This window comes from Oreochromis aureus, linkage group 5 (genome assembly GCF_013358895.1).
Source record: "Oreochromis aureus strain Israel breed Guangdong linkage group 5, ZZ_aureus, whole genome shotgun sequence".
NCBI classification, from domain to species: domain Eukaryota; kingdom Metazoa; phylum Chordata; class Actinopteri; order Cichliformes; family Cichlidae; genus Oreochromis; species Oreochromis aureus.
Genome location: NC_052946.1, coordinates 37768723 through 37912901, shown reverse-complemented (window position 1 = coordinate 37912901; position 144179 = coordinate 37768723). Strand labels below are relative to the sequence as shown.

Here is a 144179-nt window from a genome sequence, read left to right as displayed (position 1 = left end):
ATGTCGGAGGTTTTCAAGACTACACGATACAGACTTTGGTTGCACTAACAAAGTAAAGCACCAAATCAAACTGAGCGATGAAACCCCTTTAAACACAGACCTCGCCTGCATTTAACCACAAGATCTTGATGCCGCACGGAGGCATTTGCTGGAGCTAAGCGATGCAGGTGTCATTCGTGAACTCCGAGTCGCCATTTTCCTCACCGATAGTGGTGGTAAGGAAGAAAAACGGAGACGTAAGACTTTGTGTAGATTACCGCAAGTTGAATCTGAACACCATCAAAGACGCCACGCTTCCTAATTTGAAGAAGCGTTCTCCGCCTTGACAGGATCGAAGTGGTTCTCGGTCCTTGACCTCAAAAGCGGGTACTACCAGATCGAGGTCGATGAGGCAGATAAGCACAAAACAGCCTTCGTGATGTCCGATGGGGTTCTTCGAGTTCAACCGGATGCCCCAAGGAATAACAAACGCCCCAGCACATTTCAAAGGCTGATGGAGAAATGTATGGGCGACATCAACCTTAAGGAAGTCCTGGTCTACCTAGACGACCTTATAGTTTACTCCGAAACCCTCGAACAACACGAGACCCGCCTTCTCCACGTGCTTAATCGCCTCAAAGAATACGGTCTGAAGCTATCGCCTGAAAAATGTATGTTTTTCAGACGCCAGTTCGGCACTTAGGGCACATTGTCTCCCAAAACGGTGTAGAAACAGACCCCGAAAAAGTAGCAGCATTAAAACATGGCCAAGTCCCAAGAACTTGAAAGAACTCCGCTCCTTCTTAGGGTTTATGGGTATTATAGGCGGTTTATTAAGGACTTTTCTAAGATCGTAAAACCCCTTACCAACCTAACTGCCGGATACCCCCCTCTGCGGAAAAGCAATAGCTCTAAGTCCAACCACGTCCAATACTTTCAGCCAAAAGCTCCTTTCGGAGAGAGATGGACAGAGAGTTGTCAGAAAGCGTTTGAGACGATTATAGACAAACTGACTTCTGCCCCAGTTTTAGGCTTTGCCAACCCCAAGTTGCCTTACGTATTACACACAGATGCAAGCACAACTGGGTTAGGGGCAGCTCTCTATCAAGAGCAGGAGGGAGAGTTATGGTAATTGCATACGCAAGTGAGAGGACTATCGAAAAGCGAAAAGCCGTTATCCTGCTCATAAACTTGAGTTTCTTGCCCTCAAATGGGCTGTAACGGAAAGTTTTGCGATTACTTATATGGCAGTCCTTTCACAGTAATAACTGACAGTAACCCTCTAACTTACATTTTGACCACCGCTAAGTTAGATGCGACGAGCTATCGCTGGTTGTCCGCCCTGTCCTCTTTTGAGTTCCAGCTTAGGTACAGAGCAGGAAAAACAAAACATAGACGCAGATGGCCTGTCTCGTCGTCCGCATCTCGAGCCATTAAATGACCTTGTCTCCCTGAAGGAACAGGAGCGGATCCGTCAGTTTGTGCAACACCACTTGCCTGGCACCGATCCTTTCACTCACGTTCCCACTCAAGCTGTCAGTGCAATCTGTGAGAAACATCTAGTCCTCCAGTCTCTTGACACAGACCATGCTCTCGCCTGCCCACTCGTGACATCTCTGTCTATGTCCGTTGATGCTGTTCCCGACAGTTTCGACCAGTGTGATGCTTTTCCTGTCATTCCAAGCTTGTCAGAAGAAGAGTTAAGACAAAGTCAAAGAAACGATCCTGCTATCAATGAAATCATACACCAGCTTGAAACAGGTGAAACATCTCCTCCTACTGTACGCAACGAGATCCCACAACTTAGCATCCTTCTCGTGAGCTAAACAAACTTGAGTTGCAGAATGGGATTTTGTACAGAAAAAGGCAAGTAGATGAAGACGCCCAGTACCAGCTGGTTCTTCCTGAAAGTCTAAGACCTATGGTGTTCAAAAGCCTTCACGATGACATGGGTCATTTTGGTCTTGACCGGACTCTTGATTTAGCCAGAACCAGATTTTTCTGGCCAAAATGGCCTCAGACATAGAGCAAAAGATCAAAAGCTGCAGCAGGTGTGTTTGCAGAAAGACCCTGCCAGAGAGGGCGGCGCCCTAGTAAACATTCAAGTCACCAGACCTCTAGAGTTGGTGTGTATTGATTTCTTGACAATTGAACCAGATCGCAGCAACACTAAAGATGTCTTAGTTATTACAGATTTCTTTACGAAGTATGCTGTAGCAATGACAACTCCCAACCAAAAGGCTAAAACTGTAGCCAAGGCTCTGTGGGAAAACTTTATAATCCACTACGGTTTTCCCGAGAGTTGCATAGCGATCAGGGAGCAGACTTTGAGTCAAAAACGATCAAAGAGTTATGCGACCTAGCCGGGATTCAAAAAGTCAGAACTTCACCCTACCATCCCAGGGAAACCCTGTGGAGAGGTTTAATAGAACCCTGCTAAACATGTTGGGTACACTCAAAGACGAAGACAAGAAACATTGGCGTGACTTTGTTAAGCCTCTTGTGCATGCGTGATAACTGCACCAAACATGAAAGTACAGGATTTACGCCGCATGCAGTTAATGTTTGGCAGGCAGCCTAGGTTACCCATTGATCTTGCCTTCAATGTCCCCCTGAACCATCGCCAGCAGCAATCTCACTCACAGTATGTTAAAGCCCTCAAATCTCACCTTCAGGAGAGCTACCAACTGGCTACCAAAAATGTCAGCAAAGTTGCTGAACGTAACAAAACCAGATATGACAAACATGTAACTGAATCTGTCCTAGGTGTTGGAGATCGCGTGCTTGTAAGGAATGTTCGGATTAGGGAAAAACAAATTGGCTGATAGGTGGGAGTCCATCGTCCACGTGGTTGTAAGTCAAAAGACAACCTCCCAGTATACACAGTCAAACCTGAGTATCACCATGGTCCCACTAGAACTCTCCACAGAGACCTTTTGTTACCTTGTGGGTTTTGCCATCTGCCCCTGAAAATCCTCCAGCAGTCCAAGTAAAGCCTCATCGGCCAAGCACACGTCAACACCCAACAACTGATCCTGATGAACCTGAACTTGACTACCACTCTGAGGAGGATAACTACTCTCTGTATTACCCTCCACCTCCTCCCAAGGAGATCTCAAGGTCGATTGAGGAATACAAAGTAGTCTTTCCTCCCAAGGCTAAGTCAAACCATGCTAATGAGCAAACCAAATCAGACAATTCTCAAGTCTCAGAACATGTGACAGTGCCTGATATTGCTCAAGAGCACATGGGCATGACGGAAACTGTACACTTACCTGATTGTGGAAACCTACCGGATATGGAAAACTTACCTGAAAATGACAAAACACCTGAAATGGAAAACGTGCCTGAACCTGCAAAGGAAAGAGCTCAAATGACTCAACAGAATGAAATGGACAATGTATCGGACTCAACGAAAACTAATGATGAGGAAGCAACTCAAACTCAGGTGAATGGACCTGAACCTGTAAACAATGAAAATGAAAGAAATGACCCTGAAGCAGAGCAATTGGTCAGAAGATCATCCCGAGAGAGAACAAAGCCCAAGCACTTAACATACCCTCAATTAGGAAACCCTCTTGTTGGCATAGTTCAGTCTTTGTTCCAAAGCTTATGAAGCTGTCACAGGCTCTATTGAAATCCATGATATCCAGGTAGTCTGATCTATGCATTATGCAAAGGGCTTTGCATACATTTAAGAGGGGAGGTGTAACCCTGGTTAACAGTTGTCAATAGATAAAAGCCTGTTAGTAAAAACAGTCATAAGAAATATATTACTGGTGATAAATAGTTGTCAATAAATAGAACATAATGGTTAAGGAAATTCATTAAAAACATCAGCAATGATATAATTCATGGTATAGGATTTCATTTGTGTTTAAACATATGTTAAAAGGTTAAAAACTTGCTAATTCATGGTGTTTTTATGTTAATTCAGGTAAAATGGCTAAAATATGTGTTCAGACTCTTATTGTGAAAGGGTACGCTGCAGCGTGACTCCTGTGATAGCCACACCCAAGCGGGTTGTTCCTTCTTTTGAAGCTGAGAGGGAGAAATGCAGACAGTTCTTGCGGAGCTGCTGCCTAAACGAGTGAAAAAAATATTAAAAACAAGTCAGAAGTCTACATAAAGCCATTGTTGTACTCTGGAGAATATATTTTTGTTTTTCCGACCTGTCTTTGCCTTTGGTGACGCTGTGAACGTAACCGAACGGGACTTGGTGAGTTCAGAAATTGTATTTTATTTCATGCAAGAAATGTTTTGTTGTATTATATTGCTCATTTCATGCAAATGGAAAGTCAAGGTAGCAGATTTATGCTGTTTTATGTTAAAAACGGTGGATTGGTGCTTGACCAACACACAGGCTGCAGTTCAAAGGCCTTTGACGGTATTTCAGCGCCGCCATATTGGCGCCACCTCATTTAAGACTGAATAAGCTGGAAAAACGGACTTTTACTGTTATTTAAGGGCTACCCGTGTGTTATTTTCAAATGTTTATGCATATTGCTTTGTTGTTATGGTAGGCCATTAAGGTTTGATCGGGAAATGCCGAGCTAGAATCGGAGTTTGATCCGCTGAGCGAGAAACAAGATGGCGAGCCACCCAGGGACCCATTGAACTGTACCGAGCAGGAAAAAGGAAACTGCCCCTGCTGGACGTTGAACTCTTTCACTAAAAAAACTGGTAGGATTAATCCATACACCTCTGCAAAAGAACAGTGGACTTTCAAAGCACTGGATAATCGTTCAGAGCAATTCCAGGATTTATAGTTAAAGGACACAGAGACAATTTTCTTTTGTTTATTTGTTTGTTTATGGATTTGTTCAGCCTTTTGCTGAATTGTTTTCAGTTTTACATGTTTTGTAACTTATTTTGGACAACCAATTTTAATGCTGTAATGGTGTTAATGGAAATGTAAATAATTTTGTTGGGTTAAAACAAAATAAGGAATGGTTGAAATTTAAAGGTTGAACTTAGACCAAGATTAAATTAAATCTTGGGCTTAAAAGAACTAAGCTTGATTTAAATAACACAGTGTTAATTCAAATAGGTCAAAGGATAAACTTGAACTTAGAACTTGAAATGAATAAAACAATAACCTAGGTTGAAAATAACATCCTTTTAAAGCCAAATAAAAGGTTTTGAAATAAATAGGATAAATTAACAGAAATTACTGAACTAAAAGGAAAGAAAATATCTTGTTTCCTTAAAGGTGTGTTGAATGTTTTATATAATGTTTGTCAACTGTCTATTATCTCTGTCTTTTCCAAAATAACAAGTCGGCAATTTAAACGTATTTTCTGGTCTGTGGTCTTTATTACATCCTACACTCATTACTACTCTAGTAGTCGAACCTAACTGGTCCTAGTATACTGTAACGACTCCAGAAGTGTTACAACTGCAGGTCACATTGCTGTTTTTCCTATTCTGATAGATTACACTGAAGCAAAGACAGACAAACAGTTACCGTATTTGCAGTTAAAAGATCGAAATGATCCCACACAGCAGAAACTTTTCTTTTTGGGGGGGCTCCATTTTGTTATGGAGAGATATGTATTTGTTTTTTTTATCTTTGCGAGAGTAATTTTGTTTTTTTTGGTGGCGACTCATTCCGTTGACAGATGCAGATGCGGTACCTTTTAAACAGAGTTTGGAGCGTTGGCAATGAGCGATACAGCAGCTGTATCAATCACGTGACTTTTTCTTAAAGCGACACACGCACCGATACAGGTGTCGCTCTGTGAGCTTGATACATGCGCCGGTGCGTCAGTGTTGCTGGACCCATCACTACTATAAATACTTCGGAGTATACATTGACAATAAACTGGACTGGACTAAAAACACTACTGACTTTATAGGAAATGCCAGAGTCGTCGCTATTTTCTGAGGCGGCTGAGGACAATGCTCAGGAGTCTGTTGTGGCCAGTGCGATCTTCTATGCTGTTGCATGCTGGGGCAGCAGGTTGAGGGTTGCTGATGCTAACAGACTCAATAAACTGATCTGCAAGGCCAGTAATGTTGTGGGGATGGAGCTGGACTCTCTTAGGGTGGTGATGGAGAGGCTTAATGTTATCCGGGATAAAGACAGTGTTGGATAATTACGTTCAGAGCACGTTCAGTGAGAGACTGAGATTACCAAAAAGCACCACTGAAGACACAGGAAATCATTCCCGCCTGTGGCCATCCCCCTGTACAACTCATCCACCTAACACACTGTATACTGCAATAGCTACACCCTTTTTGTGACATACTCTTCTTTCTTATTCAGATATTTATTAGTAAGTGACTTATATTTATGTATATATTGTATATATTGTGCTATTTCTTACTTCTTGTATTGTCTGTTTGTGTTACTTTTTGTACTGGAGCACTGTAGGGCTGCCACAAACGATTATTTTTGCGATTAGTCGACTAATCAGATCATGCATCCATTGGATGTAAAACGTACAGCTTATAGCACCAGCATGCATCTGCTCTTATATAACTATCATTAGCTTACAGCTTTAAGTGTTTAAGGTGCTAACTAAAAGTAAAGACAAGATGATAGTTTATTAAATTTTAATGAAATCTGCAGATTGTTTCGGAGGAGTTTAATAAACTTAGCCGTCTGCTCCTTGCTATCTAAAATATAACAGGACACCGGAGTATATTCTCGAGCATCTCACACTTCTGATAATCAGTTGTCTGCTTGACGTTTATTCAGCTGTGTAAAAACTATAACTTTAATCTCAGCCAAACCGATTTACTCAGGAACAAATAAAATACTAAAAAAAAGCCAAACAATAACATTTTTAAGTTATCTAAGTGACTTATATATCATGTTTAACGTGAGTAGCGAAAGACAGCGGTGGGTTTGAAAACAATTAGCCGGGAGTCCGGTGTTCTCACCGGCTCTAGTGAGCCTTGAATCCCGGCTAGCTATCGAGCTAGTGGGTAACAGACGTCTCCAAAAACGTCGGAGCGCTTTTGAAAATATGTGATGTCTCGATAAACTGAGCAGATATTTGAGGTTTACACAGCTACATTCTCGCCGGAAATTTTGTTAAACTTTATTTTGTGACCCAAAAAGAATAATAAGAGTAATATTAAAATTAACTAGCTGCTGTCATTGTTGACATCTGCGCTGGGCCGCGCTATGAATTCTGGGACACAGCTTCTTCTTCTTCGGGGTTTAACGGCAGCTGGCATCCTTACACATGCAGTGCTGCCATCTTCTGTTTCAGTCCGTTATTACACTCTTAAATCCTACTACTTACTCCTGCGTCTTTTGTGATCTTACAAAGCTTCAAACGACGCGTCGACTATTAAATTAGTCGTCGACGTAATCGTGACTAATCGACTAATCGTGGCAGCCCTAGAGCACTGTAACCAACATAATTCCCCCTAGGGATCAATAAAGTATTCTAATTCTGATGAATTATCTAGACGCTACGCCTGTCACGTTCCTGGGTCTGATGTAGAATGATCCTAAATATAACCAAGAAGACTTAACATAATACCAAAAAGACAAAAACAGAGGAAACTCAAACTGCTGGGTCACTGACCCAGGACTAGGGCTGCTCGATTATGGCAAAAATGATAATCACGATTATTTTCACTGAAATTGAGATCTCGATTATTTGATGATATTTATTTAACAATAACAATGTATTGAATAATGGCTTTAAAGATTGTCAAAAAATAATATAAAATAGTGTGCAAATACTGATTACAGTGCAGATGTTTGCAATATAAAAAATAAATGCAAAATGTAAACATCTATGTTTAGTGAACTTCAAAATACTGCACAATATTTGATCCACGTCTGACTCCGCGAACCCATAATGTTTCCACACCACTGAAGTCGTTTTACCTCTCTTTTCAACCAACGGCATTCTTTCTTCAGCAGCCGTTATCCTCTCCTCTCCAAATAACTTCTGCTTAGCTTTCCGAGCTTTCCTCGGGTCCTCTTAATTGTTGTGACGCGTGTTCGAAACGCAGAGAGGTGCGCTCGATTTGCCACACGGAGCAGCGCGAGAGTAAAGCAAGAGGGAGGTGCTAATAATCGGCTCAGTCATTTTTAATGATCGTTGAAAGCCCAGATCGTAATCTAGATTAAAATTCGATTAATTGAGCAGCCCTACCCAGGACCATGACAAAGTTTAGTCATTGTCTTCTTTTGTATTTTGCTCTGCCGTAATAAAAGCTCACTTTCAGTACGTCCCTCACCAGTGTCTGCATTTGGCTGACACTGCTCTAGTTTGTTAACCACGAAATTAGTCTGTGCTGGTCAGCCCAAATCAGAAGGTAATGTTAGCATTTGTTAGCATCATCCAGGAAGGTCAGCGATTAAAACTGGGGTTAATGTAAGTTTGGCTGAAACCCTTTAAAGTCTATAGTAGAGACAACTGTCAAACATATGTATTATTGTAGAGCTTATTCGTAAAATTATTCCATCAGGTCTATACATCAGAAGAACCATGAAGTGTGACGGACATTAGATCTGCTGTGAAACTGGATGCAGTTTGTTTGACCCAAACAACCATCATTTCTGTCATGCTGCTACCTCTGTCACCAGCTGGAAGGCCCAGGGCCGAGGCTGGCTGAAGCAACAAAATTGTCCCTGATAAGAGGACTGTGTTTTGACTCTCTGCCCACATCCTTCAAGTTGGCTGGAGGACTGTTGACTTTCGCTAACTGGATAAATGGACACTCTCTCAGTTGAACATTGGACACAAACTGAGCTCCTAATGCGAGAGTTTGAGAACAGAAAAAACACCTCAGCACAGAAGCACATGAATCTTACAAAAACACATGACTTGAGACTGGGAGGGGGGTGTGGGGTGAGCCGATGTAGACAACAACCAACAACAACATTTCCAGCACTGGACCCAGACCTGCCTGACTGCACCGGCTGGGAGTAAGCATCGAAGGCATTTGGAAGAAGGGAGGGGGGCTGAGTGTGTGTCTGTGTCAGTGTACATGTCTGTGTGTGTGTGTGTGTGTGTGTGTGTCCAATGTTTAACTGAGAGAGAGTGTCCGTTCACCCAGTGAAGCGAAAGTCAACAGTCCTCCAGCCAACACAGGTGGCCTTGAAGGATGTGGGCAGAGAGTCAAAAACACAGTCACCTTATCAGGGATAACTTTGTTGTTTCAGCCTCGACTGGATCAAACTGCTGCTCTCAAACTGCTCTCCCATCAGAGCTCAGTTTGAGTAGAGTTCTTTCTTCTCCTCTTGTCCCTTATGTTGTGTATTTTTCATTGTTTTTCTTATAATCCTACCTTCCTCTGACCTGTCTTCCCCAGTGTGATGTTTGTGCAATATGTGTATGTATGGTCGGAAGGGGTCCAATTTCACTGCAATGTAACATGAACGTGTGACATTGCATGTGACGAATAAAAGGGGCCAATTGAACTGAATTGGAGTTTTCACTTTTCCCAGTTATCTGTATAACTGATTTTAGCTCATTAGCAAGCTAGCAGTCACAGGTGTGTTAAACCCAGAGAGAAGCAGACAGCTAATTATAGTATTTATGAGGCCAAAACTGGTTTCATAGCTAAAAATAATTATAGTACTAAGTAAATATGTATTTGAAGGTTCTCAGTCATCCAGGTCATCGTAGTCTAAGGAGCTTGGAAAGAAAAGCGCCTGGACTTCTTGTTGCTTGAAGACGTTTCATCCGAGAAGCTTCTTCAGTTCTAAGAGCAACTGAGGAGAGTCCCAGATTTTAAACCCTGGGAGTGACCCCCAAAGAGGGTCATGGACCCCTATTGATTCTCTATCTAATCACACGAGCCAAGGTGTGAAAACGGGTGGTGGTTTTGAACCCTAGCCCCACCCTATCATGTGATTTCCTGAGGTCAGATGGCCCAGGGTGTGAGTGGGCGTTGAGGCGTCTGGGAAGGGATCTAAAAATTGGATTATAGATGGCAGACAGTTGGTGTCGTAAACCACCGCCTCTGTTCACAGATGGTCGCTCACAGTGGACATAGATGCTTCTTTCACTCCTCTTTCAAACCATCTGTCCTCTCTGTCCAAAATGTGAACATTGGTATTCTAAAAGACTGACCTTTGACCTTTAGATGCAGATGGACAGCTGAGTCTTGTCCTGTCGAGGTGGCTCTTCTATGTTGTTGTGGCTGTTTGGTCTCTTCAATGTAGAGGTCTGAGTATTCCTCGCTACACTGTACAGCAACACTACATTGTTAAGTTTGTGTTTGGGATGTTGTGCTTGGAGAAGACTTTCCTGAGTTTTTCTGATAAACGGCTACATATGGGATGACAATGTTGTTCCGTTTGTCCTTCTGAACCTCCCTAGTTGGCGTCTGAGCTTCTTTACTGTGCATCTTTGCTGATTTGATGAAAGCCCAATTAGGATAACCGCATGTTTAAGAGCTTTCTTTACATGTGTGTGTTCCTTCTTCCCCCCTTCAGTCTTACAGGGAACAGTTTCTGCCCGGTGTTGTAGGGTCCTGATTACTCAAGTTTGTGTTCCAGAGGGTGGTGGGAGGAGGAGGTACACCACCCTCTGGAACACAAGCTTGGACACTCTCCACCATTTGACCCTAAAATGAAGAAGCTTCTTGGATGAGAGGTGAAACATCTTCAAAGAAACTTAAGGAAGAAGACGCTTTTCTTTCCAAGCTCCTTAGAGTACTAAGTAAAATGGAAAGCTTAAGACATGTTAAACCAAAATAACTGTCATGCCCTCATTTGTCTTCGATCGGGGTTTGGCTATTCTTTCCTGCTGAAAGAGCAGCCCACCTCTGGGTGGCGAATTCAGGGCTCAAGCCTGACTCTCCTCATCTGCAGCTCAATATGATAATCAAGGGCAGCAGTTTTAGGAGCAGCACGGACCTCCAGTCTTCACCAAATCGTCTGCCTGTCTACGGCAGTAAAATCTGGTCAGCAACTCTCACTCGTGTGTTTTCCCGAGTAATCCTGTGTTGTTGTAACACCCAGAATCTAGACCTGACCAGCCGTCTCAGCTGTGGGCAAAAGATGACAGTCAATAAAATTCTAAAAGATAATTTATTAATATGATAATCCCAAACAATAATGAATAAAATAGTCCAGGGTCCCACTTGTCCTCTCCTTGGCCTCGCCGACATCCTACTTGCAGAATCTGCACCCTGTAAGGTCAAAGCCAGCTGCAGTTTATGACAATAAGATGAATAAAATAAAACAAAATTAAAGTGTTAAGTGTTATTAAATTATCTCTGTTGGTTGTTGGTTGTTTTTGTTTCTTACATCTGTATGAAAATGAAATGCACATCAAACAAAGAAAGTGGTGTAATTCTACTTTAAAAATTAAAATGGAATAAATTTACCTACAAATACTTTTGATTAATGGGTGTTAATTCAGGTTTTTGTGGGAAAAAAAATAAATGATTATGAAGGTTATGCGTAACTTCAATAAGGAAGATCTGTGGCTTCACATCTGTCTGCTCCCAGGTGTTGAACGCTGAGCTAAGCTTCACATCACTTCCACTTTCTCACGCTGTCAACCTGTTTGTCCCCAGAAGGGCAGGTTCCTCTTCGCTGATGAACAATTGCAACAGTGCGGAAGGACGAAATCGCACTAATCACTGACTTTTGACCTTTTGGATTCGACTTGACTGAACACTGACTATTAAGCCGGCAAAACTGACATATCTGAGCTCAGATAGGATTCTGGGTATTATTATTATTGCTGTTGTTGTATTTTATTTTATGTTTTCATTCCTGTTTATGAAGTGCTGTTAAATTGTTGCTACATTGTACAATACAATTCAAAGCAACTTTACCTGTGGCTCTATTCATTCTTCTCCACGCAACTCACTTTATCCCTCCTATTGGCCCATTCTCTCCATTTTACTTTAACTTCCTCTACCCTATCCTGTACTTAGCTACAAGGGGAAATGTGTAACTATAAAGAAATTAATCTGATGAGCCATACCATGAAGATATGAGGAAGAGTTGTTGAATCTAGGTTAAGAAGAGAGGTGATGATCAGTGAGGAGCAGCGTGGCTTCATGCTGAGAAAGAACTCTACAGATGTGATGTTTGGTTTGAGAAATATAGAGAAGGTGAGAAGGAGCTTCACTGTGTCTTTGTGGATCAGAGAAAGCAGATTATAAGAGAGGAACTGTGGTCGTGCATGAAGACGTCAGGAGCGGCAGGTGGTGTCTGACTGGGAGGTGTTGAGATCTTTATTGGGAATGACCACGATGAACAAGATTAGAAATGAGCACATCAGAGGGACAGCTCAGGTTGAGCAGTCAGACAAAGTTAGAGAGACGAGGCTGAGATGGTTTGGTCATGTGTAGAGGAGAGAGAGTGGATATATTGGACAAAGGATGATGAAGATGGAGCTTTCAGGCAGGAGAAGAAGAGGAACATCTCAGAGAAGATTCATGGACTCACTGCTGTTCAGGTTAAACAATCACAAAAACAAAAAATAGCATTAACACCTAATCAATATTTGTAAATTTTTCTCAGTCACTTTGGCTTAATTCTCACAGCAAGAAATTCACCGTCTTCATGCAGTTCTCACAAACATCACGGCATTTTTCATAACACAGTCTCAAAGACACTCCACCAATTAAAACCATTCAACTGTGTGATGAATGAATACAAACCTTTCATCAGACTTTAAAGACTGAGTCATCAAAGTGTTTAGTTTTTGTTTCATAAAACTTCACTGCCTCTGGAAAGAGTTCTGCACACATGTCGGCCTCATGGAGAGTAAAAACCTTTCAGACACAAAAATGAGATGTGAAGGATTTTTTAAAACATGGAGGAAAGCAAAATGATACTCATGAAACTATATGCATCAGAAAACAGACAAAGAAAATGATCTGAGAACATCAGCAACTACTGTACAGTCCAGTAAAGTCAGGCTTACATGGATTCAGCAACCATTTTATTAGGTACACCTGTTCCACTGGTCATCACAGTAATCCAAATCTCTAACTCAAAACATTCAGACATGTAGACATGATCACCACAGCCTGCTGGAGTCCAAACGAGCATCAGAATAAGGAAGAAAGATGACTGAGTGTGGTGTGGTTGTTGATGTCAGACGGGCTGGTCTGAATATTTCAGACACTGTTGATGTGCTGAGATCTTCAGGATTTACAAGGAATGATCTGAAATGAGAAACTATTCAGTGAGCAGCAGTTCTCTGGGTGGAAATACTTTGTTGATGTCAGAGAAGAATAACCAGATTACTTTGAGCTGATAGAAAGACAACAGTAAGTAAATCGACCACACGTACTGATAAACCATGCAGAACAGCATCTCTGACAGCACAACACATCTGACGTTGAAGCAGATGGGCCACAGCAACAGAAGACCACACTGAGGGTCACAGCTGTCAGCTAACAACAGAGGACACATTTACACTAAAATTAGACAACGAAGACTCTAAAACACTCCAAAGGCCTCCACAGTCACCACATCTCAGTGCACTGAAATTTGGACAAGCAGCTGTGACACAAAACTGAACGTATATATTTCTATTTGTTGTAAGTAAACCTCTGACAGTGTGGATCTGTATTTGCTCTTTTACACATATTTGAATAAATATGACGTCATAGAATAAGTGAACTGAAGGGCTGTTTACTGTAGTTATGATCAGTGAGAGACGCTAACATGTAGCAACCTGTCAGTCACAAAGTGGATCTGCCATGAACCCTGCCCTGGTTTATCATTCTGACGCTAACAGGACCATCATTTACAAAACAAACATGTCAGCTGTGCGTGGACTGGTCCCTGCTTCCCGCTGGGTCTATGAAGACTTGTGATCAGCACCCAATCTCAGGCTGGAGATTCCAGCCTTGTGATGATTTCTTCCAGCAATATTCCGGATACTGCACCTGTATCTCCTTACTAGAAGGAAAAACTTTTAACCATTTTGAAAACATATCAACCAGCATCAATCAGCATTTTTCTTTCTGTGCAGTGAACTTTACTTGTCGGTTATCAAAGCTTATCTGTACCACCTGTAGGAGTTTAATACCTGTACATGAAGTGTTAGTCAAACAAATTATAGAAAAATCATTGAAAATTGTTGAAAAATCACCAAATAGTTTTAGAGTAAACCTGGAATCCCTCCTTTTGACACATGGTCCTTCCCATGTGGCAATTTACCCGAATTAGGAGAAGAAAAAGGTCAGGTACATTAATCCTTGAATGGTAAATGGCCTGTATTTGTATAGCGCTTTTCTAGTCCCTAAGGACCCCAAAGCGCTTTACACAACCTGTCATCCACACATTCACACACACTGGTGATGGCAAGCTACATTGTAGCCACAGCTATCCTGGGGCGCACTGACAGAGGCGAGGCTGCCGGACACTGGCGCCACCGGGCCCTCTGACCACCACCAGTAGGCAACGGGTGAAGTGTCTTGCCCAAGGACACAACAACCGAGACTGTCCAAGCCGGGGCTCGAACCGGCAACCTTCCGATCACAAGGCAAACTCCCAACTCTTGAGCCACGATCGCCCCGATCCTTAAGAAATATCAGGGCTTCTCCTCTGGAGTAGCTTCACTCCAGGCCTGTAAACCTGTGCTAGGAAATGAAATTAGTATGGTTTTCATGTTAGGTCTGCTTAACCGAATCTGCTCTGTAATTGCCTAGAAAACAGAATCTTAGGCTTAGTTTTGGGACGTGTCCAAGCATAAGGCTGTCATTCTCTTAGAGAGAGAAACCAAACCCGAACTAACTGAGAGGATCAGCCTAGTACTAAAACCCCCCAAAACATCAGCCAGATAAATCACAGAAAAAAATTGTTTTTCTGGTGGAACAATAAGGTGTGAAGGTTAAAACTTCAGGTGAGATGCTGTCATGTTTTTGACAAACAAGTTTGCTCCCATGTAGTCAGGTGTTTTTGAGTCTAGGTGCAAGCTTCACTCATACATCAGAAACAGGAAACTCAGTCTGTTAGTCTCCACTCATTTGCAACATTCTGCTCACTTGTGTTGTAATCAAATGATCTTTCCCTGATCTAATAACAATCAGCTAATTTACATATCAATTCTCACCCCACTAAGTTGACAGGACAAGATGATAACAGCTGGTTTGCGATCTTTAATCAGTCCCACATCATATTCAGAGTTGGCCCACAGGCCGTCAGGCACCTCTGCAAGCAGTGGATGAGAGGAGTCTGCACTGAATAATGATCAACAGTTCGACTGAGCGAACACAGTGAACAGAATACAGGACCATCATTTACAAAATAAACATGTTGTGTCAAATAAAACTTGAAACTAAGACCAGTGATTGAAGACTAACATCTGGCTTTCAGTGTGTTGAAGTTCATCTCTACAGCCAATCAAAGCTAGTGAGGAGAGCGTGGAGGAACCAGTTCTCTATATAAGCTTCAAATCTGTGTTTGGATTGGTTGGTTATCACAGTCAAATAGCCGTAAGTCAAACGTATTCCAAAGAAAGTGTTCTCAGTCTAAACAAGATTAAGTCAAACATGGGAGCAGCATTTGTGTGGGAGGAACTGGTTTGATTTGTGCTTTGATAATGACTGCAGAGAGCTGTGTGTGCCTCTAGTGAGGAGTAATCTGTGAGTCAGCAGAGGATAAATCCTTTATGTTTGTGGGCATCATGACATCATTTACAGTTAAAAAAAAAAAGATAAGCTGGAATAGTGTTTGGGACAATAAATCAGAATCAATGAAACAAAGCAATGAGTTCACCTTTAAGTTTTGTTTTTCCGACTTTATCAGACTTCCTACTGAAGAATCCGCCTTCAATAATCAAATCATCAGGAGCTCAAAATGATCCCCTGATAACACAAAGACTGTCATGAGTGGGCAGGTTGGAGCTAAATGCTCACAGGTTAGGGAACAAAAACTTTTATTGAGGCTGAACGCAGGCAGAAGCAAAGACAAAGGAAACACAGGACCATCAGTGGACATGAACACAGCTCAGAGAAAACAAGGTGTAGATGAACACAGAGCACCTCACAGGTGGGGAAATGAAGCTAGAAACCAGACACAGGGACAACTAACAAGCTAAAAACAATTCAATACAAGGGAAAAGTTCAGGAAACACTCTCATGTAAACAGTAACAGCTGAGAAGCAGAGGTGAAAACTGCAAAAAGAAAAATCACAAAGATGAAAATATAAACTAAAAGCCAAACAGAAAATCTTTACTAACAAACAGAATTTAAATCGTGGGAGGAGACCCGGGGCACACTGGAGAGTTTATATCTCTTGGTTGGTGTAGGAACACCTTGGTGTTCTCCTGACATGGATGGATGGATTAAAAGTATGGATTTTCCTGCCAGTGCTTGTCAATGATTCAGAATGAAACTACATTTATGATGCTCCTCTCTATATTTCTGATCTTTTTTTTTTTTTTTTTTTTATTCATATTTTAAATGGACAGAAACATTAACAAATATACAACAGGAATAATCATACTGTCAGTTCTCTGTCCGTTTCTTAACAACAACCAACAAATAAGGATATTTCTGATCTTTTTGAACCTCACACTCCCTCTCACAGCCTGAGATCATCTAATCAAAGGCTGTTGGTAGTCCCACGAACATGTTTTAAAACCAGAGGTGATAGATCTTTTAGAGCGGTTGTGGAATTCTCTCCCTCCATCTCTGGATTGTATTTATTCTTTTAAACATCATCTTAAGACTCATTTATTTAGATTAGCTTTTAATTGGATTTGTGCTGTATGTTTGATTGCACGTTTCATGTTTATCTGTTTTATATTATAGTGAAGCACTTTGTGGTTTTTATCCTGTGAATAGTGTTATATAAATCAATGAAGTAAAGTAAGTAAGGACTCCCCCCTCAGAGAACATCCAACAGATCAGCAGAAAAATCCACACACCCATTTAAAACATATTTATTATTTATTTTGTTCCCAGTATATCTGTTTGTCTCACAGAAGCTGGGATTTTACCACCAAGTCCTCAAACTTCACTTTTTACTGGAAACTGAATGAACTGCAGGCCTTTATATATTTGATTCAATTTCATGTAAAAGTCAAAAAGAGGAACAATATTACAACCCAGAGTATAAAGTTATTAAATAAAAAGATTTTTAACTCCAGTGTCACTTTCACGTTGAACGACAGACTTCCTGTCAGGAAATCAGATTTCACAACAAGCTGGCCGTCATCCAGAAAACCAGACTTTCCAGCACTGACAGGATTAACGGCCTCTGTGGTTGTACAGGAACCTTTATGTAATCTTGCAGTGGTAAGTTTAAGATTAACGATACAGAGAAAACATCCCATTAAAAATGATTTCATACAAATGTCAGGACTGAACCAGGGCTTTGTAATTGTCTTCTTTGCGGATGTGAATCCTGCAAACACGATTTTGCATTGTATTTGTTTTAAGGAGATATCAGAGGTATCATTAAGGAGACAAAGACCAGGATTGGGGATATAAAAAAACTTCCAGTACTTCAGATAACACAGAGTTCACAAAGACCCAAAAGTCAGATATAACTGTCAGTCCCAAACATGTGTAAGAACGTGCCTGGTGATGAATCGTTGCACACGTGAAAGTGATACTTAGCCTGTGGCTTCATACGGAATCTCTTCTAGATTGTAATGTAGGTTCTGTGGATGGTTTTGAAATGAATTAGTTGATGTGCCAAGTTCCCAGAAGTCAAACCTCGATTAGACCATACTGTATCCCAGTCTATATCAACCTGTAGGTCTCCCAGTTCCCTAATCCAAATAGATTCAATGGGCAGAGGCTTTACATCATGTTCGGCTAATTTGTAAATTATGGAAACAGAGGATCTGACAGATTTGGGCAAGATCCATTCCAGCATGGGATGAGAAGGGAGGGGAGAGTCTCAGGGGAAACACATGCTTTTACAGCTGATCTGAGCTGCAGGTGCACAAAGTAAGAAGATGCAGGAAGGGAAAAACGTGTCCTTAAGTCCTGAAATGAACGACGGCCCTGAGCGTCGAACAGATCATCAAAAATGTTTATTCCAGGTGAAGACCAAGAGGGTTGAACAAATGCTGCCACACAGTAACTTCAAATTATGCCAAAGTGTTGAACTTTTAACAAGTCAAGATGGCACCGGTGTGTATAGCAGGCCGTCCTCGTCTGCGCCTTGGCGTAGTACTCCTTATTGTTTTGTTTTTGGTTTTATGCTCACTAGGTGGCTGTGCACTAATAACCTATGACAGACATATGCTTTTGAATCTCCGATTCTCTTACTCCCACCGTCCGGATCCATGTTGGACCTTGGGTGACGCAACCCCTCTATGGCCAGACTCCCTCACCAGTATGTCCTGCCTACCTCTCTCCAACTTGCACAGGAAACGTTACAGGAAACGGGTAAAAGGAGTGGTTTTCAGCGTCCGCTTTAAGGCTTACCTTAAAGCCAAGGTTACGGATTATCCATTTGCAAGCTGAGATATTCTACGCTTCATCCACTCCTTCAGAGGCCGCCCTGATGCTAAACTGCTGAGTCATCGGTGGATCTGCCCCGCTGGTTTTCAAACCTACCCAGCCCTTCCAGTGGCTTGCCTCCCTGTTCGGTCCTGGATAACGTCCTCCGGTCGTGGCGTCCATCACAACAACCTCAGCGTCCTGCGACGTGCCACCGCTGGTGACCTAGCTCCTCGGATACGGATGGCTTTATTTAATGTCAGGTCGCTGACGAACAAGGCTTTTCTCTTAAATGACTTTTTCCTCGCCGCGGGACTGGACGTTTTACTCCTGACGGAGACGTGGACTTCTCCCGGTGAGTTCATCCCCTTCTCTGAGCTTCTCCCTCCAGACTGTGTCTTTTTTAGCTCGCCGAGCCTCACTGGCAGAGGCGGTGGCTTAGCTTCGGTTTTTAAAAACAAACATAAAGTTCGGCTGCTACCCTCCCCTACCTACCCTAGCTTTGAAGCACAGCTACTGGAGATGACTGGCTCTTTGACTACTCTGTGTGTTGTGGTCTATCGTCCGCCTAAATACAACAAGACTTTCATCTCTGAATTCGCTGACTTTTTAGGATCTGTTCTTTTAAATATGGCTGTGCTCTTATTACTGGCGATTTTAATATACATGTCTGCTGTATGAATGACCCATTGGCTAAAGACTTTCTTGCATTAACTGACTCTTTTAACCTCACTCAGTGGGTTAATGAACCAACCCATGTTAAAGGCCATACCCTTGACCTGGTCTGTCATATGGCTTGGACATTTGCATCAAGGATATTAACAATGCTGGGTTCTCTGACCACTCCCGGTCATCTTTGATGTTGACTTAGGTAATACTGAATTGCACCTTGAGGCCCTCCTTCGCCCTATGCGCATACAGTTAATGCTGAAACTATGGCAAATTTTTCTGCTTCTTTTTTGAATTCTGCATCCACTGTTTGATTGTTTTACCTCTCATATGGTTGAGGACTTTGCCAACACCTTGTTAACCATATGCTCCTCTATCCTTGACACTGTTGCACCTATTAAAATGAAGCGCCCTAGAACTTATTCTCAATGTTGGTTAAACGACTCTACACGTGCCTTACGACGTGTGTGTCGACGTGATGAGAGGAGGTGGAGAAAAGATAAACTCCAGGTATCCTATGAAATCCTACGCACCAGCCGCCGAAATTCCAAACTGCTGCCAAATGGCCAAAGCAGCTTTTCTATCAAAATTATCCTAGCCAATGGTCACAACCCCGAACAGTATTTAAAATTTTTAATTCTGTGGTCAATCCCTCCCTGTTATGCCGCTGGCGTGCTCTCCGGTTCTTTGCGAACAATTTTAAATCACTTTTTAGATAAAGTTTCATCTCTTAAGTCTTCACTTCCTTTAATGTCAAGCCCTGTTTTTACCCTGACTGTTCATCTACTTTCCATCAGTTTGAGCCCGTGTCACTTCTTACTCTCAAGCGTTTAGTTGAACAACTGAACAATACTAATCCTATACATGATACTCTCCCATCTCGCATAGTTAAGGACTGCTTCGATGTAATTGGACCCAGTATTTTATTGCTATTGAATTCTTCCTTACTCTCTGGCTGCGTCCCGTCAGCTTTTAAACATGCTATAGTTCAGCCTGTTCTTAAAAAAAGGAACCTTGATTATAATGACTATGTGAATTACAGGCCGATCTCTAAGCTCCCGTTCCTGTCCAAAATCCTTGAGAAGATAGTTCTTCTACAACTCCAGGCGTACCTGGATGAGAACAACATTAATGATAAATTCCAGTCTGCCTTCAAACCACATCATAGCACCGAAACAGCGTTGCTTAGAGTCCTTAACGATCTTCTTCTAATTGCTGATAATGGACGCTCTGCGGTCCTAGTTTTATTGGATTTATCCTCGGCCTTCGGTATGGTAGATCACAACATCTTATTAGCGAGGCTTGAGCATACTGTAGGCATTAAAGGTGTTGCCCTTGATTGGTTTAAATCATACCTCTCCAATAGGTTCTTCTCGGTCAACCTGGGCACTTGCTCTTCCTCCGCTGCACCTGTCTGCTGTGGCGTGCTTCAAGGATCTGTGTTAGGCCCTACTCTTTTCTCACTGTATATGCTCCCTCTAAGTGCAATGTTTGAGAAATACCACACCTCTTTCCACTGCTATGCTGACGATATACAGATCTACTTTGAACTAAACGATGATCTTGCTTTGTCCTTGCACTGTTTCCAAGAGTGCATGCGCGAGGTCAAAGAATGGCTCCTAGCAAACACTCTTATCCTAAATGACAAGAAAACTGAAACTGTGGTATTTGGCAGCAACGTTCCTCGTGGCCAACTTGGTGATGCCTTTGGTTCCCTTACCAGCTCCCTTTCTGACACTGTTAGCAATCTGGGCGTGTTGCTTGGCAGCTCGTTCAAACTCGATAAACAAGTGTCTGCTGTAGTTAGATCTAGTTTCTACCAACTCCGTCTCATTTCTAAGGCTAGGCACTATGTTCTGCATAAGGACCTGGAAAAGCTCATCCATGCCTTTGTGACCTCGAGGCTGGATTACTGCAACTCACTTTATTTTAGTCTTCATTCTGCCCTCCTTCATAGACTGCAGACAGTCCAAAATGCTGCAGCACGCATTCTGACCAGAACTAGGAAGTTTGCCCGTATCACTCCTGTCCTAGCTGATCTGCATTGGCTACCCATAAAATACCACATCCAATTTAAAATACTGCTGCTTACGTTTAAAATTACCAACAACACAGCACCGAGCTACCTTAAGGAACTCCTTAAATCGTATGTTCCTGCCAGAGCATTAAGATCATCTACTCAGTTACTCTTGGTGCAGCCTAGATCTCGGCTGAAGTCTAGAGGTGACCGGGCGTTTGCCCTGGCTGCACCAGAGTTGTGGAATAACCTTCCGATTGCGATCCGGGCATCTGATCCAATCTTTTAAATCACGGTTAAAAACCTATTTGTTTAATCTTGCCTTTCCTGCTTGTTAATGCTCGCACCTGACTTTTAGACTTACTCTATTTTTTCCTATACATATTTTTATGGCTTGTGCTTTTATTATGTTTTTATTTTGATATGCATTTTATATTACCCCTGTGTATTAGTGGAATTGACCTGTGAGTATATTTGATACTTTGCTAAGGCCTTATAATACTCGTGTTACTTCTCTGTCTCTTATGTTAAGCACTTTGGTATACCGCTGGTTTTTAAATGTGCTCTATAAATAAAGATTGTTGTTGTTGTTGTTGTTGTTGTTGTTGTTGTTTTACAAAACTTCACTGGACCACATAACCGTCGATCTATTTTCAAATTCACACCTTTTTTAAACAATGAGAGCTCTGATTCTACAAACCTGTGCATTGATACAGTAAAGATCTGTAGATGATTGCAGGTCCAGAATCAAGAAGCTGGTGGAAAGAAGGGTTAACCAACATGGGGCTCTCATGACTATAATGTTGTTCTAACATTTAACAGTGCAACCAGAATTTAAAAAGTTGTAAATAAAAACAGAACACAGGGATCTGCACACCGTACAACAAGACGAAACAAAAGGCTGAGTGAGAAACAGCAGGAGGAACAGTTGGTAAAATGGAAGCAGGTCAGTGACATGATCAGGTACAAAAAGATAATCTTACAGAGTCAGAGGTTCATCAGTCTGCTAAAACTGTGTCAGCACATTGTGAAACAATTTCAGAATAATGTTCCTCAATGTAAAACTGCGAATCTTTCTTAATATTTATACAAATACACCAAGAGATTCAGAGGATCTGGAGAATTCTCTGTGCTCACGGACGAGACTGAAAATCAATATTGTAAAGCTGAGACTTCAGACTGTGATGGAAATCAGTGCACAGGAACACTTCCAGAAATCCCCGTCTGTGAACACAGCTCACCATGAAGTCCACAAATGCAGGTCAAAGCTCCAAGAAGGCAGAGAGAGAACATTCAGCTCGTTATCAGCACTCAGTACCAACCCACCAACCCACTGAGGGAGACGCAGACAGTCTGTACACAGGAGGAGATCAGTGTGTCATAATGCAGAATGTTGATGTGCTGAGACTTTCATGTTTTTATTTTTATGGTGCTTTATTGTTTTAAATCATTCTGTTTTAAGGCCTTAGAGTGGGTTTGGTTTTATTTGTTTTAAAGTTTTATTTTTTGGTGTAAAGTCTGTCAACTACTGCCATGGCGATGGACACTGGAAAGCAGAATGTCCCTTGTTGAAAAGCAAGTTGGCGGCGTACAGGCAAACAGGTTAAGCCTGCGGCTCTTACCGTTCCTGCACGGAAATTTCAGTAGTCTCTCGAAAATGCTAGTTTCGACTAAGTCTGACTCAGAGAGCTATTTGGGGTTTGAGGATTTTGTGTCAGATGGGTTTGTGTCACTCCCAGGTGATGTTCATAAAGTTCCTGTAAAGATTTTGCGTGACACAGGAAACTCAGAATATCAAAGCACCACAAATAACCAAACTCATCATCAATTAACTCAACAATTGCCTACAAGGCAAGTCCTAGCCAAGACACAACTAGACAAAGTCACCTAAACAGATGAAATCAAACAGCACTAGTCCCAATCAGCTGCAAACAGACCAGCTCTCAATCAAATGGTAGAAAGCTTACCAAACCAGGATAATTGCACAGACGAGCCCCCATTTGTCACAACCCGGCTCATAGGAAATAACAACATGTGGGAGACCACACACAGGCGTTTAAAGGCTGTAAGACATATTTAATGAAAATAAGGTAAAGCAACACAATTTAAAGGACATAACAGCCATAACTGAAACTTCCAAATGAACATGATGGGTGCCAGACAGAGAGCAAGAGAGAGCGTGAGCTGGTTCAGTCAAGGTGTCTTTATATACACTGGGACTGGCCTACTCAGGTGTGCTGCATCTATAATTGGGTCAGCTCCACCTACCTGCAAGAAACAGGTAACAGAAAAAACAAAACACAAGGCCAGCCCACTGGCCGTCACACTGATTATGTTTCCCTCACCCAAGCTTGGCTAATTTACTTAACTGAGTAACCTGACACAAGGCATAAGGGCCAACCAGCTGCCAGGATGTGTTGTACCAGATGTGATTATTAAGAAGGCCTGAACAGAGGAGACTCGATGTTTCCTGGAGAGATTTGTAGAGATGGGCTGAGTACTGGAGGGAGAGGGTACTGGGTTCTGGTTCAGCAGAACTTGGGACGATAGAGGAGAACCTGAGAGTGGAACTTGAGTTGGGGCTGATCGGATTCTTCCTGTCTCCGACTCCAGTGCTGATCAGATGTGACTCACTGCCTCAGCCGCTGATGGAGAACCTTGGAAGTGGCAGTGGGAGGAGCTGCTACAGTCATGGACATACTGCTGCTCTGCTGAGGACTCGTGGGTCAGAACCGAGGGAAGCTGAGCTTCTGAAAGGTCGCAGGATTTAGGATTTCAACAAATTCTGGACTGAGTGGTACCGAACAAGTGTGGTCAGTCATGCCCGCTTCTCCACTGCAACGTTCACGTGGCCTGCCCCCTGATCTGCTCCGTCGCCACTGTTGGACTCTTGGCAGGCCCCCTGAACATTTGAACTATGGACTGTTGTGCCCTTGACCTCCAGGTCAGCCCCCTGAAAGGTTTAAGAACTGTCTACTGAGCCTCTGTGCCTTTCACAGACTTTTGTTTTGCACTATTTCATGAGCTCCAGGTTTTTTTTTTGTTGGACTTTTGCTCTGGCCTTGGTCAGTTTCAGTCTGTCATGTTATGATATGTAAGAGTGCAATAGAAGTGTTATAAAGTGTGACTCACGCAGCCTTCAGCTGAATAATAAAAACACACAGTGGGTTTCTCGTTTATCTTAATCAACAGGTAGACTTCAGATTTTATGATATAACGCGTCATTAACAACAGGTTAAATAACGGTTAGAGCCTTTTTATATCCGGTAATAAAATGTTTACTGAGAACCTGAGAATGTGGGCGTGGTTAGAGTTTGTGACCAAAGAAATTCAAAGCATACAGTGAGCTATGATTCATCCACCCACTGAGCTGAGTTAATGCATGTGGTTTTTACGTCTGTAAACCTGATCCCAGAGATTTCCTGCTGACAGTTTACAGGAAGTCAGGTCTGAATGTAAACCTTCATTTGGACAGATGGTTGTTCATGTCCTACTGTCTTCCACAGAAATCAATATGAATATGAATTTTCATTATTTAAGACTTTTTTGTTTTTACATGTTTTATAAACAGATTTTGTACTTTTTAAAACATGTTTCCCTCTTTTTTAAAATATTTTTATTATTGTTATTTTTGCAAATTTCAGAAAATCCCGGCACTCCCACTTTTACTCTGAGTGACACACCTGTGAGGAAATTAGATTTCACAACAAGCTGACTGTGTGCAGAAGCTCAGACTTGCCAGATGTCACAGCCTGTGGAATAACGGCCTTGTACGTCGGCCTTTGTACAGCATGTTATCTTGACTTCATAAGGAAACCTCTTGACTTAGAGGTTTCCAGTGACAGTTGTGGACGGAAGTAGCCACAAAGCTCGGTGGTATGAAACTCCCAAAGACACAAGATCCCTTCATCTCTACTACATCCCAGCATCAGGGTGAAAATAACAAAAACAAAGGCAAACAGATCTTCAGCTGTTGGCAGCAGTTGTGTTTAAACTGAGTCGAGCACTTTGACCAGAACAAAGTGCCAGGAAACAAGTGTCTGATTTATCGTTTGTACGTGCCATATAATCAGAGTGCTTCTCGGATATCATATAAGGCTGCATGAGTGGGTGAGTGTGTATAAAAAAGTGCTGTATCCATGAGCCCATTTACCACTAAGATTTGATGCTGTTGACAGATTTGTTCTTCTTAAACGTCTTTTTCATGTTTATGAGCCTCAAACCTGAAGTTATGTCACGTTTATTCTTCCAGACAATAAAGCTCTTTGGAAGATTATTATCGTTATTTTATGAATGATAATACAACAAAATTGCTCTCCTATTGCACAGTACTAATTAATACATTTAAAGAAGGAACTGACAGTGGTGAGATTAAAATTAGTCAGTGTAATAGAAACAGGTCCAACATGATTTTGTGAGGATTCATTTGGATAAAAGTCAGTGTGTACTAACACTAACTGTGTTATTTTTAAAAACTACATGAAAATCCTGGGCAGGTTAGTGCAGGAAAAACTTCCCGTTTTTCCTCTATAATCTTCCTTCTTTTTCTCTGCTGATGTTCTTATTAACTGATTCAAACTGAGTACAATTAGAACTAAACTAAAATAAAGTTTTTATTCAAATCTACTGATATCATTTTATTGTTCAATTAATGTAGCACAAGTTTCAGTTAGCTTTGCACAGAAATAGCTGGCAGTAATGTCGTCCAAGCAGATACTTTTTACTTTGTTACTTTGAGTACATTTCAGAGCTGGTACTTCAACTTTTCCTTTGACATGTAAAAATGTGATACTGACTCTTCTTCTTTTCCTGCTTACAATAATGTGATTAGTTGGTGGAAGTGGAAAAGGAAGAATCTTGCACTGAAGAAGTTGGGACAGACTCTGAGTGAAAGAGAAAAGTTAAGAAGAAGTGTACAGGTGCAGATTTTCAGGAACAAGGGAAATGTGTAACTATAAAGAAATTAATCTGATGAGCCACACCATGAAGATATGAGGAAGAGTTGTTGAAGAGAGGTGATGATCAGTGAGCAGCAGCGTGGCTTCATGCTCTACAGATGTGATGTTTGCTTGAAGAGTGTTGATGGAGAAATATAGAGAAGGTGAGAAGGAGCTTCACTGTGTCTTTGTGGATCAGAGAAAGCAGATTATAAGAGAGGAACTGTGGTCCTGCATGGAGACGTCAGGAGTGGCAGAGAAGTGTGTCGACTGGGAGGTGTTGAGATCTTTATTGGGAATGACCACGATGGACAAGATTAGAAATGAGCACATCAGAGGGACAGCTCAGGTTGAGCAGGCAGATAAAGTTAGAGAGACGAGGCTGAGATGGTTTGGTCTTGTGTAGAGGAGAGAGTGAATATACTGGACAAAGGATGATGAAGATGGAGCAGTTAGGCAGAAGAAGAAGAGGAAGTCCTCAGAGAAGATTCATGGACTCACTGCTGCTCAAGTTAAACAATAACAAGAACCAAAAAATGGCATTAACAACACCTAATCAATATTTTACAGTTTTTCTCAGTCACTTTGGCTCAATTCTCACAGCAGGAAATTCCCCGCTCTTTATGCAGTTCTCACAAACGTCACGGCATTTTTCATAACACAGTCTCAAAGACACTCCACCAATCAAAACCAGTCAACTGTGTGATGAATGAATACAAACCTTTCATCAGACTTTAAAGACTGAGTCATCAAAGTGTTTAGTTTTTGTTTCATAAAACTTCACTGCCTCTGGAAAGAGTTCTGCACACATGTCGGCCTCATGGAGAGCAAAAACCTTTCAGACACAAAAATGAGATGTGAAGGATTTTTTAAAACATGGAGGAAAGCAAAATGATACTCATGAAACTATATGCATCAGAAAACATACAAAGAAAATGATCTGAGAATATCAGTAACAACTGTACAGTCCAGTTATATTACACTTACATTGATTCGGCAACCATTTTATTAGGTCATCACAGCCACTGGTCATCACAGTAATCCAGCAGAGGCCACATTTACACCAAAATTAGACAACGAAGACTGAAAAACACTCCAAAGGCCTCCACAGTCACCACATCTCAGTGCACTGAAATTTGGACGAGCAGCTGTGACACAAGTCTGAACGTATATATTTCTATTTGTTGCAAGTAAACCTCTGACAGTGTGGATCTGTATTTGCTCTTTTATACATATTTAAATAAATATGACATAATAATAATGTATACTTTATTGATCCCTGTGGGGAAATTACTTTCTCTGCATTTGACCCATTCACTCAGTGAGGCAGCAGGCAGCCACTGAACAGGCGCACGCAGTGCAGTGTGTAGGGATGGTACATTACTCAGGGGCACCTCAGGGAGTCGTTCAGTGGATTCAAACCCGCAACCTTACGATCATTGTGCAACCACTCTACCTACTGAGCTATCCCTCAGATTTTGTTTACAGCCCTTCAGTTGTTTGAAGTTATGATCAGTGAGAGACGCTAACATGTAGCAACCTGTCAGTCACAAAGTGGATCTGCCATGAACCCTGCCCTGGTTTTAACAGGACCATCATTTACAAAATAAACATGTTGTGTCAAATAAAACTTGAAACTAAGACCAGTGATTGAAGACTAACATCTGGCTTTCAGTGTATTGAAGTTCGTCTCTACAGCCAATCAAAGCTAGTGAGGAGAGCATGGAGGAACCGGTTCTCTACATAAGCTTCAAATCTGTGTTTGGATTGGTTGGTTCTCTAGCATATCGAGACTATCTCTCCACACTGTTACATATTCATATGTACGGGGTACGACCCCCCTTGGTCGTGGCGTGTGGATATTTCTTTAAGACACTCTGGCATGCCCGGCTACGCCCCACAGCTTACGTATAAAACAGCTGTGCGGACGTGACACCGGTAGTGATGGTAAATTTGATTCTTTTTACTGAATCGAGTTTTAATGAGTCACTCACCAAAGTGAATCGGGTTTTTTGAGTCATTTGATTCACTGAGTCAGTTGACCAGAGAGTGCAAAAAATGTACATTTTCACTCAAACTTAATTTCTTTTCTCTTTTCATGTATATCCTACTGCTAAGATGAGTGATTCTAAAAGAAAACAACTATTTTATAGAGCAAAAAAAAATTCCTAAAGGGAACATTTATTTTGTTTGTTTTTATTTTATTAGTATTTTCCTTAAATGTGTCAAATATATATTTTCTCATCTAAATGTCAATTGAGCTGTGAGCCAGGGGGCGGTAATGCGCCTTAACATTGGTTGCCAATCAAGAAGAAGAAGAAGAAGCTGTGAGCCAGGAGGGAGGGGGTGACTGAGTGAGTGATTCGTTCGCTCTATGATTCAGCACAGGAGGGAGGGGGTGAGCGAGTCCTGAGTGATTCGTTCGCTCTATGATTCAGCACAGGAGGGAGGGGGTGAGCGAGTCCTGAGTGATTTGTTTACCCTACGATTCAGCACAGGAAAGGAGGGGTGAGTAGCTCAAATGTGCTGTTAGCATGTTAGCAGAGCGATGCTACTGTGAACCGAGGAGCTATTGTCTTGATGTGAGCTTCTACTCAGGGTTTTTTCTTCCAGTTCAGAGCAGAAATGTTTTTGTTAAGATACTGGATGTTGTGTTTTTCTCCACAATTTTAATTATAAGCTAGATATGTTGCTGCTAACAGCAACAGGGATGAGTCAGTGAGTCAGTTGGGCTTGTGAATCATGATTCATGAGTCAGTAAAGTGATTCTCGAGTATTGAACGATTCATTCATGATTCGCGCATCACTAGACACCGGTGATCGTTTGAGCTCCACTTGGTGTGTGTGCGTGCTTACCTTGAGAGTGCTGTGTGCTTGCGTCTGTTGGAGCGTGCTTCGGCATCCTCCGTGGGCGATGTCTCTCTCCCTTCTAGGTAGCTCCGGTATTCCACTGGTATCCCTTAGCTTGGTTCCCCTTAGCTGGCCCTGGCTTCCCCTCGGTTGGTCCCCCTTCCCCGGCATTTCGCCTCGGAAAAAAAGAACAGGCTTGTCGGTGGTCGGACCATGCTGTGTAGCTGCCGGCTAGCGAGTAGCTCGGCTACAGTGAGCAAACACGGCAGGGACACGGCTTCGGCGTTCAAGCATACGCTGTTGCCTTGGCACTGTGCGGCTCGGCTGCTATGTGTGTTAACACAGAGAGGATGCGGCTTCAGCGTTCCAAACGTTCGCTGTTGGTCTGCTTAACACTGTGGGAATAAACAGTGGGGAATTATGCTACGGTTCGTGCCGGCTAATCGTTAGCCGGCCTGCGAGTAGCATTCCAGCCGGTTAGCCTGTCTGGCGTGTCGCCCGCAGCTCGAACTGGACCATGGAGCAATGGAAGAAGGTAGCCTGGTCTTATCAATCACATTTTCTTTAACGTCATGTGGACGACTGGGTTTGGTTCTTCGCTTACCTGGGAAACACCTGGCGCCAGGATGCACTACAGGAAAAAGGTGACTTGGCAGTGTGTGGCGCTTTAGGCAATGTCCTGCTGGGACAGTTCTGACATCAATGCGGATGTTACTTTTCCATGTAACATCTGTGTGATTAGGTGGACAAACAAGCCTGATCCATGGAGGCCAAACCTCAAAGCTTTCAGGACTTAATGGATCAGTTGCTAACATCTTGGTGTTCCTGTCAGTGGTCACACTGAGCTTTGGTAACTGAATCAAAGACAGAGAGGAAGAGGTCACATCTTAAATCTGCATTATTAACCACAACTGCTGCATTACGAAATAGGATCTATAAATAAACTTCCCAGCAGCCCTGATGAGGAAGATGATGATGATGATGATACAGTCTGATGGAAAGCACTTTTGCCCTGAAACAGCAGCATCTCTCTGCAGGATGGAGACAACACCCTCCAACACTGAGCAGCTGTTTGACAGGGCTGTAATCACATGACCTCAGCTGATACTTCAGTATTGATCTGAGCAGTGCTGAGTGTGATACACTGCTGTATTAAATACAGTAATCACATTACAGTTACAATCATGTTTTTTGGTTTGTTTTTTTCCTGTGCACTCGCACCACAACCAGCTGATTTTAATTTCTTTGCAAATATAAAATGTAAATTAAATCCAATAAAATTAAAATGGAATTAAATAAAACTGAATTGAATTGATTAGGAGAAACAAAAGGGGAGGGGAGGAGTGGAGCAGTGGGTTCAGGCCGTGGTGGTAGGAAAAGAAGAGTTTTGCATCTGGTGAGCATCTTCCAATCATGCCTGCCTTATTTCAGTAGTGGCCTGGCCGGAGAGGAGGAGAGCGGCTGCAGCAGAGAGCCGGAGTTCTGAGCACTGCAAAGTGCCGAAGCAAAGTGAACCAGTCACAAACCAGTCAAAGCAAATAAAAAAACTCTGAATGTGAAATCCTGAGTTGTGTCGGGTTCTTCAGGGTCACAGGCTCACTGAGGGGTTTAATGAGGATTAGAATGAGTATCATTTGTTTGACCTCCACAGTCATCAGATCGTAACTGAACAGCTTTTGATTCTGGTGTTTTATAGCCCACCATCTCCACCACACCCAGTGAGGGAGTACCTTTTGGAATGATGGTGTTTCTTGTTCATAATGCAGAGAGACTCCAAAACACTTAAAGACTTTGGTGGATTTTCCTTTTAGCTGATGCCCACCTTATGCACCCTCCACAGATAAACTGCAGTTTCCAGACTCCACGTTCCAGCTGATTCCAGTTCAGTGTGTCATGCGTCAGTTTTCTTACTGCTTTCATGTCCAAACGTGACTCCAGACAAAGTGAACAGACAGCGACACGCGAGCAGCAGAAGACACTCCATCGCAGTGTAAGTCCTCTGAGGAGGAAACATCACTCTAACATCACTAACGGACAGTTACAGACTCCTGACAGAGAAACAATCATTCCAACACACTATCAGCTGCTGCAGGTAGAAACACTTTGATTTCTTTTTTTTAACATTAGACAACAGATATAGTCTAATATTAGAAACTTTAAGCAATAAAAAAATTTAATACATTTAAATAACAGAATATCTGCTGCATTCAAAATTTTTCTTACCCTCAAAAAAGAAATATAACTTAAAACATAATTTAATAAATTCTGTTTTCCTTTATAAGAGTTTGAAGACAAAAAAGTCACAATAGTTTATTTTCATTTGTTTTATTTAGATTTTCACAGAAATATTTAAGCACTTTCTGTAATTACATAATAATGTATAATTATCAGTTAACAGCATAAACATACTTTCAGTCAAATTCCAGCATCAGTCATCAGCAGCACACCCCAGACTTCCTTACTGCCTTAAAAATCTAAACTTATACCAAAGGCACATGCATACTAAAGAAGTGCCTTCTTTATACATTATACAAAAAGTTTTCCATCATTTTTCAGTATTTGTTTTATCAGTGCTCGTGTTTAATACAGCTGAATCAATGTGAGCTGTTGAATGCATCTGAGCTCCCGAACACTTTTACTTGATGTTTTTCCAGTTTACCTGCAGATATTCATCCACACTCAGTCATATACAAACCTCTCAGGTCATCAGGGCTGTTGGGAAGTTTATTTATAGATCTCTGTGGAACCAGCTTCCAGTTTGGATTCAGGAGACAGACACTATCTCTACTTTCAAGATTAGGCTTAAAACTTTCCTTTTTGCTAAAGCATATAGTTAGGGCTGGACCAGGTGACCCTGAATCTTCCCTTAGTTATTCTGCAATAGACGTAGGCTGCCGGGGATTCCCATGATGCATTGAGTTTTTCCTTTCCAGTCACCTTTCTCACTCACTATGTGTTAATAGACCTCTCTGCATCGAATCATATCTGTTATTAATCTCTGTCTCTCTTCCACAGCATGTCTTTATCCTGTCTTCCTTCTCTCACTCCAACCAATCACAGCAGATGGCCCCGCCCCTCCCTGAGCCTGGTTCTGCCGGAGGTTTCTTCCTGTTAAAAGGGAGTTTTTCCTTTCCACTGTCGTCAAAGTGCTTGCTCATAGGGGGTCATATGATTGTTGGGTTTTTCTCTGTATCTATTATTGTGCGATCTACTGTACAATATAAAGCGCCTTGAGGCGACTTTTGTTGTGATTTGGCGCTGTATAAATATGAATTGAATTGAGAGTGTCGGAGAGAAACATTCCAAGATCAGAGGATCCTTTAACGTACAGGGGGAAAAGGAAGACATCTTATTTGAACCTTTTCCACTTGGCTTTACAGTTTTTGTGTACCCCAGCTTCATCTGTGCCTGTATGTAACAAACACTTGTTTGTTTTAATATCTTCATATAAATTATTGTATTGATTATTGTTTTATTGTAAATGCTTTCTTGTAAATGTTTATTGTATTTTACTCTTATAGTGTTTTATGTTTTGTGTTTTCTTTTAATCATGTAAAGCACCTTGAATTGCCTTGTGCTGAAAGTGTGCTATACAAATAAAATTGCCTTGCTTTGCCTTGCCTATGTTATCCAAAGCTGAGGAAATGGTATCAAAAAGCCCGCAGTAGACTGAATGCAAAACATTGGATAAACTTATTTTTCTGAATAGAAATTTATAAACTCTCAGTCAATTACATTTAAATTGGTAATATTATATTCAGAATACTTTCATTTTAATTTTCACTTAATGTCATTTACAATATATTTTAAAGATGTCTGCAATATTTGCAATGTAAAAAATATAAAATGATTCCATGGAAAATACAATACCTTACAGTGTATACAAGTATGACTAGGTCATTGAATCAGTGGCTGTTGTGAGTCTCAAGTAAGTTGCCTGCAATGATATTTAAGGTCCAGCAGGTGTCAGTATGGAGCAAAACAGCAACACTGTGTCGACTCAGTATCGATACAGTTTGGGGAATGTGCTGAAACGCTTCACGAGGCCTCATCTACCCATCACTAGTTAAGAACAAAATATTGAAAAGAAACAGCTTAAAGGGGTTCTGGAGAACCCAGCCCAAATTAGATTCTGTATGACTGTGAAATGGTGTGGCCAGCAATGTGAGCGGATTATGGAGAATCTCTGAAAAACTGAAGCAAGCTGTGCCTTGGACTTCACATAAACACTATGCTCTATTAGTCCTACCCAGGTAGTAGGTAGTAGACAATAGGGTCTGCATACTGACACCTCCTTACAGTAGTGCTGTTTGGGTCTCAGTGAACATGGGATGACGTTAATTTGTTTTATTTATTCAATGGAGTTCTAATACAATTCAATACAACTGTTCTCATTTCAGTTTCTTTTCTTATTTTGCTATTGACCACACCCCCACCAAGAAAAAAAACACTATTTGTATGGAAACGTGTTGACTGTGACTGTTTTTGTTGACAAGTTGTACAGAGTCAAAAAAGATACCAGTTGTTCACTTTCGAGACAACCCCTTTTGTAAATCTCTAAATCAAAACCATCTTCCAAACCTACCAAGATGTCTAGGATCTCTATTGAAATCGATATTGTACTGTCCTGACTAGAGGCACTACATATACCAGAAATTATTTGGTGGATGAAATCAGTAATACAGGATAAGAGTCCTGGGTTTATATGTTTTATAAAAAAGGTTTCCTGGCCTCAAAATGTCTTTTATGAAAGCACAGCTGCTTCAAAATAAAAATAATTTTCAAATTTGACAGAGACATTAATATATTTCCTCTCTTTATGAATCTTTAAAGAAACCTATACACCAAAAACACAATAGTAAACACAATAGTTTGTTGTTTCATCTCTTATTCAGACTTGTAGACCCTTAAGCGCTCTCTGAAATGGCATGAATATAAAAAAAAATACACCAACAATTAACAGCATAAATATAACTTGTAAAAGAATAAAAAAATATCAAATGAGCCAACAACTACATACTACAGCACAAGTGTACCCGACAGGCCTGCTTGGCAAACAAAAATATTGTTATATCTGCAAAATATTCCCATTGATTTACATGAGAAGCGCTGAGGGTTCAGTTTAATCAAGTATTCCATGAGTACATGTTTAACTAACCTGAGTTAAATATGAGTCGAGAAGTTTAGATTCTTCACCATCTGTATGACAGCTTTTGACTGACAAACCTGATATTTTAACTTCTCTCCAGTCTTAACATTAAGGGTCCCTTTTATCTTGGGTAATTTTAATTTTGCATTTCTCATTATTTATCAAATTCTGTACGAGTTACAATTATCTTAATCTATTATGATGAAAAGAAACATCACTGTCCTCATTAAAAACATGAATGTCAGAGAACGTTTGGTCAGCAAATTATTTATAAAGCTGCACACGTTTATGTAAGAACAGATATCATGATGACATTAAAAAGTCAAAATATATTATTCTAACAATATCTCAGCAAGACAGTATAATTACTGTTAAAGTCATGTGTGGAAGCAAGTTTTGACTACTGTAAGCTTAAAGTTAGGCAACTAAAGTAAAACCTTATACTGTCTTGGGTGCATTTAAAAGAGGATTTCTTGAAAAATCTTCACGTCATTAGCAAATCTTTCAAATGCAGCTCAGATTTGTACTGAAAATGAGAAAGGAGTCAGGAGGAGGAGCCATGAAACTGCAGCAAAGGAGGAAACACTGAGATGATCAGTAAATGATCAAACTAAGGTTTCAATGATGGAAACATGTGCATTAACATGGAGACGATTACGGCAAGAAGGTTCTGAGTTCAATTCCGCCATCAGGCCGGGGTCTTTCTGTGTGGAGTTTGCATGTTCTCTCCGGGTACTCCAGCTTCCACTCACAGTCCAAAGACATGCAGTTAGTGGGGATAGTGGGGAATGTGAGTGTAAATGGTTGTTTGTCTCTGTGTGTTGTGGCCCTGCGATAGACTGGCGACCTGTCCAGGGTGTGCCCCGCCTCTCACCCTATGATAACTGGGAACGGCTCCAGCGTCCCCCGCGACCCTGAAAAAGAATAAGCGGATGGATAGATGGACGGTTACAATGTCCTCATCACTCCACAGTGATTTTAAGACTGAAAATAACATAAAACATGCAATGTCCATATTATAACCAGATATTGAGGCCTGTGAGATAAATCAGTAATTCAGTACAATGAAAAAAACAAAAACAAAATACAACCTATTAAGATTATAAATACAAAAAAGCGCCAACTTGTTTTCCTGTCCTGATTAAAATCTCTGATGAATCAAAGAAAAAAAAAAAAAAACAGGTTAAAAAGACCACTACTTCAAACTTTTTAAGGTTGGTGAGAGGTGAGATTTCTCTGCAGCTCTGAGGAGGGGCCAATTTCTGTTCTTTGTGAATCTGCAGGAAGGAAATGACAATATTCAAGAAACACAACTACACTGGTCACCCACTGAGTTAATACAAATAAAGTATTTATCTTCTTCAACAGAAATCAAAGGATAAGACCTAACATGAGGGAGTTATAAAAAAAAGTTGTGATATCCCTGACAACAAATGATGAATGTTGATATAGTACATTAGTAAAACTCACCTTTCTTCAAACAGTATGCTGTAACTGCAAGGGCAATCACTAAAGCAATAATAAAAACAACAAGACCACCAATGAGTGCGGCAGCCCATTCAGGGAGCCCTGAAACAGAAGAGAAAACATTTGTGTAACTCACACTGTGACTGCATATCAGGAACTGACAGCAGGTTTAAATAGCAAGCTCAGTGATGCCAGCATGGATCTCACTTCCTGTTTCCTCTTGCCCGTCTCACCAGCTAACAGGTTGGTTGTGATTTTGCTCAAAGCAGCGAGGATGAGGTTTTTGAATCTCTGGGCTGCTACTCAGAGATTCCTGCTTTCCTCCTGCTGAGCCTCACATCTGAAAACATGTGCAAGTCTGTAATCAAGGTTGTAATCTGAGTGAGCCTGTGATGGGCTTAATAGATTCTTCTGTGAACCTGGTAATGGACCAGGAAATGACCACAGTTAAGCTTTAAGGTTAGCGCCTCCTACAGTGTGAGTGTGTGTAGGGGTGGGCGATATAAACGATATGCGCTAGAAACGATATGAATTTGGCCAACGGTAGAGATTTTGACTATACCACCCTAGCGCGATAGCCCATGTTGATCAATGTGTCATCAAGCTGTGCCTGTTTGGTTGAAAGTATCGCAGCGGCTGCAAGCATGGGGAGGAGGAGGAGGAGGTGTTCATAAAGAAAACCGGTGTGACGTTGGTAATATGCACCTGGTTTGGGTTTAAGCAGTCAGATGTTTACCTCCTGAGACCCGAACTCTTTCATGGCATGCATTTTTAATTTCTCTTTGCTATTTGGGCTGATTGGGACCTGATGAAATTATCTTTTTACCTTATTTTGCTCTACAAGGGCCTGATATCCACATATGAGGACATTCGTTTTACATTTCGATAGAACAGTGGCAGTATAATGCCCTTGTAAGTGGATATCAGGTGCTTGTAGAGCAAAATTTATTGTGGTCTAGACAACACAAAATGTGATGTCCACATATGTGGATGTCAGGTCCTAGGAGGTTAAACAGAAAAATATCATCTGCAAATTATGCTGAGCGATGGTAATAGCGAAGAGACGAAGCACATTTTGGAATATGAGGAAAGCCAAAAACCGTCCTTCCTCCACTTCCCTACCATTGATTCATTAATGTTGAATTCTCTCACAGCTGCTCTATTCCCGTGTTGTTGCAGTATATTAATGACGAACCTCGTATTGTGGATGGATTATCTCAGTTGTTCTCCTGACTGAAGTTTGGTCCGTTTACAGCATCCTGCCATGTGACTGCATTTGTTCCTAACCATCGGGAACCCTCACGTTAACTTTTATCGAGTGGAAAAAAGCTAGGATTCATCCTTGAGCTTCCCTGTGTTTATGTTATGCTAGTGGTTCCCAAACTTTTTTTGCTGGCCCCCCCCCTTGTTTTACAAGAAAAATGTTCGCGCCCCTCCTTCTCGCACGCGCACGCACACATCCTCCAACCACACACACCCATATTTTGCTCCATTGCAGTTTATTTCACACCTCCAACATTTAGTAAACAATTAAGCAAATACAAGTAATCTGCAACAAATTACAGGTAGTAAGAAAATAAACTACTAACTCTGTTACGCTACGTCCACGCCTACACGGGTATTTTTGAAAACTCCTTTTTTGTGTTTGCGTGTGGACGAGGAATTTCTAGGCCTTTTTTCACGTCACGCTGTGCGCCACGTTATTGTTTACATGAGATGAATAGCAGAATGGCAGATAGAGACAAAATACTGTTAATCTCACTATCTTCAGGTTTTACACGCTTACATATACACTCCCGACACAGGGGAAACTAATTCTGCAGGGAGACCGACCTCGGCACTTGTGCATCTGAAACCAAAGGGCAGATATGCTTCACTATATTTTCTAGTCTTTGGCTTAGAATGAAGTTGGTTTGGAAACATATTCAGCGATGCTTCATCTCCTGCTTTGCGTTTCTGTGGGCGCCCCGTGCGAGCAGTGTACAAGCGTTTTTTTTTTTGTTTTTACCCCCTTTTCATACCCCCCCGTAATGGCTCTGCGCCCCCCCTAGGGGGCGGGCCCCACACTTTGGGAAGGTCTGTGTTATGCTAATATAGCTGTGTCGCTAGTGATCACGTAGCACATCATTATATACCAGCTACGGTTTTTACTAAAGGAGGCTGAGGAGTAACTAGACATCTCACACACTGAGCAGGAAAGTGCAGAGGTACAGGTGAAGAATCCATGCTGCTAGTGAGTCAGCTACGAGTCAAGCTAGCAAATCCCTAAAGACATAGCGAGTGAATACTGTGACTATAATTATCGAGTGAATCAACAGTGTTTCAAGTTAGGGCATGTGAAAATTATACTATGAAATAAGACGTTAGATATAAGTTTTTAATTAAACTGGCTACACAGATAAGCTACACAAAAACACCACTATGTCGTAACAGCAACACAAAATGATACTCTAGAGAGAGCCAACACCAAGTAATAGCACCACCCAGAATGTGAATAAGATGCCATTAACGTTTAAAAATTAAAAATAAAGCAGAGTGAGATTTACCATGCGAGTGTTATTTCAAGAGTCTGTGAGCATGCTCAGGTTTAAAAAGACATCAAGATATTGATGTGAGCTTGGGGCATCATTTGAGAGTTCATAAATCAGTCACAACAGCAACGTTCATCTTCTATAATATACAGTACAGCATATGTTTGGGAGTTTAGTTTTTTTAACATTAGGTTAGGAGCTAACAGCTTTTTTTCAGCATGCACATCGTCGCTCCTGAAGCCAAATCTTTTTTTTATGTTCATGTTTTCATAACTTAGCTTTCAGCCTTTCCTCCCAGACCACATTCTTAGTGTTCAATCTAAGCACATATTCATACTTTAGTCTTCAAACTTATTTGAAGAATTATATCTCACTCACCACGATGCACACAGATCTCTGAAGAAATCCGATGCCACTTTTCCATCTGTGTGGCTACACAGTGATAGCAGCCAGGCTCAGTCACAGTAGTCTGGACGGTGACGTGGAAGCGACCTTGTTCTTCTTCATCCTGCACCGTCTTAGAAGGAAGTTTTTTGTTATCACTGTCCCACCACTCAACTGTAGGTTTAGGAGAAGCACCTGGAACCTTACACTGCAGCAGCCCCTTCTCTTTAAGTATTGTGACATAAGGCTCTGGAGCTGCACCTGTGAACACATCATAGACAACAAACAACTAGTTTACATAGTCACAATTAATTATTTAAATACATCCTCATATTAACAATAATACATGACATGTTACGGCATGTTATTATTTATTTAACAAAAACTAAGAAAACAGTATGTAAAAATATTAAGTATACCCTTACTGTTTCCAGAGGAATTCATTTCAATTACATTTTATTTACATAGCACAAAATTACAGAAACAGTCACCTAAGGCGCTAAGCTAGAGATCCTACAATAATGCAGAGAAACCCCTAATAATTAGACAATCCCCTATGAGCAAGCACTTGACCACAGTGGGAAACAAAACCTCCCTTTTAACAAAGAGAAACCTCTAGCAGAACCGAGCTCACCCCGTGACTGAGTCTGCACACCTCAATTAAAGCACAGATTTTGTTGGGTCTTCTGGGTTGGAGCACTCAGATGTGTGATAACACAACACCAAGGAGGAAAAGATTTCCCTTAATAATGAGCACCTTGATTTAGAAACTGGACTTTGTGTTTACTTATGATATCTTTGTCTAATATCTTCATTTGTTTGATCTGAAACACTTAACTGGGACAATCATACAAAAAAGCTGTAATTATAATGCAAGCATCCCAAACACAGCAGCAAATTTATAACATAATGGCTGGAAAACAAAAGAATCTAAGTGCTGGTTAATGTGGGACCTTAAGAGTGCTGTGCATACATAAATGCCCACAAACCTCAATGAAATGAAGCAATTCTGTAAAGAAAAGTGGACTAAAATTCATCCAATGATGTGACAGCCTGATAAAGTCAGACAAAAAAAATGATTACTTCAAGTTATTTCTGCTGGAGGTGGTTCTACAAGATGCTGAATCATGTTGTATGCTTAGTTTTTCACATGCTGCTGCTGCTGCATTTTGGCTCAGGTAAACGACAACAGCAACAACAGCAAAATAAAACTAGAACAAGTGTCTTAAAAGGCAATTAGAGACAATTAAAAAAAAAAAAATTATAATCCCCACATGTCTAGCACACCAACATTGTAGCATAATTTTTTTTATGTGCGGATAAAAACAATATCATAAACATTTTTGCTTTAACCGTGGACTGTTTATAAAGATAATCTTTAGACCTTTTATAGTTCTCACCAAAACAAGTACCTGTTTGTCTTTTCCTACTACTTACACGTTCACATAAACACAAACGAGCATGTTAACATCAGTATCGGCACAAACAGGACTCACCTGGAAAGTTTCGGATCTTTAACCTTTTGAAACGCAGAGGTTGTATGCGACCTAATTTTACATGTAAAATTAATAAATGAAGATACTTGATATTCTCCTGTTGAACGGACACAAAGATACAGTCATATGACACATCATTTGAAAGCTCAGATATTCTTTTTTCAGAAGATTAATGAATGTCAAAAAAATTATTTACGACATAAAAACACTTACGTCTTTATTTACGTCAGTAAAAGTTAATAACGTTAAGGTTAGCATGTTGCATCACCATTAGAAAGTCGTTAATCGGACCAAAAATAGACATCTGCAGACAAATATGAGCTCGTTCTAACGAAGAAAACTCACAGATTAACTTCCGCTCGTTTAAATTCAACCGGGAGTAAAGATATCCAGAAAAAAGAGAATTTATTCTCTTGTGAAGTTTTATCGGAGTTACAGAAACTTTTAAAATAAGAAGATTAAAAGCAACTTCAAAGCGTTGACAACTAATTTGTAATAATCATTGTAACGTCTCTGATATCAGGAAACACCCACGAGCAAAATTAACCAATCAGCAACGATTGGGGACATAAAATAACGACCTCACGACACCATTAATTCAGTCAGCCAATCAGAAAAGAGCATCATTACGACAGCTACGTGGGTGTTTGATTGACAGCTACTCTCATCCAGGAGAAAGTCACCGCAGTGAAACCACTCTCAGTTTGAAGCCGGGAAAATCACCTGTCTGACCATATATGGAAGGCAAAGTAGTTTGCTTCGCTGTTACAATGAAACGAAAACAAATCAAAGAAAACGATTTAATCTGTCAAAAAAAGACCGGATTAAAGTATAATAAATGTGTGAATCTTTGTTTTAATTATTTAGGACATCGTTTTGAAGTTGAGTTTAGCATCTAGGAACATGTGAAATGTAAAAAAAACTGAATGAATCCTTATTATTTGTTAACTTTGAAGAGATTTTTGTGGAGTGTAGAAATAATTTGTCATAGATTCTCTGCTTTGCAATTTGAATTAATCTCTTTAATATCTTTAAGTTAATTCAGAATATCAGCATGAAACTTGGCACATTTATTGTAGATTAAAAAAAGATGATATCCTGTAAATTTCAGCCTTCTAGCCCTTATAATGACCGATTACCTGTCTTTAACATCTGAAGTAAAAGCTTAAAAACATCAAGGCTTCAGTGATTTCCTGTATAATCTTCAAACAAATCATCTGTGTTAGAGCTAAAGGTAAAACTAACAGACTGCATTAAATATCCCAGATTTTACTTCACAATGATGAAACAGGCAGGTATCAGATATTTATGGTTTAAAACGATTAAAGCGTTTATTCTGGTAGTTACAGACATGCAGAAGTGCACATGACTGTGAGAGGCTCTAACAGATTAATCTGCCCTCTGAAAGGGAACAAACACACATGTTAGAGGTGACTGTGTTATCATTAACTTGGCAGTCAGTTTGAACAGCTGTGGGTCTGAAATAGAAGGAAAAATGAACATTTATTTATTAAGTGTTTATAGTTTATTTATTACATTTTACTTTGTTTATTGAAGACTCTGTTGACACCTCAGATATTTGATAAGTAGACAGATGCAGGACCATGATGCACATGGAAAAGTCTCAGCTTTGTTCACCAAATATTGCAAATACCACTGCAGATGTGCTGTGGGGGGTGAGGCCCTGCCAGATGTGCATGCTGACCGTTTCATCTGTAAATAATCAGCTGATTTTTAACAGCACTCACCAACAACAAGCTCAATGCGGGATGTTTTTACACTGGGCTGCATCACTGGAAAACTACAGATATAAATTCCTCTGTCCTCCAGGGTAGTTTTACTCATTCTTATGGAGGCGTTGCCGTACTTCAGCTGTTCTGGAAAATGTGAGACTCGACCTTTGAATTCATCATCTTGACCTCTGCTATATGTGCCGGCATCATACATGAACACCTCCTTTAAAGGAACTGTTCCTTCCTTCTTCCAGACAAACAGTTTTTTCTCAATGTTCTCATTGGTGCTAAGGGAGCAGGGTAAAGTGACATCATCATCTTCCATCACAATCACTCTGCTGTCAGGTGGTCCTGAAAGACAAAACATGAATTAAACAATGTGTTCAGATACATAGTGATGAGGACAAAATGAGAGACATTTATGAGTCAGAGACAGCCAATCAGAAGAAAGTTCACGCTTGATTTTTACAAATCATGACCTCAAAACAAAAAGGTCCAAGTTTAATTTTAAAGAAATAAAAGCCACAAAAATATAATCAGCAAACTTTTTCCCTATAAAAATCATATATTTTTAGCTCAGTTCCCCTTCATAAAAACAAACTAATTAAACTGACCCGGACAAAAATTATGGTACCCCTAGAAAAGAGTAGAAATAAGATGACTGTAGGGACATTAAACCGAGGTGTGTCCTGTAATTATTGTCACAGATATCTTCTAACTTGTAATGAGTCTGCCTATTTAAAGGGTGAATAAGTTAATGTGCTGTTTGATGTTCCTACACCGCACTTAACCACAGTGAGCTAAGGACAGAGCTGTCTCAGGTGATGAGACAGACAATTAAAGACAAGCATGTTAAATGTAAATGTTATAAGACTGTCTCCAAACAGCTTGATGTTCCTGTGACTACAGTACAATATACTGTATTACTGAAGTTTTTAGGCCCACAGGACTGTAGCAACCCTGGACATGAACGCAAGAGGAAACCTAATGACAAATTTCATCAATAAGTTCCAAGAGATAAGAGATTATAGGTGAACTAAAGTGTCAAATCACACCAGCCGTTACTGTTTGAACTGAAGTGGACTTAATGGAAGACGACTGAGGACACCAGTGTTAAAAGCAAATCACAAAAAGCATGAATGGAATTTGCCATTTAGTCACTTTCTGCAATGTCACATCAGCTCAGATGCAAAAATAAGGCTTATAAAGAAAATAACACAGCGTCTGCTCTGAAACATGGAGGAGGCTCGGTTATGTTCTTGGGCTTGCTTTGGTGCATCTGGCACAGCGTGTCTTGAAATGTCAAGACTATCAAGGCATCCTGGAGTGAAATGTAGTCTCCAAAAGGCAACCTTCAAACCAGAGACAGCTGAAGCAGTTTGCTCCTGAGGAGCATCGACGAGTGCAGACGTTTCACTGAGAGTTACATAACTCGCTTCATTACAGTGATCGCCTCCAAAGATGGTGTAGTAAAGTAATTAAGGGCACCATTTTTGTCAAGGACAGTTTCATTTTTTTAATCATTCTGCTGAACAACAATTCAAAAGTAGTGTCTGATTTCCATGAGTTCATTTTCAGTAAATTTTTATTGTCAGTTTAAAGTTTCTTTCTTTCTTTTTAATTGAAGGGTCCGTATCTGTGTATTTGATGATACTGAAAAATGATTCTTTTTGTTTCCTGTATTATTCATCCTCTCTTCAGTCTCAAAAATACTGATTCCCAGTATCTCAGCTGTAACAGTTGTCTATAAGAGTTTATGCCAGGAGTTCAGGGCAGCTATTTTTGTAAGCACACAGACATGCTCTAATCATACAGCAATACTCAATAACATCAACAGCTTCAAAAACACAAAGTGCTCAAATATCTAATCTTCATCTTTTGGGCGCTCAGCAAAGTCTCTGACAGCATGGCTCAAATCCAAACTCCTCTTCCTGCTCTCTGCTCTCCTTCCTCTTTTCAGCAGCACGTTTTCACTTTGCTCGTTAAACATAATTTAAACTGCTGCTAAATGCACTATAAGACACTCACTGAACAAAGTGCTGCATCACTGACAGAACACAGAGGGAGAGGCCCATTAAAGTAAACTCTCTCTCTCTCTCTCTCTGTAAATGGACTTCTGCTAATATGACTGCATCCGCTTGATGCGGTATTTTTACACAAACGACTGTATGTGAAGTAGAGCAGCACACTCCTTCATAGTCACTTTGACTGGCTTCTTCCTGCCTTTCTTCCCCATCACACATTGTGCTTTGTGTGCAGGATTGACAGAGGCGAAGAGGAAAGTGAACAAACGAGAGATTCTTAGAAACAGACGTGCATGTACAGGACATGCTGCACGCATTTCCTGAAGAAGACTAAACTTGACTTTCGTGCTCAAACGTGACTAAAAACAGACAAATATCTAAACTACTGTCGTTACCACTAAGCTGTGTGGAAAGATTGTAAAATTGTAAAAAGATTGTGAAAGATGTAATTTCTGATTTGGTGCAAAGATCTTCATACTTTTGTGTTTATTGGGAAAACAAACACAGTTGGGGGCTCAGGAGAAATGGGCAAGATATCAAGAAATGAATTAAAATCATAAACATCCAGCAGGTCACCAGTGAGCCACATGTGCTAGTGTTAGGTGTAGACTGGCTTTTAGCTACACGCTAAACAAGCAGAGTTTCAGAAAGTAGAAGATGTTGCCTCTCAGTTCAAGTGTCTCATGAGCATTTTGGTCTTGCAGTTCTTCTGTGATGATATTTCTATTAAAGTGTGGCAGGTGCATAAAAAATTCATATAAAGAGATAAAAGTGAACATAACCCTGCCTTTAACCAGGTCACTGGTGACCAGGTGGCTCATCAGAGGTTAAAGGCAGTTTGTGTGGCAGCAGGTTTCTTCATGTACACTTAAAGAAATATCACCAATTCAGGCAGCAACAGTGTCAACACTGTGAGGCCAAAAATGTTTCACTGATAAAGATTTGAAACACATCCAGTCTGTGTCCTTTTCACCAGCTGAGCTCTCAAAAATCTGCCAGTTTGAACCTGCACATCAGAGTCAGTAACAGCCTCATGTTAATGGGCCACACAGTGTTTTAACTCTGACTGTAGAAAACCTCAGGAAATGGAAACAGGCTACAGCCACTCTCCATCCTTTTGGGGCCTGGCTGTGCCACTCCCTTTAAAACTGGCAGCAGGTGGAGCTGTTATAACACATACAAGGAAAAATAAACTTTATATACTTGCCTACTTATGTGTTTATGGATGACTTCTGTCCTCCTTTTACTAATTAAGGATAATAATAATAATAATAATAATTTTTTATCATTGTTGATGTATCTGAATCTCAATTGTTTCAGTTTTTAAAGAAAAAATAAAATACATGTTTGCAGGAAACAAACCGCTAACAAATAAGCCACACCTGAAAAAAGTCAGGGTGAAATAATGAGATAATCTGATCGTAAAAAATAAAAAGAACATTTTCATACTGTTGTAGAATTGCTGCACATTTATCTGCTCATTATTTCAACATCAAAATGTGGATGCGTTAAACGCAGATGTCACAGGTGTATGCCGCAGTCATCCACCCACTAACGCAGCAGCCTGAACATCGTTAAACCTCCATCCGCTCCTGTGAAACATGACTGCGTCTGCACACATGATCGGTCTAAATTAATGAGCTTCTTACCGGATTCAGCACCAAACGTCAGTCCGGACAAAGTCAGGAAACAGAAGCTCAGAAACAGAAGAAGCTCCATGTCTGCAGAAACCCTAACAGGATCAAATACGGCAACTATTCCGTGTAACCAAGATCAGAGCCACCCCTCTCCTTTCAGCATTGACGCAGTAAAAAAAACAGTTTCAGTTTCTAGTGTCTTAAAGCAGTCCGCCATATCTGCCATAATTTCCGGTGTATTACGTCACAACGTCATGGACGTTTAGATTTCACTTTTATAATATCAGTGACAGTCATACAGAAACAGTGACAAGAGAAAGATTAATGAGCAGAGTCTGTTTATAGAAGACAGATACAGGCTGATGTAAGAGAGGAGAGGACCTCCTCCCACTGCAGCCTTTAAGGTCAAAGCCAGCTGCAGTTTTTGACTCTTGAAGATTACTAAAATAAAATAAAATAAAATAAAATAAATAGTTAAGCGTTACTATATTACCTTTGTTGGTTGTTTTTTTCCCTACATCTGTTTGAAAATAAAATCTGCATAAAACAAAGAAAAAACGATGGCAAGGTTAGCAATTAGCAGGACTTACCTCTGACTACTTCAAAATTAAAATGTAAATAATTTTATATAATTTCCAAGTATTTTGAAAGTATGATGTTGTGGAGATATGTAAAGACAATAAGAGAGATCCCAGTATTCTACTCCAACTTTTAATTCAGGTTCACACATTCAAGGCGCATTTAGCACAATCAGCAACTATTTTATTAGGTACACCTGTTCTACTGGTCATCACAGTAAACAGTAAACCCAACCCTCTCACTTCCCCTAACACTGTGTGTGAGTGGAGCCACCTGGTGGTCCACCACAATGTGATTACCTACAAATACTTAGTGATACACTTGATTAATCAGGTATTAATTCAAGTTTTTGTAAGAAAAAAAAAATAATTATGAAGCTTATGAGTAAGTTCAATAAGGAAGATCTATGGTCTCACATCTGTCTGCTCCCAGCTGCTGGCTAAATCTAAGCTTCACATCACTTCCACTTTCCCACGCCAGCCACACATAACGTCACACCACGGGCCAAACAATAACAAGAGCCAAACAGGTAGCACTACACCTAATCAATATTTTAATATTTTTCTCAGTCACTTTGGCTCAATTCTCATAGCAGAAAATTCCCCACTCTTCATGCAGTTCTCACAAACATCAGGGCATTTTTCATAACACAGTCTCACCTGTGCAAAAGACTCTCCACCAATCAAAACCAGTCAATCACTCCAACTGTGTGATGAATGAATAAAAACCTTTCGCCTTTTAAAGACTGAGTCATCAAAGTGTTTAGTTTTTGTTTCATAAAACTTCACTGCCTCTGGAAAGAGTTCTGCACACATGTCGGCCTCATGGAGAGCAAAAACCTTTCAGACACAAAAATGAGATGTGAAGGATTTTTTAAAACATGGAGGAAAGCAAAATGATTCTCATGAAACTATATGCATCAGAAAACAGACAAAGAAAATGATCTGAGAACATCAGCAACTACTGTACAGTCCAGTAAAGTCAGGCTTACATGGATTCAGCAACCATTTTATTAGGTACACCTGTTCCACTGGTCATCACAGTAATCCAAATCTCTAACTCAAAACATTCAGACATGTAGACATGATCACCACAGCCTGCTGGAGTCCAAACGAGCATCAGAATAAGGAAGAAAGATGACTGAGTGTGGTGTGGTTGTTGATGTCAGACGAGCTGGTGTGAATATTTCAGACACTGTTGATGTGCTGAGATCTTCAGGATTTACAAGGAATGATCTGAAATGAGAAACTATCCAGTGAGCAGCAGTTCTCTGGGTGGAAATACTTTGTTGATGTCAGAGAAGAATAACCAGATTACTTTGAGCTGATAGAAAGACAACAGTAAGTCAATCGTCCACACATACTGATAAACCATGCAGAACAGCATCTCTGACAGCACAACACATCTGACGTTGAAGCAGATGGGCCACAGCAACAGAAGACCACACTGAGGGCCACAGCTGTCAGCTAACAACAGAGGACACATTTACACCAAAATTAGACAACGAAGACTGAAAAACACTCCAAAGGCCTCCACAGTCACCACATCGCAGTGCACTGAAATCTGGACGAGCAGCTGTGACACAAGTCTGAACGTATATATTTCTATTTGTTGTAAGTAAACCTCTGACAGTGTAGATCTGTATTTGCTCTTTTATACATATTTGAAAAAATATGACGTCATAGAATAAGTGAACTGAAGGGCTGTGTGTTGAATGCTGAGCTAAGCTTCACATCACTTCCACTTTCTCACGCTGTCAAGCTGTTTGTCCCCAGAAGGGCAGGTTCCTCTTCTCTCACCAACAATTGCAACAGTGCGGAAGGACGAAATCGCACTAATCACTGACTTTTGACCTTTTGGATTCGACTTGACTGAACACTGACTATTAAGCCGGCAAGACTGACATATCTGAGCTCAGATAGGATTCTGGGTATTATTATTATTGATGTTGTTGTATTTTATTTTATATTTTCATTCCTGTTTATGAAGTGCTGTTAAATTGTTGCTACATTGTACAATACAATTCAAAGCAACTTTACCTGTGGCTCTATTCATTCTTCTCCACGCAACTCACTTTATCCCTCCTATTGGCCCATTCTCTCCATTTTACTTTAACTTCCTCTACCCTATCCTGTACTTAGCTACAAGGGGAAATGTGTAACTATAAAGAAATTAATCTGATGAGCCAAACCATGAAGATATGAGGAAGAGTTGTTGAATCTAGGTTAAGAAGAGAGGTGATGATCAGTGAGGAGCAGCGTGGCTTCATGCTGAGAAAGAACTCTACAGATGTGATGTTTGGTTTGAGAAATATAGAGAAGGTGAGAAGGAGCTTCACTGTGTCTTTGTGGATCAGAGAAAGCAGATTATAAGAGAGGAACTGTGGTCGTGCATGAAGACGTCAGGAGCGGCAGGTGGTGTCTGACTGGGAGGTGTTGAGATCTATATGGGGAATGACCACGATGAACAAGATTAGAAATGAGCACATCAGAGGGACAGCTCAGGTTGAGCAGTCAGACAAAGTTAGAGAGACGAGGCTGAGATGGTTTGGTCATGTGTAGAGGAGAGAGAGTGGATATACTGGACAAAGGATGATGAAGATGGAGCTTTAAGGCAGGAGAAGAAGAGGAACACCTCTGAGAAGATTCATGGACTCACTGCTGTTCAGGTTAAACAATCACAAAAACAAAAAATGGAATTAACAACACCTAATCAATATTTTACAGTTTTTTTCAGTCACTTTGGCTTAATTCTCACAGCATGAATTTCCCCGCTCTTTATGCAGTTCTCACAAACATCACGGCATTTTTCATAACACAGTCTCAAAGACACTCCACAAATTAAAACCAGTCAAATGTGTGATGAATGAATAAAAACCTTCACCAGACTTTAAAGACTGAGTCATCAAAGTGTTTAGTTTTTGTTTCATAAAACTTCACTGCCTCTGGAAAGAGTTCTGCACACATGTCGGCCTCATGGAGAGTAAAAACCTTTCAGACATAAAAATGAGATGTGAAGGATTTTTTAAAACATGGAGGAAAGCAAAATGATACTCATGAAACTATATGCATCAGAAAACAGACAAAGAAAATGATCTGAGAACATCAGCAACAACTGTACAGTCCAGTAAAGGCAGGCTTACATGGATTCAGCAACCATTTTATTAGGTACACCTGTTCCACTGGTCATCACAGTAATCCAACAGAGGACACATTTACACAAAAAAATTAGACAACAAAGACTGAAAAACACTCCAAAGGCCTCCACAGTCACCACATCTCAGTGCACTGAAATTTGGACGAGCAGCTGTGACACAAAACTGAACGTATGTATTTCTATTTGTTGCAAATAAACCTCTGACAGTGTGGATCTGTATTTGCTCTTTTATACATATATGAAATAATTATGACATAATAATAATAATGTATACCTTATTGATCCCTGTGGGGAAATTACTTTCTGTGCATTTGACCCATTCACTCAGTGAAGCAGTGGGCAGCCACTGAACAGGCGCCCGGGGAGCAGTGTGTAGGGACCATACCTTACTCAGGGGCACCTCAGGGCAGCTGTTCAGTGGATTCAAACCCGCAACCTTCCGATCACGGGACAACCACTCTACCTACTGAGCTATCTCTGCCCCATAAGCATAGAATATGGGGCAGCCCTTCAGTTGTTTACAGCCCTTCAGTTGTTTGAAGTTATGACCAGTGAGAGACGCTAACATGTAGCAACCTGTCAGTCACAAAGTGGATCTGCCATGAACACTGCCCTGGTTTTAACAGGACCATCATTTACAAAATAAACATGTTGTGTCAAATAAAACTTGAAACTAAGACCAGTGATTGAAGACTAACATCTGGCTTTCAGTGTGTTGAAGTTCATCTCTACAGCCAATCAAAGCTAGTGAGGGGAGCGTGGAGGGACCGGTTCTCTATATAAGCTTCAAATCTGTGTTTGGATTGGTTGGTTATCACAGTCACATAGCCGTAAGTCAAACGTATTCCAAAGAAAGTGTTCTCAGTCTAAACAAGATTAGGTGATACAATTACCTGCTGTTCATCAAACGTGGGAGCAGCATTCATGTGGGAGGAACTGGTTTGATTTGTGCTTTGATAATGACTGCAGAGAGCTGTGCCTCTAGTGAGGAGTAATCTGTGAGTCAGCAGAGGATAAATCCTTTATGTTTGTGGGCATCATGACATCATTTACAGTTAAAAAAATGAGCTGGAATAGTGTTTGGGACGATAAATCAGAATCAATGAAACACTTTTCTTTTGGGCTAAAAATAAAATGAATAAAAATACAAAGTTTAATATTAAGAATCCTGAGGTGGGACTTGAAAATATTTAGACTTTAATGGGCTTGAATACTTCACCTGTCAAAGCCAGCAAGAAAGAACAGAGTTTTAGTTTTGGTCAGATCTGCTGTGGATTATCATTATTAACTTTCCTATAACACATGTAGAGTTTAATTCACATAACAGCATTCAGCTGCAATACAAGCAGATTATATTCAAAATAACATGCATATGTTGAAAAACTAAAATTAAACTCACCTTGTTATTTTTAGAGCAGCTGATCAGGCTTTTTCTTTATCTCCTGAGACCAGCTGCACGTGAAGTCTTTCCCTTTGTTCCTTTTCCTCTGTACCTGAAAACCAAAGTGTGTGATCACAGGTGAAATAGGGAATATTTTTCCAGTGTAGGTTTAGAGTGCTTCATTTAGTGACAGCTGTTGATTCTGTCATGGTCCTGAGTCGGTGACCCAGTGTTTTGTGTTTCATTTTGGTAACATCTTGTGTTTTGAGTTGATTCTTATTTTGTATTAGTTCTTAGTGTTTTAGTGTTCTCCCTTCTGTGCTCTGTTCGTGTCTCTGAGTTTGTGTTTGTAAAACAGTTTGTGAGTTTCCTGTTTTACTTTGAAGGTCTGTGTCTCTGGTGTGTCATTCCCTCATTACCTTGTGTGTATTTATAGTGTGTGCCTGCTTGTGTTCCTCGTCATTTCATCAGTTTTATTCTGTGTAACTTGGTGACACTCCGCGGCTCTCTGCTCTCCATTCTCCGCTCCTCATCCCCTGTGTTACCTCCATATGTTTTTCCCTGCATTTTAATCTGTGAGTCATGGTTTCGGCTTTTGTTTGTTACTAGCTTTCCCAGTTTAGTTTATGTGTAGCTTGTTCCTCATTTCCTGTTTGCCACTTGCTACACTGTAAATAAAACTCACTCGCATCACCGCCGCTGTCTGCAACTTGGGATCTCCTTCAATAAATCACACGACTGCTGCCTCAGATGTGACAGATTCACTTTTCAGATAATCTTTAAGGATCTGAATTTTTAAGAAAGATCCAAATATCTCTGCTTATTGTCATGCATCCTCATAAGGCATATAACAACCCTGCACACCAAGACTGTCCTTATATTATACTTTAATCAAGGTATAGATATGATTTAATCACATTGGCTCAACTGTTTCATAAAAATATTCCACATACTAGAAATGACCTGCTCAACAACACATGAATCACATTTTCAAATGTTACAAATGTTGGAGTGAAAACAGAGAAAATGTGTCTGTTTGCAAATATTAACTAAACATTTTTATGTGCTACGACGTGGACATAATGATAATTGTGCTGACATGAAAGCAGACTTTCAATAATCTTACCACTCGTCATGGTCCTGCATCTGTGACACAGTGTTTTATGTTTTTGAATTAGTAATAGTCATTGATTTCATTGTTTTCGTTTCTAGTCTCTTGGTTTCTGTCTCTATGCCTCCCCTTTGTTCCAGTGTCATGTCCACCTCTCAGTGTGTCTTATTCTTCCTGTTTTACTTTGACAGTCTCCCATCTGTTGCTCAGTGTTTTCAGTTTAGCTTCCTCCCGGTCTCGTTGTGTGTGATTAGTCCCAGCTGTGCTCTCCTCCTGTGTCTCATTCCCTCGTTATCCCTCTGTCTTTCTTTGTCTGTTGCCGGATTGTCTGCGTATCACCTGTTGCATTTCCCACGTTCCACGTCTCAGGTCTTTAGTTTCGTTGTACTTGTTTTTTAGGTTCTTACCATTTTAGGTTTGGCTAGTTTTGTGGCTGTGTACAGGCAGAAAAGGACCCAAACGCAGACTTCATGGAGGCAAAAATGTAAACTCAAAAGCAGCTTTATTGCTGGCACAAGGGAAATCATACAAAACTATACTGGGAACAATGGGAAAACAAAACACACAAGGAAACACCAGGAGAGACACACAGCATGAGCACAGGAAGACACACACACTAAATACAAAAGGGAAAATGAGGGATATGAGGACACACACTGAACACAGCTGACATTGGTGTCCCGGATTGTTGATCACCTGACCACAATGTGTGCGTCTCCCACAGTGTGTGTGTCTGACATGGTAATCAGCAACACAGGGGGACCACAGGGGACTGTCCTCTCCCCCTTCCTCTTCAGCCTCTACACCACAGACTTCAGCCACTGCACAGAGACCTCCATCTTCAGAAGTTTTCTGATGACTCCGCGGTGGTTGGATGCATCAGCAGGGATGATGAGTCAGAGTACTGGGCTGTGGTCGACTCCTTTGTCACGTGGTGCGAGCAGAATCATCTGCAGCTCAACGTGGAAAAGACCAAGGAATTGATAGTGGACTTTAGGAAGACCAGGAAACACTTGACCCTGTTTCAGTCCACGGGTTAACGTAGACGTTGTGGAGGACTATAAATACCTCGGAGTATACATAGACAATAAACTGGACTGGGCTAAAAACACTACTGACTTTATAGGAAATGCCAGAGCCAACTCTATTTTCTGAGGCGGCTGAGGACAATGCTCAGGATTTTCTATGAGTCTGTTGTGGCCAGTGTTATCCTCTATGCTGTTGCATGCTGGGGCAGCAGGTTGAGGGTTGCTGATGCTAACAGACTCAATAAACTGATCTGCAAGGCCAGTAATGTTGTGGGGATGGAGCTGGACTCTCTTAGGGTGGTGATGGAGAGGCGAATGTTATCCGGGATAAAGACAGTGTTGGATAATTACGTTCAGAGCACGTTCAGTGAGAGACTGAGATTACCAAAAAGCACCACTGAACGACACAGGAAATCATTCCTGCCTGCGGCCGTCTCCCTGTACAACTCATCCACCTTACACACTGTATACTGCAATAGCTACACCCTTTTTGCACATACTCTTCTTTCTTATTCAGATATTTATTAGTAAGTGACTTATATTTATGTAGATATTGCATATATTGTGCCATTTCTTACTTCTTGTATTGTCTGTTTGTGTTACTGTTTGTACTGGAGCACTGTAACCAACATAATTTCCCCTGGGGATCAATAAAGTATTCTGATTTTGATGAATTACCTGGACGCCACGCCTGTCACGTTCCTGGATCTGTTGTAGAATGATCCTAAATATAACCAAAAAGACTTAACATAATACCAAAAAGACAAAAACAGAGGAAACTCAAACTGCTGGGTCACCCTCACAGGACCATGACAAGTTTAGTCATTGTCTTCTTTTGTATTTTGCTCTGCCGTAATAAAAGCTCACTTTCAGTACGTCCCTCACCAGTGTCTCCATTTGGCTGACACTGCTCTAGTTTGTTAACCACAAAATTAGTCTGTGCTGGTCAGCCCAAATCAGAAGGTAATGTTAGCATTTGTTAGCATCATCCAGGAAGGTCTGACATTAAAACTGGGGTTAATGTAGTTTGGCTGAAGCCCTTTAAAGTCTATAGTAGAGACAACTGTCAAACATATGTATTATTGTAGAGCTTATTTGTAAAATTATTCCATCATGTCTGTACATCGGAAGAACCATGAAGTGTGACAGACATTAGATCTGCTGTGAAACTGGATGCAGTTTGTTTGCATCGACCCAAACAACCATCATTTCTGTCATGCTGCTACCTCTGTCACCAGCTGGAAGGCCCAGGGCCGAGGCTGGCTGAAACAACAAAATTGTCCCTGATAAGAGGACTGTGTTTTGACTCTCTGCCCACATCCTTCAAGTTGGCTGGAGCACTGTTGACTTTTGCTTAACTGGATAAATGGACACTCTCTCTCAGTTGAACATTGGACACAAACTGAGCTCCTAATGCGAGAGTTTGAGAACAGAAAAAAACACCTCAGCACAGAAGCACATGAATCTTACAAAAACACATGACTTGAGACTGGGAGGGGGGTGTGGGGTGTGGAGTGAGCCGATGTAGACAACAACCAACAACAACATTTCCAGCACTGGACCCAGACCTGCCTGACTGCACCGGCTGGGAGTAAGCATCGAAGGCATTTAGAAGAAGGGAGGGGGGCTGAGTGTGTGTCTGTGTCAGTGTACATGTCTGTGTGTGTGTGTGTGTGTGTGTGTGTGTGTGTGTCCAATGTTTAACTGAGAGAGAGTGTCCGTTCACCCAGTTAAGCGAAAGTCAACAGTCCTCCAGCCAACTTGGAGGATGTGGGCAGAGAGTCAAAACACAGTCACCTTATTAGCAAGCTAGCAGTCACAGGTGTGTTAAACCCAGAGAGAAGCAGACAGCTAATTATAGCATTTATGAGGCCAAAACTGGTTTCATAGCTAAAAATAATTATAGTACTAAGTAAATATGTATTTGAAGGTTCTCAGTCATCCAGGTCATCGTAGTCTAAGGAGCTTGGAAAGAAAAGCGTCTGGACTTCTTTAAGTTGCTTGAAGATGTTTCATCCGAGAAGCTTCTTCAGTTCTAAGAGCAACTGGAGGAGAGTCCCAGATTTTAAACCCTGGGAGTGACCCCCCAAAGAGGGTCATGGACCCCCTATTGATTCTCTATCTAATCACACGAGCCAAGGTGTGAAAACGGGTGGTGGTTTTGAAACCTAGCTCCACCCTATCATGTGATTTCCTGAGGTCAGATGGCCCAGGGTGTGAGTGGGCGTTGAGGCGTCTGGGAAGGGATCTAAAAACTGGATTATAGATGGCAGACAGTTGGTGTCGTAAGCCACCGCCTCTGTTCAAAGATGGTCGCTCACAGTGGACATAGATGCTTCTTTCACTCCTCTTTCAAACCATCTGTCCTCTCTGTCCAAAATGTGAACATTGGTATTCTTAAAAGACTGACCTTTGACCTTTAGATGCAGATGTACCGCTGAGTCTTGTCCTGTCGAGGTGGCTCTTCTATGTTGTTGTGGCTGTTTGGTCTCTTCAATGTAGAGGTCTGAGTATTCCTCGCTACACTGTACAGCAACACTACATTGTTAAGTTTGTGTTTGGGATGTTGTGCTTGGAGAAGACTTTCCTGAGTTTTCCTGATAAACGGCTACATATGGGATGACAATGTTGTTCCATTTGTCCTTCTGAACCTCCCTAGTTGGCGTCTAATCTTCTTTTCTGTGCATCTTTGCTGATTTGATGAAAGCCCAATTAGGATAACCGCATGTTTAAGAGCTTTCTTTACATGTGTGTGTTCCTTCTTCCCCCTTCAGTCTTACAGGGAACAGTTTCTGCCCGGTGTTGTAGGGTCCTGATTACTCAAGTTTGTGTTCCAGAGGGTGGTGGGAGGAGGAGGTACACCACCCTCTGGAACACAAGCTTGGACACTCTCCACCATTAGACGTTAGAACTGAAGAAGCTTCTTGGATGAGAGGTGAAACGTCTTCAAAGAAACTCAAGGAAGAAGACGCTTTTCTTTCCAAGCTCCTTAGAGTACTAAGTAAAATGGAAAGCTTAAGACATGTTAAACCAAAATAACTGTCATGCCCTCATTTGTCTTCGATCGGGGTTTGGCTATTCTTTCCTGCTGAAAGAGCAGCCCACCTCTGGGTGGCGAATTCAGGGCTCGAGCCTGACTCTCCTCATCTGCAGCTCAATCTGATAATCAAGGGCAGCAGTTTTAGGAGCAGCACGGACCTCCACTCTTCACCAGATCGTCTGCCTGTCTACGGCGCTAAAATCTGGTCAACAACTCTCACTCGTGTGTTTTCCCGAGTAATCCTGTGTTGTTGTAACATCCAGAATCTAGGCCTGACCAGCCGTCTCAGCTGTGGGCAAAAGATGACAGTCAATAAAATTCTAAAAGATAATTTATTAATATGATAATCCCAAACAATAAAGAATAAAATAGTCCAGGGTCCCACTTGTTCTCTCCTTGGCCTCTCCTTTTATGGTAAAAGGAGAGGACCTCCTACTTGCAGAATCTGCACCCTGTAAGGTCAAAGCCAGCTGCAGTTTTTGACAATAAGATGAATAAAATAAAACAAAATTAAAGTGTTAAGTGTTATTAAATTATCTCTGTTGGTTGTTTTTGTTTCTTACATCTGTATGAAAATGAAATGCACATAAAACAAAGAAAGTGGTGTAATTCTACTTTAAAAATTAAAATTGAATAAATTTACCTACAAATACTTTTGATTAATGGGTGTTAATTCAGGTTTTTGTAAGAAAAAAATAAATGATTATGAAGGTTATGCGTAACTTCAGTAAGGAAGATCTGTGGCTTCACATCTGTCTGCTCCCAGGTGTTGAATGCTGAGCTAAGCTTCACATCACTTCCACTTTCTCACGCTGTCAAGCTGTTTGTCCCCAGAAGGGCAGGTTCCTCTTCTCTCACCAACAATTGCAACAGTGCGGAAGGACGAAATCGCACTAATCACTGACTTTTGACCTTTTGGATTCGACTTGACTGAACACTGACTATTAAGCCGGCAAGACTGACATATCTGAGCTCAGATAGGATTCTGGGTATTATTATTATTGATGTTGTTGTATTTTATTTTATATTTTCATTCCTGTTTATGAAGTGCTGTTAAATTGTTGCTACATTGTACAATACAATTCAAAGCAACTTTACCTGTGGCTCTATTCATTCTTCTCCACGCAACTCACTTTATCCCTCCTATTGGCCCATTCTCTCCATTTTACTTTAACTTCCTCTACCCTATCCTGTACTTAGCTACAAGGGGAAATGTGTAACTATAAAGAAATTAATCTGATGAGCCAAACCATGAAGATATGAGGAAGAGTTGTTGAATCTAGGTTAAGAAGAGAGGTGATGATCAGTGAGGAGCAGCGTGGCTTCATGCTGAGAAAGAACTCTACAGATGTGATGTTTGGTTTGAGAAATATAGAGAAGGTGAGAAGGAGCTTCACTGTGTCTTTGTGGATCAGAGAAAGCAGATTATAAGAGAGGAACTGTGGTCGTGCATGAAGACGTCCAGGAGCGGCAGGTGGTGTCTGACTGGGAGGTGTTGAGATCTATATGGGGAATGACCACGATGAACAAGATTAGAAATGAGCACATCAGAGGGACAGCTCAGGTTGAGCAGTCAGACAAAGTTAGAGAGACGAGGCTGAGATGGTTTGGTCATGTGTAGAGGAGAGAGAGTGGATATACTGGACAAAGGATGATGAAGATGGAGCTTTAAGGCAGGAGAAGAAGAGAACACCTCTGAGAAGATTCATGGACTCACTGCTGTTCAGGTTAAACAATCACAAAAACAAAAATGGAATTAACAACACCTAATCAATATTTTACAGTTTTTTCAGTCACTTTGGCTTAATTCTCACAGCATGAATTTCCCGCTCTTTATGCAGTTCTCACAAACATCACGGCATTTTTCATAACACAGTCTCAAAGACACTCCACAAATTAAAACCAGTCAAATGTGTGATGAATGAATAAAAACCTTCACCAGACTTTAAAGACTGAGTCATCAAAGTGTTTAGTTTTTGTTTCATAAAACTTCACTGCCTCTGGAAAGAGTTCTGCACACATGTCGGCCTCATGGAGAGTAAAAACCTTTCAGACATAAAAATGAGATGTGAAGGATTTTTTAAAACATGGAGGAAAGCAAAATGATACTCATGAAACTATATGCATCAGAAAACAGACAAAGAAAATGATCTGAGAACATCAGCAACAACTGTACAGTCCAGTAAAGGCAGGCTTACATGGATTCAGCAACCATTTTATTAGGTACACCTGTTCCACTGGTCATCACAGTAATCCAACAGAGGACACATTTACACAAAAATTAGACAACAAAGACTGAAAAACACTCCAAAGGCCTCCACAGTCACCACATCTCAGTGCACTGAAATTTGGACGAGCAGCTGTGACACAAGTCTGAACGTATGTATTTCTATTTGTTGCAAATAAACCTCTGACAGTGTGGATCTGTATTTGCTCTTTTATACATATATGAAATAATTATGACATAATAATAATAATGTATACCTTATTGATCCCTGTGGGAAATTACTTTCTGTGCATTTGACCCATTCACTCAGTGAAGCAGTGGGCAGCCACTGAACAGGCGCCCGGGGAGCAGTGTGTAGGGACCATACCTTACTCAGGGGCACCTCAGGGCAGCTGTTCAGTGGATTCAAACCCGCAACCTTCCGATCACGGGACAACCACTCTACCTACTGAGCTATCTCTGCCCCATAAGCATAGAATATGGGGCAGCCCTTCAGTTGTTTACAGCCCTTCAGTTGTTTGAAGTTATGACCAGTGAGAGACGCTAACATGTAGCAACCTGTCAGTCACAAAGTGGATCTGCCATGAACCCTGCCCTGGTTTATCATTCTGACTCTAACAGGACCATCATTTACAAAATAAACATGTTGTGTCAAATAAAACTTGAAACTAAGACCAGTGATTGAAGACTAACATCTGGCTTTCAGTGTGTTGAAGTTCATCTCTACAGCCAATCAAAGCTAGTGAGGGGAGCGTGGAGGAACCAGTTCTCTATATAAGCTTCAAATCTGTGTTTGGATTGGTTGGTTATCACAGTCACATAGCCGTAAGTCAAACGTATTCCAAAGAAAGTGTTCTCAGTCTAAACAAGATTAGGTGATACAATTACCTGCTGTCCATCAAACGTGGGAGCAGCATTCATGTGGAAGGAACTGGTTTGTGCTTTGATAATAACTGCAGAGAGCTGTGTGTGCCTCTAGTGAGGAGTAATCTGTGAGTCAGCACAGAATAAATCCTTTATGTTTGTGGGCATCATGACATCATTTACAGTTAAAAAAATAAGCTGGAATAGTGTTTGGGACCATAAATCAGAATCAATGAAACAAAGCAATGAGTTCACCTTTAAGTTTTGTTTTTCTGACTTTATCAGACCTACTATTGAAGAATCCGCCTTCAATGATCAATTCATCAGGAGCTCAAAATGATCCCCTGATAACACAGAGACTGTCATGAGTGGGCAGGTTGCAGCTAAACGCTCACAGGTAAGGGAACAAAACACTTTTATTGAGGCTGAACGCAGACAGAAGCAAAGACAAAGGAAACACAGGACCATCAGTGGACATGAACACAGCTCAGGGAAAACAAGGTGTAGATGAACACAGGCCAACCCACAGGTGGGGAAATAAAGCTAGAAACCAGACACAGGAACAACTAACTAGCTATAAAACAATTCAATACAAAGGGCCCTGGATAAGCAGAAGAAGATGGATGGATGGATTAAAACTGTGGAATTTCCTGCCACTGCTTGTCAATGATTCAGAATAAAACTGCATGAAATAAAGTCACAGTTGCTGCATCCTGAAAGTGACCCAGATGACGAGACTCCCCCCTCCGAGAACATCCAACAGATCAGCAGAAAAATCCCACACACCCATTTAAAACATATTTATTATTTATTATGTTCTCAGTATATCTGTTTGTGTCTCACAGAAGCTGGGATTTTACCCCCAAGTTCTCAAACCTCTCTTCTTACTGGAAACTGAATGAACTGCAGGCCTTTATATATTTGATTCAGTTTCATCTAAAAGTCAAAAAGAGGAACAATATTACAACCCAGAACATAAAGTTATTAAACAGAAAAGGAAAAGGAAATTAGATTTCACAACAAGCTGGCCGTCATCCAGAAAACCAGACTTTCCAGCACTGACAGGATTAACGGCCTCGCACGTCTGTGGTTGTACAGGAACCACAGACACTCACGACGCAGCCTTTCAGTGACCCGGGAAGGTATAAACTTCTACAAAGGTGAGCGAAGAATTAAGGCTTACCAGTTTTTTCGTTTTGCACCACTAATTATTTGTCACACGTGTTAATGTGAAAGTGAAAACTGACAGCTGATGCATTTCAGGTATTTTAAATAGGAGAGCGTTACTGGAGCTGTGACCTCTTTAGATCTCATCCTCTCCATCGTGGCCCTTTTACAGGTGAAGAAACTGTGTCTGTGACTCTGAGAGCAGAGGTTTGGGCCGATGCATACAGCAGCCACGAGGCTTTGTGGTTTGTCGTTCCTGAAGATCATTTCAGCTCCACTACACGCCAGCATGAGAGTGAAAATCAAACCTAAACAGAGGTACACAGAATCGGCTCTCTTCCTTCTTGTTTATTGCGGGTTGATCCACAGTGATGAATTTAAAATGGTCGAGTACTTTAACCACAACAAAGTGTAGCATATAGAAGCTTTACGTAGCACCAGGCTAAATCTCAGAGCAGGAGAAGCATGCATACTTTCTTTGATAAAGTCTAAAAAAAAAGTCAGCTAATAAGCTAATAAGACAAGTTAAAGCAGCTTTAACTCAGATATAGTTCTGCACATTTTTATTAAACCTTCTTGTAAAAACTGCAGGCACATGGAGTCAGACTGGAAACAGGTCTGTGAAGGTTTTTGTGGAGGAAGAGGAGGAGGAAGAGATGAGGAGTAGGAGGGTCTCCACTACTTAGGTCAGGTTGATGCAGCTCCTCAGGTTAGCAAAGCGTCCTTGAGCGAGATGCTCAGTCCCAAAATATTGTGATGTTTCATTTGTGTGATCAACGATGTGCTGCATGGATGGGATAAAAGGCGCTTTGAATGAGGTTTGATGCCGTCTGTGTTCTATAGTGTTTATGAACCATAAACTTATTGTAATGTTGGGTTTATTTATCCAGAGAAAAAGACGCTCATTAGATTTACATGATGTGGCATCTCTTCATCACATCATAACAACAGTTAATACATGTTGTAGTGTTTGGACAATTTTAAATCCATTTTAATTTAGTAACTTATCACCACAGCAAACATTACTCCTGTACAGAATGGTGTACGTCAGTTTAATGCTGGGTGGTGCTGCAATAGTAACTATCCTCGGTCAGAAGGAGAGGCTGACATCCAGGGATTAGATTACCACAGGTGGAGTTTATTGGCGGTCAGATGGATGGTACAGGGAGGTATGGCATACAGTAGGAGGATGTGGAGGGTGATATGGTGTGGTTTCTATGATTAAGAACAGGGTATAGATTAAGGAAACTGGCAACAAATTCCTCCACTACAAACCAGTCTGATACCACTTCTTACAGTGTTCACATTTACTAAGGCACTACCCAAAAGGCGCCACAAGAGATGACCTATTTACACTGATGCACTTAGTAAACAGTCAGCCCTCTACTTAGCCACTACGTAATACAGTGATATTACAGTATACAAATTCACATAAATTGGCAGAGGGAACAAACAAAGCTGTAACAAGCCCAAAACAATCAAATAACTGGGCTGCCATAGCTATCGCTAACTAGCACATATGCTAAAGGTAACTAAAACCAATACACACAAGTAGCAGGGTAAACATCTTAAGCATGGAACATTAACTCACGTTTATGTGACGCACACCATCCCCAACAAATACAGGATGGGCTATTTGCTTCCCTTCTCCGCAGCTCTCTCCTCAATCGTTAGTCCAGGAACGAACTAAGACCATCTAGCTCAGAAGTCCCATGAATCCCATCACTGCCCAGTAGTGATGTTCGATTCGTGAACGAATCTTTCAATACTCGAGAATCACTTTACTGACTCGTGAATCATGATTCACAAGCGCAACTGACTCATCATTGTTGCTGTTAGCAAACTAATTCCATTAGTAGAAATATATCTAGCTTATAATTAAAATTGTGGGGAAAAAAACAACAGCCAGTTTCCTAACAAAAACATTTCTGCTCTTAACTGGAAGAAAAAACCCTGAGAAGAAGCTCACATCAAGACAATAGCTCCTCGGTTCACAGTAGCATCGTTCAGCTAGCATGCTAACAGCACATTTGAGTTACTCACCCCCTCTCTTGCTGTGCTGAATCATAGCATAAGCGAATCACTCGGGACTGACTCACCCCCTCCCTCCAGGCTCACAGCTCAAACGAGTTGAACGAATCACTGACTCGCTCACCCCCTCTCTACCTGTTAAGAATCACTGACTCACTCACCCCCTCCCTCCCATTGACTGTAGAAAACATGGACGACGCGACTCCGCCTCCTACCATTGTGCAAAAATGAAGCCAAAATACCCCGCTTGTGGAGGCTGCCATCTTGCAAATTTGGAGCCAGAGTCTGCGCAGTAGTGACTTGAGGTGGAGCGACTGTGTAACGCTCAGCCCACACACCCGCTGGACGTGACCGCAAACACGCCCCCCTACACTTTTTACATAGCCCGGCTGCTCGAGTTTTTTTGCTGGTTTACCGCGACTGACGACTCGTTTAATTAAGGTAAATACAACCATGTCACTGTTATAAAAACAGAGGCACAGCTTATCATCTTATAGTTCTAAAATCACTTTGTTGTTAATTCGTTAGCTAGATTAGCCGCTAGTATACGCGCTGTGTTGGAGGCTTGTTGCTAGCTAGTTAGCGATGCTACACACCTGCTACTCTTAATAGTCTTCAACACTTATGTTTTTTTTATCCATTTTTAGACAGCGATGAGATCAGCTGCACACTCTACAGAAGCCCAGAGTTACTGTTAATATCAAAAATATAATGCTGTCCTTTGAGATTTTAACATAAGACTGTGAGTGTCATGGATCTAAAACTGTTTAAATCTTCAGAGCCCTCTACAGCCTGGTAACATGGAAACTTTAAAAACATCAGCAGAACGTTTCAGTAATGTAGTCTAATTTGTTCTTTTCATTTAATAATAGAGTCCATATTATATCAACAGCTACATTCACCCTGGAGAGAAACTAGTGAGGGAGACCATCAGGACCAAGCTGGGTTTCCTGGGTCCAGAGGTTTGGAGAAACTTCTTCCCTTTCTTTCATCACAGCTGTCCTGTGCCAGATGTTCTGTTGACCCACTGAGAGAGACTTCATTTAAGAAACACCAGGAAGACTGAAGCTCATCGCATTGATCAAGCAGGACTCATGATCTTCACCAGCAGCTCCCTCACAAGGAAATCTTCAGCACTCCTCCGTAGGCCCGATCCAGGAGATGGATAAACCCAGCATTTCATGAACACTGTGATGGAGACCTTTGGTTTGTGTAATGTTATAAATACTGGATACTCCCCAGAGGCTCCAGACTTTTACATAAAGATATTATATTCAGTCCTGTAGAAAGTTATATATTTAAAATATATGATCCTCTCTGGTTACTCTGGTATGAATAACTCTGAATCACTTTATGGTAAATAACACATTATCTGCAAAAAACTGTGAAAGAATTCCAGATGACAAGTTTGTAGTTCAACATACAAGTGACGACCTTTGACCTTCATCAGGTTTTATTTAATTGTGTCAGAGAAAATCTCATATGCTTTTCATGCAGCTGAGTACATCAAGTGTTTAAAACGGAAGCTGTGCAGGTCTGAGATCAGCAGCTTTGTGAAACACCAAACTGAGGTCCTGTTAATGCTGATATATAGTGACACAGTTACATGAGTGATTAATGCTTTTGTTTTTTGTTTTTTTTAAACTTTATCAATAAAACAGCTGCAGCTTTCACTACAGCACGTGTGGTACTTTAACCTTTGTACTGTTTTCATCAGTTCATTTTGCAGTTAACATGTTGGATGATCTGTCTGCTGTCACTGGGTGGTGCTGAGGTCTGAATCTGAGGGCAGCCCGTGTAATCACAAAGAGAACAGAACCATCACAAACTCAAATATAAATTTTATCCCTCAAAATTGAAATAAAGCTGATTCTTCAGTCCTCACACACTCAGGATCTGAAGTTCTTCTCTTACATTTTTGTAGTATTACAGTACACTACAGTTCTTTAATCCATAGTTCCTGATTAATGAGGAGTTACTGAAGTACAAGCTTTTAAAAAAGATGTTACTGTCTTTACAGGTGTGGCAAGAGACTGAAAACATGCTGTTGTTTGCATATATTTGATATTCAGTTCTGCACAGGAGCTGAAGCAGCGTGCAGCCTGTTGCTTTTACAGTATAATACTTGTAATAAAAGTACAGTAACAGTAATTAGTGACTGATTAGCCCGGAACGTTTCTCTTGATTTCTTTAGTCAGGGTAAATTCATTCACCTGCACAGATTAGCTGAACGAACCCCGATAGTCGAGTGCTCATCTTAGCTAGCTAGGTCTCAAGAGCTAGCTAAGGACAGTAGTTACAGATTAGCTTACAAACACGATTAACTTACCGAAAAAGTGCAGCGGGGCCTCGGGTCCTTCTGTCGGGTAGTCCAGTTTACTGAAGAGCACCTCAGGCTGTCAGGTTAAAACCCTCGGTCGTGTTTTCGTAGCGTAAACGCTGACCCTCCTCTCAGAGCCTACGCTCTATCTGCTATTCCCGAACAGAGATACGCAAGTTTCTCCGTGACTGCAGCTGCCAGTCAAAGCTGTTATGATGACGTTTCTCCCCAATTTAACATCACCGCGGTAGGAATTAGAATCAAACTTATGGGAAAGGAGACCCCTTGAACATCAATCAGCATGATGAGAACTATTGATAACAAAAGAAAGAATCTTTGGAAAAAAATTATCTAAGGAGAATAAATTTATTTTAGTCTGACCCCAGTCCCATCTGCTAACATGGAGGAGGCGGGGTTTATGACCTATACTGCAGCAAGACACCAGGGGGCGATAGAGACGTTTTGGCTTCATTTTAGGGGAGCTGTGGCGTCGTCACTGTTTTCTACAGTCAATGCTCCCTACCCGATCTGTACCGGAAACCCGATCGGTACCCCGCATGCGCGAAAGGTGTCTACTTCCGGTCGAAGCGTTTTACGATAGTTACGGGTCAGAGTATCTGTTAAGATGTTAACAATAATAAGTATCTCTTAAAATGTTTCCGATAATGAAACATTTAATATAATGTAGACAAAAACAAAAAAATAAAAAGATAATTACGGATCAGGACTCCCCGATCCTTAATGCGCATGTGCAAAGTCGGACCGTACAAATCGGGTCTACCCGATCCGTACCGCGCATGTGCATGGGGTTTCTTCTTCTTCTGTTCGTTTAATGGCAGTTTACTCCCCAGTGTACGAGGATACCGCCACCTGCTGACCAAACGAATGAACCGTATTTTAAACTGAAGCAGCGTCATTACAAATGCATGTTTAATTTGATTTAGTGATAGTCGAGTGTGTTTATGCTTGTATGTGCGAAGAGGATTGTTGGAATAGTGATGATGTTGTCCGCTATCACTGTCAGTTGTCAGTAAACACTTAATCTGACTGATGAATCTTTATGTGACACATTACTAAGTCAGTATTATTAAGTCTGTAATTCGGCACCATTCTTCTTATTTTACGGCGCTGTTGTTCAATCGGGGACGCTCTCTGTTGAGGAGAAAAGCATGAATTTGTTTGTATACAGATTATCCACTGTTTAAATGTCCCGGGCAGTCGAAAATGAGGCAGAGTTGTTGAGAAATGCTAGGAGCTAACTGGGCGCTAACCGTATCATTCAAATATATTGAATGTCGCAATGTTGGCAAAGAGAGGAAGTGACGTAAGATTTGCGCATGCGGGGTACCGATCGGGTTTCCGGTACGGATTGGGTAGCGACACTCCCTCCTGGCTCACATCTTCTTCTTCTTGGTTGGCAACCAATGTTAAGGCGCTTTACCGCCCCCTGGGTCACAGCTCAGTGGACATTTAGATGAGAAAATATTGTAGCGACCGCGGGTTAGTAGAGCTGAACTGGCTAAACTGCTCACTAGCTAAAACGGCTAGCGGGGCGCTAGCAGCTATCGCTGAACCGCATAGCGAATGGAGAGCGCTCGTGCCTCATACACCGCACGACCCCGAGCGTCTCAGCAGCAGGCTTATAATCCCCAAATGATCCAGCAGGAGGCAGTAGTGGTTCACACCAGTCATTTATTTACCATTTTTTTTTACAACCCCTGTAACGCTGCTGACACCGAACCCCTATCACGCTCCCACCACATAGAGTCGCGGTGTCAGCCAACCATGCCAATTCAACCCGCTCCACAGAACACACATCAACTTCACTGTGGCTTACATTAACATAACACTAACACAACATGCGAATCAAACACATAGGAACTAGCAGAACGATAGAAAACACAGACAACACAATACCCAGAATGCACCTGGCTAACAACCCCAGCCAGGTCATTACACAGCCCCCCAAGAGGTTTAGTGTCCCCACAACCTTAACTGTCCACTCTGTAGTCCAGCAAATATCCGGGCCGCGCCGAGTGCGCTTGCCTTTGACTGGGAATCCATGGCGCCCCATTTGGGCGGGCGTGAGGGGCAAGGAGTCCCAGGCTGCACACCAGTCTGTGGGTTGGGGCAAGCGGATGGTATGGCGCCAGCCGGTCCTTGTGTAGCACCACCCGCCTTCCCCGCCCGGCATCCGGACTCGGAAGACCACCTCCGATAGCTGTTCCAGGATCTCGCCGGGCCTTGCCAGTGGCTCATGAGCTTGGGGTCAGCCCCGCTTCCTCTGGGGCAGAACACCCAGACCCGATCTCCGCCCCCAGCATAGGGACCGTGCGCCACGGGTATCGTCGCCCGTTTCTGGCGGGCCCGGCTCCCTCAATGTCCGTCTTGCCAGCTGATGCACCGTGTGCAACCGCCTCCCTGAGCCACCGGAAGTAGTCCATCTCTGGTCCACCAGCAATCTCCGGCTCAGGGGCGCCCAACACCAAGTCCACTGGGGTTCGGAGCTCCTTCCGAACATTAACGCTGCAGGAGTACACTGACTTGACTCCTGCACTGCTGTTCGATCGCCCACAAAACAAGGGGCAGGTGTTGGTCCCAGTCCCTCTGATGTTGGCTGGTCAGGATGGCCAGCTGGGTGGCCAGCGTGCGGTTGAACCGCTCAACCAGACCATCGCTCTGAGGATGGAGGGGTGGTCCTCGTTTTCTCACCCCAGCCTCCGACACACTTCTCCCAGCACCTGGCTCTCAAAATTCCTCCCTTGGTCGCTATGGAGCTCCTCCGGTACACCAAACCGCGTGAACATCTCATCCACCAGGGTCCGCGCCATCGTCACCGCACTCTGATCCGGCACCGCGTATGCCTCTGGCCACTTTGAGAAATAATCCATCGCGACCAGGACATACCGGTTGCCGGCATCAGTAACAGGAACGGATCCAGGATGTCCACTCCGATCCGCTCCATTGGCGCCCAACTAGGTATTGCTGCAATGGGGCATGGGAGAGCTGGCTGGGACCTTTCTGCGCCCGTGCAGTCGTCACAGCAGTGGACATGGATCTCCACGTCCTGGCGACACCCGGCCAGTAGAACCGCCGCCTCTCAGCCGCCGCACTGCCTTGCCATTCCCAAAATGGCCAGTACCTGCAGCCCCATGAACCCAGCGGAGGACCTCAGGCCGCAAGGCCCCGGGGAACCAGGAGCTGGAGTATGTCGCCTCCCGCCTGGCGCTCGCCACCGCCGGCAGATTACACCGCCATGGAGCTCAGGTTGTTCCACTGGGAGTACAGCGACTTCGTCTCGGGCCCCTGGGAAGACACGGCGGACCAGTCTGGCCGTGTCCCTGCCTCCATCCAGTCCTCACCATCCCCAGCGCTGGATCGCTCACCTGGTGCTGCTGCAGCTCCGCCATGCGGTGAAAGGTTCCTGTCCTTCATCCTCACCCTCGGGTTCTGCTGCTGCCGATGTCGGACCCCGGTCCAGCTCCTCCAGGCGCCTGCAGTACCGGCACTCATCCGCAGAACAGGGCGCCTGGACAGGGCGTCAGCGTTGGCGTGCTGCCGCCCTGGTCGGTGCTGGGCCTCAAAGTCGTACTCTTGTAGTATTTCCAGCCACCGGGCCACCTGACCCTCCGGCTGGCGAAAGTTCAGCATCCAGGTTAGGCTGGCGTGGTCGGGTCCTGAGCAGGAACTTAGTGCCCAGGAGGTAAGGTCGGAAATGACGAACCGCCAGGACCACAGCCAACAGTTCACGCCGGGTAACACAGTAATTCCTCTCGGCCCGGCTGAGGCTGCAGCTGTAGTATGCCACCACTCGCTCCTCAGCCTCTCCCCTCTGGGAGAGCACTGCTCCGACCCCATGTTGCTGGCGTCAGTGTCCAAAAGGAAAGGCTGGCTGGGGTCAGGATACGCCAAGACCAGGGCACTCACAAGGGCAGTTTTCAGCTGTTCGAAAGCCGCTGCACAGTCCTCAGTCCAACCAAACCGCTGACCCTTGTTTGTCAACTGATGCAAGGGGCTAGCGATGGTGGCAAAGTCTTTACAAACCTCCTATAATAGGAGGCCAGCCCCAGGAAGCTTCGTAGCTCGGCAACGTTCGATGGGGAAGGCCAGTCCCCACAGCAACCACCTTCTCGGGGTCAGTAGCCACCCCTTTTCGCTCACCACATGTCCCAGGAACTTCACCTGGCGAGCAAGAAGGTTGCACTTGGCCGGTTCAGCTTTAGTCCGGCCCCGCGGATGGCAGTCAGGACCTCTCGCAGGTTAGCAACAGCCTGTTCAAAGTCCTTGGCATGAGTCAGCAAGTCATCCAAATAGACCACGCAGCGCGGGCACGGGGAATGTCTTTGAGGACCCTTTCCATTAACCTTTCAAACGTGGCTGGTGCATTGCATAGTCCAAAAGGCATCACCCTAAACTGCCACAGTCCTTGCCCTATGGTGAATGCAGTCTTGGGCCGTGCCTCAGCAGCAAGCTCCACCTGCCAGTACCCACTGCGGAGGTCTAGCGAGCTGAACCAACTGGACCCAGCGATGTAATCCAGTGCGTCATCGATGCGAGGTAGCGGTAAGAGTCCTTGCGGGTGACCGCGTTCAGACGCCTGTAGTCCACACAAGGGCGCCAACCCCTGTTTTCTTCCGCACCATAACCACAGGTGCGGCCCATGGACTATCCGAGGGTTCAGTGACACCATTAGCTGCCATCTCTTTATCAGTTCCTCGGCAGCTTGGCGTTTGGCGAGGGCAGGCGGTGGGGCGCGGCGGATTGGAGCAGCTGCTCCAGTGTCGATAGTGTGCTGCACCAGGCCCGTCCTTGTGCAGTCCTCTTCCTGGTGGCAAAAATATCCATAAACTCTGCCAAGAGGCTCTGCAGCTGCCGCTGCTGTGTCGCACTGAGGTGCACCCCACTCCGCCGCCCAAGCTCCTCTACTGCCGCGACAGTCTCAGGTGACGGGAGACTGCCGAGCTAGGCGGCGACTCTGGCTGCGGGATGTTGGCCCTGCTTACGTTCACCCCTGGGTCCTCTTCCGCACCCTTGCCGCCCTCGACCCCTGGCTGTGGCTTGGAGCTGTGGGGCGCGAGGGCTTTGGGGTGCTGGTGGGGTGGGGTCTGTCCCTGGCTACCATGGCCCACTTGGAGCTGCACGGTCTCAGCACCAAGGTGGATGGCAACTCCCGGCACATCGACCCGTGCCCCCAGTGGGCCAGCAAGTCCAGTCCAACAATGCACTCGTCGCCTGTTATGTCGGCAAGCCAGAACTCATGGTTCACACTGTTCGCTCCCACCACCACCTGCAGAGTCTTTTTCCCGGCATCACAGTCTTTTCTCCTGTGACAGTGTACAACGCTGTGTGAGTAGGGGTCCAATCTTTCGGCAATGAACCGCCTGTCTCCGGAAGCACCCCCTCCGCAGCAAGCAGATGGTGGACCCGTGTCTACCAGGGCCCGCAAGACCGTCCATCAATTATACAGTCCAGGTATAGTCCACGGGTGGACCCACAGCGCCCACCACAGGATGAGTGTCACGGAGAGGGTTTAATGATTGGGGTGGGGTTCCCTCACTGTCCCGCCCGTGGCTGTTTCCCGTCAGTGATGTCACTCGGGCCCGAGGACTAGGTGCCGGACAGTTCGGGCGAGGTGACCGGCTCCCGCACCGATAACAGCAGTCCGTCCGGCGCCTCCGGACGGGGACTGCCTCTGGTTGGGCTCGCCTGGCCTCCTCCTCCTCATCCGACTGGGTCGCGCATCATCTCGCTCGACCCCCTGGCCGATCGCCGGGTCACTGGCTCGCCCGCAGCACCTCCTCAGCCCGCTCAGCCTCCCTCAATGCCTCCTCCAGGTCTCAGGGGATGACAGCCGGACATGCTGTCGCAGCCTCTCGGTGTGAGGCCCCTCAGGAAGGTGTGGAGACCCAGCTCCTCTCATGCCGCTCCTGGGAATGTTGGATAGCCCGTCGGGCATAGAGGCGGACGTCCGCAGCAAAGGACCCCAGGCTCTCTCCCTCGGCGTCGGCGTCGGCGAGCCAGCTCCTCCCTGCTCTGTTCGGCTGGTGGTCTCTGTCCAAACCGCCTGCCGAGCGCCGTGGTCAGAGCCCGGAGGTCGCGCTGCTCCTCTAGGGGCAGGTCCAGCAGAACCTGGAGCGCTGGGCCCTCCAGTGCGAAAGCGCCAGGTGGGTGGCAGTCTCTTCTTGACCCCACCCATTGTGAGTGGCAGCCAGCGTGACTTGGGCCAGGTGCGGCTCCAGCTGCGTCGCCCCAGTGTATTGCTGTAGCTTAGCAGCCGTCCTGCCAGGAGGCTGTGGTGCGGCCCCAGGAATCCCCTCCAGCTGCGGGAGAGCAGGGGTGGCTGTTCGGGGCACGCTGTGGCCTCTGGCCGCCCCAGCTCGGGTCTTCTCCGCTGGGTCTCGCAGCCATGCTTTCCAGAAGCGAGCAGTTGTCTCGGATTAGACGCCTAATTCGCCTATGGTCGGCTCCATAGTGTCTGCTAGACACTCATGAATCCCACTTCTGACACCAATTGTAGCGACCGCGGGTTAGTAGAGCTGAACTGGCTAAACTGCTCACTAGCTAAAATGGCTAGCGGGCGCTAGCAGCTATCGCTGAACTGCAACGAATGGAGAGCTCGTGCCTCATACACCGCACGCACCCCGGCGTCTCAGGAGCAGGCTTATAATCCCCAAATGATCCAGCAGGAGGCAGTAGTGGTTCACACCAGTCATTTATTTACCATTTTTTTTACAACCCCTGTAATGCTGCTGACACCGAACCCCTATCACGCCCCACCACATAGAGTCGCGGTGTCAGCCAACCATGCCAATTCAACCCGCTCCACAGAACACACATCAACTTCACTGTGGCTTACATTAACATAACACTAACACAACATGCGAATCAAACACATAGGAACTAGCAGAACGATAGAAAACACAGACAACACAATACCCAGAATGCACCTGGCTAACAACCCCAGCCAGGTCATTACAATATATATTTGACACATTTAAGGAAAATACCAATAAAATAAAATAAAAATATATAAATGTTCCCTTTAGAATTTTTTTTTTGGTCTTTTTGTCTCTAAAAAATAGTTGTTTTCTTTTACAATCATTCATCTTAGCAGTAGGATTTATATTAAAAGAGAAACAAATTAAGTTTGAGTGAAAATATACATTTTGCACTCTCTGGTCAACTGACTCAGTGACTCAAATGACTCAAGAAACCCGATTCACTTTGGTGAGTGACTCATTAAAACTCGATTCAGTAAAAAGAATCGAATTTACCATCACCACTGCCCAGAGGCTGCTGGGTAATGTAGTTCACACTAACACAGGCTTTTCTACAACTCCTGACTCATCACTAAATGAATAAATTCACACCTTTTTTTGTGATCAACATTTTATTGATTTATAACAGGATTGGTTCCCTAAAACAACATTGGTCACAAGGCATGGAGAGAGGAAAGAAAAAAATACAGTAGAAATACAAATATTAGAACGTACACAAAGTTACAAACAGTTATTGCCTCTTCCAGCAGATAATTTTGGATGAGAAGATTTTCCAAGCTTCGACAGTTGTGGGTCAAGCTCTATTTAATCTTGCCAGTGGTAAATTCAAGATTAACGATACAAAGAAAACATCCCATCAAGAATGATTTCATACAAATGTCAGGACTGAACCAGGGCTTTGTAATTGTCTTCTTTGCGGATATGAATCCTGCAAACACGATTTTGCACTTTATTTGTTTTAAGGAGATGTCAGAGGCATCATTAAGGAGACAAAGATCTGGATTGAGGATATAAAAAACTTCAGGTACCTCAGATAACACAGAGTTCACAAAGACCCAAAAGTCAGATATAAATGTCAGTCCCAAACATGTGTAAGAACGTGCCTGGTGATGAATTGTTGCACATGTGACAGTGATACGGAGCCTGTAGCTTCATCTGGAATCTCTTATAGGGTGTAATGTAGGTTCTGTGGATGGTTTTGAAATGAATTAGTTGATGTGCCAAGTTCCTAGAAGTCAAACTTAGATTAGACCATACTGTATCCCAGTCTATATCAACCTGTAGTTCTCCCAGTTCCCTAATCCAAATAGATTCAGTGGGCAGAGGCTTTACATCATGTTCGGCTCATTTGTTGTAAATTATGGAAACAGAGGATCTGCCAGATTTGGGCAAGATCCATTCCAGCATGGGATGAGAAGGGAGGGGGGAGTCCCAGGGGAAACATATGCTTTTACAGCTGATCTGAGCCGCAGGTGCACAAAGTAAGAAGATGCAGGAAGGGAAAAACGAGTCCTTAAGTCCTGAAATGAACGAAGGCCCCGAACGTCGAACAGATCATCAAAAGTGTTTATTCCAGGTGAAGACCAAGAGGGTTGAACAAATGCTGCCACACAGTAACTTCAAATTATGCCAAAGTGTTGAACTTTTACAAAATTTCACTGGACCACATAACCGTCGATCTATTTTCAAATTCACACCTTTTTTAAACAATGAGAGCTCTGATTCTACAAACCTGTGCATTGATACAGTAAAGATCTGTAGATGATTGCAGATCTTTCCAGAATCAAGAAGCTGGTGGAAAGAAGGGTTAACCAACATGGGGCTCTCATGACTATAACGTTGTTCTAACATTTAACAGTGCAACCAGAATTAAAAAAGTTGTAAATAAAAACAGAACACAGGGATCTGCACACCGTACAACAAGACGAAACAAAAGGCTGAGTGAGAAACAGCAGGAGGAACAGTTGGTAAAACGGAAGCAGGTCAGTGACATGATCAGGTGTAAAAAGATGATCTTACACAGTTAGAGGTTCATCAGTCTGCTAAAACTGTGTCAGCACATTGTGAAACAATTTCAGAATAATGTTCCTCAATGTAAAACTGCGAATCTTTCTTAATATTTATACAAATACACCAAGAGATTCAGAGATTCAGTGTGTCATAAGGCAGAATGTTGATGTGCTGAGACTTTCATGTTTTTATTTTCATGGTGCTTTATTGTTTTAAGTCATTCTATTTTTAGGCCTTAGAGTGGGTTTGGTTTTATTTGTTTTAAAGTTTTATTTTTTGGTGTAAAGTCTGACTGATTATGTTTCCCTCACCCAAGCTTGGCTAATTTACTTAACTGAGTAGCCTGACACAAGGCATAAGGGCCAATCAGCAGCCAGGATGCGTTGTACCAGATGTGATCATTAAGAAGGCCTGAACAGAGGAGACTCGATGTTTCCTGGAGAGATTTGTAGAGATGGGCTGAGTACTGGAGGGAGAGGGTACTGGGTTCTGGTTCAGCAGAACTTGGGACGAGAGAGGAGAACCCGAGAGTGGAACTTGAGTTGGGGTTGATCGGATTCTTCCTGTCTCCGACTTTGAGGCTGATGTGGCTCACTGCCTCAGTCGCTGATGGAGAACCTTGGAAGCGGTAATGGGAGGAGCTGCTACAGTCATGGACGTACTGCTGCTCTGCTGAGGACTCGTGGGTCAGAACCGAGGGAAGTTGAGCTTCTGAACGGTTGCAGGATTTAGGATTTCAGCAAATTCTGGACTGAGTGGTACCGAACAGTCTGCTGGACATCTCTGTTGTTTTGTCCTTTTATTGACTGCACCATTTTTTTCTGCTCATTGTCTGGAAGTTTCTCACTGATACCAGTTTTAGGTTAACGTAAACTCTTTTATTGTTTTATATATCTTGCTTTTTATTCACAGTTACTTTGTTTATTGTGTGTGTGTTTAAATTATTTTTACAAATAATTATCTGCTTCACTCTCTGTCCGTGGCACTGTTCACACTGCTCTCCCCTGTCGAACCTAAATAAAAAAATAAATAAAATAGAGTCCTAGACTCATTTAAACCCAGGTTTATTGATGGCATTGTCCACGCCATCGTTTGCAGCGCCACCACCTGCTCCATCGCCTGCAGCCGCCATGCTGCCACCGGGTCTCGTCTTGACCCAGCCAGAGGTGTCGCCATGCCTGGTCTCATCTTGCTTGCCAAGCCACGTCCACATCCAGCATGTCCACGTTCGGGGGCTGTCAAGACAGTCCCTCCACGAAAACCCACCAAACCACCCAAGGGGTCACATTCCACATCCACACTATCCTCGACCACCTGCCAAGCCACCCGAGGGTCTTCGTACACGCCCACGCTGCCGTCAGCCGCCAGCAATGCCGCCTGACAGTCTTCGTACACGCTCACGTCACCGCCAGCCGCCAGCCAAGCAGTCCAAGTGTGGTTAGTCGGGCCCGCTTAGCCACCGCAACGTTCCACGTGGCCTGCCCCCTGATCTGATCCGTCGCCACTGTTGGACTCTTGGCAGGCCCCCTGAACATTTGAACTATGGACCGTTGTGCCCTCGACCTCCAGGTCGGCCCCCTGAAAGGTTTAAGAACTGTCTCCTGAGCCTCTGTGCCTTTCACAGACTTTTGTTTTGCACTATTTCATGAGCTCCAGGTTTTTTTTTTGTTGGACTTTTGCTCTGGCTTCGGTCAGTTTCAGTCTGTCATGTTATGATATGTAAGAGTGCAATAGAAGTGTTATAAAGTGTGACTCACGCAGCCTTCAGCTGAATAATAAAAACATACAGTGGGTTTCTCGTTTATCTTAATCAACAGGTAGGAAATGACTTCAGATTTTATGACATAACGCGTCATTAACAACAGGTTAAATAACGGTTAGAGCCTTTTTATATCCGGTAATAAAATGTTTACTGAGAACCTGAGAATGTGGGCGTGGTTAGAGTTTGTGTCCAAAGAAATTCAAAGCATAAAGTGAGCTATGATTCATCCACCCACTGAGCTGAGTTAATGCATGTGGTTTTACATCTGTAAACCTGATTTCCTGCTGACAGTTCACAGGAAGTCAGGTCTGACTGTAAACCTTCATTTGGACAGATGGTTTTTCATGTCCTACTGTCTTCCTCAGGAATCAAAATGAATATAAATTTTCATTATTTCAGACCTTTGTTTTTACATGTTTTATATCAGAGATTTTGTACTTTTTAAAACATGTTTCCCTCTTTTTATATTTTTATTATTGTTACTTTTGCAGATTTCAGAAAATCCCGGCACTCCCACTTTTCCTCTGAATGACACACCTGTGAGGAAATTAGATTTCACAACAAGCTGACTGTGTGCAGAAGCTCAGGCTTGCCAGATGTCACAACCTGTGGAATAACGGCTTTGTACGTCGGCCTTTGTACAGCATGTTATCTTGACTTCATAAGAAATCTGTAGGCGTAGAAGTTTCCAGTGACACTTGTGGACTGAAGGTTGATGTTATGAAACTCCGAAAGACACAAGATCCCTTCATCTCTACTACATGCCAGCATCATGGTGATAATAACAAAAACAAAGGCAAACAGATCTTCAGCTGTTGGCAGCAGTCGCCTCTCTTCCTTCTTGTTTATCCTGAGTTGATCCACAGTGACAAAGATAAAACAGTTGAAGACTTTGACCAGAACAAAGTGCCAGGAAACAGGTGTTTGATGTACTGTGTACCACGTAAAAAACGTGCTATATGGATATCATAAAAGATGAATGGGTAAATCTGTTTCTGTGTTCTTCTTCAGTGTCTGTGTCATGGTTCTGGGTCATTTGATCCAGCTATTTGAGTTTATTGCACTTTTATGATTCCTGAGCTGTTATAATTCAGTTTTCCCTCCCTCTTTACCCTCTGTGGGTCGTTGTGTTTCGTCTCCCTTTTCTGTGTACATGTTCCATTTGACATCTCCATGTCTCCACTGTCTGTCGTGTGTGTCCATGTATGTTCTCCCCAACCCGTCATGTATCACTCTCTCTTTCGCAGTGTCCCTGTGTCTCTTCTCTCTTAACTGTCCCTGTGTTCCCCCATGTTGTGTTTCATCTTTCTGCCTCCTCAGTCCATCTTGTCCCCATGTTAGTTTCTTTCGTCCAGCCCGTGTCAAGCCATATTTCTTAGTCTGCTTCTTAGTTTGTTTCCTTTTTAATTTTGACAGTCTCACGTCCGGTGTTCAGTGTGTTCAGTTTTGTTTCCTCCTGTCTTGTCGCACCTAATTCCTTCCTGCTGTGTTCTGCATGTGTTTCCACTTCCCTCATATATATATATTGTATATTGTATTTTATTGTATGTGTATATATTGTGTCTGTTTTCCCTTTGTCCCTCCTCAGGTCATCTGTATCTCTTGTCAATATTTCAGGGTTTCAGTTTTAGGTTTTTCTCAGTGTTAGAAACCCTAGTGTTAGTTCATCCAGTTTAGTTGTATTAGTTAAGCCTCAGTTCCCTTTTTGCTTCTTGTGTTTATTTTCATTCAGCCTTTAATAAATGGCTCATCTTTTATTAAAACCCACTCTCTACATGTCTGCATTTGGGTCTTTATCCTCTTTCCTCACATTCTGATAGGAACATCCAGGTAAGCAAATCCCCAAAAGTTTTGTTCATCTGGACGTAGCTTTTTCAGTGGGAGAAGTGACTTCTTCAGTGTCAGGGCTGTGAGATCAGTTTCATGATTAATTAATTAATTTCACATTGAAATAAATGATTAATGAATCCCCTGTTCACTCACACAGTTTTTAGAACAGAGTTTAGAGTGAGGCAAGTGTTTAATGAAGATGGACAAAAAAAAGCAGAAAACAAAGGTTGAGGTGACAAGCTGAGAGAGAAACAGAAAAAGAAATAGATGCCACAAAATGTGTCAAAATAACTGACATAATAGCAGCTGTATCATCAACAATAGTACCAGCAATCACTAATATAAAACCCTCGCAGTCATAATCCAATTCAATTCAATTTTATTTATATAGCGCCAAATCACAACAACAGTCGCCTCAAGGCGCTTTATATCATACAGTAGATCGTATAATAATAGATACAGAGAAAAACCCAACAATCATATGACCCCCTATGAGCAAGCACTTTGGCGACAGTGGGAAGGAAAACTCCCTTTAACAGGAAGAAACCTCCGGCAGAACCAGGCTCAGGGAGGGCGGGGCCATCTGCTGTGATTGGTTGGGGTGAGAGAAGGAAAACAGGATAAAGACATGCTGTGGAAGAGAGACAGAGATTAATAACAGATATGATTCAATGCAGAGAGGTCTATAAACACATAGTGAGTGAGAAAAGTGATTGGAAAGGAAAAACTCATGGGAATCCCCCTGGCAGCCTACGGTACTACAAGGTCATTAAGATAAGATGGGGCCTGATTATTTAAGACCTTGTATGTGAGGAGCAGGATTTTGAATTCAATTGGATTTAACAGGAAGCCAATGAAGGGAAGCCAAAACAGGAGAAATCTGCTCTCTCTTTCTAGTCCCTGTCAGGACTCTTGCTGCAGCATTTTGGATTAACTGAAGGCTTTTCAGGGAGTTTTTAGGACATCCTGATAATAATGAATTACAGTAGTCCAGCCAGTTTTAAGTCCATGCAAGGCCTGGTTCAGGCTGAACTAAATGTTGATTTCAGTTGCAGCTGCTGCCCTTATCTACCCTTCACTGATAAACTGCAGTTTCCAGAGTCCACATGTTCGCAGAGGATTCCAGTTCAGTGCGTCACTCGTCTTCTGTTTTCTTACTGCTTTCATGTCCAAATGTTACGCCAGACAAAGTGAGCAGACAGAGTCACGCAAGCAGGAGAAGATGCTCTATCACTGTGGAAGTTATCTGAGGAGGAAACATCATTAAAGGACAGTTACTAACTCCTGACAGAGAAACACTCATCCCAGCGCACTCTGACTGTCAGGCTGGTGCAGGAACCAACACTTCCGGTGAACGACAGCTACAGCTTCAGGTCCACTATCATTTTTCTTAAGAAATTCAGGATAAAAAAAAAAACCTTTAATGCAAAGTTACCTACAAATACTGAACAACACTTGCTATGCACAGACATCTAATCTGACATACGTAAGAAAAAAGAAGCAAGAATATAAATTAAGGTTTATTTGATTATATTGTCACAAGATTATTTTGTGGACATCAGGCAATAGAGGGTAGGATTCCTACTTTTATATGAGCTTTATTCAAAATGTTTCCTGACCTCAAAAGACCTTATCAAAGCACTGTTGCTCTAAAATAAGAATAATTTTGGAAATTGACTGATACACAGAATGTTTAAAGAAACACACACACACATACACAGTCAGAGTCACAACTGTATGTCGTTTTCATCTTTTATTCTGATGTGCACTCTTGAGCACTCTGTGAAATAGCTCAAAATGTACGCCAACAGTTATAACAGCATAAATATAATTTGAAAAACAACAACAATAACAACAACAACAACACACATCTAAGGCAAAAAAAACATAAAATATTACAACGTAAATGTACTTGACAGGTCTTCTTGGCACCTTAAAAAGAAACAATATACAACAATATTTCAAAAAGGAAAATTTTTTATGTTAAAATCTGTAAAATATTTACACTTATTACAGCAGAAGCGTTCAGGGTTCAGTTTAATCAAATATTCTATTACTAGTGCACATGTTTACCTAAACTGAGTTAAACATGAGCTAAGAAGTTTCTTCATCATTTGCATAACAGCTTTTCAACTGAATCTGAAACATAATGCAAAATTGACATTTTAACAAGTCCTAAATTTAGGGGTCTCTTTTACTTTTGTAAATTTTAATTTAAGGGTCTCATTATCCATTAAATTTTTCTTTCATAGTTTTATCACAGCTTATTTGGGTCATTTCTACTGATCCCAAAAATAAACTATGTCTTCAACAACTGTTGAGGGGACATATTTTTGGAATCCCAATTACCTTAATCTGTATGACAAACAGACAAATCATCATGAATAACATGAGCATTAGAGAAATTCTGTTTAGTTATTTTTTAAGCTGCACACTTTTCTGAATGAACAGATATTGTGATCATACAAAAAAGTCAAAATGTATTATTCTAACAATATCTCAGTAGGACAGTATAATTACTGTTAAAGTCCAATTTGGAAAATCTCAAGCAAGTTTTAATTAACGTAAGCTCAAAGTTAGGCAACTGAAGTAAAACATTTTACTGTTTTTGGTGCATTTAAAAGAGTTTACGCTTTCCTTGAGCAGGAGGAAATTATTCATCTGGCTCAGAGGTGAGACCGTTGTGCGCCTCTGCATATGGGCCATTTTCTGTTCCTTGTTGACCTGCAAGAAGGAAATAAAAATATTCAAGAAACACACAACTACACTGGCAATACACTCAGTGGATATGAACAAAGTGTTTATCTTCTTTGACATAAACAGAGGTTAAGACCTAACACGAGTGAGCTATACAATTTTTTGATATTCCTGCCAACAAATGATGAACGTTGATATAGTACATAAGTAAAACTCACCTTTCTTCAAACAGTATCTTCCAATCTTAATCACAACCACAACAGCAACAACAATAAGAGCACCAGTGAGTATGCCAGCCCATACAGGGAACCCTGAAACAGGAGAGAAAACATTATTCTAACCCTCAGACTGTGACTGCATGTCAGGAACAAACAGCAGGTTTAAACAGAGCTCAGTGATGTCAGCACATATGTGACTTCCTGTTTCATTCTGTTCATCTCCAAAGCTTAGAGCCCATGGCATTGCCCATAGATTAACAGAACTTGCAGGTCCACCACTAGCACCCTGTGTTTTTCACAGTTGAAAGAAGGTTCACCCTGAGCACATGTGACAGACATGAAGGGGTCTGGAGAAATTGTGGAAAACATTATGCTGTATGTAAGATCATTCTGCGTGACCGGTTTGGTGGTTGGCATATCCATGAAGGGACACGCAGATCTCTACAGGCTAGGCAATGACACCCTGACGCCATTAGGTATTGGGGATAGAATCCTTAGACCAACTGCCAGACCCTGCACTAGTGCAGTGGGGCCTTCTGGTCCTCCAGGATGAAGGACTTGATACAACTGACTGGCTCTCACGATCACCTGATCTAAATGCAATAGAACACCTCAGGGACATTATGTTCCAGCTCTTCAATGCTGTCACGTTACACCTCAGATTGTCCAGGAGGTTCAGTGATGGTGTCACTGAACTCAGAAGAGGGTCCCCCATCCCTCTTCTCGTATACTTGCCATTGTCAGGCATGTATACAAGCACATGGGGGCCATATGCCATATATAAATTGGATATTTAGATGCCTATCCCACCTTGGACACTTTTGCAAGTAGAGAATTGTGAAAAAGGGAGGTTGAACAATTGCCTTTAAAGAAAAAGTTTAAAGACTCCTCTATCTCTAAGGAAGACCTCAATGCAGCTATTGCTAATGGCATAAAGCTGGCACTTCATGAAGAACAAAAATTCTCTAGATCAGTGGCTCAAACTGTGATACGCGTACCACTAGTGGTAATTGGGCTCTCTCTGGTGGTATGTGGGAAATCTGCTTTAATTTAAATAATATATAATTGTGGAGGTATGCAAAGACAGCATAAGCGTTCCCGAGGCTCCCCTGGGAGCCGGAGTCACCCAGAAAATGTCTCCCCGAGTGCGAGTCCTCTATGAAGAGCAGCCTTTCCTTATCGCCAGTGGTCGTGGCTGCTACAGAGCACTGGCGGGCTCGTTTCCTTGGGCCTTAAAACTGCAAAGGTGGCAGACAGCGCCTTGTTGTGGCACCAAAACGCTGATGGTAAAAACACAGCCCTTTTCTGCGGTGCCCCCGTGCCACAATCCCAGTCACCATCGATGAGTTGGAGGCCCCCAGGAGAATCGGTGGGGTCACGGGAGATGCCGTTGGTGAGTCAGGAATTATCACCTGGATGCCGAAGCTCCTGGTAGCCAGGACAATACGATCTGCTTCTTCTGCGAGTGAGCGGTAATCCTTCGCGGCCAGCAGCGGGAAGTTGGCGAGGCCACCGCCACCCGCACCTGTCGGAGGAAGAGGTGAGTGAAGAGGAATCCGCCGTCATGCGTTCCTAGCAAGGACAGTGTGCCATGAGCTTGGCAGCAGTACCATCACCCAGGCCCAAGAGAGAGAGGAGTTTCTCTGCCCGCTCTGCATCAGAGAGGGAGTAGCGCCGCAGCAGCGCCTTGAGAGCGGTGTATTTCCCTTTCGTGGGGGGATCCCGAGGAGGGTCATCACACTGCGGGTGGACAGCGGATCCAACAAGGCAACCACATGATGGTATTTCGTGTCGTTGGTTGAAATGCCAGAAAGAGGAAACTGAGCTTCGACGTGCACGAACCACGAAGGAGGGTCGTGAAGCCAAAAATACGGCAGCTTAACCGCCACAGCAAAAATTAAAACGTACAGCTCTGCTATTACTTCCGCAATAAATGAAGACAGAAAACTAAACAGCAGTGACGTTTGTAGGGTTACTGTTTGAAGTTGGGCTAGCTGGTATATAATGATGTGCTGCGTGGTGGCTAGCTACAAAGCTACAATGGCTTGCAAAAGTATTTGTCCCCCTTGAACTTTCCCACATTTTGTCATATTACAGCCACAAACATGAATCAATTTTATTGGAATTCCACGTGAAAGACCAATACAAAGTGGTGTACACGAGAGAAGTGGAACGAAAATCATACATGATTCCAAACATTTTTTTACAAATAAGTAACTGCAAAGTGGGGTGTGCGTAATTATTCAGCCCCCTGAGTCAATACTTTGTAGAACCACCTTTTGCTGCAATTACAGCCACTGGGCCTTTTCTGGATCAGGATTGAGTTGTGGCCCTCAGTGGAGGAATTTAAGTACCTTGGTGTCTTCATGAGTGAGGGGAGAAGGGAGCTGAAGATTGACAGACACATTGGGGTGACGGCTTCATTGACGCGAATGCTGCGCAAGTCATTTGTGGTAAAGGAAAGGACTGCCTTCTTTCGTGATCCGAGAGGGGCTCCTACAGTGGTTTGGGCACCTAATAAGGATGCCTCCTGGGTGAGGTGTTTGGGCACAGGCCCCCAGGGCAGACCCAGGAAACGCTGGAGAGAGATTACATACCTTGGCTGACCTGGGAATGCTTTGATGTTCCCCCAGATAAGCTGGAAGGTGGCTGTAAGAGTAAGGTCTGGGCTTCTCTGCTTAGGCCCTATGACCAGTCCCCAGAAAAGTGGAAAAAAAGGATCGGCCGAAAGATGGATGAAGGGATGATGTGGGTTCACAACGTTTTTTTGTTTTTTGTTTTTTTTAAAGACACACAAGATTAAATTAAACCAAGATGGATTTTTTCATTTGATATGACTGCATGCTTTTCTGGTCCCAGAGTAGGGAAAAATATCAATACTGTAAATTGCGATCAGCAATTAGTAAGTAATTGCAGACTGCAGTATATGGAGAAATATGGGGAGATGTAAGGACCAATAATCCTTGTTCCTTCCGATTGCCATACAGGTGTTGACAACACAAGGGCTAAAGATTTTTATGTAGCCAACTGAACTAACACTGCACAAGAAAAAGGTTTAAAAAGAGGTGATTCTGTTTTAAACTGTTCACCTGTCCACCAGATATCTGTTTGGTCATGACTGGGTCAGGGGATTTGGTGATATACTGCCCCTTTAAGAGCCACCTTAAGTCAGAGCATGCATGTACTCAGGTGTGTGTAAGTACTTGAGAGTTAGAGACTGCAAAAGTTTGTGTGCTTGCACACCTGAGGTAATTGTTCTAAGAAACTGTAACCAACTGCAAATATTGTTGCCAGTGTTGTCTGAGACTTTAATTAGCCTAGTAAGCTAAGTTTGTTGTGTGATGACCCCGTATTCTTAATCGTTTTTGTAGATTTCTGAAACGTGTGACGCGTGTATGTGTAATGGTCATGTGCTATGAGTGGTACTGAAGAGTGGGCTGGCATAAGTAATGACAGAGTGTCCTGATCGATTTCAAAGTTATACATGGTTATTCACTTTGCACAACTTTCTATGTTTCTGTTTGATTCAGAGAGGAGATAGCTTGCTGTGTGTATTTGTCTTAGCACAGCGGCTATGCAGTGAAACAAAAGTGAGTGAATGACTTTCTCTCTTAGAAATGTACAAGTTCACAAAAGAAAGTTTCCAATGCATTTAATTCATTACTGTCTTCTGGACATCAAGTGCACTTTATTGTCAGTTGAACTGTGGATTGTTGGATGTAAACAATGTGTTTATTTGTTTTTGTTTCTGGACAGGTCACTACTGTTGTCTATTAGGGCTGCCACGATTAGTCGACTAGTCACGATTACGTCGACTATCAAAATCGTCGATGACTAATTTAATAGTCGACGCGTCGTTTGAAGCTTTGTAAGATCCCAAAAGACGCAGGAATAAGTAGTAGGATTTAAGAGTGTAATAACGGACTGAAGCAGTGGTGGCAGCACTGCATGTACAAGGATGCCAGCTGCCGTTAAACCCCGAAGAAGAAGCAGCTGTGTCCCAGAATTCATAGCGTGGCCCTGCTCAGTTTCCAACAATGGCGGCAGCTAGTAAGTTCTAGTATTACTCTTATTATTCTTTCTGGGTCACAAAATAAACGTTTAACATATTTTCAAGCAAGAATGTAGCTGTGTAAAGCTCAAATATCTGCTCAGTTTATCAAGACATCACATATTTTCAAAAGCGCTCCGATGTTTTCGGAGACATCTGTTACCCACTAGCTCGATAGCTAGCCGGGGTTCAAGGCTCTCTAGAGCCTGTGAGAACACCGGACTCCCGGCAAATTGTTTTCAAACCCACCGCCATCTTTCGCTACTCAGGTTAAACATGTAATATAAGTCACTTAAATAACTTAAAAATGTTATTGTTTGGCTTTTTTTTAGTATTTTATTTGTTTCTGAGTAAATCAGTTTGGCTGAGATTAAAGTTATAGTTTTTACACAGCTGAATAAACGTCAAGCAGGCAACTGATTATCAGAAGTGTGAGATGCTCGAGAATATACTCCGGTGTCCTGTTATATTTTAGATAGCAAGGAGCAGACGGCTGAGTTTATTAAACTCCACTGAAACAATCTGCAAATTTCATTAAAATTTAATAAACTATCATCTTGTCTTTATTTTTAGCTAGCACCTTAAACACTTAAAGCTGTAAGCTAATGATAGTTATATAAGAGCAGATCCATGCTGGTGCAATAAGCTGTACGTTTTATGTCCAATCGAGGCATGATCTGATTAATCGACTATCAAAATAATCGTTTGTGGCAGACCTATTGTCTATACTTATTGAGCTTACTATTAACAGAATTAGTGAATGCACTTTGATATTTACTGTTGTCTCAGACCTTGAAAGTCACAGTTTTATTAGGCTGAGCTAGTGGAATAGTTAAATTTAAAAGATTTAAAATTAAAACTGTGTGTAGACGGAGAATTTAAAAAACCCACAAAAACAATATTCTCTGTGCCCTGTCTCATTCCCCATGACCAGGCCACATTAATTTTTTGACAACTGTAAAACAAAGTAAAAATGCATGAGAGACATTAATCAACAAAGGAATAGAAACTATAGAGATGCTATGCTTGTATTTGGGACCCAGAGTTTTGATATGACATGCAATAGCCATTTTCTCTTCGTGTTCCTTTGATGTATCAAGCACAACAGTTAGAGATGTCACATATGGCAATCTAAAATCACTAAAGGATGGCAATGCATCCAGATGCAGTGGCTCACAGCTTCTTGTTCTTTGCAACCTTTTTGTTATTTTTGTGTGTTTTTTATGCTAACCTCATATACAGCCACAAGATGCTACTGGATATTGGCTACAACATCAAACAGACAAGATCAGAAGAGTCTCGCTAGTTTGTGTGTCTGTGCACAAAAAGTGGTCCTGGACCTACAGTCCATTTTGGTCAAAACACAACCTTTATTCTACTAAGGGAATCTAAACAGTTATGGTACTTACACTTGTTTACATTCCAACCAGTGTTAAGACTAGCATAGCTCTCTCACTATTGGCAGACACCATAAAACACTAGAATTGACTTACCCTGATGGTGTACATATTATTGTCAGTGATTTTAATCAAGCAAACGTACAGTCTGTCCACAAGCCATTACCATACTCAAAACACACACATGCCACACCCCAACTCACATCAGCAACTCTCACATGGATACAACACATACACAAAGCAACAGACAGTCACAAATAAACATAAACATCACCACAACACAAGTCCAATACTTCAGAGCAACCTTGCACATCTGTATAAACCTTGTACATTTCTATAATTGTATAGTTAGTACTTTCAGATTCATTTTAATTGTTAGCTAGTTATTATTTATTTATTTATTTATTATGTTTTTTAATGTTATTTATCCTAAATGCTGCTGCCAGTGAGTAGCTTCTAACTTTGTTGAACATCTGATGTAGCTGTAGCAGGTAGAGCAGGACACCTATTAAGATACTAACCTCAAGTTCCTTTCCAGTGCATCCATTGGAATATGAATGTGTGTGAATGTTAGATAGAAAGCACTTCAATAGGAAAAGCATAGAAAAAAAGTGCTTGTATGCATGGGTGGGAATGGGTGAATGAAGCAAGTTGTGTAAAGCGGTTTGAGTCCTCAGAGTACAAAAGTGCCATATACGAAACCGTCCATTTAGTATTTACCATACTGTTTAATGAGAGTAAAGGAATTCTGATTCTGGATATATTGGGTAATTTAGTATAAATTAAAACATTAATAAGCCTGAAAAGAGACTCCTATGATGCAACAGTTAAGAACAAAAATATTTCTCCAAAGGATTTGTTGAATTATTCTACTGAGCTGTTAAATAAATAACAATAGAGTGATAATTTCCTTCTTTTCCTGTTCAAAGAAACTGGAAAAGGCAAGAATATAAAATTAGCTGTTTAGAGGTAGATAAAGGGGACGCTCTCTTCCATTTGCATCACCAGCAGAATACAGTAATGATGACTTAAATTCAGGAGAACTTTTTCAGAATTCTTTAAGGAATATGTCAAGAAATTCCACCAGTGTTGGTGCTCATAAATAAACATGTCAGCTGTTGTTAAAATCAAGAAAACTGCAGGGAAATTAAAAATCTGGAAATCTCCTGTGTGAGACAAAGGCGGGACTAAGATGTAGTCTTTGTGTTGATGATTTACTTGTTAAAGGCATTGAGCCTTGAATCATTTTTAAATATTTCTCTCACCAAAGATAACATGTAAGAAAACGGGAAGAGCAGGCCAAATTCAGAAGAGCACATAACACACATAACCTTCATGATTCACTTTTTAAAAATAAATTATCATCTTGTCATCTTCCTTTTTAGTTTTTGCCCTTAAACATTCGCTACAACACATCAAAAATAAAGAATAAAACCAGACTGCATAATATATTTAACATTGATAAAATAGCTGTTCATAATGACATCTGTAAGAAATCTTACTTACAAAAAAAAAAAAAAAAATATGAGTTGAATTTTAACTTAAGTTACATTTTGCTTCAGTTCTGGTGAATTCTGGATTCTGGATTCCTGCCTGTGACAGATTCCAGACATTTGCCTGCTTGTCTTCATGAATTAATTATTTAACCTTTACCTAATTATTTAACCCTGTTTCTGTGCAGGCACCATTCTTTGCATGTACTCTGAGCACACATTCACATTTTTTAAAATCAATAATTATTTCAGTCATTTAATAATTAAAATGCCACTCACCATTCAAATGCACATTGATTTCCTTATGTGTCTGATGGTGGATTTCCTTCTGCGTGGCAACACAGCGATAATAGTCGGTCTTTTTCACAGTAGTTTTGAGGGTGACGTAAAAGCGCTCTCCTTTCTTAGAGAACTCTGGCTCCTCAGAAGGAATGGTTTGATTGTTACTGTTCCACCACTCCACTGTAGGTTTGGGGTAGGCACCCTGAACATCACACTGAAGCAGCGCAGAGTCGTCTGTTTCTTTAAGATTTGTGACAGAAGGCTGTGGAGCTGCACCTACGAACACATAACAGATAGATCATATAAAAAAATGACAATTACATTTTTTTTCCTTGTTCATCTACTTTAAACGCAGATGTGTATTAATGCATGTTTGAAAAACAAGAAAATCAGAGTTTTACAGTTACAAGTAAGAGTTATATAAAGAATGGGAAAAGTTAAAGTTATTCAACAACTTTAAAATCTATTTTTTTCCAGCATCAAATTTGATCTTGCTTCCCAAACGGAAAACGTTAAAAAAAAAATAAATAAAAAAAAATTGTAACTTAGAAGCCAAGGGGAGATTCCATGTAAGTATTGTAAATTTAAATAAATATAAATAAATATTTGAACAGTTGTAGAGGTTACAGGAAATACCAACCACAAAATCTAAAATCTTCAAAATAAACATAAATTAGAATCCACACTTTCATTTAACTCATAAGTGGAAGCTTTTATAAATCTGAATTACACTCAGAGGGATGAGATATCTTTTGAGTATATGCAATTCATAAGGTTTTTTATTGGGCTGAACAGCTATGTGCACTGAACAAAATGCCTTCATCAATAATAGATTCACAGTTACTGAACTGATTGTTGATTATGTAATGAAACAAAAGATCTTCGTATCTTTGATGTGTGTGTGTGTGTGTCTTTATTTTTCAAAAAAACAAAAACAAAAACCCCCCCCAAAAAAACAAACAAATGGAAACATTTTTAACCTTCCTTTGGACTGCTTAAAGAAATAATATTTTGATACTTTGTAAGCTTCCAACCAGACGGTAAAGGTGTTGGTAGATCAATCTTTACCTATTAGCTATAAATTCACGTATATACATGACATTTACACACAAATGTAAACGAAAGTCACAAGTTACTCACCTTGAATGTTTCGAACCTTTAACCTTTTAAAACGTAGAGGTTGTATGCGACCCAAATTTACATGTAAAAAATTAATAGATAAACATACTAGATATTTTCATGTTGACGGCAAACAACCATACAGACATTTTATATGTCATTTCAAAGCTAAGATACTCGTTTTTCAGTAGATTCATGAATCTCAGTAAAGAATTTGCGACATAAAAACAATAACTTCTTTATTTACGGCCGTAAACAGTTACTATAGTTAAAACTGCCTTGTAGCTTCGCGGTTAAAAAGTTGTTTATTGGACCAAAAACAGACTTTTTAAAATAAACAGGACCTCGTTTTAAAGTACAAAACGCCACAGATTAACTTCTGCTAGTTTGAGTTCATCCAGGAGTAAAAATAACCTGACAAAAAAAAAGAATGTATGCACTTCTAAAGTTTTATCGGGGTTACACAAGGTATAAAACAACAATCTTAAATATAGTTTTAAAGTATTAATAAATAATTTCACCAATCCAGTTTGGGATCTCTGAAATCAGTAAACGCCCACGAGCAAAAATTAACCAAGTCAGATTGTTCTCCGACGTAAATGACGGACGCCAAAAGCCATTAATCCAATCAGCCAATCAGAAAAGAGGAAATTTATGCGAGCCGCATGGGTGTTTGATTGACAGCTGCTGCTGTCCAATAAAAAGTCACCGCAGTGAAACCACTCTTAGTTTGATGCAGGGAAAATCACCTGTCTGACCATATATGGAAGTTAATATAGTTAGCCTCGCTGTTAAAACTGAACGAAAATATGTCATAGAAAACTATTTTATCTGTCGAAAAAGATCCGATCAAATTATAATAAGTTTGTAAAACGTTATTTTTAATCATTTAAGACAACATTTTGTAGTTGGGTTTAGCATTTGAAAACATTTATTATGTAAAAAAAATAATGAATCCTTATTATTTGCTAATTTTCAAGATATTTTTGTGGAGTTTTTAATGAATTTGTTAGAGATACTCTGCTTTACACTCTGAATTAATCTCCATCATATCTTAGAGCCAATTCTGTATATCAGCATGATACTTGGCACATTTATTGTAGACAAATTAAAGACGATATCCTGTGAATTTCAGCCTTGTAGCTTTTATAATGACCGATTAAATGTATTTAACATATGAAGTAAAAGCTTAAAAACATCACGGCTTCAGTCATTTCCTGTATAATCATCAAACAAATGATCTGTTTTAGGGCTAAAGGTAAAACTAACAGACTACATTAAATATCACAGATTTGACTTCACAGTGATCAAACAGGCAGGTGTCAGCTATTTATGGTTTGGAAATTATTTAAAAGTTTATTCTGGTAGTTACAGACATGCAGAAGTGCACATGACTGTGAGAGGCTCTAACAGATTAATCTGCCCTCTGAAAGGGAAAAACACACACATGTGAGAGATGTTCGGATTCTCATCAAGTTGGCAGTTCAAACTGGAGAAAAGAAACTCAGAAGTGTTAATCTGACATACTAGAGGCATTTTATAATTCTGCACAAAAAAGATTTCACTGTGATACATTTAAACAAGAATCTGGTTTATGGTGCTGGATGTGTTAAAATCACACAGTCAAAGCTCAAATGTTTTAACAAAAACAAAATCAAACAACTCAACAGCTGTGTGTCTGATATATTGGGAGATGTGAACTTTTTTTTATTCAGTGTTTACAGCTGCATTCACACAGATTTTATTTTGTTCACTGAAGACTCTATGGGCACCTCAGATGTTTGATAAGTAGACAGGTGCAGGAGCAGCACGCACATGGGAAGGTTTCAGATTTGTTCATTCACTGTAGGTGTCCTGTAGGGGTGAGGCCCTGCCAGATGTTTCATCTGTAAATAATCAGCTGATTTATAACAGCACTCACCAACAACAAGTTCAATGCGGAATGTTTTCCACTGGACTGGATGATTGGAAAACTGCAGGTGTAGTTTCCATTGTCCTCCAGGGTAGTTTTATTTATTCTTATGGAGGCATTTCCGTGCTTCAGCTGTTCTGGAAAATGTGAGACTCGACCTTTGAACTCCTCATCTTGACCTTTGCTGTCTGTGCCGGCATCATACATGAACACCTCCTTTCGAGGAACTGTTCCTTCCTTCTTCCAGACAAACAGCATTGACTCAATGTTCTCATTGGTGCCGAGGGAGCAGGGTAAAATGACATCATCATCTTCCATCACAATCACAGGTGACGCTGAAAGAAAAAAACATGAATTAAACAATATAGAACGAAAGTCACATATGAGTCAGCGTTAGCCAATCAGGAGAAAGTTCACACTTGACGTTTATTAATCATGAACATTAAAATCCGATCAAAGTTGATTTTTTTTAAAGCCACAATAGATTTTTCCACTTCCATAAGTCCTTTTTTGAAATTACCCTTGCATTCACATTCTGTAAAGAAAGTGTGTGTGTGAAATCTGCTCTGCCATCTCTGGCTCTGCATTTGAGTCCACCATTACGTACAGGCCCCCGGGCCCCCCTTGACAAGGTCATTGTCAAACCACACCGTCTGTTACTGTTTGAGCCAATGTGAACTTAATGGAAGACAACTGAGGAGACCACTGTTTCACAAATCACAAAAAAGTGAGACTGGAATTTGCCAAAATGCATATTGACAAGCCACAAACCTGACGGAAGAATGTGTTTTGGACAGATGAGACAAAACTGGAGCTTTTTGGCATGCCACATCACCTCTATGTTCACTGCTGCAAAATTGAAGTCTACATAGAAAATTACACTGCCCAGTCTGAAACATGGAGGAAGCTCTGTTGCATTCTGGGATGCCATTACTGCAGCTGTTACAATGTGTCTTGAATCTCAGCAGGTATAATGGAAATCTTGAAGCTATTAATCCATTCTCCAAAAGTTGAATCTGTTCATCTGGACGTAGCGTCCAGATGAACAGACGCTATGTCTGTTCATCTCCAAAAGTTGAATCTGGAGATTCAACTTTTGGAGATTTACTTTCCTGGATGATTGGGAATGCATCAAGACCTATTAATGCATTATGGAGCCAAATCAGCTGGAGCAGTTTGCTCCTAAAAACGAGCCAAAATACCTGTCAACAATTTAAAGTTGTTGTTTTTTTTAAGATTCTTTTAAACGTCAACTCAAAAGCAGTGTCTGATTTTCATTAATTAATTTTCAGTATTAATTAATTTTACTTTTTTTATTTCGGTGAACATTGTGGTCTGACTCCAGGTTGTTGGTCCGGTGAACCACCTGTCACCTGACTAAAACAACTCTTCTCCACACTGTTGTCACTCATAGTGCTTTACAAAACCGAACATTACAGCTAACAGCTGGATTTTGTCATTTCAATGAAACTAGCCCAACAATGAAGAACCGCTGACTGCTAAGAGACAGACATTGAAAGAGGACAGTATAGCGTCACTTTCTTAACATAAAACTCATTGTTGCAGCATAAAAGTGATACCCTTAAAGTGATTGTTAGTTTAAGCCCCCCTTGTTTTACCCCCAAGCTATTGATTCTGTTCTGTCATGTTGCTTTCTGACAGAATATGGCACTAAACAGGTTTTAAAAACTTTAACACCCCCCCCCTTTTTGTCAAACAAACAAAGAAAAGAAATCCAGCTACACAGAGATATCTATGTCAGTTTTTGAGAACAGGGCTTTCAAATGTATGAAAATTTAATGTAAAGAAAATTTCATAAAGACAATTTAATATTTAAGAAATACCCTTAATCAGCTCACCATTAACTGTCTGAATGATCAGAAAGGTTTTTTATTTCCACTTGAGTATTGGTATCCAAAAATGTTAAACTGATAAGAATTAGAAACAGATCCAGTCTGTCTTTTAGATCAGCTGAGCTCGCAAAGCTCTACCTGCCAGTTTGTCAGTTTAATATCAGAGTCATTAACAGCCTCATGTCAATGGATCACACAGTATTTTAACTCTGGCTGTAGTAGAAAAAAAATCTCAGGAAATTGAACGTACAAACGTTCTCCACCCTTTAGCGCCTCGTCATTGACGGTACCACTCCCTCAAAAAATGGCAGCAAATGGAGCTGTAATAAAACCTGAAAGAGTTTAAAAAATAAACCTCACCCCAATAAATGAATTTCATTTTTGCAGATGCTGCACATTAATCTGTCGTTTTATTATTTTAAACTAAAATGCGGCTGCATTAAAAGCTGGTGTCACAGGTGTAGACTCCGCAGTCATCCACCCACTAAAGCAGCAGCCTGAGCAGCGTTAAATCTCCATCCAGTGCTCCCGTGAAACGTGACAGCGCCTGCACACATGATCAGTCTAAATCAATGAGTTTCTTACCGGATTCAGCACCAAACGTCAGTCCGGACAAAGTCAGGAAACAGATGCTCGGAAACAGAAGTGCTAGAAGCTCCATGTCTGCAGAAACCCTCTGAGGATCAAATACGGTGACTATTCTGTGTAACCAAGATCAGAGCCACCCCTCTCCTCTCAGCACTGACGCAGTAAAAAACAACAACAACAACAAAACAGTTTCAGTTTCTAGTGTCTTGAAGTAGTCAGCCATAACTGCACTTCCGGTGTGATACGTCACAACATCGTCGGCTTTTACTTAATAACAGTGACAGTTATACACAAACAATGACAAGAGAAAGACTAATAAGCAGAAATAACTGGGTATGTCAGAAAGGCTGGGTACAGGTTGGGGTAAAGTGAGAGTACCCCTCCTGTCTCCAGTATCTGCAGCCTTTAAGGTCAAACTAAAATCTTTATATAATTTTAAACCAAAAATCAAGGTTTTTCATGTTGTCACTTTTTTGCACAGTCCCTCAGCTTCCTATGACTTCTAATAAAACCTGCATAAAGCGAAGCAAATAAAGCAAACTCCACGAATTACAAAAATGATGGCAAGGATAGCCATTTTGTAGCAACTACCTGTTACTAATAGTGTAACTCTACTATAATTAAATCGAATTTCCAAGTACTTTACTGAAATTATGACGTAATTAAATTGAACCTAACTATAAAATTAAGTACAGGATAATTTCTCAATATCTTACACTGAGATTTTATTGTACTTTGTTATGTTGGCTTAACCTCGACCTGCTTTTATTATACACTGTGTGCATCTCAGATGTTCCAGTATGTGACTGTCCTTCTTTATCTATAAAAATGTAATACTGACTCTTCTACCTTATCTGCTTACAATAAAAAAAAAAATAAACACAAGGAAACACTGGAGACCACAGACCCATGTGAACTTATAATGATGGAAACAAGTGTAATGTTATTTGAGTGATCTGAGGCAAGTTTTAAATGATGTTGTAAACACCTTTCCATTCAGAGGATAGTCTACCTTTTCCACAAGGTTTAGACTGTGTCAGATGTAGCCAGGTCTTTCGCTCAGCTATTTTTTACAGCAGTAGGTGTGGAGAGCAGTACCCGATATGATCCCACCCACCAGGGATGTGACCACATCTTTCTTTTTTTTTATTACCTTGGCAAGCATCCAGTCTCCGTGCTTTACTGGAATGGATGGCTGGAACAGCTCAGGTATATATACACTTGGTCTATAAGATATTTCCTTGGGGCTTTTTTTTTTTTTTAATTTAAGAATTTTAAATGTAAGCAAGAGAATTTTGAAATTGATACGATATTCAACAGGGAGCCAATGTAAGTTGGCTAAAACTGGTGTGATGTGATCATAATTTCTAGTACCAGTTAAGAGACGCGCAGGAACATCAGCGGGACCTGAACAGAGGGGCTAGGCTCAGGCATTTTTCCCCAGGAGACAAATTGCTTGCATTGCTCCCTTCTTCTTGGGGGGAGGCTAGGATGGAAGGCTCTCCAGCCTAAGTCAATTGATGGAGGGTATGTGTAGGGGTGTGGCTCAGCTGCAGGGAACAGGATAAGCAGTGGGTTCAGGGTTTGGTGAGGAGGGGAGACTGACCAACACAGCTGATCTCCATTATCTGATCATGCTTCCCTTGTTTAAGAAGGATCCCAGGACCTGATGGGAGAGCTGTATGGTGTGTGCTGAGCTGCTGAAGACAACTGTCCAGTCCTTACTGGTGTGAGTAAAAGAGAAGGCTGAGGGTAAATGGCCTGCATACATTCAGTCATTCACCCACTGGTGATGGCAAGCTACATTGTAGCCACAGCTGCTTCCGGACACTGGCGCCACCAGGCCTTCTGACCACCACCAGTAGGTGCCACCGCTACCAGTAGTATCTTGTCCAAGGATATTTGGCATGCAGCTAGGAGGAATCCAGCCTGGAATCGAACCACCGACCATCTGATTAGTGGCTGACCTGCTACAGCCACCCCTAGGGGTAGAGCTGGTTTAAGTGCAGAGGGCAATAAAAGACGGTGAGAGAGAAACAAGCCTAATATCCTGAACATTCGTGTCAGTGTTCAAACTGAGCTTTGGTAATTCTGAATCAAAGACAGAGAGGAAGAGGTCACATCTTAAATCTGTATTATTAATCACAACCATTACATGACTAAGGCTATGTCCACACGTACCCGGGTATTTTTGAAAACGCAGATTTTTCTATGCGTTTGCACCTTTAAATCCACACGTAAACGGCGTTTTCGGTCACTGAAAACGGAGATTTCTAAAACGCCTGCCAGGGTGGATATTTTCGAAAACTCCGTTTTGCATTTACGTGTGGGCGAGGAAAACGGAGAAAACGCATGGCGTCATAGGTGTGCGCCTTTTTGACGTCACACTGTGCGCCACGTTATTGTTTCGGTGAAATTAATTTCTACAATACTGTTACTGTTAATTGTACTCTCTGCGGTGTTTAAATGCTTACATATACACACACAGTTACTGTCCCTCCACACATACGACTCGGTTTGCTTCTATGCCCCATCTTTGTTTACTATTTCCCACCGAGGCTCCTAGACTTCTGATTGGCCAACATTTCTACACGGTTAGGAATATATATGCGCCACCTGCTGCTTTGGCATGTTCCTAGCAGCGTTTTCCTTCATTTCTGCGTTTACGTGTGGACGGGATTATTTTTTAAAACGAAAACGGAAAATCTCCGTTTTCAAAAATACCCGTGTACGTGTGGACGTAGCCTAAAGGTCTATAAATAAACCTCCCAGCAGCACCTTAGGGTAGGGCAGGGGTCGGCAACCCGCGGCTCTTTAGTCCTTATACTGCGGCTCCGGGTGGTTTGGGAAAATAGAAGAAGTATTTCGCTGAAGTACATTTTATTTGTGTTTAGTTCTTTTTTTGACTTGTAGTTCTACATTGGAAGATTATTGTGATTTTGAAATATAAAAATAAAATTCTATCTTATTATTTTTTTCATCGCTCAAAATAAACGTCACACTCGCGGAAGCCGGTATACCCGCCGAAACGCCGTGCATTTATCGAGACTTTCAACCCCAGATAGGCCAATTATGGATCTTCGGATCCACATTATGTCAGCAGCTGTTCTCCACCGTGAACTATGTTAAAGACAAACACCGCTCACGCCTGACAGATGACAGCTTACAGTCCTGCATGAAGATGAAAGCCCCGATTTGCAGACGCTGTGCGCCGAGGTTTGGGACCAGAAGTCCCATTGTAAACATATCACGGCAGACCCGACGATGTTTGCATGGACACGCTTTTCAGCATCTCTTTATTGACCACTTTTCACACGGTTTGCTGTGCGCATACAGCCGGCTGTAGCTTTTCAGCTCACAGCCCGACATACACCACCAACAACACAACAGCAGAGAGCACAGACTTTAAGGCGGCGAGCGCGATTGCGGTGCCGCTCAGGTGTGTCCGACTCCCATGCAGCGGCACTGCAAACCACGCCCGCCACACACATTAACAAGGTAAAATACATATTTAGGCAGAATTTTGCAAATATCTATTTTTTTTAGCAGCATAGAGCTTTTTTCCCAATTCCTTTTTAAAAGTCAGGTCAAGGCTTCAAAAGCCTTGACCTGAAAAGGGTGGCGGCTCACAACAGTTTTTGTTTGCTACATGGATCATTTTAGTTCAGCTGGGTGTCTTTCCTTTTGTTATATTTCTTTAAGAGTTCAAAATGTGTTAATTACATAAATAAAATGTAATTTTCTCTGTAGCACTTCATGGATTTCATAAGCAACACACCTTAGTTGCTCTGTGGATTCTTTTAAAAAGCAGTTAAAAACCTTTCTGTTCAAACAAGCCTTTTGTTGATCTACATATTTTATATTCTTTACATTATTTACATTTGATCTTTTACATTGTGTATAAAGTCTATTGATTGTATTGTTTATTTTAATATTTGTGTACAGCACTTTGTGACTGCCTGTCTGTGAAAAGCGCTTAATAAATAAACTTTACTTACTTACTTTAGTTGTCCGCACAAAGCACAAAAAACAATATATACAGTGTTATCTTCATTTTAGATTTCAAAAAGTATTTGCGGCTCCCAGTGTTTTCTTTTGCGTGGAAACCGGGTCCAAGTGGCTCTTTGGGTGTTAAAGGTTGCAGACCCCGGGGGTAGGGTCTACCTTACAATATAAAGCGCCTTAAGGTGACTGTTGTTGTGATTTGGTGCTGTATAAATAAAATTGAATTGAATTGTAAAGAAAATCCAGGATGAGGTTGTAATCACATGACCTCAGCTGATGCCAAAGTAATGTGCAACTGTAATCACAAGATAATCAAATGTTATAGTAATCTACAGCTTTTCAGGAGTGGGTTATGGACATCAATTCTATTTTTCTGCACAAAAGGACAAGAGCGCAATGCTAAAGTCCGAACTGCATCCAGGACAGAAACAACTGCATTGCACTGCTAACACAACTTTGACTCATTGCAAGCACCTGTACAGACACTATGCTAACATTCTTTTGCTTTTTCATACATAAAAACTAAAATAAAGCTCTTGTGTGTTCTCATTAGGACAGGAATTTCTGTTGGTGTGTGAAACTGCAGACTCGGGGAACTGGTAATTATGTGACAATGTGTATCAGGTAATGCAAAATGAATACAAATTACATTATCCAGAGAGTAAATAATACTGCATTACTTTTAAGACAAGTAACAAGTCATATACAATGCATTTTCTTTTGAGGAACACTGGATCTGAGCTGATTATTGGGAACCATGCTGGCTCATGCTGTGTGATCAAGGTTCAGACTGAGCTGAATGCTGATGTTCAGCTGCAGCTGTTGTTACACATGTTCCAAGCTAATTAAAACAGAAACCAGTTCAGTGGGTCACTCAGTGTTCTTACTGCTTTCAGGTCCAAATGTTACTCCACTTAAACATTGCTGGAATGTCACTAACGGACTCCTGACAGAGAAACACTCATTCCAGCGCACTCAGCTGCTGAAGGCACCAACACTCCTAGATTTAGTTTTGCATATCAGGCAACAGATATTCTGTGCAATTAGAGATTTTATTTGACAGGCCCGTTTTAAATAAAGAATATCTGCTGTGAAATTGACTTAACATATGACCTACAGTTTAATAACTTTGATTTTCTTTTAAAAAGATTTGAAGACACAGAAACATAAAAAAGTCTAAATAGTCTATTTTAATGTAGTCATTTTCATTTTTTGGACACTTGCAGAAATCTTTAAACAGCCTTTTGAAATGAGATTATAATGTAAAATCATCAATTACCAGCATAAACACACTTTCAGTATAATCACAATATCAGTCATGAACAGCATACCTCACAGACTGGCTTGGCACCTTCAAAAAGAAATAAAGAAACATACAGGCTCATTTATAATCTGCCTGAAATCATTCTGAGTTTCACACTATTTTACAGTAACTCACCAAATACTCATTATCTGTGTGTTTATGGCTAAAAAAGATGCTGAAAAATGATGAAGACCACTGCTCAAATCGCTCAGTTCCCTCTCTTATAGTTTGTTCTCTTTTTTATGTCACTTTCTTTGTTTAAGTGTCATGCCTTACTCTATGATCTTGCTTTCCTTTCACATTACATTTAGAAAAAAATACAAATAAGGCAACTTGGATCAAACCGTTCAGGGACAATTGCACTGCTTTTAATGCAGTTTCATCACTTTTATCCAGGAAATTTATTCTTAATAGCAATTCTTAATAACACTCCGGTGTATAGTTATACATCCTGGAAAACGTAATAGCAATGCACACCCAACTTTAAGAAATAGAATGCAGTGGGTGGAGATCTCTGAAGTGGAGGTTATGTCCCATCCTTTGCACAACTTCCTCCTTCACAGCAGGAGAATTTAAGCACTGGAGAGATTGGTCTGCGCGGTCTTTATTTTTTAGATAACCTGCTGCTCTATATCCTTCCCATGTCAGAGCACTTGCCTCCTCCTGTATTCCCTGTGGAACTGCCGGGGGGTACAAAATGATATTAATAAAATCATATATGTGTTGATTATATGTAACTGTATAAATTCTGTATACATGTTTTATCACGGCAACATAGGTAATGTTTCAATTTTTTAGGATACAGATTTCCAGGTGACAATTGCATCATTCCAAATTGAATAATAAAACTAATTCTTATTGTAATTAAATAAAATGATATTTAATGAAAGAGGAAATCTGGAAAACAAAAGCAATGACTTGAACAGTAGCTGGAAATGTATAAATATATGATGTGGATTTTCTGTTGAAACACTTAACATCATGGGTAAGATGATATACCACATTATTCAAACTCACCTCAACCTTTGCATAAATATTAAACAGAAGCAAGAATTCCAACGATTCCAAAAATAACAGAAACAAGAGCAGCTCTAGTCATTCCAGTCCCAGACCGAGTAACTGAAACAAAAAAAAAGTGACATTACTCTCACAATAAAAGGAAACATGTACTGAACATAGACTACAACCTTTAAACTGAAGACATAAAAGGTGATCTAAAGTTTATGACAGTTAACAGTGATCTACAGATGAAACTCTGCTTATCTGAAATCTCCTTGTGTACAGTGAGAGTAACAGAATGCAGATACACAAACATGTTTGGCTGTGCTGCTGAAACCTTATATTTCACTAGAGAAGTTTGGGTGCTCATCAAATACAAGCTGAATATGGTAATTTTGTCAACTTTTGATAAATCAGATTATACATCACCACATTAATGTGCGTGTGTTATTTCAGTCTTTCAGAAACCTTTCTCTGTTCTGATAATTTCATTTAACTTTACTGAACTTTGGGGGAAAAAAAAGAAGATTTATTGAAGTATAAAAATGTGTTTTAATTTAGTGGAATTCTTTGAACTTGAATGTGTTAGGCTCATCAAAGTGCAAGATGTAATAAACTTGCCATAGCCAGTACCGGAGTGAATTTGGACTTGAATGGAGGTGCATTAGTGAAGGAAAAAGATGAGTTGAGGGAAGAACAAGAGAATTATTGCAAAACTGAATGTGGCACAACAATTTTTGTTCTTTTATAAATTGTAATTGAAGTTGAAATTCAATTATTTGCGGGAACCTACTACAAAACGTGTAACATACAAAGCCTTCAGCTTTATATGTGCCCCTCGTTTATCCAGGTCAGATTCCCAATCAGATTGTGAAAAAGTGGTTCAGGCACACGTCTTTTTAACACATAAACTGGCCACCGCAGAGTCCAGGCCTTAATTCAAAGACAATCTTTGGGATGAGCTGGAGAGGATTTTATGTAGCTGTCTGGCTCATCAGTACAAGAGCTTGGCAAACAAACAAACAAACAAAACCTACTACTTAATTTGCACTCATAATTATATTATGATCATTGATTATTTCTTTCATAGTTATTTACAACCAGTGACAGGTAATCCCACTTGTTTCTCCCAATGTTGCTATATCTATGGGAAATAGGCCTTGCCTTACCCATACCTCAGTAAAACTTAATGGATAATATTACAATTTACCATGTGATTGGAAAGCCATGCTTTGGTTTCAAAACAACAAGTGTTGATGGCAAAAATACTCAGCATGAGGCATCGCAGACTAATCAATGCTATCACAGCAGCAGCAGCTGTTTTTTTTAATATACAGTGTATGTTTAGGAGTTAGTTAATTTATTAACCTTTGGTTAGAAACTGGCTTTCTCCCCTTTATGCCGTTTTTGCATGGGCTCCCATCTTCTCTCTTAAGATCTGGTGGTATTTGTATGTTATCAAATATTCTTTGGGCTATAGAAACATTGAGACATCTCATTTTGTATGCACAAACTTAACATCAACAGAATTTGATTTAATGTTTGGAAGTCTTCAAAAAGAAGGACAATTGGTCTATCAAGAGGAACTCAAATGTCTGTTCGGCATGATGTACAGTTTTGTGACCATAGTTTATGCCCTCAAATATTTTGGAATTTCTATAATAGAAACCAAATATTCTTCAAAAAGGTCTTCCCAACTGTTCCCACAAATGGTGGCACTTGTAGGTCGCTTTGCTTTCACTCTTCTGTTCAGTTCATCCCAAACCAGCTAGATGAAGTTTAAGTCTGGAGACTGTGCTGGACACTCCATGTTTTCAAGCTTACCATCTTGTTCTTTTTTCATAAAGTAGTTCTGGCATGGAATTGTGTTTTGGGTTATTACCTTGCTGCAGGATGAACTCCTGGCCACCTAGGCGCATACCAGAGGGTACTGCATGGTGCTGCAGAATCCTGTGGTAACCGTTTTGGTTCAGGGTGACTCTCACTCTGTACAAGTCACCGTGTGCAAAACAGCCCCAGACCATCACACTTCCTCCTCCATGTTTACAGTTGATGCCACCAACTGTGGAACCATGCTCTCACCTACTCAATGGTGTACAAAGATCCATCATGATGAACCAAAGATTTCAAATTTTGATTCATCTCTCCATAACACCTTCTTTCAGTCTTCAGTACTTCATTGAAACTGTTTCAAGGCCCAGGCAAGCCTCTTTGTCTTATTCTGATGTCTTGGCAACAGTGTTGGGCAAGTTACTTTGAAATAGTAATTCAATTATAGTTACTAGTTACTTCTTCAAAAAAGTAACTGAGTTAGTAACTGAGTTACAATATTCTAAAAGTAATTAATTACTTGAAAAGTAACTATTGCGTTACTTAAAAAAAACAAACAAAGAACGTTTAACCCTCTGGGGTCCAGGGTATAATTGGCCATTTTTTTACTACTCTTGATTTTCTCTCCACATTTTACCTTTAAAAACTGTTTATTTGCCTTGTTTGGTATCATTCTTTTTAGCACAACCTCGCGTGCCTGAATTTACAGTTATGTTCTCATTTTGTCATACTGTATAACCAGAATTGATCTAAAATCAGACAAAAAACATAAAATCACAGTAGAAAAAGTTATATTTTTACTGTAACAACCATAAACATGTTTAATGAATCATATTTCATAACTTTAAATGCAAATATTAATTGTCAATTTTAAAATCCTATGCACAAGTTTTGCAAACAACAAATTTATTTGCATCCATTTACCTTTTACCCTTTTTTAAAATAACCATTTCAAACTATTTACAGAACAATCAGCTGTTCTTCAATAAGATGCCACACAAATTATTTGTGCCACTAAAAAAAAAATCATTTCTGTCCACTATAAAGGAGAACATCACAGCCTGATACCTGCAGGTCTGACAGCAGCAGGTGTATCACTGCTGTTTCTACCTGGAGACAGCAGTCACCTCATTGTTCTGACACACAACACAAAACTATCCACAACACTACACACTAACTACACAAGACAACACATTAACTACACACTCCAAACATGCTAAACGTCACAAATCTCTCACATCTCAAAACTCGCTCTCTCTCTCTTCCTGCTCTCTCTTTCTCCCTCTCCCTCTCTCTGTCACTCCTAAAACTTCCCCTGTTTTGTTTTGTTTTTTGCTCATAAGCAGAGAGTGCTTGCTAGCGCTAACGTGGCGAAACTATTGAGGAAAAAACACCGCGTATATCTTGTTTATCATGACTCTGGTTTTACGTGGCCTATCGACACAATTTAAAAACTGGTATATATCACCTTGTTGCTTTGACTTTAAGTGGTCACGTGATTGACTTACCACGACTGCTTTATTCTTCCTCAGTCAAACAGCAGCACTCGATTGTTTTGCCCCCTGAGCTCCAGGTGTTGTGCTAGACAGTGATCGTGATTGCCGTCAGCGGGAGCGCGCAGCTGCTTAAAGCTGTAGCGCCCAGATTACTTACAGCTACTTCCTGCAGCTGATATAAGATGCGGTAAGCTGAACACAGCTTCAAACGTCTGTTTGTTGAAAAATAGTAACGGACCGCGTTTCCTTGTTAGTAACTGTAACGGCGTTGTAACGATAGGAATAGTAATTAGTTAGATTACTCGTTACTGAAAAAAGTAACGCCGTTAGTAACGCCGTTACTTGTAACGCCGTTATTCCCATCACTACTTGGCAATGGCTTTCTTGCTTCAACTGGACCTGTCAAACCTGCAGCTCGAAGTCTTCTCCTTACAGTCAAAACTGAGACTTGCTTACCACGATTATTTTTGAACTGTGCTTAAAGCCTTGGTACAGTGAGCCGCCTATCATGCAAGCTGTTGGCTCTCAGAAACTTGCTTTCTGATTCTGTTGTGGCTTTGGGTCTGCCAGAGCTCTTTCTGTCAGAGATTCCCCCAGTTTCTGAGGGCTTTTGATGGTGAAGGGGACTATACTCACTGATACCTTGACTTTCTTTTCAAAGGACCTACACTTTTAAGGGTTATGATGGTCTGCCTCTCTTCAATTGTTAATTGCCTTTTTCTCATCAGTTTAGCAAAACACTACTTTCCGCAGGACAATACTGATGAAATAATGTTCACGAGGGCTTGGCACCACAGTGTATTCCATTACTACTTTTACAACCACCCCCCGATACAAAAAGGGTGATCAGAAAAATTGGGACACTTGTAGGAATTCGTAGGATCAACTTTCAAGGCTTGAATTACCTCCACTGCTGCAGAACAGCTTTAAACTATTAACCCATGTTCCCTTAAAATAGATTTTTGTATAGTTCAGGTACATTATTTTTCAGTCTTGGTATTATCTTTATACCCATTTAAGATATTCACTGGATGAGAGCTGCTTGAATTTCAATAAAAAAATGGAAGAATTGGGGTGTTCTAAAACTTTTGACCGATAGTGTATATGCGATTCATATACTAAAATAATTTATTAGATGAATATAGACTAAACAAAAGTTTGCTTTTTTTCTCTTGAATTAAACACTAAGTTTGTTTTTATCAGTGTTCATTCAGCTGTCTTGCTCTCTACTGATCCAGAAGCCAAACTGTTTATTGTTCAAGTTTTCAGATTTAAGTTTTCAGTGTTTCCTCCCAGACCACATTCTTAGTGTTCAATCATTCAAAGCACACTCACATTTTAATTTTTTTACACCTAGTTGAAGAATGAAATACCACTCACCATCATGCACACAGATCTTTGAAGAAGGAATCTGATGCCCAATGTCCATCTGTGTGGCTACACAGCGATAGCAGCCAGGCTTGGTCACAGTAGTTTGGATGGTGATGTAGGAGAGACCGTGTTCTTCTTTGTACTGTAACATCTTAGAATGAAGTGTTTTGTTATTATTGTCCCACCACTCTACTGTAGGTTTAGGAGAAGCACCTAGAACTTCACACTCCAGCTGTCCTTTTGTTTCAAGCATTGTGACATATGGCTTTGGAGCTGCACCTGTGAATAAACACACACGTAATAAAAATAATTTGGCCTTTGCAGGTTCTAAAATGATTTAAAGAGAACTTCATATGAACAAACACACACAACATATTAAACTGTGCCATTATTTATTCAACTAAACTAAACCAAAATACAGAAACTCATTAAAAAGACAAAAAAAACACAAAAACGGCCTTGCCCATCGTATAATCATGTTGGCCAGCCTTGTGGGATTTTGAGCAGCTGTACCACTTTCTTTATTCTTCGATAAGCCAGGGCCAAGCCTACTATGATCAGCCAGAACCCCATTATCATGTTCTGAAGAGGTAGATGTCTTTCAAACATCCTCCATTGAAAGTGTTGCCAGGCACACGACACTCCACTTCTCCTAACCATCGTGTGTCCGGCAGCAAACGTCCCTGCAGGACGATCGGGCTCTCCCGAGCCCAGGCTTCTCATCAAGAAGAAGGTGTCAATTTCGTTAAGAGACCAGTTGATCAAATCCATAATTCCTTAGTTTTTAGAGAACAAGACTGAGGGAGTCTCTGAAGGTAAGAAACTGGGGAGTTGCTAGCTATGAACCCATTCCTGCTAAGTTGTGCTTAGCAGTAATGACTTTTAAGAGGACACTGCTCTTGGACTTAACTTTTTGGCCTCAACTCAAATAACAGATTTACCTTGTACTTGTTTTATGTCAACTCCCCTTATGTTCTTGATCTGTGCTGGATATTTCTTTGTACTACAAACTAGGTTTAAGTTCCTGATCAAAGCTAATTGAAAACACTCAGTTCTAGCTGGATGCTTCCCAAAAGCCACAATATTCATGTTTTCATAAAGTTTTAGTTTAGATGTAGACTTTAGAATAAAGTTTAGAAGCTTGTTGTGGCACAACAATGTTTTTTCGACTATGTTCTTTTAAAAATTGTCATTGAAATTAAAATTCAATTATTTGCAGGGACCTAATGTAATCTGTTATCAACATCTATTATGTTGGTTTTCATTTATTTATATATTTTAGCACTGATGTCAGTAATTTTTCTTGCATGCTCAATCAACCAGGTAAGTAAGCAAAAAAGTTGATTATGTTCATCTGGACATTTTCAGTGGGAGAAATGTTTCATCACTCATCCAAGTGACTTCCTCAGTCTGAGCTGACTGCAGGTTTCCCCAACCTGGAAACATGGGTGTGCCATGGGTTCCCCAGTTTCACCCATTGTGGCCAATTTGTACATGGAAGAAGTGGAAAAAAGACGGCTTTGTTACCCTACCCTGGAACACCACCAAGTCATTGGTTCAGATATGTGGATGACACCTGGGTGAAAATCAAATCTCAGGATGTACCACAATTGACGGATCACATTAACTCGGTGGACCAACACATCAAATTCACCAGGGAGGATATGAAAAGTGGCAGGTTAGCCTTCTTAGACTGTGAGATTTCCATCAGTAATGGGGGACATCTGAAAGCTGATGTGTGATGTGGCTGTAGCTCAGGAAGTAGAGCAGGTCACCTACTGATCGGAAGGTCGGTGGTTTGATCCCTGGCTCCTCCAGTCTGCATGTCAAGTATCCTTGGGCAAGATACTAACCCCAACTTGCTCTCCGATGCATCCATCGGAGTGTGAATGTGTATGAATGTCATTAGAAAGCACTAAGTGTAGATAAAGTGCTTGTGAGAATGGGTGTGATTGGGTGAATGAGGCATGTTGTTTAGAGCGCTTTGAGTACTCCATGAGAGTAGAAAAGAATCAGTCCATTTACCATTTACTGTAAACCTACACATAAGTGTCAGTATTTAAGGTTTGACTCTCATCATCCACTGGAGCACAAACTGGGTGTCATCAGAACGCTACAACACAGAGCGAACACCATCCCCACTGACACAGCGGCCAGGGAGGCAGAAGAACAGCACATCAAGAAGGCCCTGAGTAAATGTGGTTATCCCAGCTGGACTTTTGTCAAAGCTGGAAAGGCACCTAAAGAAAGCTCCAGCCGATCCAGGAGAGAAGGACAACCGCTGCCCAGGCGAAAACCTGTAGTGATCCCATATGTGTCAGGAGTATCGGAGCAGTTGAGACGCATTTTTTCTAAACACGTTTCTGTGGCTTTTAAACCCCAAAACACGCTGCGCCAAAAATTGGTCCACCCCAAGGATCGGGTCCCCCGACACAAACAGAGTAACATAGTGTACGCTGTTAAGTGCCAGGAGGATTGGCAGGATTTATATATCGGGGGAACCAAACAACCTCTGGTGAAGCGGATGGCACAACACAGAAGAGCTACCTATCAGTGATCTATGGGCTTTGATCAGTGGTTGTTGATCAATGGTCATGGTTATCAATGGTCCGATCACAACTGTCTCACTTTTGACAAAGTTTTACAGCCAGTGCTGTCTTCACAGAAGTGAACTATATGGTCTCATATCTTTAATGGGAACCCAGCAACTAGGATTTCAGTTCACTTTTATGTCCATGTCATCACTTTTTAAATACCAGTCACTCACTTAATTGGCCTAATAGTCTGTGTGCATTAGCTCTCAATAACACATCTTGATTAACATCCAAAAAAGCATCAGATCTTTCCTCTTGGATCAACGATTATATGTAATAATAATAATAATAATAATAATAATAATAATAATAATAACAATAATAACTTTATTTATAAAGCGCCTTCAAACAAAATGCTGTACAACTATTTGAAACTAAAAAGATAAGTAAAATAAAAGCGATACATAGCAATACAGGTAAAAGACACAATACAAGTTAAAAACAGTAAAAATTTAAAAACTAAAAGCAATAGAATTAAGACATGTAAGATAGGGTGAACAAATGTGTCTTCAGCTTAGTTTTAAAAACCTCCACAGAGCATGCCTGCTGGATATCTTGAGGGAGGTTGTTCCACAGAAACGGGGCACGAAAAGAAAAAGCACGCTCTCCATTTGTCTTTTTTCTGGCTCTAGGAACTTTTAGAAGGCCAGAGTCCTGGGATTGGAGAGCACGGGATGGAACATAAAGATGTAAAAGGTCGGAGAGGTATGTAGGTGCCAATCCATTTAAAGCCTTGTAGGTGAGCAGCAGGACCTTAAAATCTGCTCGAGCCTGACAAGGTAGCCAATGCAGAGAGTTCAGTACAGGGGTAATGTGCTCAAATTTCCCAGTTCTTGTTAAAATGTGAGCAGCTGCATTTTGCACCATCTGTAGACCTCTAAAACTTTTCTTTGGTAGCCCAGAAAGAAGAGCGTTACAATAATCAATACGTGAAGACACAAATGCTTGGACAAGAACCTCTGCAGTGTCGCTTGACAAAACTTGTCTGATTCTGGCTATGTTCCTCAAATGATAAAAGGTGGTCTTTGTTATCTCTTTTACATGAGACTCGAAAGAGAGCACAATGTTGAACCACACGCCCACGTTTTTTACCTTGTCCCTGCAATTTATGACACTGTCATCAATTCTCAAGATGAAATTTTGGGACAAGTGCTGAAATTTGTGTGGCCCAATGACCATCAACTCTGTTTTATCAGTATTTAGGAGCAAGAAATTTTCCGATAACCAGCCCTTAATTGCAGATAGACAAGACTTCAGACTTCAGCACAATTTCCAATGGTTAAAGGAACACAAAGCTGCAGGTCATCAGCGTAACAATGAAAGGTTACATTAGAAGAACGTAAAAGAACACCAAGAGGCAGCAGGTACATAGAAAACAGCAATGGTCCAAGTACAGAGCTCTGAGGGACCCCGTGCCTCACTGCACAGGTCTCGGAGAGATCATTTTTAAAACTAACAGTCTGAGACCTCCCAAGCAGGTAAGATCTCAGCCATGATAAAACATTTCCTGTAATTCCAATAAAATGTTCAAGCCTATCCAATAAAATGCAGTGATCCACAGTGTCAAACGCAGCACTTAGATCCAGCAGTAATAAAACTGAAGTGTGATCATTGTCTGCATTTACCAGCAGATCATTTACCACTTTTACTAAAGCTGTTTCTGTGGAGTGATTTGGTCTAAAAGCAGACTGAAATGGTTCAAACAGATTGCTTGTTGACAAATGCTCAGTGAGCTGCTTAAAATCACTTTTCAAAGACTTTAGATAAAAAAGACAGATGTGAGATGGGTCTATAGTTTGCGACCATGTCAACATCCAGTCCAGGCTTTTTCAAGATTGGCACTACCACAGCTGATTTAAAACATTCAGGGAAGACTCCGGTCGTTAATGAAGTATTTAAAAGAAACAGAATGTAGGGTCCTAATACTGACCACAGTTCCTTTATAACCCAGGCTGGTAGAGGATCCAAACAACAGGTTGTACATCGAGCTGCTTTTACAACCTTAGTTAATCCAGACAGAGAAATAACCTTGAAGTCAGAGAAGTATAATATATCAACGATTTGTCACCTAGCGTAAAATGTTACGCTTTGGGAGTAAGAACATGTTGTGGTATCTGCCATCACATCAAAATTTAAAATGATCTTGAAAACTGTGAACGTTAGACTGCTGACAAACAAACAAACCAAACTGAGCTGACTGCATACTCCCTCCCTTCAGGGGCAGAACTAAGGAATCTTTGTAGCACAAGTAAGCAAATAATTGCAACTTTAACGTAGTTATTGAATTAAGTACAGTAATGCGTTACATTCTAAAAAAAATTTCACATGAGACTCTCCAGAAATTTGCCTGCAAGTCTTTATGATATAATTATTTAACCTTTTCTCTTTTTGCAGACATCATTCTTTCCATTCAGTCTGATCATATATTCACAGCTATGAGCTGTTGTTATTGTCATTTTGAAAATCAATAATTATTTAAATCATTTTTAAAGATGCCACTCACCATTTAAATGTACATTGATTTCCTTATAGATCTGATGGTGGATTTCCTTCTGTGTGGCAACACAGCGATAGCGGTCGATCTTTCTCACAGTAGCTTTGAGGGTGACATAGAAGCGCTCTCCATTTTTAGAGACCTGCGGCTCCTCAGAAGGAATGGTTTGATTGTTACTGTTCCACCACTCCACTGTAGGTTTGGGGTAGGCACCCTGAACATCACACTGAAGCAGCGCCCAGTCATTTGTTTGATCAAGATTTGTGACAGAAGGCTGTGGAGCTGCACCTGTGAAGACATTATAATAGTCTGGATAAGAAAACTGACTGGTAATCCATTTTTTCCCCTTTTTCAACTACTCTGAGTGCAGATGTGTACTACACACTGAACCAATCAGCGTAGAGAAATCCAGTTTCATAGTTTTTTCACAATACAAAGAATATCTGGACATCATAAAGTCTGTCTATGAGATATACATTTTATCTGAGTTTTAAAAGAGCTATTTAAAGAGATGGGAAAATGGCAGGAATTAAATAACTTCTTTTTATTAAAAAATATCAAATTTATATTGCTGAGAATATGGGAAATATCTTCAAATAACTAACTGTAACTTGTAAGGCAAATTTCATGTTGTTTATTACCGTAAATATGAATATAAATAATTATTTGCAAGGTTGTAGAGGTTACAGAAAACACCACCCACAAAAACAGCTATCTAAAAATAAAAATAATTTTGAATCCAGACTTCTATTTAAATTTATACCTTGGGGTATTGTAAATTTTAATTACACTGAGAGGGATGAGATACTTTTTGAGCATTTGGATCTTACAAGTTAGATTTCTATTGAACTGAACAAGCTATGCTAGTGAACACATTGCCATAACAACCATAACTAAATCATTAACAGATTCCTGGTTACTGAACCGATTAAGAATTAGGTTGTTAATTGTAAAATAATAAATTTACAAAACTACAAATATAAAATGTTTTAACATTTGTTTGGACTGCTTAAAAAAGTAATATTTAGATATTTTGTATGGTTCTAACCAAAAGACAGTAATGGTGTTGGTGGATCAGTTATTATACACAGACATGAATGTAAAGATCGGTGACGTAATTGCAAACAGGACTCACCTGAGACCTTTCGGACCTTTAACTTTTTAAAACGCAGAGGTTCTATGCGACCCAAGTATACATTTAAAAAATAATAAATAAACAAACTGTATATTTTAAGGATGATCGGAACATCGGTACAGACATTTTACACATCATTTTAAAGCTCAGATGGTCGTTTTTCAGCGGACTCATGAATCTCACTGAAGAATTAACTACATGAAAACAGTAACGTCTTCATTTACGGCAGTGAGTATTTAAGTGACTTAACTGTAAGCGTGTCGCATCAGCGTTAGAAAGGCGTATATTTGACTAAAAATCGACTTTTGGAGATAAACAAAAGCTCGTTTTAAATAAGAAAACGCCACAGATTAACTTTAACTACTCTGAGTTCAACCAGGAGTAAGCATAACCTGAAAAAGTGTTATTTTTTCTCTCCTTAAGTTTTATCGGACAACGCAAAATTCTAAAACGGTGACATTAAATTCAATTTTAAAGTATTTGTAAATAATTTCACCGATAACATTCGGTATCTCTGAAATCTGTAAAAGCACACGAGCAGAGTTAACCAATCCGCAACTTTCTCCGACATAAGGCGACACACTCACGAAACTGTTAATTCATACAGCCAATTAGAGACAAGCTACTTTATCCTGGCAAAATGGGTGTTTGATTGACAGCTGCTGCTCACCACCAAAAGTCACCGCAGTGAAACCACTCTTAGTTTGAAGCAGGGAAAATCACCTGTCTGACCATATATGGAAGTTAATGCAGTTAGCCTTGTTGTTACAATGGAATGAAAATATAAAATTGAAAACTGTTTTATCTGTTGAAAAAGACGCAATTAAATTGTAATAACTTTATTACACATTTTTTTTTATGATTTAAGACAACATTTTGTAGTTGGGTTTAGCATTTAAAAACATTTATTGTTTTAAAAAAATAATGAATCCTTATTATTTGTTAATTTTCAAGAGATTTTTGTGGAGTTTTTAATGAATTTGTTAGAGATACTCTGCTTTACACTCTGAATTAATCTCCATCATATCTTAGAGCCAATTCTGTATATCAGCATGATACTTGGCACATTTATTGTAGACAAATTAAAGACGATATCCTGTGAATTTCAGCCTTGTAGCTTTTATAATGACCGATTAAATGTATTTAACATATGAAGTAAAAGCTTAAAAACATCACGGCTTCAGTCATTTCCTGTATAATTATCAAACAAATGATCTGTTTTAGGGCTAAAGGTAAAACTAACAGACTACATTAAATATCACAGATTTGACTTCACAGTGATCAAACAGGCAGGTGTCAGCTATTTATGGTTTGGAAATTATTTAAAGTTTATTCTGGTAGTTACAGACATGCAGAAGTGCACATGACTGTGAGAGGCTCTAACAGATTAATCTGCCCTCTGAAAGGGAAAACACACACATGTGAGAGATGTTCGATTCTCATCAAGTTGGCAGTTCAAACTGGAGAAAAGAAACTCAAAGTGTTAATCTGACATACTAGAGGCATTTTATAATTCTGCACAAAAAGATTTCACTGTGATACATTTAAACAAGAATCTGGTTTATGGTGCTGGATGTTAAAATCACACAGTCAAAGCTCAAATGTTTTAACAAAAACAAAATCAAACAACTCAACAGCTGTGTGTCTGATATATTGGGAGATGTGAACTTTTTTTTAATTCAGTGTTTACAGCTGCATTCACACAGATTTTATTTTGTTCACTGAAGACTCTATGGGCACCTCAGATGTTTGATAAGTAGACAGGTGCAGGAGCAGCACGCACATGGGAAGGTTTCAGATTTGTTCATTCACTGTAGGTGTCCTGTAGGGGTGAGGCCCTGCCAGATGTTTCATCTGTAAATAATCAGCTGATTTATAACAGCACTCACCAACAACAAGTTCAATGCGGAATGTTTTTCCACTGGACTGGATGATTGGAAAACTGCAGGTGTAGTTTCCATTGTCCTCCAGGGTAGTTTTATTTATTCTTATGGAGGCATTTCCGTGCTTCAGCTGTTCTGGAAAATGTGAGACTCGACCTTTGAACTCCTCATCTTGACCTTTGCTGTCTGTGCCGGCATCATACATGAACACCTCCTTTCGAGGAACTGTTCCTTCCTTCTTCCAGACAAACAGCATTGACTCAATGTTCTCATTGGTGCTGAGGGAGCAGGGTAAAATGACATCATCATCTTCCATCACAATCACAGGTGACGCTGAAAGAAAAAAACATGAATTAAACAATATAGAACGAAAGTCACATATGAGTCAGCGTTAGCCAATCAGGAGAAAGTTCACACTTGACATTAAAAAACGATTATTTAAAGGGTGAAAAGTAGTCACAGTCCTGTTTATCATGGTCTTCACTACACTGAACATGAACCACAGAAAGCTAAATTATTGACAAAGGACTTGAGGACTGACTCCAAGCAGCCTGATGTTTCTGTGACTACAGTCACACATATTATTCAGAACCTTAAGGTCCACGGGACTGTAATAAATGTATAATATGGATAATAGGAATGGTAATCAAAGAGGCCACAACAACTTCCAAAAAGATCAGAGTACATTAGTGTCAAACCACACCGTCCGTCACTGTTTGAGCCAAAGTTGGCTTAAAGGAAGATGATTGAGGAGACCACTGTTTAATGCAAATCACAAAAAAGTGAGACACTTTGCCTACTTTAAAACACGGAGGAGGCTTGGTTATCTTCTGGCATGGCATTGCTGGATCTATTACAGCATGTCTTGAATCTGCGATGGTACAATGAACTTTTAAGACTATCAAGGAATTTTGGAGCCAAGTCAGCTGATTTGGGGGGGTTACGCCAGGTGTTCAGGGAAGTTTTTTTTTTTTTTTTTTTTATATGGGGGACCAAAGCAAATTCAGCATCTCTCTCACTCATGTAGCAATGATCAATAATATCAATAGCTCCATTTTAGCTTCAGGGGCTCACAGCAGTTTCTTCTGCAGGCTGCCACAGGCCCAAAACAGATTCAGCCTCACTAACATGAAGAAAACTGTACTGTCTGTAAGCAAGATACAAAGAGAGAGGCTCATCAACCACAAGTACGCACAGAGTCATCAGAGTATAAATGTTAGATAGAGCACTTAAGAGCTTCGAAGAAGTGCTTGTGTGATTGGGTGAATTAATTAGTTGCATGAAGTGCTTTGAGTGCTCGGATAGAGTAGAAAAGTGCTATATAAGAACCAGTCCATTTACCATTTCCAGTAGAGCGGCTTGTACACATTTCACACACATATTACTGCATGAGTGCCTATTTTGAGCACATAAATGGACAGATAGAAACATATTTCAATACTTTTAAAAAAACAAAAACTATTCAAACATCTAAATTTCATCTTTTGGGCACTCAGCAAAGTCTCTGACAGCACGGCTAAAATCCAAAGTCCTCGTCCTGCTCTCTGCTCTCCTTCCTCTTTTCAGCACCACGTTTTTGCTTTGCTTCTTAAACTTAATTAAAAATGCTGCTAACTGCTTTATCAAATGCTCACTGAACAAAGTGCTGCATCACTGATGTCAGAACAGAGAGGGAAAGGTCCATTAAAGTGAACTCTCTCTCTCTCTCTAAATGGAAGTAGAGCGGCACACTCCTTGATAGTCACTTTGACTGGCTCCTTCCTGCCTTTAGTGCTTCTTCCCCATAACACATTGTGCTTTGTGTGCAGGGCTAACAGATTTAAGTGTGGCAAATGCATAAAAAATTCATATAAAGAGATAAAAGTGAACATAACCCTGCCCCTAACCAGCTCACCAGGACCAGGTGGCTCATCAGAGGTTAAAGGCAGTTTCTGTGACAGCAGGTTTCTTCATTTCCACGTGATGAAATATCACTAAATCAGCCAGCATTCGCTCATTTTCATTACTGACACTGGTTTGCCCAATCAAATTTCTTAATACAGCCATGTCCTCCCCCACCTTCTCTGTGCACTGGTGCACCTTGCAGAACAGAGTTTAGTGTGGAAGAAGTATTCGATCAAGAAGGAAAAAGAAAAGAAAAAGAGTGGAGCTGAAAAACAGAGAGAAACAGGAAAAGAAAATAGAAATGATGCAGCCAAATGTGTCAAGTTAACAAAGACATTAATTGTCAGGGCTGCTGCACCATCACCAGCAGTACCACCAACAACTCTAACAAACCCTGGAGGTTCCACGTAGCTGCTGTGGTTAGCACTAGCTAACAACATTAACTGCCATCACCCCCTGTCTGTAGGTGGGCCAGATTGATGTGGTAGAAATGAAGGAGAGAGACACAAAGACCTATTTTACTTTACTTGTTTTTGCATGCACTACTCAGTGTCATCATTGCTTCATGTGCACATATTTAACCTGGGTGACTGATCATGGTGGGTCACCTGGGCCAAAATTGCCAGGGACAATTTTTTTGTCCTAGTCCAGCTCTGAGTGGGATCAATAGTGTGCAACATGGAGATAATAAGCCGACCCCAATAGAAGAGAGAGTGGATATGAACTAGATGATGCCCAGCCACCTCCAATCACAGATGCATCTACTGAGCTGAAGAAGGAGATTGTGCCCAAACTCGAGGTAACCACCCAACTGCGAGCACAAGTCCCCAGGCTTACAATATCAAAGGAGATGCTCAGAGATGTGAACATTGATCTGCGCAAAAGGACAGCACAGAGGCTCTGATCATACTAGCACCAGATCCACAGAGTCAGGAGTCTACCAGAGCCTACAGGAGTGTGGTTAATTATTCTCTATTCTTGGAGTCATTTTATTGTTGTCGACTCACTTTAAGATAACATAAAACTTTAGCTGCCTTAAAAAATCGCATTCAGTCACAAACAAACGTCACACCGTGTCAGCAGGATGAAAGCAGAAATGTGTTTACAGGAAGCGGCGCACCTGAGGTTAAAACACGTCAGGATGGAATAATGAGGATCTCTGATAATGGATCATAAACACTAAAGAGAATAGTTTCGTTTCATTGTTGAAGATGCTGCACATTAATCTGCCCTCTCATTGTTTTACACTAAAACGCTGCTGCGTTAAAAGCTGATGTCACAGGTGTAGATGCCGCAGTCATCCACCCACTAACGCGGCAGCCTGAGCAGCGTTAAAGCTCCATCCGCTGCTGTGAAACGTGACTGCGCCTGCACACATGATCAGTCTAAATCAATGAGTTTCTTACCGGATTCAGCACCAAACGTCAGTCCGGACAAAGTCAGGAAACAGAAGCTCAGAAACAGAAGTGGTAGAAGCTCCATGTCTGCAGAAACCCTCTGAGGATCAAACGTTCAAACGTTACAGCATCTCTTTAAAAAAAAAAAAAAAAAGGAGATCGGAGCCACTCCTCTCAGCGCACTGACGCACTTCAAAATACTTTGAGTTTCTATTCTCTTACAGTAGTAAACCATAATTGCACTTCCGGTGTGATATGTCGCAACATCACCGCCTTTTAGATTGAACTTGTTTAACAGCGACAGTTACACAGAAACGCGGACAGGAGAAAGATTAATGAGCAAAGATGGCATATTATTGTAAAAAGGTTAGGTTGAGGTAAAGAGAAAGGACCCTCCCACCGCGGAATCTGCAGCCTTTAAGGTCAAAGACAGCTAACATGACCTATATGATGAAAACACACACAGTGTGGGATGAACTGAGGGGCTGCACCACGGCTCAGTATGAGGTCACATAAGAACTTTTTAAAACTCTAATAATGTTCAAGAATAAAAATATGTGAAATGGGCCAGTATGCCCACTTTAATGGACTTATGAACAGTTCAAGAGTTTCAGGTTAAAACTGTTGTATTGATTAGTGTTTGTTTATGGATGTTAAAGCTGCTGTGTGGTTCACATCTGTTCAAATAGTCAATAAGCTGTTTGAGACAAAGTTATTCTGGTCGTTAGAGTCGTCTTCCTCCTCCTCTGGCTGCCCTCTTTAGGAGTCGTCTGCCTCCATCTCACCCAGTCCACAGCCTCCTCCTCTGTCACACCAGCCTCTCTCCTGCACTGTCTGGTGCTTTGGATGTTTGACCCTGGAGGCCATAGCTGGACTGGCCATCGGGCATACCGGGCATTTGCCCGGTGGGCCGCTGGCGATTTTTTGTTTTTATGGGCGATGGATTTTTTTTTTTTTTTTTTTTTTTTTTTTTTTTTTAGAAGGGTATATATAATGAAAGGTTTTGATTGGCCAATTGGTCATGATCGACTCTGGGCTGGACCAATTACAGCCGAGGAGGCCGGATGCACCTCCCCTTGTTTAGCAATCTTATAGACGAACTAAAGAAAATGGAGAACAAAAAAAAGGAAAGGAGGTGTTTATGAAAATATCACTAAATCTGTCATTTATTAATTTTAATATTAATTAATGATCATGTCTCACCTCTAGTGTTCTTGGTCTTAATTTAAGGTTTTTCCTATAGCGATTGACAGATCACGTGACTTTCGCGCATTGCATGCCGGGAACTCGAGGCAAAACAATCCAAATACCGCATCAAATGCAAGCATTTGCAGCACCATAAAACGTTCATTCTCGGTTCCAATACCTTCTTGGTTTTCTTTGCCGCACAAAAAGGAATGTACAAAACTAAGGAGAACAATGCCGGTCTGTACAAAGACAGACTCGACGAAAAAGGCAAAGAAAAGATACGAGGAAAAATCAAAGGAGTGAAAGGGTCAGATCCTTACAAGCACACAGAGTGGACAAAAGACTAGCGTGCTGCCCAACTTTAACCACGCTCAGATTTATAATTATACGGTTCTTGGGTGAGTGCATACACTCATTAAGTTTTTAGTAACTTCAGGTCACTGCAACAAGCCCAGGTTCAGGTTAACGACGGATGGGTACAGGACCTTGAAATGCACCATGTAGAACGAAAGACCATCCTACAAACAAAGGTAAGTTTACCAGTCTCACAATTAGTCTTCATAAATACACATTCGTTAACCGTTTATTAATATAACCTTTGAGCTCAACGGTAATTAATTAGTAGTGGAAATAATTTCTGATACGCATTACAGAAATGTAGCAGTGACAATAATATTGTATGTTGTAATCGCACTGGACAATTAGTGATACAAAACAACTGTTTTATCCTGTGAATAAAAGTATATGTTTTTGTCAATGTACCGTGGTAATAACAGAAGCGAAACGCAATATTGTGTCAGGACAATTCACTATTTATGCACAATAAATAAAGGAGCATAGCGCGACAATTTCTGTTCAGCGCCAGACTTGCTTGTAACCTATATCACCAATTATGTTAAGAAAAATGACGCATTAACTACTACAAAACACTGACCTTTGTGGGAATGCTTGGAGCAGACTAACGTGTGAGCTGGAGTGTTCTGAGATGTTATATTTGGTATATCCAGACCATCCGTCTGCTCTTACTTGAAACATGGCTTAAAAATTTCTCTTCAACGACGTAATCCGACAAAAAACCCAAAGCGATCTCTTTACCCGTGGGCTTCCCGTGGCTGTCATGCGACCGGCTATTGCAGTTAATAATACAACAGCTTCTTGCCATTTTTGTGTTTCTTTTTTTATCGCTGTGTAACTGAGTTCAATTGAAAGCCTGCGTGCGCTAGTACCTCTTGCCTCAAATTCCCATAATCTTTGCGGTTTTACCCTGAATGACGTCACATTTTCAATCTCTATCCTAGTGGGCGGTCTCTAGTCAAAATGCCGGGCCGATTTTTTGTCCCAGTCCAGCCCTGCTGGAGGCCTGTGCTAAAAAGCAGGATTTTGGTTTTCTGTGTGACGGCATAGATTCACTTCTCATTGGGTAAATCACCATGATGAATGATGTAGCTGCACCGGAGCAGGTCAGATTCTAGATTAGAGATAAACAGAAAATAATGTTACCATTCCTGGACGATCTCTCGTACCTCTGTGTGCTGATAGTGGGAGGGTCTAAAGACTTTGTGTTTCCCTGATGAACATCAGTAATAAATACAGATTCTTAGATAAAATTCCTTGATGCATTTTTAACTTCTTGGCTGGTTGTTCTGTGAGCGGTAACATAAATCTGACACTTATTAAACCCACTAAACCTGAACCTAGGTTGGAATTCCATTTTTGCAGTTATTCTTTGTTTGCTCAGAACATTAAACTTCATCTAAAACAATAAAAACTAAAACCGTCTTGTACAAATGGAAACATTAATTTATTTTAAGACTTTATTAGAACCCTTCAGATTTTCTTGTGTCTTAATGATTCAGCCTGTTCATTCACATATTCACATTTTTGCCGGGTTTTCGTCTTTACTTCAAAAAGTTTATTCATATCACAGTTCATTTCCAGTCTTACTGACAAAAACACTTAAAGCACTCACACAGATTCGTACAGTGTTTTGGACACTAAACTACTGCACAGAGCTGTTCCTCTCACACTGCTGATTTATCTACAGCATCTGTGTTACTTCTTCTAACCTTTTCATATTTTTCTAATATTATAATTTAAGTCTTTATTTGTAAATTCAGCTGCTGTTGCTATGATCACTGTGATTGGTCAGATGTTTCGAACGCCACCTCTTTCACATGAACACGCTCATGCTCAGAAACTTAAAGACTTTGGGTCAACTTAGCTGATAACCAGCTTTGTGTGCCATCTTATCCTGATCAACAATCTTAGGTGAAATTAATCCAGATAACACAAAGAGACCCTGGTTATCTTGACCTTGCTGAGTAGAACCGTGTCCTGGTATTCAAAGTCACTGCCTCTGTTCCTTCCCCGTTACACCTGCCTCCCTCTCATTCACACACATGTATTCAGTCTCACGTCTACTGACTTCCATTCCTCTTCTCTCCAGCACACACCTCCACCTCTCCAGGCTCTCCTCCACCTGCTCTCTACTCTCACTGCAGATCACAGTGTCGTCTGCAAACATGACAATCCATAGAGACTCCTGCCTGACCTCCTCTGTCAGCTCATCATCACTGCAAACAAGAAGGAGCACAGATCCTGATATAATCCCACCCCCACCTTGAACCCACCTGTCATTCTTACTACACACCTCACTACTGTGTCTCTCCGTCCTCACACATGTCCTGCACCCTCACACATTTCGCTGTCACTCCTGACTTCTTCTTGCAGAACCACAGCTCCTTTCTTACCATCTGCTTTCTCTGATCCACAAACACACAGTGAAGCTCCTTCTGGTCTTCTCTAAACTTCTCCATCAACACTCTCAAAGCAAACATCACATCTGCAGAGCTCTCTCTCAGCATGAAGCCAAACAGCTGCTGACTGATCCTCACCTCTCTTCTTAGCCTACCTTCTAAAGCTCTCGCCTGTATCTTCATGGTACGGCTCATCAGCTTTATCCCTCTGTAGTTACTACATTGCTGTTCATCACCCTTGTTCTTGGAAATCTCCATTCCTCAGACATCTTCTCACTCTCCGAGATTGTGTTGAATAATCAGACAGTTGGTCATCTGGACTAACCGTCTCTCTGCTCTTCATCTTCTTCGCGGTCCTCACTTCCTCTTTCATAAAGCTCTGTACTTCCTCATTCACTAACCGTCCTCCATCCATCCTCGTCTCTCTCATAGAGCCAGAAATGAATAGAATAGATCAGTTTTAACCAAAATGTTATATTGCTTCTATTTAACATGGACACATTAACGTGCAATAGGTCCACATTTCTGTCCACAATAGCAAAAACACAATAAACCACTCATGAATCATTGTGCACACAGCTAATCTAATCTAACATGATCTTAATTAATAGGATGTGGTGGGAAATGACATGGGTTAGATTCTGAAGAACAGACTATGACTCACTTTGGCCTCATACCAGCTGATTTTTCAGATTGCGCCTTGTGTAAACAAGGTTTAAATAAAGTTTAAAGTCTTTTTACAGACAGTAATGTAATGTTTACTGAGAACCTGAACATGTGGGCTGATAGTTTCATCCACCCACTCAGGATGGAGGAGTTGAACTATGAATCTACTAAATCCCCACAGGATTAACTGACTGTAAAGTTAATAGTAAAAATATTACTTTGGGATTGCTACTGAACGTGTGTATTTTATTATTATTGCTGAGTGTTATCTCAGGATTAAATACAGGAATGATTTATGACAAAGGCTACCAAGTCAATAAGGGAAAAAGATTGTCAGTTCCACTCTCATGTTCACTCTGTATGACCTCAGTTTGACGAAAATATGTCCAAGAACTGACGGCCTGTGGAATAATGGCTTTATGTGTCGGCATTATCATACACACATGCACTGACAGCATATTATCTTCAGTTATCAAAGAAAACTGTGGCACCTGTGACAGTGGAAGAAGTATACAGATATAGGAGTTGTGTTTTCTGTAGGACTGTCCGACCTTTGTGGCTGTGGAGGAGAAAAAGGAGATTATATTTTTTACAGCAGAGCCATATCTGTGTAAACATGTGGGACGCACTAGTCATTAACCTGCAGTGACTCAGGAACGTGCAACCATATAAAAAAGGTGAGTCATGAAGGTGGGCGAGCAGAAATAAAGAAGGATGAAATTTCCTGTTCAGTGTGAAAGACCAACCTTTGTTTAAAGATGAAGAATGAAACCCTGTGTGAAATGTTTAGTTTCTGACCTCGAGCTCAAAGATGGCAGATGATGGCATGAAAGACTGAATGTGACTGAAGAGCAGAGCTGGAGGAAAGCTGCATGTGTTCGCTGTCATTCAGGGATTCATTTTTGTTTACAATCAATCAAGTTTTTTATCAAAGGATTTCATCGCTTGCTCGGTGCATTTAAGACATTTTAAATCGGAGTGTTACCAGAGCTGTGACCTCTTCAGACCTCATCCTCCTCTCCAACATGAACCTTTTCCAAAATGTGTCTGTGACTCTCAGAGTAGAGCTTTGGGCCAATTCATACAGCAGCCACGAGGCTTTATGGTTTCTAATTCCTGAAGATCATTTCAGCTCTACTACATGTCAGAGAGTGAAGATAAAACCTAATCAGAGGCAAATCTCATGGCTGCAGTCGGCTCTCTTCCTTCTTGTTTATTCTGGGTTTATCCACAGTGACAAACATAAAAAAGGCTCAATTTCAGAGCAGGAGAAGCACGCATACTTTCTTTAAGAAAGTCTAAAACGATTCAGCTAATGAGAAGTTAAACCAGCTTCAGCTCAGATGAAGACTGGAAACAGGTTTGTGAAGATTTTTGGGACTAAGGAGGTACACAAGTCAAGACAAGTCATTTTATTTATTTAGCACATTTAAGCACAGCAGACATTGATCAAAGTGCTTCACAACAAGTACAAACAGAAGAAACAATAAAAAGATTTAAAGCAATAATAGTAATGTTTTAATAAATAAAATAGGAGGATAAAATACAAATGCGCCACTGCTACACCATCATGATCGCTCATCTCAGAGCTGCAGTGCTCTGGTGAATTTCATCCAGCAGTGTCAGCATCCAGGTCCTCCACAGGAGGTTGTAGCACTGACACATCAGCTCCCAGTTTATGTTTATCCAACCGACTGAAAGCATCTTCTTCTTACACTCTATTCAATTAAATTCATTTTATATGGCACCAAATCACAACAAAAGTCACCTCAAGGTGCTTTATATTGTAAAGTAAAGACTCTACAATAATACATAAAAACCCCAACAATCAAAAAAACCCTATGAGCCAAGCACTTGGTGACAGTAAGAAGGAAAAGATACATTTTAATAAAATGAAATCTTTAGCAGAAACAGGCTCAGGGAGGGACAGTCAGCAGCTATGATGGGTTAGGGGTGAGGGGAGAAAGACAAGATAAAGACATGCTGTGGAGGAGAGACAGAGATTAATAATAACTAATGATTAAATGGAAAGTGATGCATAAACACATAGTAGCTGAAGAAGAAACACCCAGTGCATCATGGGAATCCCCGGCAGCCTACGTCTATTGCAGCATAACTAAGGGAGGATTCAGGGTCACCTGGTCCAGCCCTAACTATATGCTTTAGCAAAAAGGAAAGTTTTAAGCCTAATCTTAAAAGTAGAGATAGTGTCTGTCTCCTGAATCCAAACTGGAAGCTGGTTCCACAGAAGAGGGGCCTGAAAACTGAAGGCTCTGCCTCCCATTCTACTTTTAAATACTCTAGGAACAACAAGTAGGCCTGCAGAGCGAGAGCGAAGTGCTCTAATAGGGTGATATGGTACTACAAGGTCATTAAGATAAGATGGGGCCTGATTATTTAAGACCTTGTATGTGAGGAGCAGGATTTTGAATTCTGGATTTAACAGGAAGCCAATGAAGGGAAGCCAGTACAGGAGAAATCTGCTCTCTCTTTCTAGTCCCTGTCAGGACTCTTGCTGCAGCATTTTGGATTAACTGAAGGCTTTTCAGGGAGTTTTTAGGACTTCCTGATAATAATGCATTGCAGCAGAGCGTCACTCTGAGACAGGACGCTTCTAATTTTACAGATATTGCACTGATGGAAGAAAGCAGTCCGGCTCAACAACGACACAAAGGTTCCTCACAGTGTTACTGGAGGCTGAGGTAATGCCATCGAGAGTAAGTATCAGAGATACCATATTTCTAAGATATTTACAAAAATATTTTAAAAAGCCTTTGTATTGCCTATGCAGCAGAATTCTCTTCTTGCAAAATCTGTAATAAGATTGTTTGGTTAACAGCCACACACCGCAGCAGTGCCAAGTCCTGTTTCTGAAGAAAAACCACAAACCCACACATTAAGTAAGAGCGCACCCTCAGGCTACTCTTCAGAAACATCAACCACATGAACAGGTTGTGTTGCAACACTTGTCTTTGTTTCACATCAGGTCTGGACACAGCGCTCAGAAACATATTAGCATTAGGCAGGTTTATAATCTGCAGCAGTGAGGACATCAAACGTTAACACTGATAACAGCTTCAGAGGTAAACATGAACTGTCCCAGGAGTCTTTGCACTTGAAAAAATCAGTAATGACATGTTTGTTCACTGCAGTCCTGTTTCATCAGGTATGTTTTCAGATCATCAATTAGCAAAAGGAAAAATTAAACCCATGAAAAAAAGAATTAAAAAGTGAAAGAAAAGAGAAACTGAGAAAGGATCCGTCCTTTATTAAAAGGAAACACGTGAAATATATTCTCGGGTTGATGTCAGACCCTGAATTAATTTAAATATGAGTTTCTGAAGAAAAGCCATAAAATCAAACAACAACTCTGACGGCAGCCTCGGGTAAGTTTTCCTCAGAAACAACAGGCACGCTAACAGGGTGTGTTCAGCATCCACTTCAGGTCTGGACACAGAAACATCTTAAAAGCATCAGTCTAAAATTTATACCCCCCTCCAGATTAATAAGAAGAGAACATTTTGGAAAGACTGAACATGAATTATTGAGATACAAAATTCAGCTCTCTGGCGATTAGACTCAGATGAGTCCAGATGCTGCTGGTGACAAAGATGAAAATGTACAGTCACATTTTGATTGATAATAATTTATTTATCCCGAGGGAAATTGTTTTAAAGGCTGTCAGATGATCCAGTGCCAGGAATAAGTTGAACAAAGAGTTTTACTTTGAAATTAATTAAAGCTGCCAATCCCAGTAATGCTCCAGTTTTTTGTGGTTTGGGGTAAATGTTGTTTCATGTGGAGTCAGAGGGTTGATATCAGAGTCACTCTGGACTCTGACTCACTGATGTGCCAAATCTGACCACCACAATTATGATGCATTCAAAATTTATGATGGTGAGATTTCATGAAAGCAGATGGTTGGATGGATTTAGGTGCAACATCAGCACAGTCAGCTGAATGCAGTGGGTGTCTGTTAACTGAAGTCACTGAAGTGTTTGTGGTTTTGGTGACTTTTGGAACATTTAATGCAATTATGACCTGCTGTGTGGTACACACCATTTAATTGTCATGGTTTTTCTAATCTGATGAGCAGATTCAGACAGCCGGGAGAAGTTTGAAGAGTTTATTTAAAACTGAATAATTGATAGAAGCAGACTGATGGAGCAGGTACTAGCTCCTATGTACGATGTATGAGAGGATTCACAGAGAGGGAGATGTTGTTATCAGCAAGAGCTGATAATAAAGGATGTGCTTCAAGAGTCTTACTTATGTTTCCTTATTTCGAGTTAGATTAAGTCGAGAAGAGAGAGGGACACAGGGGATCAGGCTGGAATCTGGAGATGATACAAGGTTGAGTGGAGACTGGGGAGCAGGTATGCTTCTGTGAGCAGAGAACTAGGAAGCAAACAGAGCAAAGGAATTATTGAGGGGTAAGAACAACAGCTAGAGATTAACAACCATGGTGGAGAGAATGATCTGGCAGAGAGTGACTTACACAGTCGGTCCTTAAACACTCAGCTAATGATGAGCTATGAGCTCCAGATGGATGAAAGCAAGCTAAGGAAGGGTAGTTTCACCCACAGGTGGAGACATGAGGAATCTGCCCACCTCTAAACCTGACAGAGGAGAAAATCTGAACACAAACAAGCAGTTACCCGTGCACTTTATGAACGCAACCTGCTGTTCTAGTGTTAGTGTAGTACAGTTTAACTACAGTGTCAGCTCATGAGTTAGCAGCCCAGCCTCCACATTGTGTCACTTATGGCCAGAGTTATTGTAGTTTTGTTTTTTCTGCTTAGATTGTATTTTTTAATTTATTTTTATTACTGTTTAGTTTCAGTTTGTTTCCACAGTAAGTTGTCTTATTTCATCCCGGTTTATATTGTTTAGTCTTTATTAGTTTCAGTATTAATTTTAGTCTTTTTAATTATTATTATTGTATATTCATATGTCAGAGGCCGGATTTAGAAAATTAGTACAGATATTACAACAACAACACAAAACCTTCTGAAAGCAGCCGACTCAGTGTTGTAGACACCCAGAGACTCAGTAAACACCAAAGCCTCATCAGACACACTGTAATAAGATTTTTTACCGAGCTAACAGATAATAAAACTAAGAATATTCCTCTGTACCTTTTATTACATGTTAGTTGGTTTTCCAAGTTCACAAACTAATTTCAGTGAGTTTACTTAATGTTCTGACTCTGCATTTAATGGTCACAGGGCAACAGACTCTGGACAGGTCACTGACCTGTCACATGGCTCTTTGACAGAGTGAAACGAACGGAGTACAGAGCACACAACTCCCTCTGACTGGATCCTTCTTGTTGAGAGGCAACCATAATAATCACTGCACCATCCTGAACACAGTAAATCCTAAGATGCTGTTTTATATTGTTAAAACCAACGAACTGTTTATTAATATTTGTATGAACCCTATAGTTTAAGTCACAAATGACAAGTAATGCAAAGCCGAGCTGATATGAAAACATGGAGAAAGTTCAAATAAAAAGGTTTCACAGCACATCAACACTGCAGTAAACCTGAGGCTCAGACTTCACCTGTGTGGGACTCAAGTAAATGTTAAAAAAAATGAATGTAAACACTGCATTAAAAGGATCTGGGTGGGATCCTGATCCTTCTGTGCTGCACAGACGTGAACTCAAGAATAACTTTCACTCACAAAGGTGCTGAGAGCTGAGTGACACACAAAACTGCCCGAACAGGTACAAACAAAAACTGAGTAAACACTGAGACTAACTACCTAACGAACCAACTAAACAACTTCACCTGTATTTTACTGCATTCAGCACCTCTGTAACGGTAAGAATATCAGCCCCAAAGTATGTGCTGTGCAAAGAAACCAGTAATCATGTTGCTACACTGATGTTTTTATTCTTGACTCTTTATTTTATTTAAAATTTTTTGATTATCTGCGAACTATACAAAAAGTATTAAAAGTAGTCATTCTGTCTGAAAATGAAGAATTACTGTGATATTTTAATAGTGACGTAAACATGTAGTGTTGTGATGGTAGCTCAGTGGTTCCTAACCTGTCATGGTCCTGTTTTTTTTAGTTTGGGACTTTCTATTTTAATTTGTATTAAATATTGTTTGTGGATTCTTAGTTTGCTCTCATGTTCTATTTAGTATCTTCCATTTATTTGTTTATTTATTTGCAGGTTAAGTTTACTCATTTATAGTAACCTGTCATTTTGAAGGTCAGTTAGTTTTCTGTGTACTTTCTGTTCTGGGTCAGTTTGCACGTATTGATTTCCTTCTTTCAGTTCTCTCACCCTCTCGTGTTTCCTGTGTTGTTAATTCTCAGTTTCTTTGTTAGATGTTCTTTTATTTTATCACTTCCTGTTTTATTCTGACAGCCTGCTGTTCTTACATTTAGTTTTACTTCCTCTGCCTTAGTTGTGTGATGCTGTCTTGGCCTTTCAGAGACTACAGATCATTGTCTTCACATTGTGATCTGTGTTGGTTTTAACTTCCTTGTACAGTCACATTCAGTGAGGTCAGGTACAATATTCAGGCCAGGCATTTGACATCGTCCCAGGCTACTCTGTTCATACAAATCACCACACTGCTAACTTTGCAGGCTAACACCACCTTCTGTTAGGGACTATCTGATGTTCCAGTGTTTTTTACAGTGAAACACCAGGCAAGATTATTTAAAACCTTCACACATAGATTCACTGAAACTGACCCTGAGGTCCAACAATGTAAAATAAGCTGTTCCTTTTTCAGCTCTTGTTTTAGTCTGACCTGGTTTCTAGCAGGCATTTATCTCATTTCAGTCTCTAACTCCCCATCTTTCTCCTTTTATGTGATCAACCTGGTTCATCCTGTCTGCCTTGGCAAAGAGAGAGAGAGACACCAAAACTATGGAGTCAGTGTGGGCCATAAACTGTTAATTCAGGTGACTGTCCAAAACTACCCTTTGGCCTCAGGCAGGTACTCCTGATTGGTCAGTCCACTCCTGGTTGTGTGTTAACAGGGTAACAGGTCACATCCTACACCCCCAAGAAAGAAACCAGTGATCACAGAAATGAGGTGAAGGTCTTAACATTCATATTAGCCAAAAATGTGCTAATAAAACTAAGACTGTAGACAGTCACTGATCACCACACGCAGAGTATTTGTCAGTTATGTACTGACCCTTTTTCCGCTACCGTGAAAATTCAGCCTGAAAACGGACATCAGAAAGTCCAGCATCAAAATACAACTGAGGACAAACTCAACACCAACAACTCAGGGGATGTGTGTGATATTTAGTTAGTGATGTTCACTAACTGACAAACCCAGACCCAAAGTGGTGCTGCAGCAGCTGTCAGATGATCAGACTGCTTCTCCTCTGCGTTGAACAAAAAACACCAGAAGGAGCTACATCCCATCCACCACCAAACATCAACCACATCTTCAGGGGGTTTGACCCAGTGTTTTTAAATTTGAGTTCAAATTTTTATTAAATAGACCTTAAATACCTTTAGTTTGTTTTCATTTACTATTTTTGAGCTTTTGTTTTATTTCTTTGTATGCTTATTTTTGTTATTTGTGGCAATTTTGAGATCTGTTCATTTTGCTGTGTAGTTTCTATTCTTGGTTATAGTTTGGTGTTCCCTTCTTCTGGCCTCATGTGTCTTCCCTGTTTCCATGTTAGGTGTCCTGTTGTTTTGCTTCCTGTTGTTTGTACCTGCCTCATTTGTACCATCTGGTCATAATGTCTTCACCAGATGCCTTTGGTGACTGCAAATACTTTGTAATTTTATATTCCTTCTAAAAAAATAAATCCATCCATTCATTCTTTTTCACTTATCCAAATCAAGGTCACTGGAGTCTATCACAGCTGCCACAGGGCGAGAGGCAGGGCACCAGTCTAACACAGAGAGATAGAGAACCATTTGCACTCACATCCACACCTATGGACAATTTAGACTTCAATCAACCTAACCCCACTAACTGCATGTCTTCACACAGAAAGGCTAGATGGTGCAGTTGTTTGAATTCAGCTCTGTAGATTGATAATTTTCATTTCCATCCAACTATGTAGCATCCTTTTGTTGGTAACACACTACCCAGTGCATATCAGTGTAGAAATCCAGCATGTTTTTTTCCTATTAAGATCTGATGTGCTTTCAAAGTATTCCTATATGTTTTTAAGCTGTATATTTACAACTGAAAACCACAGTGACTGGCTTGGCCACTGAAGGACGAAATCAGAAAACTTAGAATTCATCTTGTCAAATCATCAGTAAACAGTAGTGACCCAGTTTTCACATGGCCATGCAATAACACTGCCTCCATAAGTCATTTCTCTCCTTCTTCATACCTTTCTCTTCCCACCATTCTGTTAAAAGTTCAGCTTGGTTTCTTCTGATATTTTTTCAGATCTCTGCAAGCCTTTTAAAGATCTTTTCATCAAAGTATAAATTGCTGCACTCCTCAAGTCTTCCCAAGTTGGTTACATTAAAGTTTGAAAACACATATTTAAAAAGGCATTTTTTTTCAACTGCAAAATATTCACATTTCTTTACAGCAGAACAGCTCAGGGTTATAGTTAATTACATTTAGTTAATGTACGTTTAGGGTTAGAAAACAAAGAAAACCCCTTGCCCTTGTTTGGCACATTCTAAAGGAAAGAATTAACTTGAGACAGTTGTTTGACAAACCTGCTGTTATCAGACAAATTTCCTTTCAAATGTTATTTAAATATTTAGTGAAATATAAGTGCAGCTGGAAACACAAATCCATCGTATTGATTGTGTGGCCAAATTAAACATGCGGCGCTACCCACTGTGTAAACGGAGCAGCTAAAAGTAGTTTTCTTTATTAGTAACATGTTATGCACCAAGAGCAGGTGGAGCCATTTCTCTACTCCGTCCTATTAAACTGCTGCAGAAGAAGAAAGCACAGGACAATGACCTCAGATCTCTCATGGAATAAATACAACAGTAATTTAATATTTTAAACATATTTCAGGTGACAGGATGACAGTTCATACAGAAAACAAACAAAAAACAAAACACGATTATGTGGAATTAAGAAAAACATTGATGCGCTGCATCTGTTTTCATTCAAATAGAAAAAAAAAACCCCAAATGCCGAGTGTTGAAAGATGGTGTTAGAGGGTATTTGAAAGTTTTTTTATCAAGTACTGAGGACTTTGAGATAAACATTTATACTTTTATTTTTACACAGATATATGGGAAGTGATTATGATCAAAGTATTAGAAAAATTACTGTGGTGACTGAACAGCAAATATTTCTTTTGCACAAATGCAGCAGAAACTACATCCCTCCATCCTGACTTTTAACCATGTGCTAAACCACAGAGTTAAAATCTGTTCTGAACTTTTAAACTGCTGAAAATATCAAAAATAATCCAACATGTCCAAGCTGCTGTGCTCCAAAACTTAATTTGGTTCTCATAAAACAAACACATAAGCAACACACACACGTTACTTCACACAGGTTCATTTTGATCAGCGTTGGGTTTCAGTTCCTGGGCTGAGGGTTCAGAGGACTTCTTTTTTGTTTCTGCAGATTGGAAAACAAAACTGTGTTAAAAAGTCATAACTGAGCAGAAATGTAGTGCTGTGAATTTAAGTAGTGGAGTGACACATGAGTATATTTGAATTATACTTGCCGATATGGCAACATAACTACAGCGGGCAAATTCACCCAATTTTATTATGATTACATGACAAAACGCTAAACTGTCTTTATGAATAAATCGTGATGTTTGCTGTTTAACCATCTTCATCATCCTCTGCAGTGTGTTCCTCCTCTTTCCTCAAAATAAGCTTTAGTTCATTTCAGTTTGTTTCATTAATATATTAAAAAATAAAGTCAAATAAGCAAGACTGTAAAAATGACAGTCACACAAAAATATGAGAATGTTCATAAATACATTAAACTTACTTTTTTTATTCTTGATGTAACACCAGACAAGAATCCCAACTACAACAGGAAGAACAACAGCAAGAACAATAGCAACAACAGCTACAATCTTCCATGGTTCTGGAACAGAAGAGAACACTTTGGTGTAACTCAGACTGTGACTGCATGTTAGGAACAAACAGAAGGTTTAAACAGCGAGCTCAGTGATGTCAGCATGGATCCAACTTCCTGTTTCCTGCTGCTCGTCTCCACAGCTCACAGGCTGGTTCTGGTTCTGCTCTCAGCTGTAAAGATGATGTTGGAGTTTTGTCTTGTATGAAGGATGTTTGAATCTGTGCTGCTGCTCACAGACTCCTTACTTTTTTTTTTCTTTTTTTTTTACAAAGACTCACATCTGAAAACATGTGTGAGTTTGTCTGTTATCGAGTTTACCTCAAAGATTGCAGAAAACAAGGAATATGTATCTGTCAGCATAATGACCGCCTGCTGCACTGTCAAAAAATGACTCTCTGCACCGGAGACCGTTAGGATCATTTTTTTTTATGTATGCCGAAAAAAAACAAAAACTTTTTGATCCCCATATAACACCTCTTCTTAATAATTTCTGCTGGTCTTTGGTCTAGTAAAGAAAAGTTATTGCTAAAGCCACAAAAAAAACAAAAACAAAAACAAAAACAATAACAAAAACAATAACAAAATATTTGTGACCATCATATGATATAAAATGAGAATACTGTTGTGCTCAGTGGTGGGATCATTACTCAGAAAAAAAAATTAACGCATTGCTTTTCTTCTTTATTCCTGGAAGAAAGTAATCATTCAACACTACTGGGATAGGAAATTTGCAAAAACAAGCTGAAGAAAACTTCAGATAATAATATTTTTGCAAATTTGTCTCCACACAGAAACAGGTGTAGGTAGAAATGGAGGGGACAATATTACACGCCTGACTCCTCATGACAGTTTTTGTGTTAAAGTTTAGGCTCTGGATGCTGGGCTCGAGTCAAAATACAATCATATTTAAATCAGTCTTGGTTCTCCCTAACTTTATGTAAGCATGAGGCAGATGAATTTGCAGATACTTGCAAAATGTGAATGTCACATTATCAGGATCCCAAAGAGGTTGACTCTGTTCATCTGGACACAGCATTTTCAGTGGGAGAAACATTTCGTCAGTCATCCAGGTGACTTCGTCAGTCTCAGCTGAATAAAGGTTTTCCCAGCCTTATAAACAGTACATTTGGACAATGACTGAAACTTGACAAATGTCTAGCTTGGATAACCACATTTACTCAGGGCCTTCTTGACGTGATGTTTTGCTGCTTCCCTGGCCGCTGTGTCTGTGGGGATGGTTTTTGCTCTGTTGTAGCGTCTACACACAGTTTGTGCTCCAGTGAATGGTGAGAGTCAAACTTTAAATACAGACGTAGACAAAATTGTTGGTACCCTTCGGTCAATGAAAGAAAAACTAGCGTACAACCTCAGGGTGCTAGACTTGGGGTGAAACCCTCCATGCATGGTAAGGAGCTTTCTTGTCTTGATGTCAGTGGCTTCTATCTCCTCCTTTGGCCAGCCTATTACCCCAGCAGGGTACCTGATCACGGGCAGGGCGTAGGTGTTGATGGCCCGGATCTTGTTCTTACCGTTCAGCTGACTCCTCAGGACTTGCCTGACCCTCTGCAGGTACTTGGTGGTTGCAGCTTTCCTAGCGGCCTCTTCATCGTTCCCATTCGCCTGTGGGATCCCCAGGTACTTGTAACTGTCCTCTATGTCTGCAATGTTGCCTTCTGGTAGTTCAATCCCCTCAGTTCTGACTACCTTCCCTCTCTTTGTTACCATCCGACTACACTTCTCCAGCCCGAATGACATTCCAATGTCATTGCTGTATAACCTGGTAGTGTGTATCAGTGAATCGATGTCTCGTTCACTCTTGGCATACAACTTGATGTCATCCATGTACAGGAGGTGGCTGACAACCGCTCCGTTCCGTAGTCGGTATCCGTAGCCAGTCTTGTTAATGATCTCACTGAGGGGTTCAGGCCTATGCAGAACAGCAGTGGGGACAGAGCATCTCCTTGGTAGATCCCGCACTTGATGGTGACTTGTGCTATGGGCTTGGAGTTGGCCTCTAGTGTTGTGTGCCACATTCCCATTGAGTTCCTGATGAAGGCTCTTAGGGTCCTGTTGATCTTGTACAATTCTAGGCATTCCAGTATCCAGCTGTGGGGCATTGAGTCATAGGCCTTCTTGTAATCAATCCAGGCTGTGCACAGGTTGGTCAGTCTGGTCTTGCAGTCTCGGCTGACTGTTCTGTCTACCAGTAGCTGGTGTTTTGCGCCTCTGGTATTCTTGCCAATCCCTTTCTGTGCCCGCTCATGTATTGACCGATATGATGCCTGACAGGAGCTTCCATGTAGTACTGAGGCAGGTTATTGGTCGGTAGTTGGATGGGACCGGTCCCTTCTTGGGGTCCTTGGGGATCAGGACCGTCCGTCTCTCGTTAACTAGCAGCTGGTTCATTTGTGCTGCCAGACGCTCGTGGAGTGCAGTCAGCTTCTTCAGCCAGTAGGCGTGAACCATGTCGGGCCCTGGTGCTGTCCAACTCTTCATACTGGAGACCCTTTCTTGGATGTCTGCCACTGTGATGGTTACTGGACCCTGTTCAGGGAGGTCGCTATGGTCTGCCCTCAGATCCACTAGCCACTGAGCATTGCCGTTATGGGTTGCGTCCTTCTCCCATATGCTCTTCCAGTATTGCTCCGTCTCCAGCCTTGGTGGTGCTGTTCTCTTATTGTTCCCTTGCCACTGAGAGTACACCTTTGCTGGTTCTGTGGAGAACAGCTGGTTTATTCTCCTGCCTTCTATCTCTCTGGTGTACCTCCTCACAGCCTTGGCCAGCCGCTTGAGTCTTTGCTTGGCAGTTTCCAAGGCCTCAGGTATGGACAGCTTGCTGTATTTCTTATGCACCTTCTTTGTCGCGCCTTTCTGCAACTCCGTTAGTTGGCTAACCTCCCTTCGTGCTACTTTGATCTTGCCCTCTAGGCAAGGCAAGGCAAGGCAAATTTATTTATATAGCACAATTCAACAACAAGGTGATTCAAAGTGCTTTACAGAGACATTAAAAACAAAATAGATAAAAAGCATGATTTAAAATTGATTAAGACAAGCAAACAAACAAACAAACAAACAAACAAAACAGTAGATAAAATCAGTAGTTAAAATGTAAGTTTTGGAATTTAAGCTTAAAAGTGTGGATTTGGTGATTTATTCAAAAGCAGCAGAGAACAGGTGAGTCTTCAACCTGGATTTAAATAAACTAAGTGTTTCAGCTGATCTGAGGCTTTCTGGGAGTTTGTTCCAGATATATGGAGCATAAAAGCTGAATGCAGCTTCTCCGTGTCTGGTTCTGACTCTGGGAACTGATAAAGACCGGATCCAGATGACCTGAGAGATCTGGAAGGTTCATACTGGGTCAGGAGGTCACTGATGTATTTTGGTCCTAAACCATTCAGAGCTTTATAGACTAGCATCAGAACTTTAAAGTCTATCCTCTGACAGACAGGCAGCCAGTGTAAAGACCTCAGAGCTGGACTGATGTGGTCCACTTTTTGGTCTTAGTGAGAACTCGAGCAGCAGAGTTCTGAATGAGCTGTAGTTGTCTGACTGATTTTTAGGTAGACCTGTAAAGATGCTGTTACAGTAATCAAGCCTACTGAAGATGAATGCATGGACTAGTTTTTCCAGGTCCTGTTGAGACATCAGATCTTTTATCCTTGAAATATTCTTGAGGTGATAGTAAGCTGATTTTGTTATTGTCTTAATGTGTTTTTCTAAGTTTAGGTCTGCATCCATCACTACACCCAAATTTCTCGCCTGGTTTGTGGTTTTTAGGTGTATAGATTGAAGTTCTCTGGTGACCTGTAATCGTTTTTCTTTGGCACCAAAGACTATTACTTCAGTTTTGTTTTTGTTTAGCTGGAGATAATTGTGGCACAGCCAGTCATTAATTTCCTCAATGCATTTACCAAGAGCCTGTACAGGGCCTCGGTCTCCTGGTGACATTGTGATATATATCTGTGTGTCATCTGCATAGCTGTGATAGTTTATTTTGTTGTTCTTTATAATCTGTGCCAGTGGGAGCATGTAAATGTTAAACAGAAGGGGTCCCAGGATGGAACCTTGGGAACTCCGCATGTGATACTTGTCTGCTCAGATGTGAAGTTACCTATTGATACAAAGTATTTCCTGTTTTCTAAGTATGTTTTGAACCAGTTTAGTACAGTTCCTGAAAGACCTGCCCAGTTCTCCAGTCGTTTGAGTAATATGTTGTGGTCAACTGTGTCAAATGCTGCACTGAGATCCAGTAAAACTAAGACTGACATTTTGCACTGTCTGTATTCAGACATATGTCATTAAACACTTTGGTCAGAGCTGTTTCAGTGCTGTGGTTCTGTCTAAAACCTGACTGGAAGGCATCATAGCAGTTATTCTGTGTTAAGAAGTAATTGAGCTGTTGAGAAACTGCTTTTTCAATGATCTTACTTAAAAATGGGAGATTTGAGATCGGCCTGTAGTTATTCATTTGTGTCTTGTCAAGATTGTCCTTTTTCAGTATAGGTTTAATTACAGCAGTTTTAGTGGTTCTGGAAACACACCTGATATTAAAGAAAAGTTTACGATCTGTAACAGGTCTGACTCCAAAGTCTTTGAGACCTTTTTGAAAAAAACTTGTTGGCAGGACATCTAAACAGCAAGAGGAGGAGTTCAGTTGACCTAAGATGTCCTCCAGGTCTTTGCTGTTAATAGGGTGAAACTGGTTCATGGTATTTAAACAGTTTTTGGTGGACACAGTACATATCCTGGATCTGCTGTTGATGTACTAATTGCTTGTCTAATCTTTTGGATTTTTCTGTGAAGAATTTGGCAAAGTCATTGCAGGCCATGGTCGAATGAAGTTCAGCTGCCACTGACACAGGAGGGTTTGTTAGCCTGTCAACTGTAGAAAATAAGACCCGAGCATTATGACTGTTTTTGGTGATGATGTCAGAGAAGTAGGACCTCCTTGCACTCCTCAGTTGTAAATTATAATTGTGAAGTTTCTCTTTATAGATGTCATAATGAACCTGGAGGTTTGTTTTTCTCCATCTGCGCTCAGCTTTCCTACACTCTCTTTTTCATTTTTCACCAGTGTGGAGTTTCTCCATGGAGACTTCTTCCTTCCAGAGATAACTTTCACCTTAATGGGAGCAATAGTGTCCATTACATTTAACATTTTAGCATTGAAGCTAGTGACGAGCTCATTGACTGAACCTCTGGACAGGTCAGGTGTTAATGGGAAGACCTGGTTAAAGATCTCACTACTGTGTTCAGTTATACACCGTTTTGTGATTACTGCTGTTGATATATTTGTGTGGGCTGAGATTTTACTTTCAAAGAAAACACAGTAATGATCAGACAGGCCAACATCAGACACAGTAACCTTTGAAATGCTCAGGCCCTTGGAGATCAGTAGGTCAAGAGTGTGTCCTCTATTATGTGTGGCCTCTGTTACATGCTGAGTCAGCCCAAAGTTGCCCAGAGTGTTACTCAGGTCTTTTGTCCCTTTGTCCTGAGGGTTGTCCACATGGATGTTAAAATCCCCAACAATAATTACACAGTCGAAATCAACACAGATCACAGACAGCAGTTCACTGAGGTCATTAAAAAGTCTGTGCAGTATTTGGGAGGCCTGTAAACATTAAGGCACACAACTTTGGATGGGGCCTTCAGCTGTAAAGCCACATATTCAAAAGACTGAAAACTACCAAGAGATAACTGCTTACATTGAAATGATTCATTAAATAAGACAGCAACCCCTCCTCCTCTCCTGCTCACCCTGGCCTCACTGATAAAACTGTAGTTAGGAGGGTCGCGTCTCGATGAGAACAGCTCCACTGTTACTTTGGTCCAACCAAGTTTCAGTTAAAAACATAAAATCAAGGCTGTGCTCGGTGATTAAATCATTAATTAAAAATGTTTTCCCAGCTAAAGATCTAATGTTTAATAAAGCCAACTTAAGTGTTTTAGAGGTATTATTTGCCCCTCGTGTTTGGGAGCAGTCTGTGGCACACAAGGTATGTTTACTATATTTAAAGATCTTTTAGAGTGCAGCTCTCTGTGTTTTGACCAGGCCACATGTCTCCTTCTGTCACCTAAAAGTACAGAAATTTTAAAACCTTCTAATAAACAGGGTCCCAGCTTCTCCTGGGAAAAGTCACCACTGCCATAATCCTCACAGCCTGGACCCTCCACACATCACACATCAGACTGCGGAGACAGAGCATGAAGGTGATAAGGAGGAACTAAGGGGCGAGGCTGCGCAATGTAACCGATTGCTCTGTTGAGGGCGCGGGCTCGATGGCGAACCTTTGGCTGCTCTGGTGGGGGTTTATGGGGACAAAAGGGATTGGGCCGGGGGTAGATCTGAGCCCAGCATTGACCCGCTCCATCATCTCCTCAGTGAATTTCAGGTGTGGGGAGGAGGGAGAAAGGGAGGGAGGAGGGTGAAGGCCTATCAGGGGTTTGGGGGACTGGGGAGGTCGTGGTCCCTGGTCCTGGTCGTTGGTGTTGTTGAGAGAGTTGGAGGCAAATAGGGACCCCTCTTCTTGCCTCTGATGTCTCTCCTTTCTGAGGCTCTTCCCGGTGGGGGCAGATGGAGCTCCTCCTCAAGGTTTCTGCTGGGCTTTGTCTGTTCTTGGAGTACTATTTGTTCCTCTTTATGAGATAACTCTCGTTTATCTCAGCCTTGGCACCAAGCACAGATGGATGACGTATGGAATAAAACAAGTTGGAGGTGAACAGTTTCACCCCAGACTTGTTAAAATTAAATCCGTTTGCTTTAAACAGATGCCTCGTTCCCAAAAAATATTAAAGTTGTTGATAAAATGCACTGAGTGGTCAGTACATGCTGATATGAGCCATTTATTCAGTGCAAACAATCTGCTGAATCTCTCGTCTCCTCCTCTGACGGGCGGTACAGGTCCACTGATGAATACAGCTGCATTCAGAGAGTTTACAGTATTTAATAATCCAGTAAAGTCCCGTTTCAGAACCTCCGACTGTTGTTTGGACACATCGTTTGACCCTGTATGCAGAACAATGTTTGTCACAGTTGGATATTCATCTGCAATCTGAAGAATTCTCTCCTTCAGGTTGTTGACCATATCCTTAGGAAAGCAGAGGACTTTAGTGTTCTTACCGCACATCCTTTGTACATCCTTTACGGCAGAGTCACCCAAAATCAGAGTTTCAGGCCTAGCCTTTAGCTTTCCCTGTGGCCTTTTACTTTTCAACAGATTTTCAGACCTTACTTCGCTACTTTTAGGTGGATGGTTGTCCGATATAGATCCAGGGTCCTTTGATAGTGGAGAAAATCTGTTCTGCAGTTTCACATTCAGTTGTTTTGGAGGTTTGTTGTTAACCTTCCTATTCACGGTTGTCCAGTCCTGTTTCCTCCGTATACAGGGTAGAAGAGCTTCTCTGTCCCGTAGGAAGTGAAGGCCAGTCGGTTTCAGAGATTTCAGCTCGCTGTGCTCTGCCTGTGATACGTCCTCCCCTTCCAGGAGACATGATTTATGTCTTGGTTTTGCGCCAAGACAGTCCAAGGGGGATTATGGCTTGAGGATTTATAATAATGCACAGAGTCTACTTTCTTGGTCATGTTATCTGTGCTCCTTAGCTGTGTACTAGCTTGCTCATCGCCATTGCTTTGAATCAAAGGCAAGGTTGTTTCATTTCCACACAGTCCATTTACCTCCACGTTTACTTCTAAGCGATGCATTTTTGTCTCCAGTACTGCAATCTTCTGCAGGAGGCTGTGGTAGTCATCTGTGGAGAGGAAGGCATCTTGTTGCTAGTTAGCCTAGCGGTTAGCACCTTACCAGGCTATTGAGGCTGTTCGGTGTCCAGGCGCTGTAATCAGGCTTCAGCTGTGTCTCAGGCACAGACACACAGAGCGCTGAGGATAAGGTAACTAGAAATGTTGCTGTTTCTGTTAAGAACACTTTAGTCCTAATGATCTATAAGTGTCCAGAAGCTCTCGCAGGTAAGCTCATACAGAAAAAAGGGAAAAAATCAGCATAAAAATCAATAAAAATCAATAAAAATCAATAAAAATCAATAAAAGAAGCAAAGCATTTGAAGAGCAAAGAGAGGAAGCGTCCACACTCACGAAAAGGGGCGGAGAGCTAGCCTCCTTCTCCATGGAGGGTACTGCCCCTTGTGGCTGTTCAACTTGTAACCAAGCATCTCACTGATCACTGCTGCCGTAGTGTAGATCAGCTTGTTAGTGTCGGTAATCGTCGCGTTGTAGGTATCATCCGTAGTGCATTAACATCATCTAGCAGACCTTCTGAGGGTACTTCACGTAATCTTGGTAACCGGCTAGGGGGGGTCCAGGTTTCAAGCTTGGCCATGATCCTATCTTTCAGGTCAGTTCCTCTCGCACTCAACGATCCTTCTCCTATCGCACTTGGGGCTATGTACCCAATCTCGGGTGGGGGTGATGATATCTCCCCCTGACCTGGCGTCCTGACTCCTCCTTGCCGTAGCATTTATGTTGTACCTCGTCAATCTCTAGCTGTGAGAGCAGTCCTTCTTTCGAATGTTGGAACACTGAGCTACTAGTTGTTTCGCCGTCATTGTGGATGTTGGGTATCGAAGAATCCATAGGTCCCTCATCCTATTCATGTAACCCCTTCCGCCAGGGTTACTTGCGTAGTAGCATTCCAACAACGCCCTGTTTTCATCTCTTGCCCACCGATGCCTTCTTGTTCCAGTAGCCCACTTGTCGTCAGGGTGCCCTGGTTCCTCAACACCTGACGCGGACCTTGTTGTTCCGGGCGGCGTCCAAGCCGGCATGCCTTCATATTTATCTGTCTCGCTCATGTCTGCGGTAGGCTCACTTTAGCATAGGGGGTCTAGCCTTAGGACCCTTACTGGATACAGGCGCCCCAGGCAGGAATGGAACTTGCGATCTTCTGCTCCAAAGGCGCGTAGTGGTCTAACCACTCGCTATCCAGCTGATATGGTGCATTGGCGGAAAAATATATATATATATATATATATACACATACATATATATATACACACACACACACACAGTGACTACTCCAGGTAGTCACTGTGTTGTTTGCTGACATGGTCAACATGGACCAGAGGAAGCAGAGGAAAGAGTTGTATCAGGAGACTGGAAATAAAATCATAGACAAGCATCTCAAAGGTAAAGGCTATAAGACAATCTCCAAGCATCTAGATGTTCATGTGACTACAGTTGAACATGTCATTCAGAAATTTAAGATTCATGGGACTATACCCAACATCTCTGGATGTGGCCACAGGAGGAAAATTGATGACAGATCGAAGAGACGGATAATCCAAATGGTAACAAAAGAGCCCACAAAGACTTCTAAAGAGATCCAAGCTGAACTTCATGCTCAAGGAACATCAGTGTCAGATCGCACCATGCGTCGTTGTTTGAGCCAAACTGGGCTACATGGAAGACGACAAAGGAGGACACCATTGTTGAAAACAAATCATAAAAAAGCCAGACTGGAATATGCCAAACTACATGTTGACAACAAAGATTCTAGGAGAATGTCCTGTGGACAGATGAGACAAAAATGTAACTTTTTGCCTTGGCACATCGGCTCCAGACAGAAAAATGAAGCATATCAAGAAAAGAACGCTGTCCCAACTGGGGGCTGCTTTGCACAGGGTGTCTTGAATCTGTGCAGGGTACAATGAAATCTCAAAACTATCAAGGAGAGAATTGTCCTGGTCAGTGTCAGAAAGCTTGGTCTCAGTCACAGGTCATGGGTCTTACAACAGGACAACGACCCAAAACACACAGGTAAAAACACAAAACAACCAAAAAACAAAACAAAAAAAAAACCCCACACCAAGAATGACCAAGAGGAAAACATTGGAGTATTTCAAAATGACCTTCTATGAGCCCTGACCTCAATCATATTGAGCTATTGAGCATTATTGGAAGGAACATTAACATGCAGTCTGGTAAAGGCAACCTTCGAAGTGGAAAAAACTAGAGTAGTTTGCTCATGAAGAGTGGGCCAAAATATCTGCTGAGAGGTACAGATGTCTCATTGACAGTTACAGGAATCATTTGATTGCCTCAAAAGGTTGTGCAACAAAATATTAAGTTGTGGGTACCATCATTTTGTCCAGGCCTGTTTCATGCATTTATTTTTAAATAATTCTGTTGAAGCATGGTAAATGGCCTGTATTTATATAGCGCTTTAATAGTCCCTAAGGACCCCAAAGCGCTTTACACATCCAGTCATCCACCCATTCACACACTGGTGATGGCAAGCTACGTTAGTAGCCACAGCCGCCCTGGGCGCGCACTGACAGAGGCGAGGCTGCCGGACACTGGCGCCACCGGCCCCTCTGACCACCACCAGTAGGCAACGGGTGAAGTGTCTTGCCCAAGGACACAACGACCGAGACTGTCCAAGCCGGGTTCGAACCGGCAACCTTCCGATTACAAGGTGAACTCCCAACTCTTGAGCCACGATCGCCTTTGTTATTACTTTTGTCAGAAGTTATTTCTGTGATCATTGTGAGTTTTTCTTTCATTGACCGAAGGGTATGGATCTGTATGCATAGTTTTACGTTACACATGAACTTTTAAATCTCAGACAAAAGAAGACAAAATTTCATTTTGATAAATTGTTTTATATTTTATACCCTCCACTCTATGAGCATATACTTACTTTTCTTTCAAAAAAGAACTATTTAGTGGTTAACATAAAACTTGTCATGCATTTTTTCACTCTAGTAATCCTCTTCCACTTGTTCTTATCAGAATTGTGACAGCTGTCTACTACTGATAAAATATCAAACATCTGAAAAATCTGAAAAAATATCAAAGAATCCTATTTTGCATGGTTGGATCTTAACAACGTTCCAAGGGGAACTTCAACATGCAACAGAAAGAAATGTGAGTGAGACAAAAAAATTTTGAGCATGCAATTTATTGAAAACAATGTTTAAACTCAAACAGGCTGTTTTACAGCTGATCAAAGTTTAGGTCACATGCCTTTAAAAGGCCAAATTTGTATTCATTGTCATTGTCTGTCAAGTAGTCATACTGTCATGACTTTCTGATGGCAAAGGCAAAAAACTTTCCTTTTTGAACGTGGTGTGATCCTGAGGGCTTTGGAACAAAAAGTCAAGTGGAAGACCCCCAAAATTTCACCAGCACTGAGCCGGAGCATCCAGCTAGCTGTCCGTTAAGACACTGGACGATCCTCGACCCAAATTAAGGTCGTTACAGGTGCTGACTGCAGCCCAAACCATCAGATGGCATCCGAGACTGAAGGGCTTCAAAAACAAAACAAAAAGTCTTCAAAGGCATTGTCTCCTTGAAAGCCACAGTACTGTTTGGACTTTGCAAGAGAGCACCACACATGGGAAATTGAAAGGTGGAAGAAAGTTTTATTCTCTGATGAGAAAAAAATTTAAACCTTAACGGTCCTGATGGTTTCCAATGTTACTGGCAAAACAAGCAGATCCCACCTGAGATGTGGAGGGGCACCATAGTGGTCTGGGGTGTCTTTTCCTTCGGTGAAACAATGGAACTTCACCTTGTTAAGCTCCAGCCATGCAAAATATGATTTCTAGCCATTTTTCAAGTGGTCTTAAACTTTTGATTGGGACTGTATCGTTCTAAAGCATTATATTCTGTAAAGTTAATAAACCAGGGTGCACTAAAGTAGCTTCTCAGATGAAAGGTGAGACGCCTGTATGAGACTTAAAGCAGGTTTACGCCTTTCCTTTCAAGCTCTTTACTATACTGATAACATTATAAGCTAAATTGATTATTTCTAGCCATTTAACACAACACTACGTTTATTTTATAAACTATTATTCCATTAATATTAAAATAAAGATAAAGCAGAGTTATGTGATGAATAAAATTCCACTCACCATCAGGGACACAGGTCTCTGAAGGAATCTGATGCCATATGGCCATCTGTGTTGCTACACAGCGGTAGCAGCCGGGCTTAGTCACACTAGTTTGGATGGTGATGTAAAAGCGATTTTTATCTTCTATGTCTTGCAACGTCTTAGAAAAAAGTGTTTTGTTATCGCTGTCCTGCCACTCTACTGTAGGTTTAGGATAAGCCCTGGAACTTCACACTCCAGCAAACCTTTTTCCTTAAGCAATTTGACATATGGCTTTGGAGCTGCACCTGTGAACACATCATAGACAACAAACATACTACTGAGCTAACAGTGTAACAATATGAATTAATACAGTAAAATGGTTCTCAGTGCACAATCAGAAGAAGCAATTATTGGTGCCTGACATTCTGACAGGAGTGATAATAATACAAAATCCATCATTCTTATTCACAGATACAAAAGTAGTTAAGACAACCATCAACCTTCCCAGGAAAGTCTGACCATGCAATCCTCAAAGAAAAACCCAAGAGCTCCATCTCAGACTCTACAGGCCTCAGTTAGCATGTTATATATTAAAGTTCCTGGCAACACAATTAGAAAAGACTGAACAACTATACCTTGTTTGGTAGGATTGTTAGGAGAAAGCACCTTTTACTAAAACAACATGTCTTAGGATTTCAAATTTGCCTTTGAACAAATGTCAGTGTGAGTGAGATTAAAGTTGTTCGAACAACATGTCTTTGCCTATTAATAATACGTTCAGACATAACACTGGACATAAATGTGGGTGACATCCTCAAAAATGACTCACCTGGGATGTTTTCCTTTGTTCTGTCCTTTAACCTTTTAAAAAGCAGAGGTTTTATGCGACCCAAATTTACATGTAAAACTGAAAAATAAACATACTGTGTATTATTTATGTTGACCGGAGGCATCGATATAGTCATATTATACGTCGTTTGAAAGCTCAGGTCTTCGTTTTGCAGTATATTCATGGATCTTGCTGATTAATTTACGATATTAAAATAGTAACGTCTTAATTTCTGGCCGTAAATAGATGGCAACTTTACTCCTAGCCGGTCGCACCAGCGTTAAAAAGAAGTTAGCTGGGCTAAAAACAGGCTTTTAAAGACAAACACCAGGTGGTTGAAAGAACAAAACTCCAGATTACCTTTAGCTGATTTAAGTTGGACCCAAGTTAAAAAAAAAAAAAAGATAATCCCCAAAACTGAAATTATTCTATCAGTAAGATTTATCGAAGCTACTAAAAACTTTCAATACAACTACATTAAAACCAATTTTTAAGTATTGATAAATAATTTTACCAATAAGGATCGGTATTTTTAAAACCTCTAATCGTCCACGAGCAAAATTAACCAACCAGGATCTTTCTCCGACATAACGTGACGCACTCACGAGACCGTTAATTCAATTAGCCAATCAGAGAAGAGTATCTATACATTTACCGATGAGTGTTTGATTGATAGCTACTGTCATCCAATAGAAAGTCAACGCAGTGAAACCACTCTCCGTTTGAAGCCGGGAAAAATCACCTGTCTGACCATATATGGAAGTTAACGTATTTGGCCTTGCTGTTGCAATAGAACGAAAATAAATAATAGAAAACTATTTTATCAGTCGAAAAAGCCCCGAATAAATTATAATAAATGTGTAAATCTTTATTTAATTTTTAAGGAGAACATTTTGTAGTTGAATTTAGCATTTAAAAACATGTGAATTGTAAAAAAAAGAAAATTAATCCTCACATTTTTTTTACTTTGGAGAGATTTTTGTGGATATTTGAATTAATTTCTTAGAGATGCTCTGCTTTGCAGTTTGAATTGAAGTATGTAATATCTTAGAGCCAACTTTCTGTATCAGATTGAAACCTGGCACATTTATTTGAGATAAAATTTAGATTATATCCTGTAAATTTCAGCCTCCTAGCCCTCATAATGACTGATTAGCTGTCATTAACATATGAAGCAAAAGCTTAAAAACAACAAGGCTTCAGTCAATACCTGTATAATCCTCAAAAAAAATATCTGTGTTAGCGCTAAAGGTAAAACTAACAGACTACATTAATTATCGCAGATATTACTTCACAGTGATCAAACAGGCAGGTATCAGATATTTATGGTTTTAAAATTATTTACAAGTTTATTCTGGTAGTTACAGACATGCAGAAGTGCACAAGACTGTGAGTGGCTCTAACAAGTTAATACAGGCTCTGAAAGGGAAAAAGAACATATGTTAACTGTGACTCTGGTTTCATCAACTCAGCAGTCAGATAAAACTGATGAAAAATAAACTCCAAAGTGCAAACCTGCCATATTAGACATATTTTTTGTAATCCCAAACTAAAAAAGAAGACAGTCACAAATTAAAAAACAACAACAATCCTACTACATTTAAACTGGAGGCTGATTTATGGTGGTGAATGGGTTATGATCACACAGTGAGTCACACTTTGAACAGCTATGCGTCTGAATATTTATTTATATTTATTTTGTTTAGTGAAAACTCTATGGACACCTCAGATTTTTGATAAGTCGACAGGTGCGGAACCAGCATGGACATGGGAAGACCTCAGGGTTCCAAAAGTAAATCATAGATTCCTAACCTCTTTTTCCAGGAAAGGTGGGTGGGATAACTAACAAGGAGTTAGGAAAAGAGAAGAGAAAAAGAGTAGAAAAGAGAGGTGCGCTAACAGTGGGAACACTTTACACTAATCTGTCCTTCATGATGTGGCGCTGGATGTCCGCTGTGTTGAAACTGCAATTTGAGATGGACTAAAAGCTGAGTATCTTAATTCAGCACCATGTGTCATAACTCTGATGGCTGCAGGGCACGTAAACAAGAACAGCTTGTGAAAAATATTCCTTCATTACAATGATTGGAATTTTAAAGAAGGAACATTTAGGGTCAGATTTATGAACGTCTGCTGCAGCACAAAATCTTCTTTTGACATTGAAGAGCTGCTGGATTGCCCTTATGGCATATGTATTTTCCCTTTTGGGACGAGAATATTTAAAGAAATCAATTATTAAGTTTGCAATAAAGCACAGAACATTAATGCAAAATATTATAAAAATAGTAATCAGGTGATTTCTAAAAGCACTCACCAACAACAAGCTCAACTTTGAATGTCTTACTGCGGTTTGGAAAAAACAGGTG

The 144179-nt window shown here is 41.1% G+C and overlaps 2 protein-coding genes and 2 long non-coding RNA genes across 8 annotated transcripts; 1 reads left to right on the top strand and 3 right to left on the bottom strand.

The window, feature by feature from the left end:
• Window positions 1-33610: 33610 nt before the first annotated feature.
• Window positions 33611-45431, bottom strand: LOC120440294 (butyrophilin-like protein 1). Of its 3 annotated transcripts, none has more exons than XM_039612604.1 (8): window positions 45241-45431; window positions 41583-41918; window positions 41228-41235; window positions 39835-39856; window positions 38333-38599; window positions 35427-35525; window positions 35156-35233; window positions 33611-34870 (listed from the first exon to the last, which is right to left on the bottom strand). In XM_039612604.1, the coding sequence occupies exons 1-7, from the start codon at window positions 45308-45310 to the stop codon at window positions 35166-35168; spliced, it is 870 nt and encodes a 289-aa protein (XP_039468538.1). In that variant the 5' UTR covers window positions 45311-45431; the 3' UTR covers window positions 33611-34870; window positions 35156-35165. The 3 variants fall into 3 exon arrangements, with proteins under 3 accessions (XP_039468538.1, XP_039468539.1, XP_039468540.1); XM_039612605.1 differs by having other exon boundaries at window positions 35163-35233; XM_039612606.1 differs by lacking the exons at window positions 39835-39856; window positions 41228-41235.
• A 14219-nt stretch (window positions 45432-59650) lies between these two features.
• Window positions 59651-76339, top strand: LOC120440315. The gene is made up of 3 exons (XR_005613162.1): window positions 59651-59774; window positions 59954-60099; window positions 75175-76339. It is a non-coding gene; the product is annotated as an uncharacterized LOC120440315 (long non-coding RNA).
• Window positions 76340-78253: 1914 nt separating this feature from the next.
• LOC120432774 (butyrophilin-like protein 10) lies at window positions 78254-118717 on the bottom strand. Of its 3 annotated transcripts, none has more exons than XM_039612588.1 (6): window positions 118614-118717; window positions 111240-111566; window positions 108225-108503; window positions 103137-103406; window positions 98449-98550; window positions 97322-98111 (listed from the first exon to the last, which is right to left on the bottom strand). In XM_039612588.1, exons 1-5 carry the CDS (start codon window positions 118714-118716, stop codon window positions 98468-98470), a joined length of 1062 nt encoding a protein of 353 aa, XP_039468522.1. In that variant the 5' UTR covers window position 118717; the 3' UTR covers window positions 97322-98111; window positions 98449-98467. The 3 variants fall into 3 exon arrangements, with proteins under 3 accessions (XP_039468524.1, XP_039468522.1, XP_039468523.1); XM_039612589.1 differs by lacking the exon at window positions 118614-118717 and adding an exon at window positions 114524-114639; XM_039612590.1 differs by lacking the exons at window positions 97322-98111; window positions 98449-98550; window positions 103137-103406; window positions 108225-108503 and adding exons at window positions 78254-79237; window positions 79429-79521; window positions 86649-86927.
• Window positions 118718-128322: 9605 nt separating this feature from the next.
• Window positions 128323-141243, bottom strand: LOC120440306. Its single transcript, XR_005613153.1, has 3 exons — window positions 141024-141243; window positions 129057-129155; window positions 128323-128672 (listed from the first exon to the last, which is right to left on the bottom strand). It is a non-coding gene; the product is annotated as an uncharacterized LOC120440306 (long non-coding RNA).
• Between the last annotated feature and the right edge of the window lie 2936 nt (window positions 141244-144179).

Coding starts and splice junctions, on each gene's coding strand:
- LOC120432774 (XM_039612588.1), bottom strand. CDS start 118,716: ATGGAGATTTCCAAGAACAAGGGTGATGAACAGCAATGTAGTAACTAC. Junction 111,567..118,613: donor ACAGGCGAGAGCTTTAGAAG/GTAGGCTAAGAA, acceptor TTTTTCTTTCAG/CGTCACCTGTGATTGTGATG. Junction 98,551..103,136: donor AAAGATCTGTGTGCATGATG/GTGAGTGGTATT, acceptor TTTTTGTTTCAG/TTACTCGGTCTGGGACTGGA.
- LOC120440294 (XM_039612604.1), bottom strand. CDS start 45,310: ATGGAGCTTCTTCTGTTTCTGAGCTTCTGTTTCCTGACTTTGTCCGGA. Junction 35,526..38,332: donor AGAGATCTGTGTGCATCGTG/GTGAGTGAGATA, acceptor CTTCTGTTTCAG/GGCTCCCTGAATGGGCTGCC. Junction 35,234..35,426: donor AGCATACTGTTTGAAGAAAG/GTGAGTTTTACT, acceptor TCCTTCCTGCAG/ATTCACAAAGAACAGAAATT.